The sequence below is a fragment of the Peromyscus eremicus genome, chromosome 9, assembly GCF_949786415.1.
Source record: "Peromyscus eremicus chromosome 9, PerEre_H2_v1, whole genome shotgun sequence".
NCBI classification, from domain to species: Eukaryota; Metazoa; Chordata; class Mammalia; order Rodentia; family Cricetidae; genus Peromyscus; species Peromyscus eremicus.
In genome coordinates, this window is record NC_081425.1 from 33160033 (window position 1) to 33304211 (window position 144179).

The 144179-nt window shown below is 36.1% G+C and overlaps 1 pseudogene; it reads left to right on the top strand.

The window, feature by feature from the left end:
* The first annotated feature begins 19717 nt into the window (after window positions 1–19717).
* LOC131919826 (eukaryotic initiation factor 4A-I-like) lies at window positions 19718–73837 on the top strand (annotated as a pseudogene).
* The last annotated feature ends 70342 nt before the right edge of the window (window positions 73838–144179 follow it).

The following is a 144179-nucleotide window of genomic DNA, read 5'->3' on the forward strand; positions in this document are numbered from 1 at the left end:
ACTTTTGGTTACAGAGGTAAAAGGTGATATTAATGTATTTGGTAAGAGAATCATCTAATTATCATTTCTAGCGCTGAAATTGACATAATGTGAATACTATAAAATTGTGATTTTGTCATTTTAGGTTTTGTAACTAAAGGTAAATATTGTCTCTACCTAAAGACAAATGTGCAAAATGTATTTATATATTAACCACTTTAAAAAGAATGAGAAAAATGATGTAAAATTTTGATGCAAATAACTATAAACTACTTGATTTAACAACCAATTAATGAAAATTCTCAGTAGCTTAAATGGAAATTTTCACTTTATTACTCACTACACATTTTTCTTCTGAAAGTAGACTTAATTTTTATTCATCCAAGGCAAATGTCACAAAATTATGTCAAAAAAGAATGTATGAGACAGTATTTCCTGTAGTATACTATTGAGACTCAAGTATGTCTTCTTGCCATTCTTCAGTCACGTTTTTGTTTGTTTTTTGTTGTTATTGATTTGTTTTGCTTTTCTGTTTTTCCTCTTTGGGAGTCCACCAACCAGCCCTTAAGTAAATACACAGTCTTATTTTTACTTATGCCTGGCCTTACCTTGGCTTGTTTCTAGCCAGTGTTTCTGAACTTTAATTATCCCATATACCTTTTACCCCTTGGTTTTTACCTTTCTGTATATCTTTCTTTATTTCTTACTACCTGTCTTGCTGTATAGATGGGTGGATGGCCCCTGGAATCCTCTCCTTCTCCTTCTTTTGCTCTTCATCTTCTCTTCCCAGATTTCTCCTTCTATTTATTCTCTCTGCCTGCCTGCTCTGGCTAACTTCTCTACAACCTTGCTACTGACTGTTAAGCTCTTTATTAGACTAATCAGGTGTTTTAGACAGGCAAAACAGCACAGTTTCAGTTAAACAAATGCAGCATAAATAAATACAATACATCTTTGCATCATTAAACAAATGTTCAACAGTATAAATAAATGTAACACATCACATATTTTCAACTAATATTCAACAACACAGTCCTGCAACTATAATCACAACAGTGACTATGGAATAGATGTAAATGATTGAATATGACTGTTTTCCAATAAAAATGTTCTTACAAAAGAGGTTAAAGTTTACATATAATTGGTGATTTATATTTTTTTCTAAAACTGGTTTTGTAGAATCATTTGAAATTTGTTAAATTAACGTTTAAATGTTGCCTAAGTAAATTTGTCTCTTTCTCCTTAATGATATTTTATGGTGCTTCCCTTAAAATTTATCCTTTATTCTTGACATTTCAGCATTTTTTGTTTCCATTATGAATTAAATAATAGGCTATTAGTGATGATACTCATAGAGTATTATTTAAATAGTATTGTATTCCAATATTTTTTCTATTTCTATTTCTATTCATTGTTTCCTAAAATTTTTAATCAAATGCAACATTCCTCCTCTTACTTATGAGTCACATTTCCCAATGTTTAGATGCAAGAAGATAACCTGGAGTTATTGAAAAAAAATCATGAAAGTAGAAAGAGACTATGGTGGTTAGGGAAGGAGTTGTAGAGAGAAACATAGTAGGATATGGATGTTAAAAAGAAAAAATGTGGAAAGTCTGATGGACTTTCACTGGGAACAGGGAGGGAGAACAAAGTGAAAAGAGCAAAGAAACAGGGTGAATATGAAAAAATAACACTAAGGATTTTTTAAATAGTAATAAGGAAACATTACTTTATAGTTACTGTTCTCTCTCTCTCTCTCTCTCTCTCTCTCTCTCTCTCTCTCTCTCTCTATGTTTGTGTGTATGTGTGTGTGTGTGTGTGTGTGTGTGTGTGTGTGTATTTGCATGTGAACATGTACGTGTCTTGGGGTAATAATGTTCCCACCATGAACTATAGAATATATCACATAAACACAAGAAAAAGGCTTGGAAGACATTCCTTAAAGTTATTAGACAGATAAGTCTAAGAGACTAGGAAATCACTATAGGTATAAGCTCTTACTCCTGCCCTTCAATGACTCATGGACTTGTACCTAAGACTCTATTGTTGAAGATGTAATACATTTTGATCATAGGATTTGGAAGAATCAAATTAGATATGAAACAGAAGATTTTCCCCCAAGGACAAACTCACAACGTCAGACATTGCTAGGCAAGTTGACTAGGGAGAAAAACAAGCATGTTTATACACAGTTGTAAAGTGTATGAATGACAACAGTAACCAGCATGGCAATATATCCTCAAGGGCTCAAAAGTGCCAATTATGTCTTGGGGGCTAACAGAAACTGCCGAATTAGATTCAAGGTCAAACTAAGAGGAGTAAAATTAAGGCTGGTACTAGAAATGTAGCCAACTACTCAAGGCTAGTGAGGTCATAGATGTGAGAAGTGAATTTCCTACTGCCACTTTCCAAAATCAGTATACTTTCTGTTATAATTGTTTATAACCACAGATGAGCTTAGCACTCATCCCTCATCTAAGAAGCTTATTTTACATTAGACAGAGACTTTTATAGAAATCCAGAATTAGGAGATACCATGATAAATAAAGACATCATGGGAATAGGAAAAAGCAGAGTGCTAGGGAGGTCCCCAAGAATCCACAATGATAACTCCACCATAGACTACTGACAATGGTTGAGAGGGTACCTGAGCTGACCTACTCTGTTGACCAGAAAGCTGAATACCCTAACTATCGTCATAGAACCCTCATCCTGTGACTGATGGAAGCAAATGCAGAGATTCACTAGTGGGTACCAGGTGGAGCTCCAGGAGTCCAATCGATTAGAGAGAGGAGGGATTCTATGAGCAAGGAATATTGAGACCATGACTGGAAAAAGTAGAGACAACTAGCCAAACTAGTGGAAATGCATGAACTGTGGACCAATAGCAGAGGAGTTCCCATGGTACTGGACTAGGCCCTCTGGATAAGTTAAACAGTTGTTTAGCTTGAACTGTTTGCGGGGGGGGGGGGGGGGTGCCCAGGCAGTGGGACTGGGACCTGTCCTTAGTGCATCAGCAGGCTTTTTGGACCCTAGTGCCTATGGTGAGACACTTTACACAGCCTTGGCACAGGGATGGGGTGGGGGCTTAGACCTGCCCCAACTGAATGTACCAAGCTCTGCTGACTCTCCATGGGAGACCTTGCCTTGGAAGAGGTGGGAATGGGGGTGTTGTTGGAGAAGGGCTCGGGAGTGGGGGGAGGGAGGATAGGGGAATCTGTGACTGATATGTAGGATGAACAAAAAATTTCTTAATTAAAATAAATAAATAAATAAAAAGAAATCCAGAATTAGTGAAAATGAAGAGAACAACTAGCTGTAGGTTCCATAAGGTCAACTGATATGCCCAAAACTCTGCTCTTACACTGAGGGTTCTGCAGCATCATAAAAGACGGAGCAGAAAGACTGTAAGACCAAGGGAAGCAGGGTGTCTGTCACAAAAATGGTGTTTTCTATTTAGGACAGGGAAGCTGACAAGTTAAAAATATGATCATATAAACAAGACCAACACAATGACAATAGCAATTGACATGGGATTATAGACAAAGGAGATATCACATGGTCTTTCTCCTAGATGAATAGCTACAATTAATGACTGTTGAAGGGTGAATATGGTGATATTTTATTTTGTACTAAAATGTTATTTGTATGTTAATAAATAAAGTTGCTTGGGGGTCAGAGCTATTAGCAAGCCATAGGAAAGCCGGGCGGTGGTGGCGCATGCCTTTAATCCCAGCACTTGGTAGGCAGAGCTAGTTAGATCTTTGTGTGTTCAGGGATACAGCCAGCATGGAGACACACGCCTTTAATCTCAATACCAACCACAGAAGACTTGGAGGTCTGTACAGACAGGCAGTGACGAGGCAGTCATGTGGTTGGGTTTACAACCAATGAGAAGGCAGAACTGAAAGTCTTTATAAAGACTTTAACACAGGAAGTAGCTCTGTTTCAGAGAGGTATGACCACCGCAGGAGGAAGGGTAAGGTTTTAGCTCTTAACTCTGACCTCTTAGCTTTCTTCTTTGCATTGGTTCTGTGTTTCTTATTTAATAAGATGGTTGGTTAATTCTACAGGTGAATGTTTCGTACTTTTCAAAGATGAAATCTCTGATAAGTAATTTAATTGCATGAGACCAATCTGTAAACAAATATATATATAATTACATCACTTAGTGGACTTAGCAATGATTCATTTCTATGTACATATATGTGCGTGTGTAGATACATATATATATATACATATACATATAGATAGATAGATAGATAGATAGATAGATAGATAGATAGATAGATAGATAGATGTGTGTGTGTGTGTGTGGTGTGTGTGCGTGTGTGTGTACATACAAATGGATAGGTGCATGTGTAATTAAAGTAGAAGTCAGAAAATTGAGGAGTCTAGTGAATATGGAAGAGTTGGACAGGGAAAGTAGATGAATGAAAATTATGTAAATATAATACTCACAAATGAAATTGCTGAATGTATTTTTTATTGGAAAATAACTAATAATAAAATTTTTAATTAATTATCTTCAGTTATTTTAACACTTTCATTTGCCAATATTTTGTATATTATTTATTCTATTGGGGTATAAAATAATTAGAGGAAAACAAATGATGTAAAAGAGCTTAAAATAATAGCTGTATTTCCTTTAGAGCAGTGGTTCTCAGTCTTCCTAATGTTGTAATCATTTAACACAGTTCCTCATGTTGTCATGACCTCAGTCAGAAAATTATTTTGCTTGCTGCTTCATACACATAATTTTATTGAAAATTTGTAATTGTAATTATGAACAATAATGTAAATATCTACTGTTCAGGATATCTGACCTGATACCCCTGTGAAAGGGGAATTTCATCCCAAAAGGTTAATGACCCATAAGTTAAGAACCACTACTTTAGAGGATTAAAAACAAGAGTAAAGACATTGAGTGAGCAAAAACATGAAAGTCAAGAAGCTACTGTGCAGCATTGGGTTTTTAATTTTGTATATTTCAAGACAAAAATTAGCCTTTGATCAGTTTACATTATCTAATGTCTTAGATTACATAGTTTTAAGGAAGAGTTTATTTACTTGAGCCATAGGTCCTGTTGATGACTCATGCTAAAGATGTATTCATGTTGGATCTTCGCAGCACACAAAATTGGTCTGGCTTTAGGAGGGACTTTAACACATAATTATGGCCAGGTATGCAGGGAATTGGCCATGTCTATAGGTACATTTGACAAAAACAACCTAGAAACTAAAGCTTGTGTTTTTCAACAGTTCTCAGGAATTCATTCACCTTAACACCTTGTGAGAAATTAGTAGGAAAACATAGCACTGTTTCTTTGACCTTCAAGGAGGAGGGAAATGGACTAAAAATAAGTTACTTCCTAAAACATTGCTATGATTTAGGTTTTATATTTATTTACTTTGGTTATAAAACTTGCCTATTCCACATTTTCAAGAAAAATGCCATGTCAAAAAAGCAGAGTTCTTTAAGTTATATTATGGATACAACCACATTCATTGCACAATATAACACATTGCTATAGAATATAATACATGATCCTCAACTAAAAAGCACTTGTCTGAACATAACAGAAACATTTACCAAAAATTATTTTTTTACATTTATTTGTTTGGATTTGTTTTTTCTTGTAACAGAATGTTAACATTACTTAAAAAAATGAAGGAGGGGAATGATACAATCAAATTTCAATTTCAAATGAGGCAATAATATTTGCTTGAATTTGGTTAAGGATCCTTCATTTTACTTGTAAAATTAATTAGTTATATTAAATGTGATACACTAAACAAACTTCAGAAGTTAAAAAATATGCATTTTACTCTAAAGTGATGGCCAGTCTTGGCTGCCACTTGACTACATCTTGAATCAAGTAATACCACTCTGCTGAACAGGCCTGTGTGTGATTTTCTTAATGTGAACACTGATGTAGGGTGATGGACCATAATTCTAGGTCACACCTTCAGGTGGCAGCCCACATAAAATCAGATGGAAGAATAAAGCTTTTGCTTTATTCCTTCTTGCCCTCTGTGAGGCAACTTGAAATTGGTCTGGCCTACCTGCATTAAGAGGCAAGATTCATAGGTTTTTCAATTTAGGATGCATAGCTCTTGAGGCACTGTGTGCTTTTTGGTTCTTGAGAGACTGATGAACTCTGTCAGGCAGTAAAGTATTTGGGCCACTTTGTGTTTCTTTGCATGTTCCCTTAGAAGTCAAGGAAACATGGAAACTTGACAGAACAATTGTTCTTAGACATTATCCTTGTATACCCTGTAAAGATTTCAAACATCATTGTATCCTGGGAACTACAACAGTTTTGATCTTGTCAATCTCTGTTGCTGGTGCTGCAGCTGGGTCCCACTGTCTCTGATCCTGGGGGCAGGGGGTGGGCATACGCAGAATCAACAGCACAGATTCTGGGAGGTATGCAAGCAATCTTGTTTATTAAACAAAGGGCTGAGGTTTTATGTGTATACTTTTTGGTGGTCTCTGCTTCCAGTTGCTGTGGAGTTTCTTGGTTTGGCCTTGGGTCGTACATCAGCAGTTGTCATCTTGGGGGTCCTTCTTGGTTTTCAGGCTCCTCTGGGTCAGAATACTACTGCGCATGTCGGAGCTCTTTGTTTGCTTAAGGTGTGGCCCAGTGCTTTCAGCGTTACCTGCCTCAAATCTCCAATATTTTCTGTTTCTGAGAAGGGTACAAAAAGTCTGATTGCTCTCAATGAAATCGCCACAGCCTCAGTCTTGCTGTGGCCCCTCCAACTTGCCTGGTATAATTTCTTGTGGCCATATCAGGTTACCTTAGCCAAGTAAGTAAACATGAGCTCTTACAGCCCTCTTTCTCTTGCTTTGGCGAGTTCATTTGTTCCATTGATGACAAAATTCTTTGCTAGCATTAGAACATAATTCTTTGAGATACCAAGATAGACAGAAAAACAGAAGCTTTCCAGGGATTTTCTGGATTCTAGCACCAAATTGGGATCATTATTATGGGAGCCGAGCTGGGAGACTGTCCCTCATATTTTACCGCAGGGTACTCTTGAGGAGTGAGGGATGAGAGATTTACATAGGATAGAGGGGAAAGAAACAGATAGAAACACAGGACAGCCTTGGGAGGGCCTGGATCCTAAACCACCAGCCCCTCTGTCTCTTCTAAAGGGCTATTTATAGGAATGCCAATGGGTGGAGCAAAAGACCTAACCCTAGCTCAACCAAGTGTAGACCCTTCCAATCACCTACAAACCATGCACATGGTCAAGCAATACTCTAATGCAGTTTTGCTGGGTAAAGCCAGCAAAGGGCCCCCACACATTAAGATATCCAGCCTACTGAACTGAATTCATGGACATTCCATCAAGAAACAGAAAATGTTGGATTACAAAGTCACAGTTTGTTGGCCAACCTAATTACTGGAAAAAAATATATTACATGTATGTATATGTGTACATACACACATATATAACATATATCTCTGTGTATGTATTATGTATCAATGTATGAGATAGATCTTTGGAGAATAACAAACGACTAACAGAATACTTGAAAATATGGTAAAAAGGTAAATTATTCATTTCTCGTAATTGTGAGAACTATAAATATGTTATTTATTTAGACTTAAGTAACAAGTACATTTTGGAGAATATGTTTTCTTTTTATCAAAAGCTATGACTTTGTAGTTTATAACTAAATGTGTTACATAAATCTCAAAATACATAATCTACTTTTTCTTCTCTACCTTAAGAAGATAAAAGGATACACATTCATCAAGTATACTATTTTATTTAATACATTAATGAAGTAATATAGGAAAGATTATGAGAAAGGAGGCTTAATTATTGCCCCTTCAAATTTCTGATGTTTGGATTGCAATTTTGAAATTAAAAGATCTATAAAAGATAAGAACACATGAAATCATCTATTGTGAGTGAATGACATTTGCACACATTTTTTCATTTATATATGTTCTTTTTGCTGAAAATAGATTATTTTCTCACACAACAAGAACAAACAAATGAATTTGTAGTGATAAAATGACTCCTAACAATAAATAGTCTGCTACACTCAAATATTAGTGCCCAGTTCAGCTATCATCAGAGACGCTCCTCCTGCACTAATATTTGAGTATAGCAGACTATTTATTGTTAGGAGTCATTTTATCACTACAAATTCATTTGTTTGTTCTTGTTGTTTTTAGACCAGTGTTACTTGGTTTTCCCAGAGGACTCTGAGCTATGTAGTCTCTGGTGCTTGGTCACCCAAGCAGTGTCAGGTACGGGTTCCATGGCCTTCAGTTTTACCTGTCTCTAGTCATACTCCTTTCCTTTATTCCTTTGCCCTTCCTCAGTTTTTCTTTCTAAGAGCGCTTTATCAGCATTCAGTTGCCTTGATCTGCATTTTTTTTTTGTTTTTTTTTGAGACAGGGTTTCTCTGTGTAGCTTTGCACCTTTCCTGTAACTCACTTTGTAAACCAGGCTGGCCTCGAACTCAGAGAGATCTGCCTGGCTCTGCCTCCTGAGTGCTGGGATTAAAGGCATGCGCCACCACCACCCGGCCTGCATTCTTACATATAAGGAAACAGCAATAAATTCCTAATCAGCAATAGTCCCTTGGTCATAGATAATCTAACTTCTAGATCTCTGGGAAGTAATGTCTGTTCTTTATAGATTACACAACCACTAGTTAAATCTATTTTTTTATTAAGAGATTTTTCTATTCATTTTACATATCAACCACAGATTCACTTGTCCTCCCCCTCCCACCCCCCAGCCTTCCCCCCCAACCCACTCCCCATTTCCACCTCCTCCATGGCAAGGTCTCCCCTGGCAAGTCTGCAGAGCCCAGCACATTCAGTTGAGGCAGGTCCAAGCCCCTCCTCTCTGCACCAAGGCTGAGCAGTGTCCCAGCATAGGCACTAGGTTCCAAAAAGCTGGCTCATGCATTAAAGACAGGTCCTGGTCTCACTCCCTGGGGCCCCCTAAATAGTTCAAGCTAAACAACTCTCTCACTTATCCAGAGGGCCTGATCCAGTACCATGTGGGCTCCTCAGCTCCAGGAGTCCAGTTGATGAGAGAGAGGAGGGATTCTATAAGTAAGAGATATTGAGACTGTGATTGGAAAAAAGTTCAGAGACAACTAGCCAAACTAGTGGAAATGCATGAACTGTTTAATCTGCTTTTTGAAAGAGACTCAGACAGATCAAAAAATGTATAAGTCACTGTAGGTAGTTATGGTTCCATATAATGAGATATGCTGTAGAGGAGTGAAAATCTGGGGGTTAATATATGGTACATTCTGATTGGAACGGGAAATGGGCTATCAGTTTGAGTTGTCAATGAAGACTTCCTTTGGCTAGGTCACTTTTGTTTGAAAATGAACACAGAAAAGACAAAGCATAAAATCAAATAAATATAAATGGCAAATAGTGGAATGCATATGAGAAGAAAACTGTTTTCAGGGTTCATGGAAGTCAACAAGAGTGTTAAAGTGGAATTTGTCAACAGTTAGCAAAAGCAAGCTGTAAAGGAAGCTATGAGGAGACTAGATAAAGATAATGATCAAGACCTTGATAAGTCTGTTAGGAAAAGTCTGCTTTAGTGTTAACATCCATTTCCACTCTCTGTGAGTACAGAATGGGATATCAAATTAGTGAATTATTATGAAATTTGAAAAAATCGGCAAAGTGGAAGAGGCAATATTGGGACAAGCTAGTTTAAATGAGGCAAGCTGATTTTTATTATAATTTTAAGAGATAAATTTAAACATTTTTTAAAGAATAAACTTAATAGAAGGAACAGATATTACTGAGTTAGCTTTATGAAAACTAGAGCTAGGATCCAAGAAGAGATGATAGCTTTTGGTGACAGAAATGGTAGCTATTAACTCTCAAAAGAAATTAAGAGTGGATTATGGAGTCAGCATAGTGTAAATATTGTTTATGGGCAATAGTGCATATTCCTATGATGACTTTTTCATCCTTTATTTTGAAGAATAATACGTATCATCTTCTGAAATTATACTATTGGATGTAGCTACAGATGTTTGGGTAAAGGAAATAATATTTGAAGGGAGCATGGTGAGGCACTGTGTCTATATACTGGCTTAAACAAAAAGAGAAAATGAATGGCATTTTCAGGATTAACCATAGACAATGATAAAAGTCTTCTCTGAAAGATTTCATGCAGTAAATTGTCCCTTGATCCCATACTTGACACATTTAGTTTAATAAAAAATCGCTGTGAGTTGAAGTTAGAAACTGAGGCACTTATATCATAGCCAGGCATTTTCAAATACTTTCTTGACATTTTAGCATGAATTTTTAGCATGGGAAGCCTTCTACGTGTAGGAACTTTAGTTGACACTCTTTTCAGACATTGCTATTGAGTTCCTCTCAACAGAGTCGAGATACAAACATGTAAACACTAATTTCTATTCTGATACAGTACTCAAGGTTTTTCTATTTATATCCTCTCCACCTTTCTTTTCAGAATTCACATAGCCCTAGAAGCCCACTGTGGGATGGCCAACTCTAGGCTGAACAGTTTCCCTGAAGACCAGACAGTAATGAAACTGTTCCAGGATGAGGTCAGTGATTTGGCATGTTTGACTTCTTGCTTATGTTAGTCAACATGTGATTAAAACACCAGCTTTGTTATTTCCATTTTGTGTTCCTGCCCTTGTTTTTGAAGATTTACTATTCTATGCCTTGTTAAGGGTTTCACAAAACATATGTAATTAGTTAGCCCTACCACTAACAGTTGCTTAGCTTCTGTCTTAAGGAGCCTTTGCTTATTATATATATATAAACAGAATTTGATTGAACACTGATACTTTGTTAAGTGTCAAAACCCACAAAACGCCAATATTTTTGACAATGCAGCTAAAATTATCATAATTCCTAAGTATTGGGGTGAAAAAACAGAAATGAATCTTTAAAGTTTAATTAACTAAATTATATATTTTCAATAAATATTTTCTTGTGAATATAAACCATCTTAACTTTTCTTGTCTAGTATCTTGCTGAAATACATTTTAAAACAAAATTTTGGTAACGATCACATAGTTCAATTATTTTTCCAAAACAATGAAATAAGCATGACTTAAAAAATAATCATTGCCCACTGTGAAGTGCTACTTAATTTCCCATGCCTTTGCAATAGATGGTATTAGAAATGGAATAGAGTTCAAAAATTATCGCTATAAATTCTTGTCTTTTATAGGAAGGATATTTTATAGTTGATTGCATGCTCAATGTCCCATATTAGCAATTCATCATTTTACTATATTAATATTCATTTTTACTAAATATGGAAACCTCACATAATCAGCAATTTCCTCATCAATTTGGGGAAATCAAATTCATTATTAAGAGTATAATATTAACAGTAAAATGCCAGTTCTGGTTTAAAAATAAACAAGTCTTGATTTTCCTATTATGTTTAATTTTGCATGTTATTAAAAGAGAGAAAGTTATAATGTAATTCATAAATTATTTTTAAAGGCATCTAGTTATAATAACTCACTCAACCTAGGACAATAAAGAAAGCAGAGAGGAGTTTCATCCTTAATTTGTACATACCAACCATGAATGTTCTAATCATATGAACACTGATTTTGCTCTTAGTTCATATTAGTCTCTTTTTATTTGGCTATCTGGACTCAAAATTTCCAGTTAACCTCACTGATTAATTTAGGACTACTACCTAGATGGTTAAGCAAAAGCTATTTATAGCAGAGTTGTGTATATTTCTATGTTAGACACACAAAGGTTTGTAGGAATACAATCATGTTTCTATCTAATAGTCAGGATCTCTTGTTGCTTTAATAAAAGTTAATAATTAAATGGCAAGAATTTTTCATGACATGTTTGTAAATATGTATTATGATCTTTGGCATATCCTGTTACTTCTGACAGTGTGGTTAGCTAAACTGCTGCTTACATTTAGAAAGCATAATAGCTGTACATTTCTATGAGTTCTGTCTCTAACAACTTACATGGGTACTAGCAGCTTTTAGTCCTTCTAAGAGATAAAGCCAAGAGCATTACCAAAGGAAATTATGTCTAATTCTTTGTAAAACTGTATATGACTAGAAGTTAATTTAATACTTATTTTGGATGAATGGACTTAGGAAATACAAAATATGAATGTTATTATATATAGATTATGGTCAAGGAAATCAAGTGCATTACCCATGATGTACAAATTTTTACTAACTTCCCTGAGTTTGGTAGAAGAGTTCACTTTTATATACTTTATATAAAACCAAAAGTCTAAAGGCAGTTACCATTAGCAGTTAATCAGCTTAAAGAAAACAATATCCACATAAAAAACAGTGAATGAATTTCTGTCAACAGTATATGAATGCATGAAGGCAGACACACAAAATGCAAAGGAATCATGGCAGAGAAAGAATAAATGTGAATGCTATCACTACATGAAAAGCATAGAGCATGGAAAGCATTTAAGGGGATTATAGCAGTGGTGGCTAGCATCTGGCCACAAGGAAGAAGAAATTGGGAGAAAGAGAGTTGAAAATTGAAATCAGAGAAGAAGCAGTAGTTCTGGGCATCTGTTGTACACCTCACAGGAGTCATCACTGTCCCATTACTGCTGAGATGCAAAATTATAGACAGAAAAAAAAGTAGTAGTCCTGAGCATCTGTTGAACAGCTCACAGGAGTCATCACTGTCCCATCACTGCTGAGAGTTACAAAATTGTGTTCAGTGAAGAAGCCATAGTTCTGGGCATCTGGTGAACAGCTCCCAGGAGACATCTCTGTCCCATCAATGTTGAGAGTTACAAAGTTGCAGTCATAGAAGAAGCAGCAGTTGTGGGAATCTGTTGAATAGCCCACAGTAGCCATCTTTGTCCCATCACTCTGTGGTATCCAAAGTTCAATCTCAGGTTATCAGGTCAGTAAAAATGTGCCTCTAACCACTGATCTAAGGGATCAGTTTATTATTTTGAGACTGGGTATAATTATGTAGCACATTCTAATATTAACCTGCCTCTGTTGTCTGAATATAAGTCTTGTAAACCTTTGCCCTATTCCATGGTTGTACTAGGTATCTTCCTATACCATAGTTGTACAGGGTATCTCCCTTCAACCTCCTTAGATCTACTCCATATACTTTTTAGTCCAAAATTTCTCCAATATCCTATCAACCAATTTTTTGTTTTATTGATAATACTTTAGTCAATTCACTGACATACTTGTTAAAATAATAAGATTAAGAGAATAACAAGTAGGACCACTTCTTTTTTACATTATCCTATTTTGGTTGGGAATGATAATTAAAGACATCACTCTTCACAAAACAGCCTTCTGTCTACTGTTCCTAGGATTTGATAATTATTCTTTCTTTAAAACTGGTAATGGTATTACAGCTGTGAGTTACATATAATCACCGTATTGCTTATATCTGGTCACATTATATTATTACTAGGTTTATCAAATATTGCATAAATAGCTATGTTGGAGCTCTCCATCAGATCACTCCCTCAGAGTTTAGGCAACCCTGCAGAAGAGGGGGAAATGACTGTAGGAGTCAGAGGGGGTGAAGGACACCAGGAAACCATGACCTGTCTAAGTAGAGCTCACATAGGCTCATCGAGACTGAAGCAGCAAGCACAGGGCCTACGTGGGTTGTAACCAGGTCCTTTGCATATATGTTTTTGCTCTTAGCTTGAAGTTTTTATGGCTCCTAACAGTGGGAGAAGGTCTGTCTCTGATTCTTTTACCTACTCTTGAGACTCTTTTCCTCCTGTTGGGTTGTCATATCTGGCCTCATTATGAGGGCTTTTGCTGTGTTTTATTGTATCCTGTTTTGTCATGTTTGGTTGTTGTCTCTTGGAGACCTGATCTTTCCTAAGGGAAAAGGAGGGAAAGCAGATCTGGGGGAGAGAAAAGGTGTGGGGCAGCTGGAAGGAGTGGAGGGAAAGGAAACTATGGTTGGAATGTATTTAGTGAGAAAAGAATCGATTTTCTATGAAAATATAATAATTTGACTGAATCATAGCTTTGTATAGATAACTTGTTTGAACAAAGACTTAGCTCCAAAAAGGAACACTATGTATTGCGGAAGTGTATGTAAGATATGTTAATAATGTGATGCTAATGAAAATATCTATTTAAATTGATTTTCTTCAAATTATCTATGTAGAAGCTCAGAATTATTAATTTCAATTGCAGTGAAGAATGAGTCAGATTTCTGTAATGAGCCTTGTAGAATTTTCTAGTATTTGAGAAAATTATTCTGAATCCTAACTCATATTAAAAGTCTGCAAAACAATGAAATTCTCTGATTTACACTTCTGAAGACTAATACTCTATTGTAGTGTTGGAATTACCTACTTTACATATTACAGCCTAATTTGAGAAATGATCTTGTGAAGCTTGTGAAAAGAGGAAGAAGAATATTGTTGGTATACTTTGGAGGGTTATTGAAATGTCTTATTTCATGAAGCTTGTACTAAACCTAGTGTTTACACTTTAAAAGGTGGAACTCAGGTTGTGAATGAGCTAGTCTTGGAAATTAATGTTATTCTGAATCATTCTATCATTGTAGCTAAAGGTTTCCTGGTTCTGCCTGGCCCCTGGTCAGGACAAATCTCTCTCACCCGCCTTATAGTAGCTCAAGCAGGTAGGCTGTAGCTAACTTGAGAGAGACAACTAGGAGAGACTGCAGGGGCTTGGTGGGACCCAGAAAAAAAAAAACTTTGCAGTTACATATCATAGCAAAGATATGTTTATCCATGAAGTCTAATCTCACATTCTGCATGATTTTCTATAAGAACCTAACTAAAGTCATTTGCCCACTAAGTTAATCTTATTATTGTATGGAACATTTTCCCCCTTGCCTATTCCTTCCTTCATCCTCTCCTATGTTTAGGGTATAAAGGAATGAGAAATTAAGAAGGAAATAACTGTAATGGAATGGCAGAACTACCATTAATTTTCAGAAAAATCTCATCCACTTTTCCAAATTTCTTAAGTGGTAAAAATAGAACCAGGTGAAAATTATGAAACATAAAATGTAATAACCTATGATATTGAAATGTTAAGGAAACTGGAAAACACACTGAAACAATAGTATCTTCTTAGGTTTTTGAGAAGTCAGTAATATATACATTGTTTGTTTAATGGTGCGAATGATGATAATCTTTGTAAGTAACAAAAATATTTATTAATGTTGATATAGGCATAATCTAAAATTCAAACTTATTTTATTGTCACAAATCCTACCCCTTCAAAGTTACGGAGATCTTCCCTTAGCACCAATTCCCAGGAATTTACTCAGTGACTTGTAGTGACACCACATGGAAAAGAGTTAGATCTGAAGTCACACAGGAAAAGTGAATCTATGTATTGATAGTTGTGGATGCTTGGTTGGGCAAGAGTTATATGTGAAATAAATCAAGAAACTCCAGTAGTGTTGTTGGGTAGGAATCCTACCATTAGTTCAGCAACAGTTATAGATTTCTTGCTGTATTAGAAACTGAGATACCAGGTGATGATTCAATTGTCATGTGCACATACTTATGAGGGTTTAGGGTTTGCGGTGGATTAGGGTTAGATACAAGGAACTTTACAAATGCCATGCATCACCAATAGAATCTACTTTACATTCAGAGAAAATGTAAAATCTCCTACGTTTGCCTGCATGACACTTTTTAAAAGTATGATTAAACTGCTCTCTTTCCAGAGAATAGTAGTTCATTGTAGTTTATTGTCCAGGCAATAAACTACAGTTTCAATTACAACTCAATCTTGAAGTGATAACTTATTTTTCTCTTGATTTTATTCCTTTATTTTAGTCCTACCAGTTAGTTGCTTTAGTTCCTATATTTCATTTCTTGTCCCTTTTCAAGCACAGTGTCTAAGTCATTCCTTCTTTCTAGAGAGTCATCTTAGATCCCCTCATATAAAAGTATAACATTATTATTTTAGAAGCCCATCACCTTTATTCTGAATTTTTAAAAACTTTAGATTCCCTTATGAACTATCCAATAGATCTTCACAGTGTGAATTCTTATCTATGGATAAGCAGGTAATTTATAATATTGTTTACAACACTTTTGTGGTATTTGGCTTTGGTGAAGATAAAACAATTGACTAAGGGGTACTCCATAAATAATCTCTGAACAAAAGAATAATGAAAATGATCAGATTGAATATACTTAGAAAGCATCCTATATTCTATTAGTACTGAAGAAGCCATAATTGGAAAAATGCATATGGCAATACCTGCACTTTAACTAGTCCTATTCTATAGTGGAATTTGATAGAATTTTGAAAAAATGAATTGTAGGCATTCTATTATATGAAAATTTTAAATATTTTCATTGAAAACAAATATAATAAATGTTTTTATATTCAGAAGAATATGTTATTTTGTTACAGTATTTCTATTTAATTATATAGAGAAGGCTTAAATGTATATTTATTTACAAATAACTGTGATAGTTTTTCCAAGGATATTGATATGCATCATAAAAATGCTATAAATCATGATTTTTGGTTAGTTGGTGTATCATATCTGTACATATGCATTCTTTCATATCCAGATTGTAAAATATATAAATAAATGTCTTATTGCACCATAAATATATTGATCAAGAATAAATTTCTGGTTACATCACAAAGTAATGAGGGCTTGAGATAGCCGAGTTTGGGGAGGGGCAGAGAGGGAGAATGAAATAGATATCTGGACAGAATGAGCCATTATGTAGTTAGAGAGAAATCTGGTGCTAGGGAAATCCCCAGGAACTCACAAGGATGTCCCCAGCTAAGATTCATAGCAGTGGAGGAGAGGGTGCTTGAGCTAGTCTTCCCCTGTATTCAGATCGGTGACTACCCTAATTGTCATCCATCCAACAACTGATGAAAGCAGATGCAGAGACCCACACCCAAAAACTGGCCAAGCTCCTTGAGTTCATTTGAAGAGAGGAAGGAGAGACTATAAAAGCAAGGGGGGACAAGATCATGATGGGAAAAAAAAAAAAAATCATAAAGACTGCTGACCCAAGCTAGTGAGAGCCCATGGAATCTGGACTGACAGCTAGGGAGCCTGCATGGGCCCACACTAGGCCCCTTGAATGAGGATGACAGATGTGTGGCTTGATCTTTTGTGGGTCCCTTGGCAATTGGACCAGTACTCAACCCGAGTACATGAACTAGATTTTTTAGAGCCCATTCATTCCCTAAGGTACCATGTTTTACTCAGCGTTGATGCAGGGGAGAGGAGTTTGGGCCTGCCACAACTTGGTAAGCCAGCCTATGTTGATAACCCACGGGAGGCCTTACCCCCTATGAGGAGTGGGTGGAGGGAGGTGGGGGAGGAGCAGGAGAAGGGGAGGGAGGGGGAACAGTGGGCGGTATGAAAAATGAAAAAAAATTAAATAAACAAGTACACCTTTTAAAAAGGAATATTATAAAAGAATCACTGTAGCCTTGGGAATTCATACTACTCTTTATCATTTATATCTTTACAAAAACAGGTTCTTTTCAATAAGAAACTTAATTTTTCTCATCGTGGTCTCGATATCTCTTGCTCATAGAATCCCTCCTCTCTCTCTTTGTCAAATGGACTCCTGGAGCTCCACTTGGGACCCTGCTGTGGATCTCTGCACCTGCCTCCATCAGTAACTAGATGAGGGTTCTATGATGTCAGCTAGGGTATTCAGCCATATGATCTCCAGCATAGGTCAGGCACCCTCTCGACCACTGTCAGTAGTCTATGGTGGAGTCATCTTTATGGATTACTGGGGACCTCCATAACACTCTGCTTCTCCCTAATCCCATGGTGCCTTCATTTATCATGGTATCTCTTTCTTTGTTCTCCCACTCTGTTCCTGATCTAGCTCTAATCTCCCACTCCCCTAAGCTCTCATTCCCCAACCCTTGCCCTCCATTATCCCCCCCCCCACCATCCTCAGTTTGCTCATGTAGATCTCATCCATTTCTCCATTGCTGGGCAATCCTGTGTCTTTCCTAGGGTCCTCCTTACTAGCTAGTCTCCCTGGAGAGGAAGGATTATATGAGCAAGAGATATCGAGACCAGGATTGGAAAAAGTACAGAGACAAGTAGCCAAACTAGTGGAGATGCATGAACTGTGGACCAATAGCTGAGGAGCCCCCATGGTACTAGACTAGGCCCTCTGGATAAGCGAGACAGTTGTCTAGCTTGAACTGTTTAGGGGGCCCCCAGGCAGCAGGACCGGGTCCTGTCCCTAGTGCATGAGCCGGCTTTTTTGGAGCCTTGTACTTATGGTGAGATACTTTGCGCGGCCATGGTGCAAGGAGGAGAGGCTTGGACCTTCCTCAGCTGAGTATGCCAGGCTCTGCTGACTCACCATGGGAGATATTGCCTTGGAGAAGGTCGGAATGGGGGTGGGTTGGGGAGGAGAGCTGGGGGTGGGTGGGAGGAGGGAGGACAGTGGAATCATTGGTTGACAAGTAGAATGAATAAAAAATCTCTTAAGAAAAAGAAATAAAAAAAAGAAACATTCTATTCTTTCTTTTTCTTCTAAAATTAAAGTTCAAAAGTATAGGTCAGGTTCTATGGACATGGAGGAGGAAAGAATGTAAGAGTTTGAGGTGATTTGAATAAAAATGGCTCCATAAGTTCAATACACATTATTATTAGGAAGTGTGTCCTCATGGAGGAAGTGTGCCACTAGGAGAGGGGCTTTTAGATCCCAGATGCTCCAGCCATGCCCAGTGTAGCATCCAATTCCTGCTGTCTGTGAGTCAAGATGTAGAACATTCAGTTCCTTTTCTATCACCATGTCTGCCTACATGCCACCATGCCTCCCATCACGACAATAATGTACTAAACCTTGGAAACTGTAAGCCAGCCCCAATTAAATGCTTTCCTTTAGAAGAGTTTCTGTGGTCATAGTGTCTCTTCACTGTAGTAAAACCTAACTACAGTGGGCAGATAAGAGGATGGAGGACAGCAAGAAAGTAACGCCTTCTAAATCAACATTACCAAAGCACTTATGAAGTCACAGACTGGTAGCATGCACAGGATGTGCATGGAGCTACACAAAGCCCTTTGCATATATATTATGACTTCCAGTATAATGTTTTATGGAATTCCTGAGTATGGAAATGAGTGGCTTTCGACCTCTTGTGACTTCCCTTGGGGTCTTCCCTCTGTTCATTTATTTTGTTCAATTTCATTGTGTTAGTTTTTGTTTTATCTTTATATTATTACACACTATATTGTATTTATTATATTATTATCATCCCTTAGAAACCATCTTTTTTTCTATTGAGAGACAGAAAGGGAGTGGATACAGTTGGTAGGGGAGGTAGGGAGAAACCGGGAAGAATAGTGGAAGTGAACCCATAATTAAGATGTATTGTTGGGTGTGGTAATAATGCTACAGTTGGGGGGATTGTTTTTTCAATTAAAGCATGGGTTCAGCAACTCAGATTTCTTTCAGTATGTCAAAAATTTTAGAGGAAAAAAAAACAAAATGAAAAATATTAGTTATCCTAGTTTCTTAGGTTTCAGTTCAACATGATTTGATTTTAGTAATTCTGAGCCTGCCTAGAAGAAAGCTATCATTTTGAAAATGAAAGCTGCTTGCTTAATAGTGGCAAGGAAGGAAAAAAAAAGAAACACGCCAGGTCCAGCACACAATACTCTGTTCTAAGGTACATACTTCAACTCATCACTGTGGTTATTTCATTGAAAATGACCCCATAGACTCATATATTTGAAGCATGGCCAACAGTTATCGGAATTATTTGGAAGAATTAGTAGGTACGGCTTTATTGGAGCAGTTATATCACTGGGGCCATGATCTTTTAGCTTTCCGTCAGCCTTATGGTCATTTCCCAAGATGTGACTTCTGAGCCACAGTTCTAGTACCAGGCCTTGTACCTGCCATCGTGGTCCTCACTGCTATGGCCAGTACAGCTGTGGTCATCACAAGGACAGTAAAAGATGGTGACACTTGATAGATTCACAAAACTTTGAGTTCATTTCTAAAATGAATAATTTTATTCTTTCCATTGCTCTCTATATATTTTTTACCTAGCTAGTAATGATAGCACTATAAGCAGAGGTTGAACAGTCTCTAACATCCTTATGTAAGTTCTTCCTTCCTCAATTCCTGGAGTCCTTGTGGTCTGATATTTCCATGGAGAACATTCTCCCAAATACATGCAGTTTTCCACAATCACCTAGTCACAGGGTCAAAATTTGTACTGTAGGAAGGGAAGTGCATACTTCTTACATAAATTTTGGGGTATATTAATGAACCAAAAAATAATATGTCAAAGAAATGACATAAACTATATGTCATCATTAGATATATTAAGGCATTAGATATTTATTAAGGTGACATATTGTCATGTTGAATCTCTGCCTATTATTAAATTTTTGTAATCAAATTTTGGCAGGTTAGATATGGTGTTGTTGGATCCTAACTGCTCTCTTGGGAGTTGGGGTGAGAAGGCAGGGCATCAAAGGCACTAACCCTGGGAATCAGTTGAAGGCAAACAACAAACTTGTTTTTTCAATAATGGGAAAGGCCTTATATACCCTCCTCCCAGCACCCAAACTGTGTGGCAATCTGGTGGCATTGTGTGGCCATCACTCATTGGTTGAGCACAATCAGGAACTCTGACAGCAATCAGGAACTCTGACAGTGCCTGTTGCTAGGTCCTCAGGCAGACTTCAGGTTGGCTCATAAGGAAGCATGTTATGTGCATGCCTTGGCAACCAGTTTGAGCCAATTTCCTCACCCTATGGGCCTGTTCTACTACAGACCTGGCACTGCATGTTTTTAATCTACAATTATAATGTACCTAGTAGAGAGGCTATTATGTCTATTTTGATTAACAGTTTGGAAAAGAAAGCTTCAAAAGAACTTTTGTAAAATATAATTTAAAAGACAACCTTATTTGATGGGATCTAGAATATAACTGCTGAATAATCTGAATATTAAATCATTTATAATGTTCATTAATACAGTAAAATATTACCCATTTCAAGAAAAGCACAAATAGATGTATTATTAATCTTCAATATACTATTAACCATGTTTAGTGTATATAAGCCTCTAAATAAGAAGTATATATATATATATATTTGGACTTAATATTTTGAAATTATAAGTTTCAAATTTAGTAAGCATACTGAAGCATGATCCTAATTAGTCTTATCAATAAAAAACACAAGCCGGGCAGTAGTGGTGCATGCCTTTAATCTCAGCATTCAGGAAACAGAGCCAACTGGATCTCTGTGAGTTTGAGGCCAGCCTGGTCTAAAGACCAAGATCCAGGACAGGCTCCAAAACTACACAGAGAAACCCTGTCTCAAAAATAAATAAATAAATAAATAAATAAATAAATAAATAAATACCCAGAGTCAGATATCAAGGGTGAAAGCTGAAAGATGAGAGAAGCAGAGCAGCAGCCACCAGAAGCTTCTTACCTCTAGGAATCCTCAGACTGAATGGGGGTGAGTTTCTCTCTCCACCTTGTAGCATGAATCTTAAAAGTTTTTATTAATAAAATCAAACCTGAGCCAGGTATTGGGGTGAACTGGAGGATCAGAGAACCAGAATAAGCCACAGCTACCTCACCTCACTGGATCCTCAGCTGGTCTTATTTCCTCAGACTGGAGGCCTGTGAGTCCTCATCCAGAATGGGTCTCAGCTGAACTGTGTTGCTAGAAGCCTGAACACTTAACCAGCCAAATGCTTAAGCAGCCAAATGCTTCTAGTTTCTGGTCCTCACACCTTACATACCTTTCTGCTTCCTACCACCACTTTCTGGGATTAAAGGTTCGCTTTCTGGGATTAAAGGCGTGAGTCACCATGTTTGACTGTATCCTTGAACACATGGATTTCTGCCTCTGGGATGCTAGGATTAAAGTCGTGAGTCCCACCATTTTCTAGCCTCTGTATCTAGTGGCTGTCTGTTCTCTGACTCCAGATAAATTTATTAGGGTACACAATATTTTGGGGAACACAATACCACCACACCACCTGCTTTATATTCCCAACTCCACCTCTCTAGTACTGGGATTAGAGGTGGGAGCCACCACAACTACCCTGCTCTGTTCTCTTTTAGACTGGTTCAACCTCTTGCAGCCAAGGGTGGGCTTGAACTCCTGATCTTCCTAATTCCTCCTCCCAAGTACTGAGATTAAAGGTGTATGCCACCACCACCTGGCCTCTATGCTTAACTAGTGGCTAGCTCTGCCCTTTGATCTCCAGGCAAGCTTTCTTTGTCAGAACACAAACAAACTATCATACAATAGCATACCACTTCTTTCTAATTAAATATACTATAGAAACCCAAATGATAACTAACTCTAAGCATTGCAATAACTGAAGTGGTTTTTTATAAACTCCTGATTGATAAGAACCAATGAGATTCTTCCTATAAAGACAGAAAAAGAAATGTCAGAGAGAAAGGGAGAGCCATTATTTTTCATAAGGTTTCTGAAATCTTAATTCAATGATTATGCAGATACAAAAATGATGTGTTTTAAATAAACATGTCAAGCATAAAATATATTTTGTTAAAAGAAAAACTGACATAGTAATTCATGCAGCAGATTTTAAAATATCATTGAGCAGTTAGTAAAAACATGATCTAAATACAAGACCAGTGTCTCATCAGAGAGAATTTACCCTACATATCTTTGGAATCATTAGGATATAAAGCATCTCATACAGTGCTGTGTTTTGGACAAAGGACCCCTCCATTCTATACCAGATCCCCAAAATGAGCTTCTTCTCTAGTCACCTAATCCCACAAATTACCATTTCCCTGTTGAGATATGATCTATATGACATTTGCTTTGACTTTATATCTTAATACCAGTTACAATAATCTAATATTAAAGGTGTTCATTAGCATATCATCTTGAAAATATTGAAAGAAGCTTTAGAGTGTAGCTAAACAATAGAACACTATTCAGGATTATGTGAGTCTATAGATTCTATCTCAGATATTGCTAAAATAAATTAATATTAATAAAAACATCTTTGTGTATTTTCACCTCAGTTTTTGTAAGAAATGTGTTTAGCATATGATTTTAGTCATCACTATTGTGTAATAGTCTGAAACATAGAATTGATCATAAACAACAAAAATGTTACTACTGTTTAATAATCCAATCTACATCCAATATTTTCATACACAAGAAATTATGTCTAAGAAATCCGAAAAGCTTTGTCTTTCAAGAATTGGATGACAGGTAAAGAGTCATACTACATAATACAATCTTTTAGTTTCATGTATGTATAATGTATTTAAATCGCTTAACAGTGAAATCAAATATGATGAAATGTTAATGATTTAATATTAGCATGTTAGTATTATATTATTTGAAATGTTAAGCAAAACAACTTGATTTTCTATGCTATGCTCTTCCACAAAGTTTAAGAACGTAATTCATCATAGAAACTCATAATTTGTTGATAAAGATTTATAAGCTGCTAAATGAACTTAGGGCAGATGTAGAGATCATGTAACACCTGGCTTAGACAGTATGGCTAATGATAATACAAATCCTTTATGGTACATTAACACTTTCAAAAAATGAGTAATGTCCTGAGATTAACTCTACAGAAAGTTACAGATGAGGGTCAAAGGGAAATGTAATTTGGTGAAGCAATGTCAGCAATACAATTCATCTAACATGTTCTATTAGATTTGTTGCCATTTGTATTTTCCAATAAGCTTAATTTAAAGTATGCTTGTGATGGATGATATTCATTCTTTTTAGATCTAGGCTATTTTTCCTATTTGTTTGAATTAGAAATATTTGTATCATATTCATCATTATGTACCTAATTAACTTACTATATTAAAATTTATCTTATGTTGACCAGTTCAAGCAAGCTAAAGCCTTTTAATTTCATTGTTCTAAAAATCAAACTTTTTTTATACTAGGGTAAAGGCAAATAATTTTTTCACATTACTGATATCAATTGTTGAAATATGATTTTTTTCTGTACTTCTGGGCTAACTACAGGAATTCTATATTTATTTTTCTTCTTAAATGTTCAAGTCTAATGATAGTTACTATAAACCAAGCAACATAAAATTTGATGCAGTACATTATGTGTGATATGCATTTAACTACTGACTTACTATAAAAAAATCATTTAATTTGAATTGAATATAAAACAAATAATTCTTATGTTCTTAAAACATAAATTTATTGTCAGATTTAAAACTAAATGTCTTTCCTTAGAATGCATTTTAAAGTAATTCTGTTGAGTTTATGAATATGAATTAATTAAAGTATATAATTGATATTTTGTTATGCTTAAATAGCAGTTATGTAAAATAACATGTACAAAATAATTTTTCATAATAAAATATATATTAGTTTATAATTTCAAATTAAATTTCTCCCATCAACTATTACCTCACAATAATTTTCATTAATTATTGAATCAGTTATGCTAAACTTTTTATTAGATTCCTATCCCAGTGACTGACAAATTAATTGTTATGACTGATTTAAAGCTTTAGTAAATCGAACCTTTACTCTTTATAAATTATTCTGTTTAATGTGTAATTCTTGGTCTGGAATTCATCATGTAAAGGTGTCTTGTTGCATAACAGGAAATAGCAAATATTTATGCAGTTCGCCCACCAACAAAAACAAAGAGTTTCGGACATACTATTTTCTAAATATTTGGAAAATTTAATAATTTATTAATATTCACTGTTGTTTTAGGCTTCACAGATAACTATGATTCTTTAAGCATAAACTGTCATTAAGCCACAGAGAGAAAAAGTATAGTAATGATCCTGGATGTTAGTTTGCAAAAGAGGAGTGAGAAATTTATGTCAATATATATGGAATTTTTGGAATATTAATGCATGCTTTTAAAGTTAGATGATAATGATGGTCGTTTAATACTGTTGGCATACTAAAATCCAATGAGTTGTACACATTACAAAGTTGATTGTTTTAAAAGTTGGTAGTACAGTAAATCTGCTGAAAGTACATGTTGTAAAAACTGATTATATTTTATCATGAATGCATAGATTTGTTAGGAAGTAGAGAGGTTCGTGATAAATGGACCTACACAATTTGCAAATTTTGACCTAAAACTGTTAGCTACAAATGTAGGAGCATAAAAATTTTAAATTCTCATGTTTGCTAAGAATATTGGCTGAAGATGGGTATATTGAACCTTGAAAATAAAATATCATTAACCTTTATTCCAAAAATATACGATTTATTATACAAATCACAAAGAATAGATTAAATGTTAACATTATTTCAGCAAATCTTAATGCAAATTTATAAATTATATATACATGTACATGTAAATAAAATAAACCAGTTAAATTAAGAACTAATGTACTCATCTGCAATCATCATCTATCTACCAACCTATCTGCCTATCTGTCTGCCTGTCTATCTATCTGTGGTGATATACTGTGTACCCTAATAAATTTGCCTGAAGGTCAGAGAATAGAACAAGCTACTAGATTAAACATAGAAGCCAGGCAGTGGTGGCACACACCTTTAATCCTAGCACTTGGAAGTCTGAGATCAGTCTGTATTTCTCTGAGTTCAAAGCCACCCTGGACTATATAAAATTGACTCAGTCTAGGAGAGAAACAGAGCCAGGCAGTGGTGGTACACACCTTTAATCCCCATACTTGGGAGTCATAGGTCTTTAATCCCATCACTAGGAAAGTTGAAACAGAAAATGATATGGGTGGACAGAGAAAGGTATAGAGGCATGAGGAGATAGGAACTAAAGTCATTCAGCTGAGGAATGCTTTTCAGGCTGAGGAGTCCTAGAGGTAAGTGGTGGCTTGTTCTTTTGTCTCTCTGATGTTTCAGAATTCACCCCAATATCAGGCTCTGTTTTTTTTTTTTTAATAAAAAGACCATTTACCAATTCTTGTTACATCTATCCATCCATCTATCTTTCTTTTCTCTCTGTATCCTTTCATTCATTCTTTTTTTTTTTTAATTTTTATTTTGCAATGCAATTAAGTTCTACATACAGGCACAGATTCCCTTGTTCTCCCCCCTCCTGCCCCCCTCACCTTCCCCCCAGCCCGCCCCCCATTCCAATCTCCTCCAGGGCAAAGCCTTCCTCACAGACTGAGATCAACCTGGTGGACTCAGTCCAGGTAGGTCCAGTCCCCTCCTCCCAGGCCGAGGCAAGGGACCCTGCATAGGCCCCAGGTTTCAAACAGCCGACTCATGCAATGAGCACAGGACCCGGTCCCACTGCCTGGATGCCTCCCAAACAGATCAGGCCAATCAACTGTCTCACCCACTCAGAGGGCCTGATCCAGTTGGTGACCTCTCAGCCATTGGTTCATATTTCATGTGTTTCCGTTTGTTTGGCTATTTGTCTCTGTGCTTTATCCGACCTTGGTCTCAACAATTCTCTCTCATATAAACCCTCCTCTTTCTCGATAATTGGACTCCCAGAGATCCACCTGGGGCCTAGTCATGGATCTCTGCATCCAGATCCCTCAGTAGTTGGATGAGGTTTCTAGCACGACAATTAGGGTGTTTGGCCATCCCATCACCAGAGTAGGTCAATTCGGACTGTCTCTCGACCATTGCCAGCAGTCTGTTGTTCATTCTTTCTTTCTTCCTTCCTTCCTTTCTTTCTTCCTTTCTTTCTTTTTTCTATCTACAATCTATGTATCTGTGTATCTATGTATCTATGTATGTATCTATGTATGTATGTGTGTATGTATCTATCTATCTAATCTATGTTTCTATCTATCTATCTATCTATCTATCTATCTATCTATCTATCATCTAATCTATCTTTCTATCTATCTATCTATCTATCTATCTATCTATCTATCTATCTATCTATCTATCATCTATCTCTTTCCTTTTCTTTCTTACTCAATCAAATGCTGAAAATCAGATCTGTACATGCAAAGCCTGCATTCTAAGACTAAAATACACTCTTGGACACACATGGATTTTCTTTCTAGTACTGTGAATTAAACCCAGGATGCTGTGCATATTAGGTAATTGCTTGATCATTGAACTGCATCCTCAAGCCCTTTTTCAAATTAATCATATTGTACTTAAACTTATGCTGCAGTAATGACAGGTTTTAATTTTGTGTATCTCCTGCTTCAGTCTCCAGAGTAGTTACAATTCTAAACACATTCCACTTACGCCTGCTTGAACTTCTTAATAACAGGAAACAGGCATGATTATTTTAATTTGTATGTATGTATGTATGTATGTATGTGCTTTAGGAGTTAAAAAACATGTTTAGTTTTTAGTTCAGTATTTTTTCAAAAGTGAGAAATGAATTAGAGATCTAGAGAAAGTCAGTTGAAACATAGCCCTGGGCCCTCGCATTACTCATCTGGTGCAGAATGAAAAGTTCAGAGTAATATATTAAATCACTAGTTATAACTGAAAGATGATCTTAATATTGTGGAGCCCTATAGCACATAGGAGCTTACGAATAAAGTTACAATGAAGAGAAAAATCAAATTAATATTCCAATAAACTTCTTGATTCAAATATAACGTTTTCACATAAGTTAAAATCTATTCTATTGCATTTGATGCAGATCTCTTTTCTTTGGAAGTTTGTATGGTGTATCTGTTCATAAAACTGTCTAGCATCCTGGCTGAATCAAATTATTTTTAAATGCTTTTACTTTGGAGATATGCATTTAGGAAGGAAAAGAGGCTTTTTCATAAATTTGATTTATTAATTAATTAAAATTTATTCTCATATAGAGAGCATGTATTTGTCATCACAAGGCAGGAGTACATGATTCCAAATATAAAGTTAAAGATGAGTGTCATAATGAGGCAAAAAAAAAACCAATAGGAGTTAAAAATAAACAAATTGGTGACAAGTGTCCTGGAGGTGTTTATTACTGAAATTAATTGAGTATCAAATATTATTGTATTAGTCAGTATAGGTAATTACATGATGATTAAGAATATTCCATTCTAGACTTAACTGTTTTTTATCTTACACTTTTCTGAGTATATAAGAACAAATGTCTACTCACCCCACATCAATTACCAATGAAAAAACAGAAGTATGATTTAAAATATATAAAACTTAGTCATCTAATGAACTCATCTGTTTTAGTTATCAACCATTGGTGGGGGGACATTATTTAAAGGACAGTAGATGACTCCAAAATAAGTATATTGATGAAAATGTCTAGCAAACCATGGGTGATTATACCATAGAAGCTACAAAAAATTTTTCTTTCAAGAAACCTTATACTTCCTACATAAATGCTTTAGTATCTCCTAAGATCACTTGCACTTGAGGAGGACAAGAGTGAAGAATGGCTAGAATCCCAGGTGAGCATCCTATGAAATTTATCTTTTCTCATTGAGGTTAAAATATCCATAGATATCTCCGTGTTTTTCTACATAATTAGTTTCCATGGATGCTTTGCAAAGTTACTCTCTATGAGATAGAGATCATGTTGTGCTCAGAATTAAAATACTGTAATTGATTAACAACAAAACAAATGCCATATTTTACTATCTTTGCTAGTGTTAGTGAGGAATGGCTTAGAGACATAGATTCGTGCTATTGTTTATAGCAGTATGAGTTATTTCATAGACCACTCAGGTAAAGATATGATTCTAAATTTTGTTGTAGAAAAGAACTTCAGAATGTTTCCATATGAATCAGAGTTGTAATTTATTAGGAAGCCATTTTAATAGAATGAAGTTCAAGGCTATCTGAAAAAGCTTTGCTCAGGGAAAGGATGAGAAGCATCCAAGTGTGGATGAATATATCTCAAGGGACACTGAAGGAAATACACATTTATGGATATAGTCAAACTATGGTGACTTCTGAAGTTACCTCTCATAAGCTTGCTAAAGAGCATAAATAAAATAATTTTGTCAAACCAGAGGTCCATGTAACAAGATCTCAACTGATAAGGAAAAAAATAAGGGGTCACAGAGTAAAGATAGGTTTAAATGATAAACAAAGTCTACAGATGTGATTAAGGTAGATACAGAAAATATCAGACCGGTCACTTTTAAAAGAATAAAGCTATGTATGCCTATGCCTTAGGCATAACTCACTGATATTTTAACGTTCTTACTTGAAGTTTAGCTATAAAAAGGAATAACACGTCTAAGTAGGCAAACATTACAGAAAATATCAATTTTATTATAATTCTTTACTTTTATCTGGCTAGAATTTGCATTCAGAGTAATAGGTAACGGACTACTTATAACACTAGGGATTTGAAAAAGCTACAGGGAATCTGTTTCCCTTTAAATTATTAATATGTATTTATGAAGTTCTATCACTTGGGGTGGTTATTCTACCACCCCTAAAAGGCCATGGGCATAAATCTGGTAGAAATGGAGCTGGAATCTTCTTTTCTAAGATTAGCTCTTATAGCACCAAATATTCAATATAAGCTCTCAAGGTAGAAAGGCAGTCAATGGTTATATTTAGTTATTATAAGAAGAACCGAAATATGATCAGAATGGTGAAGTATCACTAAAGGCTACTAATGACACATATCTTGAAGTGACAACTGTTCAATGGGCTGGAAAGGAGGGAATTCATGCCTTGTATTATAAGGAGCTCTAATTGCTAATGAATGGTTGGTGAGGCCTTGAGACATAGAGAAGAACTAACTGCTAACACTTTTTTGTTGCTTGTTTGTTCCTCTGTTTGTTTGTTTTTTTGTTTTTTTAAGACAGGGATTCTCTGTATAGTCCTAGCTGTCCTGGAACTTGCTCTCTAGACCAGGCTAGCCTTGAACTCACAGATATCTTCCTGCCTCTGTCTCCAGAGTGATGGGGTTAAAGGCATGTACCACCACTGCTAGACAAGTATGACTTACAACAGTGTTCTATGTATTTATCTTTTTTTTTTTGAGACAGGCTTTCTCTGTGTAGTTTTAGTGCCTGTCCTGGATCTTGCTCTGTAGACATACTTATCTTTACACACAGAGAGAAGTGTAAATACCATACCTCAAAGAAACTTTCTTTTATAATGGAAAATATGACACAAATCTGAAACCAGCCAAAATGCAAAGTGCAACTAATTGTTGCTCACTCAATCAAAAATGATAATTCAAAACACAACCCTTGCACCTGAGTCTCAAGGAACATCTCAGAAAAGGAAGTAGAAGGATTATAAAAGCCAGGGAAACTGGATTCCTGCTGAGTGATTGTGTCTTCTAAATGTGACATGGAATCTGCACCAAGGGATCTCAACCACATTGTTGCTGAATCAAGACTTGAATAACAACACTACCAGTTGCCCTTCCAATGTGGATAGGAAAATCTCACAAGACTTTTACTCCTGGAAAATTAATGACTGCTGAGAGAGGAAAAATCATTCTTCCCCAAGAATGAACTCCTAAATTGTTTTCCAAATGGACAGCCTTAAAAGCAAATGCATAAGAGAAACAATATATTGACTCAGTGGGTTGGGTTTATATATTAATTTATATATAAAATAATTACAAATATTAAATAATAATTTAAAAAGCCATAAATTTAACAGGGAGCTTGGGGAAGAAGGCCTTTGAAGGGTTGGGAGGAGGAAGGAGGTGATGTTAGCATACATAAATTAATGGGAGATATTTCCTATGCAAACCATAATAATGGTGAACTTAAGTTTAACAAGGATGCCAAAAAAATTGAGATTGCAATAAATAATGTCTTAAACATATTGAAAAAATGATACCATCATTTAAAGTAAATATTGACAAGATTTAAATTAACACCTAAATATTATAATTCATAAAAGAAAATTATTAGTATATTTTACAGAACAAAAATGTAGGTATGTAGCATGAATCTTAAAGAGTCTTTTTAATAAAAACACACCCAGGAGCCAGGTATTGGGGTGAATGCTGGAAGATCAGTGAAGCAGAACAAGCCACAGCCACCTCACCTTGTCTGTACCTCAGCTGATTCTATTTCCTCAGACTGGAAGCCTCTCTGCTGAAGTGTACTGCTCAAAAGCCTAAAAGCTTAACCCACCAGTTCCTCATTTTTATTCCTTATATACCTTTCTGCTTTCTGTCATCACTTCTTGGGATTAAAGGCATGAGTCACCATGCCCGGCTGTTTCCAGTGTGGCTTTAAACTCACAGAGATCCGGGTGGATCTCTGCCTCTGAAGTGATAGGATTAAAGGCATGTGCTACCACTGCCTAACCTCTATGTTTAATATTGTGGCTGTTCTGTTCTCTGATCCCAGATAAGTTTATTAGAGTGGACAATGTTTTGGGGAACACAATACCACCACATAGGTAACAAAAACTAGACAAATAGGATTATATTAAAATAAAAGATTTCAGTAGAATAAAATAATCCTCAAAGTAAAAGAACAAGAAAAATTAACTTGCAAATATTGTATCTGATGGGGATGAGTGTCAAAATATATAAGGGGTACACATGAAAAGATATTTTACACTAAGGATTCTATTGAAAATGTTAATGTAATTTCAAAAACTATAAAATTTCATTTTCCTATTACTCAACAATATCATATCTGGTCATATATTCAAATTGATAAATATAACATAACGATATATGTGACACAATATCCACTGTCACTTTGCCAATAATACAACAGTTAAGATGTAAAACTGTCATAAATATCTGTTGATGAGTGAATAGTACAATATGCTGCCTGCATGTAGTGTAATCCTATTCCTCCATTATTAATCATGCAATATTGAGAAATAATATTATTGTATATGAATGAATACTGAGAACACATTGTTAGAAATGAACTAAGCAATCATAGAAGGTGAATGCTCCAGAAGCTCACTTGTATCATGTATGTAGAATATAAAAAATGGTAGGCAGGACATGATGGGAAGTGGCAAAAATAAACTTCAAAGTTGGTATAGAGTTTCAGTTCCACATGTTTAAAAAATTTAAAGACTGTTTCTATAATGTGCTGATTGCTAACAATAATTCTATGTGGCTGGGCATATAGTAAATAGTAGAATATTTTCCTGTCTGAAATCAGCCCTGTGTTTGATAACAACTGCCAAAAAAACCTTAAAAACACTGTCATTTATACTTACAAAGCTGTTTTCATATTATATGATTTTCTGCAATAAGTTATACAAAAATGAAGATTTAATTATGAATGGTGGATCAAGAGTATATAATAAGAAAAACAAATTCACTGATGAAAAAGTATCATAATCCCAAGAGCACTCATGATTAAGGGTAGCTTCAGATTATCTAAATAAGATCTAAAAGTAATTAAAACAATTGACTATCTCAGTAATGTAGAGTACTTGAAACAGCATTTAAAGAGAAATAAGCAGATGTAAGAAATGTTTGTAAATAACATTTTATTTTTATTGCCAGACACAAGACCAAATTGCTGCAGAACTAAAACAGATAGTTTTTTTTCTCTTAGCCCATGGTATATTGCAGTACATGATTAGCAGAGATGACTCTCAACAGATGCCAACTATGTTTAAGGATGAATTATAAGCAGAACTTAAAATTTCTTTTTCATTCCACAAAATTGCATAAAAAAATAGGGTATTTCAGAATATTACTATTCTAGGTTTGCTGTCACATGTTACCAGGAGAGAAAAAATAAATATTCATTCACCCAATGCAAAGAAAGCTTGAGCAGACCAAGGAAAGTATTGCATTTGAGTTTTCCATGGTGAAACCATGAGTTCATTGAGTTACTTTCAGGGACATAGGAAAAGAAAGAGAATAAGGTGAAGATTGAGGTTTGAAAGAACATGAACAAAGGCTTACAATAAAATAAAAAGAAACATCAGAAAACAATAAAACAAATACAGTTACAAAATCAAGGGTATTAAAAGAACGATTCATAAAACTAGCAGAATCTGATTAAATAAACCCACTGGCACAGATACAGAGGCAATCTAGAGTGTTGTAGGTAACTTGTGGCTTATCACAGCCCTAAATTCACACCCAAACCAAAGAGTTAAGATGTTAATGAGACATGTGGTGTATGAAGTCACAGGCAGAATTTCACGTCACCTACAGAACATGTACTGAAACATTCCTGTTCTGTTTTGTGTGTTTGTTTGTAAGTTTTATTTTGTATTCACCCATTTATATAAGCTACAGTCATCTGGAAATAGTTGCCTCAATTGAGAATATGTCTCTATCAGAATGCCTATAGGCAAATCAGTATGACATTTCTTTGACGGAAGAATTGATGGGAGAGGGTCCGGACAACTTGGGATGGTGATGTCCCTGCCCAGGTAGTCATGGAGTACTAAAGCAGGATGAGCAAAGCACGGGTGTGATAAGAAGTTTCTCTCTTGCATGCCAGCTCCTGACTAACCATTCAGAGGCTTAGTATTAATTATAAACATTTTGTCAATGGCTCAGGCTTATTACTGGTTTAGCTCTTACATTTAAATTAACCCATTTCTATTATTCTAAGTATTGTCATGTGGTTGTAGCATCAATGGTCTACTAGCATGTTGTTTCTTGGTCAGCTGGATGGTGTCTCCCAGACTCCCCTTTTTCTCCTGTATCTCTGCTTGGATTTCCCACCTGGATCTATCCCACCTTGCCATAGGCCAAAGCAGCTTTATTTATCAAACAATGAGAGCAACATATATTCATAGGATACAGAAGGACATCGCACATCACATGGGGAGAAAGCCAATGAGCAGCACTCCTCCCTCTCTTCTGCTTCAATTCCTGCCTTCATGTTCATTCCTCAAATTCCTTCCCTGGATTCTATCAATGGATTGTAACCTGGTACATGTAAACCAAATTCTTTCTTTCCTAATAACTTTTCTTCATAGTGTTTTTCACATCAATAAAAACCAGACTATGAACTCATACAATGAAAAGAAAAACAAAAACAACCTCCCATTGTGATATTATACAATGTAAAGGTATTAACTTGTAAAATGTGTCCAGAGCCATTGTCATGAGCTATTGCAGGCTGGGATGCAAATACAGCTCATAGCAATTGACAATTCAGATGTCAACCTGTAGTAGAATATTTTAAGGTGTGTTACTTTTGTTTATATTGCATTTGTTTACCTCTGTGAACCTGTGTTACTATGCCTGTGTAAAACACCAGATGGTCTAATAAAGTACTGGCTAATATCAAGGCAGAAGAAAGGATAGGCAGGGCTAGCAAGCAGAGAGGATATAGAGGGAGAAATCTGCGAGGCAGGAGAAGAAAAGAGATGGAGGAGTAAAAGGAAGTAGTAGCAAGAGAAGGAGGAGAATTCCAGGTGCCAGCCACCCAGCTACACAACCAACAAGCCATGAAGTGAGAGAAAGATTTACAGAAGTAAAAGAACAGGAAAAGCCCAAAGGCAAAAGGTAGATGGGATAATTTAAGGTAAGGAAAGCTGGCTAGAAACTAAGCCAAGCTACAGCCAGGCATTCATAAGTAATAAGACTCTATGTGTGATTTCTTGGGGAGCTGGGTGACGGGCCCACAAAAAAGAGTAATAAAAAAACCAACGACATCGACTCACCAGAGGAATAATTCTCAGATGGGGTACCCTATCAGGCAAGGTTTGTAGGCCACTGAGTCTGAATATTATTGCTTCCTTCTGTAATTTCTTATGCAGTAAAAGCTGTGATACCTCCCCATTACCATGCATTTTCATGAAATGTGTATATGTAATCTGATGAGTGCATCTCAAAATTATGGGCACACATATATCTGTGGATGGTCAGGAAGATGACTTTTCATTAGCTGTACAATTTTGATATATAGAAAATATACTAAGATATGCTTTATAGCTAGATCTATTGTCTCATGGAGTGTAGACACTTGAAGCATGCTTTGTTCATTTTGCTCAGACTAACAAAAGAAAATAACAATCTCTCCTCAGTCTAAGAGAAAATGAACACAATTATCTCATTTTTACCTCAGAGCAAGTTCAAACTAGACTAAAGACCTTTGTAAATAGATCATAAGTTTAAAACTTTACAGTTATGTACAAGGTCAGGGTCACAGGTATCTTCCAAGGTTAGTACACAAAGTACCCTAGGAAAAGCTTGCCAATTCTTCACTTGCCATGTCTGTTGACAAGAGAGCTATGTCTCAAAGTTTGTCACTGGTCACTGTGTCTCCCCTTTCTGGTCACAGTTTTACACCTATAACCTTTGAACCTTGTGTTACCATGGTAAACAGCTCTGTCCTTATCACTTAACCTAGGAATGTGCTTGTGACCAATGAGAGGTAAGTCTTGTAATTTTTTCTATTGCTTCAAGCCTCCTGAAAAAGAAGAGTTTTAGGGTAGAGGAAGAAGAAGCTAGGGGAAATTGGGATTAGAATAGGAATAGAAAATTAGAGATAGGAAATTGTAGACAATTAGGATAAGATAATTAGAATTAAGACAACAATAAAGAGACATGCAGAGAAGAACTGAGTGATCTGATTCATTCTTTTGCCTTCAGACAGTTAGGTTTCCCTTGCTTGTTGTAGCATCTTTTCTGGACCCTGGAAGGGGCTTTAGGGGTTGGCTCCCAAAGGATCCCATTAACAATGGTTATACTTTAGTTGTTAAATAACTGTTTCATCCCTTGGTCTTCTTCTTCCTTTAGAGGTTTTTCAATAAACTGTTTCTGCTTCTGCTATAATTGGCTGCTTCAGCTACATCCCTTGTATGGTGACCCAAGTCCCAGAAGCACTTCTGACGTGCTCACTAAATCCTGATATTTGCTGTTATTAGTTGGGAATCCAGTTACAATTTAAGATTTATGTTTCTAATCTCTTAAACTTCGGTTCATTCTGAGGCGTGCCTGAAGAAAATGGTTCTAAATTGCTGTCACATCCTGAGCAATTAAGTGGCATTAGTGTCCCTACTGTTGGACACACACAGCTGGATAATTTTGTCATGAGCTGAAGTTTCAAATAGGCTCTCCCAAGATACAAGAAAAAGCCCATGCACAAAGGCCAAGTGTAAAATTATGTGATGTACACACACCTTGCCAGCTTCCTGGTACAGAATAACAATCACAATGGAATCAGAAATGTCTTTCTTCTATTTCTTCTTTCTTTCTCCTTCCATTGTCTTTCTCCTCTCCTTTTCTCTCTCTTTCTTATTTTTTTGAAATTGAGCTAAGTGCAATCCTTATTATTTTTGCTGCTTTTCTTTTATTGAAAATGTATTTCTTTTTTATCCATATATTGGCTTTCCCCTCACCCAGTTCTTCCAAGATCCTCCCCATTCCTCCTCCCATCCACACACTTTCTGTTCACCTTAGAAAACAAATAGACATCTAAGAAGTCATAGTAAACAATAATAATAATGAAATATAATACAATAAGAAAGTTGGAAATGACAAAACTACCAAAATGAGAAAAAAAGCAAAGAAACAAACACAACAAAGACACACAAATATTTGCAGATACAAGGATGACAAACAAAGACAAAACCAGAAGCCATATGCATAGAACCTATTGTGGTGGGGAAAAGATTGTCTTTCTTTTTTTTATATAATTTAATTTAATTTTACATATCAGACATGGATCCCCCTGTCCTCCCTCCTCTCCCCCCGCAACCCAGCCCCCATTCTCATCTCCTCCAGGGCAAGGAATCCCCTGGGGATTCATCTCAGCCTGGTAGATTCAGTCCAGGAAGGTCCAGTCCCCTCCTTCCTTCACCCAGGCTGAGCAAAGTGTCCCAGTATAGGCCCCAGGCTCCAAACAGCCAGCTCATGCTGGTCCCCCTAACTGGATGCCTTCCAAACAGTTCAAGCTAATTGACTGTCTCATTTATCCAGAGGGCCTGATCCAGTTGGGGGCTCCTCAGCTATTGGTTCACAATTCATGTGTTTCCACTAGTTTGGCTATTTGTCCCTGTGCTTTTTCCAATCATGGTCTCAACAACTCTCGCTCATACGATCCCTCCTCTTTCTGGCTGATTGGACTCACAGAGCTCCACCTGGGGCTTGGCTGTGGATCTCTGCATCTGCTTCCATCAGTCATTGGATGAGAGTTCTACCACGACAGTTAGGTTGTTTAGTCATCCAATCACCAGAGTAGATCAGTTTGGGCTTTCTCTCGACCATTGCCAGTAGTCTATTGTGGAGGTATCTTTGTGGATTTTTGGGGACCTCTCTAGCACTTTGCTTTTTCCTATTCCCATGGAGTCTTCATTTATCATGGTCTCTCTTTCCTTGTTCTCCCTCTTTGTTCTTGATCCAGCTGAGATCTCCTACTCTCTTTCCCTCAACCATTGACCTTCATTACCCCCTCTCACGTCCAGTTTGCTCATGTAGATCTCATCCATTTCTCAGTCATTGGATGATCCCTGTGTCTTTCTTAGGGTCCTGTTTTCTAGGTAGCCTCCCTGGAGTTGTGAGTAGCAGTCTAGTCATCCTCTGTTTTACATCTAGTATACACCTATGAGTGAGTACATACCATGTTTGTCTTTCTGAGTCTGGCTTACCTCACTCAGGATGATTTTTTTCTAGATCCACCCATTTGCCTGCAAACCTCATGATGTCATTGTTTTTCTCTGCTGAGTAGTACTCCATTGTGTATGTGTACCACATTTTATTTATTCATTCTTCAGTTGAAGGGCATCTAGGTTGTTTCCATGTTCTCACTATTACAAATAATGCTGCTATGAACATAGCTGAGCATGTGCCCTTGTGGTATGATTGAACATTCCTTGAGTATATGCCCAAGAGTGGTATAGCTGGATCTTGGAGGAGATTGATTCTCAATTTTCTAAGAAAGCACCATATTGATTTCCAAAGTGGCTGTACAAGCTTGCATTCCCACCAACAGTGGAGGAGAGTTCCCCTTGCTCCACATCCTCTCCAGCATAAGATGTCTTCAGTGTTTTTGATCTTAGCCATTCTGACAGGTGTAAGGTGGTATCTCAGAGTTGTTTTGATTTGCATTTCCCTGATGATTAGGGATGTTGAGCAATTCTTTAAATGTCTTTCAGTTATTTGAGCTTCTTCTGTTGAGAATGCTCTGTTTAGCTCTATAGCCATTTCTTAATTGGACTGTTGGGCATTTTGATGTCTAATTTCTTGAATTCTTTATATATTCTGGATATCAGCCCTCTGTCAGATGTGGGGTTGATGAAGATCTTTTCCCATTCTGTAGAGTGTCACTTTGTTTTGTTGACCGTGTCCTTTGCTCTACAAAAGCTTCTCAGTTTCCAGAGATCCCATTGACTGATTGTTTCTCTCAGTGTCTGTGCTATTTTTGTTATATTTAGGAAGTGATCTCCAGTGCCAATGCATTCAAGACTACGCCCTACTTTCTCTTCTAGCAGGTTCAGAGTAACTGGATTTATGTTGAAGTCTTTGATCTGCTTGGACTTAAGTTTTGTGCATAGTGACAGATATGGATCTATTTGCAGCCTTCTACACATTGACATTCAGTTATGCCAGCACCATTTGTTGAAGATGCTTTCTTCTTCCCATTATACAGTTTGGCTTCTTTGTCAAAAATTATATGTTGATAGGTGTACGGATTAATATCAGGGTCTTCAATTCTATTGCACTGGTCCACATGTCAGTTTTTATGGCAGTATCAAGCTGTTTTTATTACTATAGCTCTATAGTAGAGCTTGAGATCAGGGATCGTGATACCTCCAGATGTTGTTATGGATAATTTTCTGGATAGGTACCATGCATCTAAGTTAAATCAAGACCAGATAAACCTAAGATTTCATATCATATAGAGTAGCTTGATGGCCTATGATGAGCAAACAGATGGATTCTTTGAGTCCAGATGGGATAAAAGTAGTCTAGTGGAAGTACGTTACAGTAATGAAGCTGTGAGTGTCTGGGTCTATCAATATAGAAGAAGACACGGAGAAGGTGTATCAGGCCTCTACCTTTATTTATGAGCCATATACAGTACCTTGAAGGTATTTTGAATACATCCATTTGGATTGTAGAGGATAGTAAGATGCAGTGATCCCTGACAGGCAGCCATGAGACTTTGAGCAAGGAAATAAATGTCTTAATGATATATTTAAGAAAAAAGCCTATATAATTACACAATAGTCAAAATAGTGTTTACTTATTGATTTTATACATAAGTTTGAACAAGATTTTGATCACTTTAGCTCCTATTTCTGATGAAGGGTTAATATGATATTTGTATATTTAGATATTTAATATTACTTAAATTGACATGACATTCTAAGATCTGTTACCTTTTACCATAAATTTTGATTTCAAATCTTATTGGAGATCAAGCTCAGTTCACCTTGCACAAACTTTTTTTTGTATCCTTATTATAGTCATTATTAGAAGAATTAAATCATGTAAATTTTGATCAGAGAAACAGATGACAGTACCTTTCCTTTTCCCACTATTTATTCAATTGTAAAAAAAAGAAAAAAATAATTTGAATTTTTAATCTATTTATCTGAAGGGTTGTACTTATTTCAGTTAATTAATATATACCTAAAATCTTGCTGTGAAAACTATTGAGATATTTAACATCAAGCTTTCAAATGGTTGTTTAAGTTTGTAATGAAGAAGAAAAATGTAACAAAATAATATTGACAAAACAGTTTATTAGCACATCATTTGGAGTGTTTAAAAAGCAAGTAAATAAGAAATTAAATATGTGGCTTTCTCATTGATAACTTGATGGTGATATATTTGATAAGCAATCAGAAAATATTTCATAAATATTTCAATGATTATTATGAATTTGTTTGAAAGTCATCATGTCACTTTTTAAAAAAGTACATTTTGCATTTTCATGATAAACTATAGACAGATACCTTCTTATCTTTATCAAGATTTACCTTTATATGAGCAGTCTGTTCCTCACATGAGAGTTGAGAAATAGTGCCCATTTTCTTGAATATGTGCTACTCTGTTTATCTGTAAAGCTAATATAATTGACAAGAATGAATCATGATCTACTTCTTTTAATCTGTGGCATCAATATTGAATTCTTCCATAGGCTTGTCTGTTTCACCTCTTCCAACAACAATTTTGTATTTCATGACAAATGTTTAAATTTGACCAATATATTAATTAATATCCATTATTGAACAATATGGGACGACTTTAACTCTAATTAACTTGAAAACTGCTGAGAACACAGAAGGGTAATTGTTATTTTATGTAATTGCTTTCACAACATTGCTCTCTAAAATTCAATATTTTATTCACTGCACTTTTACTTTGATTTTTCTAATGTGTCACTTTGAACCCTAAGAAGTAACAGATGAGACACTCATTCCTTTTAACTACATATATAGCTTCACAATTGATGATAAAGCTGATTTCATCAACACATTCAATAAAAAAAAATCTTTGTAAAGATTTCTTAGTGACAAGGAAGTCACATATATTCTTGCAAAATAAGAAAATAGAATTCTTTACTTCAATTTCAACTTCAAGATAAGTGAAGATAGAATTGAAGATTATATTTTGATTTACAATGATCTGTCCTAATTATATTCAGTGAGACTTTGTTTCATATAATAAAATATTTCTTTTCCTGTGACATAATCCTTCTTAAACTGTGTGAATATATGTAGCTATGATAGGTTTCATTAACAAGCTGACTGGCCAATAGCAGAATAGGATAAATTTAGGCAGGAAATCCAAATTGAGAATGATGGGCTGATGAAGGGTGGGGTGAGAGGAGTCACCAGCAAGATGGAGAAGGAGTAAGACACACAAAATGGGAAAGAGGTAAGAGCCATGAGCCTCAGGGCAGCATATAGATTAAAAGAAATGGGTTAAGTTACAAGAGCTAGTTAGTAACAAGCCTGAGCTATTGGCCAAGCATTTATAATTTAGAGTAAGCCTCTGAGTCAATTATTTGGGAAGCAGCTACCAGCAGGTATTTGGAAATAGGTGATTGGGATAGGAAGACTCCACCTATATTTGGAATTCTAATGTGGGGTGACATACATCCACATAAAGCCTGAGAAGGCTTAAAAACAAAAAGATTCTAAACACATGAAAAAGTCAAATGTGGCTTCATGGTAGCTACCTTTTCTCTGTCAGGCTCTGTTTGCTGGTGTAAGCAGAGGCACAGCTACTTTAAGAAATGGGTTCATGGCTCCCAGTTAGCAACAAAAATGAGTGGCTCTTTTGAAAGCCCCTGCTGCCAAACACTTAAATGGTGCATATGAGCAGCAGGAAAAAGAACTCATTGATGACAGTGTAGACCCAGAAACTTCTCAAAGTTGGGCAGTAAACATGGCTTTCAGAGCTGGTGGTAAACATGCCTCTGCCATGAGACTAGGCTCTCAGGAAACCAAAGAGTGTGGTAGAGCCAGCCTCTAAAGATGTCGCTTTGGTTCTAGCTATTCCACTTAGCAATTTAAAGGCTCAAAGGTCAAAAAAGGATAGAGATGCACAACAGGACAGAATCAGATGAAAATAGCTTCTAAATAGGTCACAGCATTTTGGAAAATGTGCGTAAGTTTGGGATAAAGAGGAAGAATGTATACAGTCTTAGATTAAAAAAAATATAGTTTTAAAATAAAGTCCTTAAAAAAGAAATAAAAGTATAATGCACCACATAAAGATGGAAAATACACAGAGAGACAGGATACTGTATCTTATTGTGTTACTTGTAAATTGTTTTGGCTGCTAGCACACACTGGATTGTAAGGGTTATTTGATTAAACCAACGTATATATTTTGAAAATGTCTTGACTTCAAAATATAAGTCAAAAGATGTGTTACTTTGTGGAAGAAAAACACATTAAATAAGAGGTAAGATAAGGCCAAGCATTCATAACTAGTAATAAATCTCTGTGCTATGATTTGGGAGCTAGTTGATGGCCTTAAAGAAAGCCTGCTACATCTAATGCTCTCTCATGACCATAGTATGCATTGGGTATATAAATGATGAAACATATGAATAAATTCAGGCAAACACACACACACACACACGCACGCACACACACACACACAAAAGAAAGAAAACCTTTTGAAAATAAATAAAAAGTAGATATTTAAAAGTCCATGGAGAAGACTATGGACTATATTTATAAGATATAAGATTTCAGAGGCATTACCATAAGAATCCTTATCATAAGAGTTCACATTTTTTATTGATTATTATTGTCACTAGTATTGTATCCATAATTTATCTTTGTTATGAAAAAAATGCTAGATTCAAATGTGATTGAATTCTCTTTGTAAACTGATGTAATCTCAGGGTTAAAGGGAGATGAATATGAAGATCTAGGCAGTTGTTATAGATATTGATTTTTTATTAGATGAATAATATTTTGTGGGAACTTTATGGTAATTTGAGGGTTATTTATTTATTTATAGAACTACGGAATCAGGAAAGAGTCCTCATTCGTGATAGATGGTCTCAAGATAGAAGAGAAATGGATGATAAGACATATTCAGGAACAGCTTTGGAGGAAGACACATTTTAGTTAAAGTCATACTATTTACAACTCTAAATGATCAATCATCTTTGAAAGTGAAAAAAAAACAAAGGAGTAACTGTGGAAATTTACCATTGTCACAATAGTTATAAAGCATATTCAGGTGTTATAGGGGCATGCAAGTGCCTGAGCAATGTGTGACTGTAGAATTTTATGGAAATATTGCTCATATAAAATTGGAGCCTTGAAAATCCAGAAAAGTTTTTCATCATCTTACTGTACTTTCTCATGTAGTATCATATTAAGCATGTCTTTAATATACCTTTGTTCTATTTCGTATTTCTCTTTTCCATATGTAAGTTTGATTTTTAATCAACAGACACCAAAAAGCCAACTATGAGAACTGTAATGGTGTGGTTTGTTAAAAACTGTGTGTGTGTGTGTGTGTGTGTTATGAGGAAATCTTGATTTGGTTGGTTCTTTTCACAGTATTTGGAGGATATTAGGAAATGATTTCACTTTGAGCTACAGTTTTAGAATGTAAAAGTACAATCTAATACTGGCTTCTACTTTTCCCCTTGCTGCTTTACTTTGACCATGAACTTTCTCTTTTGGAAGCATTTTATTGTGTTCACACCTCTCAAGTGCTTGTGTTCACATTTTGGTAAACATTTCAGAATGAAGTTCTTCAGATCAGATGACAAAATACAAACCTGTATCAAATAAATAAGGTTAGAAAACAAAAGTGAATATTCTTACTTCAACTTAAACACAGAATTTAAATTATACTGCAGGTTTTGCTGACATTATTAGTTATTAAAAGCAAACTAGTAATAAATGTTCCAATGGTAAAATTTTAAATAAATATTGGGTTGACAAGGTACTTCCTTCTCTCTATGTCTGATAACCTGAGTTTGATCCAAAGGACCTATGTCGTAAGAGGAGAACACCAGTTCATACAAATTCTGGTGTCCACATATCTGGTATGACAGGGGCACATGTGCTCACACAGACCCAACTGAGAAATGTCATCAAATATCAAATAATTCAATGAAAATTTCATGTTTTAGAAAAAAAGGCATATATAAAATTGCATTGTGTTCCAGATCAGATAGTACATACATCAAAACCTAGCATTAAGGAGTGAAAACAAATCACATGGAACATTATTATTAACACACCAAAAAATTCTAAACTCATGAACATTTTATGAAAGGTTGGCTGGGATGTGAAATTTGCTAGATAAATCCTGAGTAATCTGCTTTGCAGGTCAGTTTTCCTGTATTTTGTTTTGTTTTTCACTAAAGTAATACATTCAATTCTACATTCTCCTCTTGGATTGACACAAGAAATCATTGATATTTATATAATTTATGCATAATATACTATGTCCATATAAATAATTTAAACAACATTATTTAAACAAAGTAATTCAACAACACAATTTATAAGGACTGTTTAATTTGAAATAATTTTAATATTCATCAAATGCAAGTGGATAATTTGTGATTTTTTTTCTTATATAGTTGATGTATGTTTTAATTCTCAAACTGATGTTGAGCTCCATTATTATAAAGGAAATAAATGTCAGTTAAGAAGTACATATGAAACATCTCTAGTCTCTATATGTTTCTAGAAAAGTAAATTATATCATACCTGTGTTTAAACAATGTCATAACAACATTTTCACTTTATGGTAATTGTACAAGTGGACAAATAATATACAAAGAAAACACACAAAATACGTATTTTACTAATGATGAAAATACTACCTCTTTACTAAATATATGTTAAATCATCTGATAATTTCATAGACGTATAAATTTATGCCTGATTACTTGCAGTGACTTACATAGACAGCATTTGATTCAGTAAGTATAAACTCTGTAAATAAAGATATAAACATCATACATACTTATAATGCTACTTACGCATATTAGTTCTTTGTCACCATATTATATGACACATTTACCCTATATAGAGTGACATGCAAGCAAGCAATGAAATAATGCTTTGAAAATAGCAGAGTTTCTCACTGAAGACTTAGTTAAAATATTACAATTAAACTCACTGAAATTTTAACAGTGTGTATATCAAAGAAATCATTATTTTATGTTTAGCAAAGAGAGAATCCCTGTACCTTATTTACTTTATAAATTAGGGACTTAGTGAGTATAGATTTATGTGCTTATATACAATTAAATTTAAATTTTCTTCAGTGTTACTCAGTAAATTTGTTCTGTGATTTTTCAGATTTAATTCTTTACAGTATCCAAAATGGAAAATAACAGATGGAAGAAATATATCCTTCTTCAAAGCTACAGGGAGACAATCATAAAAAAAAGAAAATGTTGGATAAAAAAAACTAAATGCCATGCAATTCATCAAACTTCTCTCTTTGTAAAACTTTTGATCTCTAAGTGTATGTTTTAATAGCTTCCCATAGGGCTCCAATGAGTCTCAATTCACACTCTGTTTGGTGGGTCATCCCATATGTTTATGGATCTCTGCATAATGAAAAGTTTGTTGACATCTGTTTTACATTCTTTCTAAACTCATTTGTGACACATTCTTTTGTGGATGTTGCAAATGGCAAAATATGAACTGGAGTAAGTTATGCTTTCAATACACAAACATCATAAAAAAACATATTTGTTTTTGTAATTTTCAAGTCTTGATGCTTATAGAACTTTTTCCTGCTCCTATTTATCACTGTTATTCTTCCTCACTGACTGTTTCTATAGTGGAGCTCTTCTTATTTATCCTTAAAGCCAAATGCTGTCACATCAGCATGTGTTAATCCCTGTATCTTTTGGAAGTCAATGTCCTGGAAATTATTTCCAGTTTTTTCAGAGTGACATTTCTCTTTGTCTCCTGACTACTTTAATTAACAAACTGTGCTCTTATTACTCCAATTGCATTAACAATATGACTATTTTTGACCCAATTTTCTCTTCCAGCTCTAGCTCCAATCTATACTGTTTCTGGGTCATGAGAGGCATGGATATAATTCTATGAATCCTGACCTCAATTTAACTAATCCCTTTCTTAAATTTACAAAGTTATTTTAAAGAAATTGTTTTCTCGTGGAGGTAAAGAATAATTTCCATGTGCTTCAATCTACTGGAAAAAAATATCAGTTTTCCCTGTATTTGATATTCTTAATAGCATTGAGCCATTTCATTTCTCACTTGGCATTTTTGCAATGTTGCCTCCTTGGTTGAGTTTTTGTCTTCTCACTTGGGTACTCATTCTAATGTCTGCAATTTTATCTGTTACTTCTCCTTACTGTAACCAAAACACCTTAAGAGAAACATCTCTAGTAAGAAAGGCTATGGAGTTCACATTTTCAGGTGTTGTAGTTCACCATGGCAGACGTAGCACAGTAGTGTGTGGGAAAGATTGTTCATACTATAGGGAAGCATATGGCAGAGAGACCAGAATCTGACAATCGGTGCCCTGTCAATGCCTCTATCCTGGTACCTAGTCCATCAAGACAGTCCTCATCCACTAAACTACTAGATGACTTTGGATTTTAGTATCCACATTGAATTCTGTAGACAACACATACCTTAATGACTTCATTAATGTTATATAAACTAGCATTTAAAAAGAGAAATTCAATTTATTGTTGGTAAATTATATAACTTAGCCTGTACTGCATGGTTTTGAGGCAATAACACATAATAGATACTTATAATAAAATGTAATTAAAATTTCTGAATTTGTTGATGGATGGTTTGGTTGATTAATTCCAAAGAATCAGTTGGATAGGTATTGAGATATAAAAGTTGTGTGGTCTATTTTTTGCAAGTTGGATGCACAGAAATTTCTACAACACCAACACAAATCTTTTGACTTGAACACTAGTTGTCAGAAATCATTTCTGGGTAAATTATTTATCAATTGAATTACAATAGCTTCTCATTTTAATATACATATATACCAATATATAAGAGGATAACTTTGTCCAAAAGATTACAAAAAACTTAGAGTAACAGGAATGAAGAGGATACTAGGAGAATACTTAAGGAGAGAAGCCATTTAAGGTAATAGAATGCTTTTCTTTTTCTTTCAGGATGTATGGCATATGCAAATGTATACATTTTTGTACAAGCACGTGTGTGTGTGTGCATATACCCATACATGAATGTATGGACACATCATGGTGACATTAGGGCATCTTCCTCTGTGAATCCCACCTCGTATTTTTATAAAGTGTCTCCTCTGAGCCTGAAGCTCTCTGTTTCAGTTAGAACAGATGAATAGCAATCCTCATTATTAACAATGGTAATATGTTATTGGATTTACTCTAAGGTGTTAAATGTATTAGCTCTATGTACACTCTCAAAGCAACATTCCCTAAATAGAACTGACGAATTTGATGTCCAAAGAGTAGGGTATCGATGAGGTGTCATTGCACAGATACATGTTGTTCTTAGCCTTCTTCAAGGTAACATCCTTCACACTAGATAGAGACTATCTATTGTATAACCAATCAAAACAGTGTTGTGGAGCCAAAGTCTAACTGATAAATCTACGGACAACACATCTCCACCACTTAAAGCACATGTCTTTGATAAATTAGAGTTTTGTTTGTTTATTTTTGTTTTTTTAAGGCAAGGTTTCACTGTCTAGCCCTTGCTGTCTCAAAACTTGCTTTGTATCAGACTGGCCTTGAACTCACAGTTGATCTGCCTGCCTCTGCCTCCTGAGAGCCGGAATAAAAGGCATGCACCACCATGCCCAGTCTCATACATCAGGTGTTTATGTCCGTACTCTTGATTTTAAATCAGTTCCCTCTGCTTGCTCAGCAAACAGTTCACCCATATCAGGAAAGCTCAAAGTTCAGAGCACTGAAATTATTTAACAAAGGGGAAAGTAATTATTTCCATTCAAAATTACATCACCCAATGAGAATTCTTGGTAGCTCTGTAAATAACTGAATGAAGAAACTGTTCTATTTTAGGTCACTGTAGCATTATAGCCCAGAATCCATTACTCAGTAGGAGAATTGATTCATGTAAGAAGGGATGTGATCATTCAAATCAAATGTATTAATTTAAACAATGATTTTGTAAGTATAAGAAGTTATTTAAAAAATCAAATGAACAAATAACTACATAACTTAGTTAATTAATTAATATGGCATTGCTGAAATCACACCATAGTTGTGCTTTGGAAGTTGTATGGCTTGCAGTGACAATACAAATAGACAAGAAGTGTCTGAGGGCCAACAGTGCCACTCAGAAGACTCAGAGGTGCTCTTCAGACAAACAACACTTATGCCCTAGTGGTTCTTTTCCATGTACTCCTTACTGAAGATAGAGATATGGTTTAAGTTTTCATGATTAGAGCATTGACATCACTATTTCATAGCATTCAATTCTCAGAGCAGAATTCAAAGAAATCTTGCTTTTCTTGCTGGAAAACATTGCTTTCACTTTTCCTCAGTGTCACTGGAGAAGCCAATGTTCTTTCAGTTAGCCTGTATTCCAATGTCCCTACGCTGTCCTAATTTCATGCCTTTTTGACCACACGTATGTCATGGTAACGGAAAGATGTTTAAAGGTCATTATATTTAATAGCCTCCTTTTCTCAAGAAATGTGCAAGCATAGTCAAGGTGGTAATAGAGGAAATTGCTTTGATCTGAGAGAAATTTAGATGTTGTAACACTAGTTATGGTTATCTCATAAAATAAATGTGAGGGAAAGGTAAATTTGTTCTCTGGGTTTGATGATTCAACTGCAGTGAACACTATTTAAGACTTAGTATCTTAGGAAAAAAAGTAGTAACACTATAAATGGAGAATTACATGCAAATGGAGATATTTCCAAAATAGCCATTAGATAGTTTTCTTTTAAATGGCATTCCAGTCTTGTTTTGTTTTTTTCTATAGTTCTTTACCTCTTTTAATTTCAGATTTTTTTCATTTTTATTCATTTAACTTAGGTTTATGGCTTTGTCTTCAACTAGATTCAGCTTTGCCTACTATGAAATATAGAACTCAGAAGTCACTGATTTTAATCTTGACTAAACACATCCCCACCTTGAATGAGATTATAAGAAATAGAAATTCAGAGTTATGTCTCAGAATAAAACCCTTCCAACCAACATTTCTGTCCCTTGAAGCCAACTTGCATAGAATAACAATTTCCTTAGTTGAAAATTAGTATTAATCCATAAACTGTGAAGTTTGAAAAGTGCATCAATATATTAGCGGATCTAAAAGATAAAATTCTACAAACTTCTACCCAATTTATCTGAGATAAAGAGAAGCAGAAATATCCATAGAAACAAAATTTCAGTTTACTTTTTAGAAAATTTTTGTCGTCTAGAAAATTTCAAAAAGCAAATCTTGAATAGAACACACAACAGATGGCTCATATTTGGAAGCCATTCCAATTTTAGATCCTTTTTTAAAGGAACATATATAGTAAGCTTCAGTTCTTTACTGTTTTTAGATGTTTCAGCAACAAATTCCACCCTATTTAAATTAACCACAGTTCTTATTACCGACAAATATTTCCATAATATTTAAATCTCCTTTTGGTCATCAAGCCTCAAGGCATAGCATATGTGTTCCATAAGTATGAATATTGAAATTATGTCACAGAAGTCTCTTATCCAAAGCTACTTTAGTGCAAGAATTTTAAACCTCTGTAAATAAATGCCTATAGGTTGTCTACAATAACACTTATTGTAGATATGTTTTATGGTCTTATATCATAATTTTATTCTGTGAAAAATAGTTTTAATTAATTTTGGGCATAAAAATGAAAGAAGAAAGACAGCAGAAGATAATGACATTCTTGAGCAGGTATTGAGTATAATATTTTAAATAAAATGTAGGATTTTGAAATCCTTTCTTCTAATTTCAAAATGTAGCAGGATTTATTGAGTATTAAAATAGAGATAATTATTGCATGTTACTCTTCACAGATAGGAAGAAACTTAACTTTTAGCTTTTTAAAATTCAGTATTATTGTTTTAAGTACCATATTTCATTTTCAATGAAAGTTTGATATCACTTAGCAAGAACTGCAGTAAAATAAAAAAAATTACTCTTTGGTTTTATTATTAGTGAAAAAAAATGTAATGAACTAATCCCACAGCTCAGCATGTATGTCTTTATTGGTTTCAAAATAAGCTTTTCAAATTGCAAAACAATCTAAATCATCTTTATAATGTGTGCATTATATGTGTCAAGCCCTTAGCTATTTTATGTATGCATTTGTATATTTATTTCTACTCACCAGATAACTGACCTAAATTCATGAGCTGTTATTGGTCTAAAATTTGAATTCTATTTTTCCTGTATTTTTTGAGGATCTATATCCCTTCCTGCTTTTCTTAAAACAGTTGTTTTCAGATTATTTTTTGTTGAATGGTGACTATTGTTTATCTTTTAATGAAAATAGATTTTTTTTTTTCTTACAATATATTCTGATTACAGTTTCTCATCCCCCAAATCCTTCCTGGTCTTCCTCATCCCCTCCCAACCAGAATCATGTGCTTTCTGTCTCTCTTTAGAAAATAAACAAACATCTAAGTACTAATAATATAATAAAATACAATACAGTAATATAAAAATCCACCATCAAATCAGAACAGGACAAAACAAACAAGAAGTAGAGTGTAAGAAAAAGCACAGGAAACACGTTTAGACATAGAGAAACACATTCACACATATGGGAATCCCATAAAAACCATCACTAACAAAAAACAGAAGCCATTACCTGTACAAAATAACCTGCACATTTAATAAAAATGGCCTTAACATTAAGAGACAACCAAAGATAATTGAGAGACCCTCCAAAGATAATGCTCAGTTAGTTTTCTGTTGGTTATCTGCTGCTAGACATGGGGTCTACCCTTAAGTGCAGTTTGTTCCCCAGTCAGACTTCCTCAAAAATTCTAATTTTTCCTTTGAAAGTAGATACCAATTTTACTATTTTCAAAGAGTAAACATTAGAAATGTTGAATACTGATTTTGAAATTTTAATTAATGTTAGGCTTATAATATAACCCCTAAGTGAAATTTCATTGAGAAAATATAAACATGGTAGATTCAAATTATTTTATCTTTTAAGTTTAAACTTTAGCACTTAAAGACATAACACTATAAGCAAAATTACCTAGAGATTATAGCGGCCACAGCACCTGCTGTTTCTTCATTATTACAAGCAGTCACATTAAAAGAGCTTGCTGGCTCACATTGTTATCCATAATAATCAAATTAGACTGTCAGATAATTTTAATTGATTCAATAATGCCACCCATCATAAGGTGATGGAAAGCTTATGCTCTGTCAGCAGGTTTGGTTTATAGTTTGCAAAACACTAAGGTCTTCAATTAAAGACATCTTAATAGCAATGCCAGTGCAAGAATGCATTGTGAGCCAGGCTGTGGTGGCACACACCTTTAATCCCAGCACTCGGGAAGCAGAGCCAGACAGATCTCTGTGAGTTCGAGGCCAGCCTGGGCTACTAAGTGAGTTCCAGGAATAGGTGCAAAGCTACACAGAGAAACCCTGTCTCGAAAAACAAAAACAAACAAACAAACAAACAAACAAACAAAAAAAGAATGCATTGTGGAATTATCTTCTTTTTTTAAAATTTTTTATTTATTTATTTTTTTTGCAACACAATTCAGTTCTACATATCAGCCACAGATTCCCTTGTTCTCCCCCCTCCCACCCCTCTCTCCTTCTCCCCAGCCAACCCCCCATTCCCACCTCCTCCAGGGCAAAGCCTCCCCCGAGGACTGAGATCAACCTGGTAGACTCAGTCCAGGCAGGTCTAGTCCCCTCCTCCCAGGCGTAGCCAAGCGACCCTGCATAAGCCCCAGGTTTCAAACAACCAACTCATGCAATGAGCACAGGACCTGGTCCCACTGCCTGGATGCCTCCCAAACAGATCAAGCCAATCAACTGTCTCACCCATTCAGAGGGCCTGATCCAGTTGGGGGCCCCTCAGCCATTGGTTCATAGTTCATATGTTTCCATTTGTTTGGCTATTTGTCCCTGTGCTTTATCCAACCTTGGTTTCAACAATTCTCGCTCATATAAACCCTCCTCTTCCTCACTAATTAGACTGCCGGAGCTCCACCCGGGGCCTAGCTGTGGATCTCTGCATCTAGTTCCCTCAGTCGATGGATGGGGTTTCTAGCACGACAATTAGGGTGTTTGGCCATCCCATCACTATGTTCATATCAGCATTTGTAATAGCCAAAACCTGGAAACAACCTAGATGCCCTTCAACTTAAGAATGGATAAATAAAATGTGGTACATATACACAATGGAATACTACTCAGCAGAGAAAAACAATGACATCATGAGGTTTGCAGGTAAGTGGATGGATCTAGAAAAAATCATCCTGAGTTAGGTAACCCAGACTCAGAAAGACAAACATGGTATGTACTAACTCATAAGAGGATACTAGATGTGGAACAAGGATGACTGGACTGCTACTCACATCACCAGGGAGGCTACCTCGAAAACAGGAATTATCTTCTTAATAATAGAAGTATATATAAAACTTTGACAAAAATGTAGAAAATTAAGCTGGTTTTAAATATAGGCATTTATACACTGTAACATATCCTTAGACAATTTCCTATGTTTAAAGAAGTGAAAAAAAAATCTCTAGTATTATTTTCAAATATGAATCATATTAGAAAATGGCATTTTAAAGCATTTTAAATTAATATGAAATTAAATGCATTTTAAAACATTGTAAAGGCATGGTGATAATAAATATAATGAAGATATATACTATATATTATATTACATACATAGATACATATATATACAGGCATGTCTATTAATGAAATGTAGTGGTTTAAATGATAATGGCTCCCATAGGTCCAGATATCTGAACGCTTGGTCCACAGTTTTAGACATTGTCTAAGGAGTTTTAGGATGTTCACCCTTGCTGGATGAAATATTTACTGGAGACAGGCGTAGAGTCTCTTGTCCCTTCATGTTAGCTGCCTGTATGTTTCAGACTTGCATTTGAAGAAATGAGCTCTCCATTTACTGCTTCTGGTGACCTGCCTTTAATTTTATATGTCTGTCTGCCGTAATTCAAAACAAATGTATCCACAAGTTGCTTTTTAGTTGCAGTGTTTCACCAGAATAATAACTAATCACAGAAAAATAAACTAATATAAAAATTTAAGGAATACATTGCAAATTATTTAGTTGAAATATCTTGAGAATTGATTTTCATAAGGCATGCCCCTTGAACAAGAAATAAGAAACTGAACCACGTAAAAGTATTCCATTATCACCATGAATTGCACTGAAGTTTTCTTATGGAGTTGAAATGTATCTTTACAATTAGTTTGAATTTTTTGTTTTTTTTTTCCCATGGGGTTCTTTCAAAAGAAATTGTAAAATATTGAAGAAAGAGACTATAAGAAAATTTAAACAGTATATTGTGCTACGTCTCATGAGAGATATTTTCGACTACCAAGAAAGATTTATATTTATTTTACTATTGTAAGTATGTGTTAATATTAGATTATAAAATAACAGAATATTAATTTAATGACTTGGACATGAATGTTATTAAGAATAGCTACAATAAAGCACAGTGATGAATATTGCTTATTTCTTGAAATAAAGTTCTAATTAAAAAATAATCAAGGATAACATGTTAATTTTTAATTGCTGTAATAAGTAAGCATAAGACAAGTTTGAATATCTACAGAAATCCATCTACAAACCAAAGATCATATAATCAAAATATTCATTTCAATATTTTGATGAATTCTGTTAGTTGATGAATGTGAAAGATAATCCATATTTTATTTATATTTATAATTATGTTGTCCCTCTATGTTATTTAGAATGTAACAATTAAAATGACTCACTGCAAATTGAATGGAGGAAAAACATTAGAAACCTAGATACAATTAGGAATTCAGTCCTGAAATCAGTGTTAAAAATAATTGACTGGCTGCTGCTGAGTGACATACTCTCTTTGATAAAATATACTACAATTATATAAAAGCATCATGATTCTTTTATAAGGATTATTCAGTAAGAGGTACCTAAACTTTCCCCAAATCCCCATGTTTCTTGAAATATACATTTGGAGCTCTTCCATTGGTATCTTCAGTTCTTTCTCTGGAATATGTGCATATACGGACAAGGAGCTGCTACAAAGGACTGGGGGAATAGCAAGTGAGTAAAACATTTGCCTAGGAATCCTGAGGACTTGAGTTTGATATCTCAAACTCATGTTAAAAAAAAAAAAATTCTGGGCAGAGTGATGCACTGTAGTAATCCCTGCACTGAGGAGACAGAGACAAGTTGATACTTGGGCTAGCTGGCCAGTCATCCCAGATCTGATTGAGAAGCTTAAGACCACTGAGAGTCCCTCTCTCAAAGTAATAACAAACCCAATATGGACAGCCCCCACAACAACCAAGTTTAATTGCAGATTTCTGTGTATGTGTGTTCACACAAATGCATGTACCCCCTCTTCATATATACAGGAGCTCTCATATGATCTAAGTATTGGCTTTCATTGACACAATCCGTATGTTGGCTCTTTGATCCTCAGTACTTTAAAATATGGTTCTTTTGGATATAGGAGAATTTAGACAGAACTGTGTTTTATAGCCTTTGATATATGTAAAAATATATTTGAAGTGAATAAATTAAATGGATAAAAAGTAATTAATTTTGATTCATAGTTTCAAAAATTTTAATCCATGGTTTCTTAGTCCCAGTGATTTGGGGTCTTTGTTAGGAATGTCATTCAGGTAAGTTGTACATGGCAGATAAAGTTGCACATGACAGCTGAAGAGTAAAGATAAAGAGAATTAGTCCTGGAATCCAGATAGTTTCTTCAAGGCTAAATTCCCTATGATTTAACCCCTTTCTATTTGTCTCAGTCTCCTCAAAGTTCCACCAGTACATATTAGCAGCAATCACTAGTAAATACATATATTTATTTATGTCCACTGGTGGGCACATAAGAGCAAAACTGTAATGTACTCTAATGCAATCTGACTGCTGTAAATGAATTAATATAATAAGGGATTTGATTTGCCTGAAGATGAGAGAATGACATACAGAGAGAGCCAGATAGTCAGAGACAGAGAGAAAGCGACAGAAACAGACAAACAAAAAGAAAGAAAAAAGATAGGAAGAGAGAGAGACAGACAGACAGATAGAGAGACACAGAGAGAATGAATGTTAAGTAAGGACACAAAGAGAAAGTGGTTATCAGCAAGCCAAGCACAGGGGCCCTAGAAATTAAGCTTTGCAAAAACCTTGACTAGAATTTCTAACCCCCAGGATGATGAAATTACTAATATTGTTTAACTTAACCAATAGTTTAGAGGTGAGGGCATGTCTCCACTTCTCTCTCTAGTATCCCAGCTGGTGCACCTGGAAATTTGTTCTGGAAATATTAGCAAAATAATATAGTGAAAACATGCAATATGATCTTTATCTATCTTGGTGATGTTGATGTAATCACGAGCATTCCTTCACAAGGCAAGAGTGATAAACCAGAGAGCTGCTGTGACTGAAGTAAGAGTGAGCAGCATAAAATTACTGACTTTGACAATTTGAAAAGATGGAAGTGTACAAATTCCAAGGTGTACAGTGAACCTCCAAAGCAGAAAGTATCAGAATGAACTATCCACTGCTATCTCAAGTTCTACACTCCTCTGTCTCATTTATTTAACTTATAAATGCTATAATATTTTTTTATAAGTGCTTTAATTTTTTTTTACTTTTCAATAAGGCAAAAAAGCATGGCAAAATTTAATCTCCAAAATGCTAAAAAAAATGTTTCTGGCAGCATATAGACTAAATAATACATTTATTTAATTGAAACCAATAAAAATTTGTAAAGTATTAATAGTAATCTACATATTTTATTTTATTTTCTAAAGTCCTTTATTGTAATGGGAGTTGACAGTTTAAAAAGAACAATGCATTACTATTTTTAAATATATTTCTATTTAAACATTGTCTTCTTTTGATACGATAACATAAATTATAGTGCAGTTTCCCCTCACCTAATCTTCTTGGTTTCCCCTCTCTTTCCATCCTGCTCATCACACCTTCTGCCTTCTTAGAAAACAAACAAGCATCCAAGGAACAATAATGCAGTACAATTTAATACAATAAGATAAATAAAAAACAAATCAGAATAGGACAAAACGATCAAACAATAAAATGGTCAAAGGAAACGCACAAGATACGTATATACAAGAGACACACATAGTTTGCACAAACAACTATCCACTATAAAGGTGCAAAACTGGAAGCCAAATTATAAACTCAAAGAGCCCATAAGGTAGGAGCAAAAACTCTGTCTTAACTTCTAATAAAATTCAACATAACAAGACAAAAGAACTTCTGAAGATGCTATTGAGTTCCTCTTGTGCTGGCTGTCAATTGCTGAACATCAGTCAGACCTACCCTTAGGAGATATTTGTTTCCCCAGTGAGACTTCTTGGAGAAAACTAATTTTTCATTTGAATGTGGCTATCAATTGCAAGTAGCTTCTGGGCTAGGGGTGAGGGCATGTCTCCACTTCTCCTTTCGTCTCTAGGATCCCAGTGGTGCAGACTCTTGTAAGCTCTATAACTGAGGTACAGTCTCTGTGCATCAGTCCTGTTGTGTCTAGCAGACTTGATTCCTTGGGATTCTCTAGCCACTCTGATTCTTAAAATTTTTTTCTTCCTATTTACAGAATTCCTTGAAGCCTGAAGACAAGAACTTATAGAGATACCTGTGGTGGTATTGTGTTCTCCAAAATATTGTGCACCCTAATAAACTTATCTGGGGTCAGAGATAGAACAGCCACTAGATACAAAGGCTAGAAAATGGTGGCACTCACACCTATAATCCTAGCACTCCAGAGGTAGAAATCCCTCTGGATCTCTGTGAGTTCAAGGCCACATTGGAAATGGCCAGGCATGGTGACACATGCCTTTAATCCCAGAAAGCTAGCCTTTAATCCCAGGGAGTGGTGGTAGAAAGCAAAAAGGTATATAAGGCATGAGGACCAGAAACTAGAAGCTTTTGGCTGGTTAAGCTTTTAGGTTTTGAGCAGCACAGTTCAGCTGAGAGCTGTTCAGATATGAGGACTCACAGACTTCCAGTCTGAGGAAACAAGATCTGCTGAGAAGTTGGCCCGGTGAGGTTAGCTGTGGCTTGTTCTGTCTCTCTGATCTTCCAGTATTTACCCCAATACTTGGCGCAGGTTTGATCTTATTAATAAGAACTTTTTAAGATTCATGCTACAGATACCCCTTGCAGGTTGGAGTGTTCTAAAGTCTCTTATTGTCTGCATTTTGTTCAGATGTGGATCTTTGTATCTGTTCCCATCTATTAGAGGAGGAAACTTGTCTGGTGAAGGCTGAGCATGACACTGATTTGAGTATAGCGTAATGCCAATAGGACTCACTTTGTTGCTATAATCCTCTAGCAGAACAGTAGAATTTGGCTTTCCCCCAAATCCTGGCCTATATATTATCATTGTTTTGCCACTTAGGAAGCAATATGTATGGGTTCCAGCTCATGGAGTGGGGGTTAAGTCAAATTAGATATTTGTTGTGACTCACATATGCTTTGTGCCACTATTGAGACTGCATATTTTGCAGGCAGATCACTCTTACAGATTGGAGGGTTTATAGATGAGTTGGTATTTACCTTCTCCTTTGGTATCATGCAAAATACCTCCCAGGAGTATAGATACTAGTCTGTGTGGATGGTGTTGCTAAGTATGCAGCAGCTCAATTTCTCTGTGTTCAATGAGTTTTGGACTTACTATGGATTACTTTGGGTGGTAAAATAGAATAGATATGTATGGTGGGAGATGGGAAGGAGAGGACAAAACAAGGAGGGGGAAGGAAGTGAGAGGCATGGGAGGGAATAAAGAGAGAGGAAGCTAGACCGAAGTGCCATATGAAGTGAAGTTTCCAGTGGCATATAAATGTATGAAAAGTGATTAAGTGAAGTCACCAGGGGTTGGAGACATGGTCAGTGGTTAAGCACTTGTTCTTCTTGCAGAGGATGTGGGTTCAGTTCCCAGGGCTTATATGACAGCTCATAGCTGGCTATAATTCCAGTTGCAGAGTATGTGATGTCCTCTTCTTGCCTCCAAGGGCATTGCATGTATATAGTAGACAGAGATACATGCAGCAAAACACCCATTCACATAAAAGAAAAATAAATGAAGTCGCCACATAGTGGGGAAGTCAGAGCTTCAACTAGACATCTATTGTCACCAAGTGAAGCTTACAGTGCCAGCAAAGGGTTAATGAAATTGACTTGTTGGTCAAATGGGTCCGATTAGAACACTCAAACAACCCAAGCTATTGCAAAAGCTACTGGTGTCTCTTTACAAATTGATGGTAATGCCCATTGCTTAAAGACATGGCCTATTCTACATATTATCACTTTCAGTTACATCATATTATTCATGGGTTTACAGAGAATCTTAAAACTTAACTAGATATGTTTTCAATATATTTTCTCACTGTAGATATAATTCTGAAGGTCTTGTTAAATAAGAAACACAGAGCCAAATGCAGAGTTAAAAGCCCAGAGATTGAGCAGCAGCTAAGAGCTAAGACTGCCTTCTTACCCCTCACTATCGCTGTTGTCCTTCTCCTCAGAAAGAGATCTACTTCCTGTGTGTCTGTATTTTTATTGACTTTCTGTTCTGCCTAATCATTGGTTGTAAACCCAATCACATGACCTCCTCGTCACTGCCTGTCTATACAGACCTTCAGGTCTCTATGGTTGGTATTGAGATTAAAGGTGTGTGTCTCCAAGCTGACTGTGTCCTTGAACACACAGACTTTGCCTGCCATGTGATCGTATTAAGGGTGTGTGCTACCACTGCCAGATTTCTGCTAAACGGTTCGCTCTTAGCTCTGACCCCCAGGCAACTTTATTTATTAACAAAAAAATAAAATCACATTTCAGCACAAATAAAATATCACCATATATCACCATTTTAACATTTAATAATATCATGCTGAAATCAGTAGAGGCATAAAAATGTTTCAGTAGAAGGTCATAGTAATCATTTCTAGAAAAAAAAGATAACTAAGAATATGTAAATTGTAGTTTTGACTATAAGAAAAGTTGTTTGCCTGTTTTAAAATTTTTAAACTGGTAAGAATATTTAACATTGAACATAGTTTGAGCCATTTTCCAAGATTGTTCCTGACACTGAACAAAATTATCTAATTATCTTTCTAACCCCAATGTCTGATGAAGTTCATATGGTTTAGACCCATCCTTCCAAACTTTAAGAAAATATTTACTGAAAAACATCAATATAGGTAAATTTCTGTAGGCTATAAATGACCAACTGAAAATTAGCATACAGTTAAGACCAGATTTTCTTTAAAAATAGCATGAAGCCATCCTCACCTAGGGAACAGAAAAGAACTGGTCATACTACTTGTTCATTTTCCCTTTGTCTAAGCACAAATATATAAATCTACAGTTGTATAGGAATTAGAGAAAATTGAATATATTTTCTGGTTATTTGATTTTCTAACATATTTCTAATGCTTTTCATTTCCAAATAAAATTTTATTGTGTCATATGATGTCACAATGTAATTGTCCTTAATCCTACATGAAAATATTTCAAAACTAAAACAAGACAGAAAGATTAAGATGTGTATTATCTTCCTCTCATTTCAATTTTAAATAAATTGTGTTCAAATGTCTGAACTTAAATATATCATTGCTATGATGTTTCTTTAATAATTTGACAAAAGCTCCATCTAAATCATATGAATGAATGTTCTATTCTATATATGCCTTAATTCAATAATTTACAGAGTATAATAGTAATTTCATAACATTATTTTAGACAAATATTTTCATAGTTACTTTAATGTAGAAAAACTAAGTTTAAATTCATCTAAAATTTCTAACCCACATATTAAAAAAGTCATTGTTTCTTTTTTTAATTGAAATGCAAGGTGGCTGCATCTTCGTAATGGTATTTTTCATGTGCAAACATATTAGGGATTGAAAACATTATCGTTTACTGAACATTCACAAGCCTGTTCTTTAATCCAAATTATAACCTCATTTTTAAGCAAGTAGAGAAGACCTAGTTGTTAAATTCAGCAAATAGAAAGAGCACATTAATGGGAAGGGTGCTGTGGGATGTTCTGTATGGCAAATGTGTTGCTCTGATTGGTCAATAAATAAAACACTGATTGACCAGTAGTCAGGCAGGAGGAAGTATAGGTGGGACAAGGAGGAGAATAAAGCTGGGAAGTGGAAGGCTGAGTCAGAGAAACTGCTAGCTGCCATGATGACAAACAGCATGTGAAGATGCCAGTAAGCCACGAGCCACATGGCAAGGTATAGATTTATAGAAATGGATTAATTTAAGCTGTAAGAACAGTTAGCAAGAAGCCTGGTATGGCCACACAGTTTGTAAGCAATATAAGTCTCTGTGTTTACTTGGTTGGGTCTGAGCGGCTATGGGACTGGCAGGTGAGAGAGATTTGTCCTGATTGTGAGTCAGGCAGGAAAACTCTAGCTGCAGAAGGGTATTTCTCATCAATAAATTTATAGTCAGCTCACCAAAGATAGAATGAGTCAATTTAAGATTTTTCTTAATCTAATGAAATTTTTATATTTAAGATGTATTAATTTTATGAAATACTGTTGTTCATCATGACATTATTATACATAAGGTACTTTGATCACAGTTATATCTCCATTCTCTACTTTATCCTTTTTTCCTGTCTCAATGGTCCTCTTCATATTTCTTAAGATGTCTTTTATCTAACTCGATAGGTTAAATAAAGTAACCAATGCAGAACAGCAAGAGTAAAGTAATTAACATGATTAAAAGCATTTCACATATTCATCATTTAGGGAATAAGAACTCTTACCCAGTCTTGCAGCATAGTTCAAGAACAATGTAAATCAAAATTATATTGTATTCGCAATATTTATCATAGATTTCGTGAGCTTTTGTCATATAGATCTTTTTAATCCTGTGCCAATATTTTTTCAGTGCATCTCCAAATAGTCCATCCTTTGATAATGACAACTTCCATTGTACCCTTTGTATTACAACTTGAAGAACATAATAAAGTTAATGAGCCATATCTTGAAAAATATTTGAATCTTCTCATCCATGTTTGGAAAATGACATTGGCTAGGCTTTTTTTCTTTTTCTTTCTTTCCGCAATGACTTACACCAGCCCTGGAGCTAAAGGTTAAATGATACACTTTTGGAATGTATGACTATGCCATGCTGATTTATCAAATATACACAGGTGTACAACAAAAAATAAGACTCCAATAGCATGAAATAATTAAAGGAAGAGTTAACACTATGATCTAGTAAGTATTCTTGCATAGAAGTTGATGGTGCTAATAAGAAAAGTCCTACACCTCACAATAAATTCATTTCAAATCCATACTTAGTGTTGATTTATGGTTCTGCCATTTAGTATGTATTTTAGGGCTATATCAGTTATCTAATATTTATTAGTTCTATTTTATGTTCTTATGAGAAAATAAGTTTAATATAAGATACATAAATATTTGATGAATTAGTATACACAATCACTAAAGGGTGTGTGCATGTATGTATGGGTGTGTAAATAATTTCATTTGTTCAATTTTGCAAAATGTGGCAGAACTTATAGGTACATGACTAGTGAAGTTAATTCTGTATTATCAGGAATAAATTCATATGCTATTGCTAATGAGTTCAAAATAATAACTCCGGATTGACCCAATGACAGATATTTATATCTGACAACCATATCCACAGTAGAGTTGCATCTATAATGGAAATCAATTTGATTTTACTTTTAGTGTGTCTCTTCTAATCCTACAATTTTCTTCCATCATTTTTCCTTGTCTTTAGCAATGATTACGTCTTCCTTATTTTAATCTTTTCTCAGATATTTATTGCATTCTCATTCTTCAAATCTTTATCTTTTCTATACAGGTGAGGGAGATTGTATTTTATTTTTTTCAAGGGGTCCTGGACTCTCTTCTATCTCTTATTGTATGATGTTCCACCACAGGTGTGGAACTTGAAATCTTTAGAACAAGTATGAAGGCCCTGGCCTGTGTGACATGATTTTAGATATTGAACATTTCTCAGGGAGCTTGCCCATTTCACAGATCCCCTCAACAGTTGTAGTTCATGCTATACTTAACAATGCAAACATATGATCAACACTATCTTTTATGTGAGAATATAATAGAATCTGTTATAACAATCAAACGTGTCCATATTTCCTATTCTTAGTACTTGATTTCAATTCACAACTATGGAAAAATTGCATTTAAACTTCATCTCTGTTACTTTTATGTATAGGACACAGTGTCCTTTCTGTCCATTGCTATTATAATCAGCAACCATATTCACCATCAGATGGGAAGCTGAGAGATTAATCATCAGTTTAGTTACACATTATGTGAAGCACTGCATTAACTTTAACATCTGCTCCTCTCCACAATTTTCATGGTGCAGTGTGCTAAGATGTCTGAAGCGTGCTAATCAGCTTCCACTCATCACTTCCTGTACTGCTTGGTTCATTGGGGTGCACCTTGACTTTTTCCCTGTGGTTTGGTGTTTTTCTGCTGCACTGATCTAGATAACTTTGAGAACTGTCAAATAAGCCAAATGAAGTTCTTGTTGGTCTATATGTGCATTAAAACGTTTTTAAATTCTCTAACCTGACTTATTTAATAAAGAAGAAATAATTTTGGAAACACCCACAGAATTTTAATGCATGTATTATAATGTTTTCATAAGTATGATGTTTTGATTTTGACCAATATAATTTACTATATAAACATTTAAAGTCCTCAGATATAGCTATCTTGTATATAAAAATAATTTCATTATTTATCTGTTTTGGTCACTGAAATGGAGCAGGGCTCCACAGAAGTTGTTATGCATTACACACAGTTCTGAAGGATACATCTGCACATCCAAGAGCAATGTTCAGCATGGACAGATTCTTGTTGCAGATTGACTTTTCTCAAATGACCAGCTTCTGATTGTATCATTTCGCAGCAGGACTACACAGAGAGATCATTTCCTACTTTTTAAGAAATAATCCTATTCTTAGGGTTCTGCCCTTATGGCTTACTTGCCTCCCAAAGGCCTATCTTAAAAAATATTTTTATTAATATTCATTAAATATTAAGCTTGTTTCAAATATTAATTTATTATTAACTTGATTTCTTTTATTCACATGTTTACAGATTAGACATTTAGGCTGAAATTGTAGCCTGGATAATGTAAAAAATGCTGCAATTAAAAACAGTATGCAAGTATCCTGTTGTATGTTGATTGAAGTCTCTCCTCTCTCTCTCTCTCTCTCTCTCTCTCTCTCTCTCTCTCTCACACACACACACACACACACACACACACACACACACACACACACACACACGTGCACAGGTAAAGGTGACTACCTAGATTTGATTTTAATTTCTAGTAAAACCTTAATGCTCATAAGTACAATGGCTGATAAACTTCATGGCTTTAGCATTGAGGAGGCCATGTCCAATTGGAGTTCCTTAAACCTTAAACGAATATTGTGTGTTAAAATAAACCTAAAAAGGAACTCATTGAAAATTTCTATTTCTAATGTTTATAGTCTTTTTCAATAATATGCTTCTAAATATATTTACTGCTTAGTATTCTATAAGTGATTCTCTTTTATTTTTAAAGATTTATTCTTGTCTCATATATTACATCCCAACCACAGTTTCCTCTCTCTCCTCTCCTCCCAATGTCCCCACTCTCGTCTCCTCCAGATCCACTATTGCTCCTTTTCACTTCAGAAAAGTACAGGCATTTCAGAGATATGAACCGAACATGGCATATTAACTTGGAATAAAACTAGGCACCTCCTCTCATATTATGGCTAGGCAAGCCAATCCAGAAGGAAGAAAACGATTCCAAAAGCAGGCAAAAGAGACAGAGACTGCCCGTGCCCCTACTGCTAGGAGTCCCACAAGAAGACCAAGCTACTCAAACTTAACACATATACAAAAGTCCTTGGTCAGACCTATGCAGCCTCCCTGATTGTCGGTTTAGTCTCCATGAGGCCCTATGAACCCAGGATAGTTGGTTCTGTGGATTTTCTTGTAGTGTCCTTGGAACACTCCTCCATCACTGGTTGGAGTGCAAGCTTGTAGAGCCACATTGAAAATAATTATGGTAGTTTCTTTGAAAATTGGGAATTTATTTGCCTCAAGACCCAACTATACCACTCCTGGCCATATACCTAAAGGATGGTCCAGCCTACTCCAAGGACACTTGCTCAACTATGTTCATAGCAGCTTTATTCATATTAGCCAGAAACTGGAAATAATGTAGACCTCCCTCTATCAAAGAATAGATAATGAAAATGTGGTACATATACACAGTGGAGTATTACTCAGCTGTTAAAAAAATAACATCATGAAATTTGCAGGCAAATTGATGGAACTAGAAAAAAAATCATCCCAAGTGAAGTAACTCAGACCCAGAAAGACAAATGTAGCTAGAGATTTCCTGCCTGGCCCACAGTCAGGACAAATCTCTCTCACCTGCCAGACCCACAGCCGCTCAGACCTGACCAAGTAAACACAGAGACTTATATTGGTTACAAACTGTATGGCCTTGGCAGGCTTCTTGCTAACTGTTCTTACAGCTTAAATTAATCCATTTCTATAAATCTATACCTTGCCACGTGGCTTGTGGCTTACCGGTACTTTACATCTTCCTTGTCCTGACGGCGGCTGGCAGTGTCTCTCTGACTCAGCCTTCCACTTCCCAGCTTTATTCTCCTCCTTGTCCCGCCTACACTTCCTGCCTAGCCAATGGCCAATCAGTGTTTTATTTATTGACTAATTAGCAACACATTTGCCATACAGAACATCCCACAGCACTTCCCTTTTTTTTTTTTTTTTCAAAAAGGAAGGTTTTAACCTTAACAAAGTAAAATTACATATAATTTGGGAATTTGGGCGTAGCTTCTCTTACTACTTCCTGCTGGAGGGGAGCGCTGTATCTTATGGGGAAACAAAGAAAATTTTAGGATTATGGAATAGTCCATGAGACTGTATCGTTGGAGCCAGATGCCTTCAAACCATTCTGGATGTTGGATCACCTGGGCCATGGTGTCATCGGAGACCTTTCAGGGGGTCTTGGCTGGTCAAACCTGATGTATCTTAATCTGGAACAAATCTATAGCCTCTGGCTTTCTGTGGGAACAAAAGAGACTCTTTTCCAAAGCAACATATCCTTATATCCAAATTTTGAAGTCAAGGTATCTTTAAAGTATACATATTGGTTTAACTCAACAGCTTTTACAATCAATTGTTTTTCTGCAGTTAAAAATCCCAAAGACAACACAATCCAGATTCTCGGTGTAGTATTCATCTTCATGTGGCTTATTTTTTATATTAATTTTACTGTCTCTTTAAAAACTTTATTTTTTAAAACTATGTATTTGTTTCTGTAACTGTATATATCACCTTTTTTGTCTCTTTCAAGCCTACATATATTTTACACACATTTTAAACTATTACATCTGAATCTGTCTTATTGTGAATCTATTGCCTTAAACTGCAGCAGCTGTGGGTGCTGGGTCCGCCCACCTCAGCTTCCCAATATGGCAACGTTTACCACCAGCTCTGGGAGCTATCGTGGGTCTATGCTTTTATCCAAGCAGCGTGTAGTCCAGAAACCTCTTTTTTTGTTTTGTACCTGCAAAGTCTAAATCCATCATGCAGCTTAATGTGCCACTTGCAGAGGCCTCATTCCCTCCATACTGCAGGTCGAGCACACGCTAGGAACCCACCAATAGCTCAAACTGGCAGCTGCCGCTCATTTGAGAGAGACAATTAGGAACTGTTTTTAGCTCCATTTTAGAATCTTTTTTCACTTTTTAGGTAGAAATTCTTGCCACCACGTTGGACGCCATTTGTTGCTTGAGTTTTCCTGCCTGGCCCACAGTCAGGACAAATCTCTCTCACCTGCCAGTCCCACAACCGCTCAGACCCAACCAAGTAAACACAAAGACTTATATTGGTTACAAACTGTATGGCCGTGGCAGGCTTCTTGCTAACTGTTCTTACAGCTTAAATTAATTCATTTCCATTAATCTATACCTTGCCACATGGCTCGTGGCTTACCGGTATCTTCCCATGCTGTTTGTCATCATGGCAGCTGGCAGTGTCTCTCTCTCAGCCTTCCACTTCCCAGAATTCTTCTCCTTGTCCCGCCTATACTTCCTGCCTAGCCAATGGCCAATCAGAGATTTATTTACTGACCAATCAGCAACACACTTGACATACAGACCATCCCACAGCAGACAAACATTGTATGTACTCACTTATAAGTAGATATTAGCTGTAAAGTGACTTTAAAACTTAATCTAAGCTATCTGTGAAACATAATCTGGTATTTAAAACAGTTTTACTTTAATTTCTGTTAAAATGATACAAAAAAAGGTGAGGTAAGTTATTGTTAAAAATAACTTGACTATATTAGTATAACAAGTGGCTATAAAAATATGGAGGGATAGAGGTTGGGTTGGGGGGAAGCTGGAAGGGAGTGGGAGGAAGGGTGGGAGGTAGTATCTGTGGTTGCTGTGTAGAATGAGTGGAAAAATTATTAACTGAAAAGAATATATTTTAAAAGATTCATGTTTCATAAAGAAAAATATATTTAGGCTGGGATTAGTGCAGAGTTCCACCAGAATTTCAAGGAAGAACTAATATCAATACTCTTCAAATTGTTCCACACAATAGAAACAGAAAGAACATTGCAAAACTCTTTTTACGAGGCTACAGTTACCCTGATCCCCAAACCACACACAGATGCAACAAAGGAAGAGAAATACAGACCAATCTCCCTCATAAACTTTGATACAAAAATACTCCACAAAATACCAGCATACTGAATCTAAGAACACATCAAAAAAGTCATCCACCATGATCAAGTAGACTTCATTCCAGAGATGCAGGCATGGTTCAACGTATGAAAATCTGTCAATGTAACCCACCATATAAGCAAATCAAAAGAAAAAGAAAACAGATCATCATCTCATTAGATGCTGTAAAAGATCTTCAAAAATCCAAAACCCCTTAATGATAAAATCTTGGAGAGATCAGTGATACAAGGAATGTACCTTAACAAAATAAACACAATATACCACAAGATGACAGCCAATATCAAAATCAATGAATGGGCAGAGAAGGAGAGCAAGGAAAAGATATCTTGATAGAAGAGCCATTATGGTGTTTGAGAGGAAGCTGGTGCTAGGGAAATTCCCAGGAATCCACAAGGATGCCCCCAGCTAAGACTCCAAGCAATAGTGGAGAAACTACCTGAGCTGGCCTTCCCCAGTGATCAGATTGAGGACTACTATAATTGTCCTCATAGAATCTTCATCCAGTAATTGATGGAAGCAGATGCAGAGATCCACAGCTAAGCACTGGGCTCTTGGAATTCAGTTGAAGGGAGGGAGGGCAGATTATACGAGCAAGAGGCATCAAGACCACAATGGGAAAAAACACAGAGACAGCTGACCCAAGCTAGCAGAATCTCACAGACTCTGGACTGACAGCTGGGGAACCTGCATGGGCCTGAACTAGGCCCTCTGAATGTGGGGACAGTTGTGCGGCTTGGACAGCTTGTGTGGTGCCTGACAATGGGACCACAATTTATCCCTAGTGGATGAACTGGCTATTTGGTGCCCATTCCCTATGGAGGGATACCTTGCTCAGCCTTGATACAGGGTGGAGGGGCTTGGTCCTGTCTCATATTGATATGCCAGCTTTTGTTGACTCCCCATGGGAGGCCTTACTCTCTCTGAAAAGTAGATGGGTGGTGGGTTTGGGGGGTGTGGGAGTGGACCTAGGGGATGGTGGGGAGAAGAGAAGGGAAGGGAAACTGGTTGGTATGTAAAATGAAAATTAAAAAATTAAGTAAAAAAGAATAAAATGCTGTTTTAATATGTGTATAAGATTACTTAAAACATTATTTTCTGATCAAATACATAACTGAAGTGTCTTCATTTATTTTCACAGAAATATAATCATTCTACTTATTTTATATATTTTTTCTTTTTTTAAATTTTTTTTATTTTTATTTTGCAATACAATTCAGTTATATATATCAGCCACGGATTCCCTTGTTCTCCCCCCTCTCGCCCCCCTCACCTTCCCCCCAGCCCACGCCCCATTTTTATTTTCCCCTTTTTCTGTGTCTTCATATAACATATTACATTGAAACACAATCCTTGTTGCAAAACACATTGTATCTATAAATTTATTTAAAAGTTAGTAGAAGCAAACTTGGTATCATTTTATTTTAGATATAATTGTAGAAGGCAATTATATTAAAATGGATGACTTCACTTTAATGATGGATACTCTACAAAGCAGATAATTTCTAAAATATTTTGAGTTCATGAACCAAAAGTAAGCAGCAAGTAGGTTTCCAGTGTCTCATATGTGATTGATGTTAACTGCTTCAGTATTGTTTCTCATTAGACTTATGCTGGAAATCATAATCCCTGAGATATCAAACACCATTATGGCTAGCTTTCTAAAAAATTGTATGTTTCAGCCAATTTGATTGTCACTTTTCATTTCTTTATTGGTAATGATAATGAAATATCAGTATAAACACCAAAATGAATTAATACATCATAGTACACTATAATCATTATAAAATAATGTATATGAAATTAAGGAATGGAACAAGATCAAAGATTTAATACTGCATTAGAATGCCTCTATTATTCTGACATTCAACAGAGTTCCAAAATTTTATGTTATTATTACACTAATATAATTTTTAATAGAGAACTGCTGGTGAGTGAGAGAGATGCTGTTGTTGAGAATGAGTACTGCTCCTGAGAAAGACCAGAGTTCAGTCCCATAACTCAAGTCAGGAGGCTCACAGCTGCCTATAACTTCAACTCCAGAGAATCCAATTCCTCCTGTTTTCCAGGAAAATCTGGACTCACAGGAACTTGCACTGCTCTTCATACAACCACAAGAGTGTACATGTAATTTAAAAGTTTTTTTTTTTAATAAGGAAAATAATGCCTCTTTAATTTAGTAGAGCCTAGAGAATTTAGATCAAACTAATGTTCAGTTAGTTTAGAATATTTGTAAGTGAAATTAAGCACCTAATCAAACCTGTTAATGAAACAATGATAATGTATTTATTTATTTAATTGAGGAATTAAATAATTGGTTGGTAAATTGTTTCAATATAAAGAAGAAATATAAAAATAAAATATTAAAAGACAAGGGTTTTCTATTCCTCTTGAACCAAAATATGTGTCATCTACTTTTTCTTTAATTAAAATATAATCACATTAGTCTCACCTTTCTCTTTAGCTTCAAATACCTCCCATGAACCACATAACACTTGCTCTCAAATTTATGGCATCTTTTTCTTTAAGTATTATCTCTCTGACTGTCTCTGTGAAAAAATATATAAATTCAGCCTGCTGAATGTGTTTATTGTGGCTTGTATGCATATGATTTTAGGTAGTTAGTATTGGATAACCATTTAGGTATTTCCTCCTTGGGGTGACTAATTCCCCCTCTCTTAGGAGTCATTAATTATCTGTAGCTCTGTATTAAGGTGTGAAATTTCTGCTATCCACATTGGAGTGTCAACTTTTTTCTGTCATTCCTGAGGCTTTGCTTATACAATCTCATGTTTGAGATTTCATACGTATATATTACCTCTCACATCTAGAATGCACAATCTTGCAGCAGACATGCTGGTCATCTCGTTTTTAAAGTCTTTCTGCATCATTTCAACTGTATTGCCTAAGATTTAAGTGTAGAGATTGTGTTACAAATGTGCAACTGTAGCATTTATATATTGCAGTACCCAAACCAATCAGACCTGGAGTGTGCTCAAAAGGAGAAAAATCATACATGATACTATAAATCTAGACAACTCCTCATAGCTAGTGAGGTCATGGATCTCACTGGAGAATGTACTGGTGATACTTTTTAAATCAGTATATTCCTATCCAGTTTCTAAATACAAATTATTACACTCTTATACAAGCATAACTCTCACCCCTAACCTAAAAAGTTCCTTTATTAGCAGATGGAAAACATTACAGAAAATCACAAGTGGTCAAAGTGCAAAGAAAAACTGATTATAGTAACCCTAATTAAAATTGATTATCGTAACCCAGCCCTAACTGATATATTTTGATTTGAATTTTTCAGATTACAAGCTAGGAAATATTTTTCAAGGATCTAAGAGTCATATCCTTGAAATAAATGCAATAATCAAAGAATGCAGTTCCTTAGCTTTCAGTTTCTGTGGGAGGTTAGGGTTCTAATATTATGGGAATATTGCTTACTTTTGTTTACATTTAATTGTATTTAAAAATTCTTTATATATATATATATATAATTTTTACTAAAAAAAGATTTTCTTTCCTTTTACATACCAAACCCTGTTCTCTCTCCCTCTTCTTCTTCCACTCCCTCCACCTACTCTATAGCACTCTTACCCCCTCCTTATAGAGAGTAAGGCCTCCCTTGTGTAGTCAACACAGGCTGTTATACAATGTTGGGGCCAGAACTAGCCCCTCCCACCTGCATCAAGGCTGAATAAGGCATTACACCATAGGGAATGGGATCTAAAATGACAGTTTGTGTACCCAGGATAAGTCCTGATCCCATTGCCACTCACAAATACTTCAAGCCACACAACTTTCACCCACATTCAGAGGGACTAGTTCGGTCCCATGCAGGCTCCCTATGTGTCAGTCCAGAGTCCATGGGCTCCCCTTACCTTGAGTCAGCTATTTCTGTGGTTTATTTTCCATCATGATTCTGACACCCCTTGCTCTTATAATCCTTCCTCCCTCTCTTCAACTGAACTCCAGGATCTTGGCCAAGTGCTTGGCTGTGGGTCTCTGTATCTGCTTCCATCAGTCATTGGATATAAGTTTTCCACTGCTGGTGGGAATGCAATCTTGTACAGCCACTCTGGAAATAAGTATGTCAATATCTCAAAAAACTGGGAATCCACCTACCTCAAGACCCAGCAATACTGCTCCTGGATATATACCCAGAATTGCTCAACCACACCGCAAGGATATTTGCTCAGCCATGTTCATTGCAGCATTATTTGTAATAGCCAGAACCTGGAAACAACTTAGATGCCCTTCCACAGAAGAATGTATAAAGAAAATGAGGTCATACAATCCCTCCTCTCTCTTGCCCACTGGACTCCCGGAGCTCCACCTGGGGCTCGGCAGTGGATCTCTGCATCTGCTTCCATCAGATTCTGGATGAGAATTCTATCATGACAGCCAGGGTGGTCAGCCATCTGATCACCAGTGTAGGTCAGCTCAGGCACTCTCTAGACCGTTGCCAGTAGTCTACAGTGGAGGTACCTTTGTGGATTTCTGGAGACCTCTCTAGGACTCTGCTTCTTCCTATTCCCCTGGGGTCTTCATTTATCATGGTATTTCCCTCTCCATTCTCTCACACTGCTTCTGATCCAGCTGGGACCTCCCTCTCCCCTAAGCTCTCTTTCCCCTGATCATTGTCCTCCATTACCCCCCCATCCCCAATTGAGTCATGTAGAGCTCATCCATATCTCTGTCATTGGGTGATCCCTGTGTCTTTCTTAGGGTCCTCTTTACTAGGTAGCCTCCCTAGAGTTGTGAGTTACAGTCTAGTTATCCATTGCTTTACATCTAGTATCCACTTAATGAGTGAGTACATACCATGTTTGTCTTTCTGAGTCTGGGTTACCTCACTCAGGATGATTGTTTCTAGTTCCATCCATTTGCCCACAAACTTTGTGTATGAGCAAGTGATGTTGAGACTATGGTTGGAGGAAGCACAGGGAAAAATGGTCAAACTAGTGGAAGCATGAACTGTGAACTAATGGCTGAGGAGCCCCCATGGAACTGGACCAGGCCTCCTGGATAAGTGAGACAGTTGATTAGCTTGAACTATTTAGGAGGCCCCCAGGCAGTGGAGCCAGGACCTGTCCTTGGTGCATGGGCTGACTTTTTGGAGCCTGGGGCCTATGCTGAGACACTTTGCTCAGCCTTGGTGTAGGGAGGAGGGGACTGGACCTGCTTTGGCTGAGTCTACCAGACTGGGCTGACTCCCCAGGGGAGACCTTGCTTTGGAGGAGGTGGGAGTGGGGGGTGGATTGGGGGGGAGGCCTGGAGGGTGGGAGGAGGGAGGATGTGGGAATCTGTGGCTGATATGTGAAATTAAGTTAATTATAAAATAAAAATACTATTAAAAAAGATAATGTGGTATATTTACACAATGGAATATTATGCATCGGTAAAAAAACAATGTCATCATGAAATTTGTAGGCAAATGGATGGAACTAGAAAAAATCATCTTGAGTGAGGTAACCCAGACTCAGAAAGACAAACATGGTATGTAGTCACTTATAAATGAATGTTAGATGCAAAGCAAAGGATAACAAGGCTACAATCCACAGCCCCAGAGAAGCTAGGTAAAAATGAGGACACTAAGAGGGACACACATGGATTGCCCCAGGAAGGGTAAAGATTAAGAACTCCTGGGCAAACTGAGATGGGGGAATAGTTAGGAGGGGATGGGAGGGGAAGGGAGGTGGGAACATGGGGGAGAGACAAGGAGGGTGAGCAATGAAAGAGATATCTTGACAGAGTGTACCATTAAGGGCATGGGAAGAAATCTGCAGTTAGGGCAAACCCCAGGAACTGACAAGATTATCCCCAGCTAAGACTCATAGCAATGGTGGAGAGGAGAGGGTTCTAGAACTAGCCTTCCCCTGCACTCAGATTGGTGTCTAACCTAAAAATTCTTTTTTTTTTGTTTTACATACCAACCACAGTTCCTCCCTCTCCTTTTCCTGCTCATCCTGACCCCACTCCCACTGACTCCGCATAAAGGATAAGGCACCCCTTTGAGAGTCAACACAGCCTGGCATACCAATTTGGGGCAGGACCAAGCCCTTCTCCTCTGGATCAAGGTTGAGCAAGGAATCCCACAATAGGGAATGGGCTCTAAAAAGCCATTTCATGTACCCAGGATAAGTCCTGGTCCTTCAGCCAGGGGCCCCACAAACAGACCAAGCCACACAATTGTCATCCACTTTCAGAGGGCCTAATTTGATTCTTCTGCTGAGAATTCTCTATTTAGATCTGTACGCCATTTTTATATTGATTATTTGATATTTTGATGTCTAGATTTTTGAGTTCTTTATATTTTTGCTTACTTTTAAAAGTATCCTTTTGAGATTCTGAGGATCATGTCTACAAGCCAGGATTCTCATCCCAGAGACAATGGTTTGATGGGATGCAGCCTGAAGGCATCATAGAGAGTAACTAGAATGAAATTGTGGAAAGCTTTGATGGCATAACTCTCTCAGAATCCCTCTTCCATGGTATTTATGCCTATGGTTTTGCAAAGCCCTCTGCCATCCAGCAGTGGACCATTCTTCCTTGTATCAAGGGTTATGATGTGATTGCTCAAGCCCAGTCTGAGACTTGGAAAACAACTACTTTTGCCATATCAATTCTGCAGCAGATTGAATGAGATCTAAAGATCACTCAGGCTTTGGTTCTGGCACCCATATTTGAGTTGGCTCAGCAGATATAAAAAGTGGCCATGGCATTTGGAAACTGCATGGGTGCCTCTTGTCATGCCTGTATTGGTGGCACCAATGTCTGTCCTGAGGAAGCTCCCCCTATATTTGCTGGTACCCCTGGCTGGGTGTTTGATATGCTTACCCAGAGATACCTGTCCCCCAAATACATCAAGATGTTTGTACTGGATGAAACAGATGAAATGTTAAGTTTAGTTTCAAGATCTATGATATATTCCAAAAATTCAACAGTAACACACAGGTAGTTTTATTGTCCACTACAATACCTTCTGATGTCCTTGAAATTAATGAGAGATGCCATTCAGATTCTTGTCAAGAAGGAAGAATTGACCCTGGAGGGTATCTTCCAATTTCATATCAATGTGGAATGAGAGGAGTGGAAGCTTGACACATTGTGTGACTTGGATGAAACCCTAACTATCACCCAGGCAGTAATCTTTTTCAATACCAGAAGGAAGGTGGATTGGCTCACTGAGAAGATATATGGCTGGAATTTCACTGTTTCTGCCATGCAAGGAAATACGGACCTTGCCTTGGAGGAGGTGGGAATGGGGGGTTGATTGGGGGGGAGGGCTGGGGAGTGAGAGGAGGGAGGATGGAGGAATCCGTGGCTGATATGTGAAATTAAGTTGGTTATAAAATAAAAATAAAAAAAAATAGAAATATGGACCCAAAAGGAATGAGATGTAATCATGAGGGATTTCTGATGTGGTTCTAGTAGAGTATTAATTATCATTGCCCTGTTGGCCAGAGGCATTGATGAGAAAGAGGTCTCCCTAGTCATCAATTATGACCAGCCCACCAACAGGAAAAACTACATCCACAGAATTTGTTGTGGTGGTCGTTTTGGCTATAAAGTTGTGAATATTAACATGGTCACATAAAAAGACGAAAGGACTCTTTGAGATATTGAGACATGATACAATACCTCCATGAAGAAATGTACCTCAATGTTTCTGACCTCACTTCAGGGACTATCCTGCTACCAAGGTTCAGTCCTGGGATGAAGAGGAACAGCTAGAGGCAGGACAGAAAGGAAACCAAGGGATAGACATTTTGTTGTTTTTTTTTTTTGTTTTGTTTTGTTTTTGTTATTCTATTTTCTCTCTCTCTCTTTGAATAAATATCACTTTTTGAGGGAAAAAGAAGAAACCATGAATATTTTAGACACCCTTTGCTCTGGAGTAGGCTTTGTCTCAGGTGCTGTCTTCCCCAAAAAACACTAATCAATTTCCCCAACATGATTACATGATTCTAAAGGCTTTCCTACCCTAGCCAAGTCTCTACAAGTAAGTCAAGGGTCTAAAACATGTGTGGCCTCATTTGCAAGATCAAATGTACAGGGAGAGTCCCTGCATAAAATTGTCCAGGCAATTGTACCCACATAAGAAGCGTAGGGAAGAAATAATAGTAGCCATTTTTACACTATTGTATATTTTAATTGATATACTGTAGTTTGATATTACAGCTTTTATTGATTCAGGAAACAGACAAAATTCTGAATAAAATTACTTGGAAATTGCAAAAAAAAAATATTGTATCCTGATGGGTGATGTTGCTCTGTATGCTGTGAATGTGTTGCTCTGATTGATTGATAAATAAAATGCTGATGCGCCAGTAGCCAGGAAGGACATAGGCAGGATAAACAGACAAGGATAATTCTGGGAAAAGGAAAGCAGAATCAGGAGTTGCCAGTCAGACACAGAGAAAGCAAGATCTGAAGGCAAAACTGAGAAAAGGTACCAACCCACGTGGCTAAACATAGATAAGAATTATGGGTTAATTTAAGTGTAAAAGATAGTAATAAGTATGTACAAATGGCCATGCAGTTATAATTAATATAAGCCTCTATGTGTTTACTTAGGGGACATGAGTGGGAGAGATTTGTCCAGACCACTCGTAGGCCAGGATGCAGGAAATCTTCCAATTACAGTATCCCTTTGACAAAAACATGACAAGTTTCTAATACCTCTGGATAATATCTATTCGAGTACAGTTCAGTTAATTATCACATCAGCTGGAATGAGCAATAGGTGATAAACTGCACAGTCAAATTTTTTTAATGAAAAATATTTTTTGATGCACCTATCTACTGCATTCTACATGCTTAGCCATATAAGATAATAATGTGCCTGTTTCTTTAAAATCTCTTAGAGGAGTGAGATTTCTTTGGCTTTAAAACAAAATAGGATTTCAAGGTTTGACATGACAAACAAACAGAAGGAAAAGAGGCCAATAGAAGGCACACAAATCAGAGACCCACTCATTCACACACCCAGGAATCCCCAAAATTCCACTAATCTGGACACCATAATATAAACTCAGAAGACCTAGTGTACCTAGGCTCTATGCATGGTGTGTCAGTCTCTGAGAGTTTATATTAGCTTAGCTCATGTTAATTTAGAGGGCCTTGTTTTGTTGGAGTAGACCAGAAACCAAATCATTTGATTGGTTACTCCAATAAGCTTTATTCCACCATGGCCATAGCATACCTTGCAGTGAGTACACCATTGCTCATAGATGTTTTGTGGCTGGTTGATTGTTTACATTTCTCTTTAGTTAATGTCCACAGTACATTTCTGTACCAAAATTTCTGGAAGATATAGGGGAAAGCTCTATTTAGGTACTGTCTGAGGCATCTCCATGATCAATGGGTTGTATACTTTTTCCTTCAGCGATGGGGCTTTACTTTCAATTTTGGGAGAGTAACCTATAATCATGGCAACAATCTCAGTTGTTTGAAGATTCTCATTGGACTCTTTCAGCAACATCTTGATTAGATGCAACCAAGTTCCTTTATTGGAAGCTTAATTTAGTGACAAGAGATGGACAGTTGGGATTCAGTCTCCCCAGTGAAATTGCCTTCATATATGTATGTATTTTGGGAAGTTTTCACTGTATTATGTTTCTATACTACCCTCAAAGACACCTTAATTTTACTCGTATCTCCCTGAATTTCTTCCCACAAACCCTTCTCTCCCTTGCCCACTAATGTGTCCTACTATTCCAGACTTCTCCTTTCCTAGCCATTTTCAAACCTAACTTTCTCTCTCTGACTCCTCTATGTTCTACTTAAAGCCTTCTTAAATACAAACTTTGAAACTTAATGGATATACTAGAAGACTGCATTCATTAATAGACCCAGAGAAGCAAGTTGCTTAGAAAACATTGAATGATTGATGCTAAGCCTCATCTTTCACAGACATTCCATTTTTATAGGTTAATTTAACTTGTATATGAACTAAATGTCAGTGATATATTTTATATATGTCTGATCAGATACCAATACTGCTTTCATGGGCAAAACTGAAAACATTGATAAATTTGCTTAATTATGATGATAAAATATTATCACTATTATTTCTACCTTTAGTTCATGCTCATTATAAAAATGCATACATTGCTAATACTATCATTCATTTTAATATTAAATTAAATTTGCTTCAGAAGCATGCATTCTTCATTCTTGGCAATAGTGCTTTAATAGTGGTTTGGAATTATAGAGAAAATTATTTTCATTCATCTATTAGTTAGGATTTTTTAGATACTTCCTGTTGAAACTTAGGACCTATGCTAAAAATAAGAGTTGGAAAGTGATTAATGACTGCATACAGTGAGTAAACTCCTGGGACATTTACCCCTTCTGAGAAATGAATTTATATATGAAGAAGTGATGAGATATATTCTAAGATTGCAAAGTTGGTAATTCTGCAATCTTTTTCTTGGAGAGCTGTATTTATATAACAAATAGTTATTATAAGGAAAGATATTTCCCATTATATTTCAAATGATTTTTAGATGGCATGGAGAGATAGCTATTTTTCTCATATATGCTGAGTAAAATTATTCTGGTGATGTTCTTGCTGGGAAATAGAGAAAACATGTTATATAGACGTATATCTAGATTTCATCTTTTCATCTTAAACATCAGAAATAAGGTATAAGAGAAGCATGCATATGTCATTTACATTAAGTAAATAACAATAATAAATAAACATTTTGTCCCACAATACTCATCTGTTTTCACAATAATTATAAGCAGATATTTAAAAATTAAAATTTCATAAATGTACTTTAAGAATATAGAAAGAATATATTTTAAAATGCATGATATTTTTAGAGAGAAAATGTAGAAAGAGGTAGAGATAGATTGAAAAATATATGATACATGGGTAGATAGATAAATTGATAGATGGATGGATGATAGACAGTGTTTATGTCTTCATGGATGCATGTTTGCGTATGTGTGGACCTACATATAACAGTTGTCCATGAAAGTATTTGTATATGAATACGGAGGCTTGCAGGTTACCTTAGATGTATTCCTTCAGCACTCTCTACTTCTGCTTATCAAAAATGTTCCATATTGAGCCCAGAGCTCTTGGACATGCTAGCATAACTATTCACCTTACACAGACCCCTGTCTTTATCTCCTGAGGGGAGGAATTGCTGATGCTAACCAAGCCTACCAGTTTCTCAGTTGATTCTGGGCATCTGATTTCTAGTTATCTCATTTGTCCAACAAATGTTTATGCATTGAACCATATCCAAGCACAACTACCTGATTTTTGTCATGTTTTATATTTCCTTTACTGTTTGTTTGATTTTTTTAAGAAAAAGTACAGGAAATTTAGCAAAGTTAATATTTCCTAAAAAATTTCTCCCCCCAAATTTCTCCATTTTAGGTATATTAGTCTTCAGCAAATCTTTTGCATGCATTCCCAACCACTATAATTTCATGTGTAGAAATTCCCTTTAATGTACAGCATATACTCTTTTTCAACAGTTTTCAACTCCATATAGCTGATCCCAACTCTATATTCCAGTTTTTTCAATGATCTCTGAGTCTCTTGGTGAGTGATGATTGTATATATATATAATATATATAATATATTATATATGTGTGTGTGTGTGTGTGTGTGTGTATGTGTGTGTGTGTGTGTGTGTATGGCTGAGCACTCTGCAGTATTCTATTACCTTCATGTTGAACAGATAGGGGTATACATGTATCTTCACTGGTGATGGATAAAGATATGTTTATCTATGAGTATAAAATTAAGAACTTAGGGAACAATTTATTACTATGTTTATTCAGAGGAAAAATAATACTATGTTTTCTCCCTAAGGTCTATGGTCCAAACAGTCATGGGTTTTATCACAGTTAAAGTGACCAGAAAAGATTTCAATGTTGAGAAGTAGACTTTAAATTCAATCAGAAAGTAGGTACTTCCTTCCATAATGTTTATGCGATTATTGAAACAATGGCCTAACATGCCAGCCCAGGTATTATTGTACCTCACAATTTTCATAGTAGGGTAAGACTGCTGATGAATCTTCTTCCCTCAGTAACATTCCTAGAAACTTCTAGCACTATGAAGCTAGCCAATTTTGATCACACTTCAAAGTTTCCAATAACTTGATTTCTCCAAGCCTTATGAGTAAATTGTGTGTTGTTAAGCAATGGGTCTTACCATGACGTTATGGAATACAACAAAAAGAAAGAGCAAAATTCCATAATGTTTGGGGAGTCTGTGGACCCAAATAATCAACTAGAAAAGAGATAATTCATAACTGGCACTGAGCTTCTCTTTTGATACCGTATTGTATCTAGAGGAGAAATTTACCCTATTATAGGGTAACTCACTATTTAAAAAAAAAACCTTATATGTATGTCTTAGTAAGGGTTTGTTTTGCTGTGAAGAGACATAATGACCTCTGAAACTCCTATGAATGAAAATATTTAATTGAGGGGATGGCTTATAGTTTCAAAGAATTGGTCCGTTATGAACACAGTGGAGGGACACAATAGCTTGTAATATGGTGGTGTGCAGGCAGACATGGCACAGAAGAAATAAGTGGGAGTCTTGCATCTTAAGCAGGCAACAGGAAGTGGTCTAAGATGCTAGGTGGTAATTTGAGCATATGTGAGACATGGCAACCTGCCTCCTCTGTTATAGTCTTTCCTCAATAATGCCCTGAAAAGCCACACCTCCTAATAACACCACTCTCTTTGGGGTCCATTTTCCTTCAAACCACCACATTCCACTCCCTTGATCCCAAAGGCTTATACAAATGTCATAATACAAAAAAAATGCATTCAATCTAACTCCAAAGGTCCTTATAGTCTATCATGGTCTCAACAATGTTTAATAGTCCAAAGTTCAAAGTCTCTTTTGAGAGTCACAAAATCTCTTACCTATAACCCCCTATAAAATCAAAAAGCAGATCACATACTTTCAACATATAACAGCACAAGGTATATATTACTGTTACAAAATGTAGTGAAGGGAGCATAGAGAAATTACTGGACTAGAGCAAGACAGAAAACCAGCTGGTCAACTCCAAACTCTATATTCCTCTGTGTGATGTCAAAGAGCTCTTCAGATCTCCAACTCCTGTCAGCTTTTTGGCTCCAACACACTAATTTCTGTTGGACTGGTTCTACTCCTTTTAATCAGCTTTTCTCATCAAATATACCATGCCTATGGCATCCTCAACATCTTGGGGTTTCCAAAGTAATCCAGGGTTCAACATCACAGCTTCTTGCAATGGCCTCTCTAGGCCTGCATTCAAGGACCCCCTGACAAACATGGCCTCAGCAGCTTTCCTTAGTTGCAGAGGCAAATCCCATAGCCCATTTATTTTAACCTCAAGTCTAAAGCCAGAACCATGTGGCCAAAGCTGTCAAGTACTGCTGCTTACCAGGGCTGGAACTTGGTCACCTTGCTTATTTAAATATTCTCCATCTTTCTCTTCTTATTTTTACATTCACTCCCTAAGCTTGGCTGTTTTGGAACTTGCTCTGTAGACCAAGCTGGCCTCTATCTCAAAGATCTTCCAATAACTGCCTTCCAAGTGCTGGGATTAAATGTGTGCACCACTACGCTTGGTTCTAAGCTTTTCTTTAATTCCTTCTCACAAGTTGGAAACACAGCTGGGTAGGATCTTGCCCTGAGACCACCAGTCTTTTTCTTGCATTTTTAATATGCTTATCTCTTTAAACACAGGAATTAGATCCATTCTACGTTCTGGTGCCCCTTTTTCTGTCTTGTTCCTCTTTTAATATATATCTATATAATAGTGATGAGTAATAAACAAACATGATGAGTCAATATTAGGCTGTTTTCAGTTTTTTTCTGATAATAGAATTAAACAAAAACTCTTTAGTTTAGTCTCAGGCAGACGCATTCACAAGGGTAAAAACCAGCGATTTTCTTTACAAAAATGTCACAGGAATAATCCCTAGGCAACATACTGAAATTGTTCTACCTCTTGAGCTAGTTCCCTACAGCTCAGACATCACTCTTAGGACCACTGTCTTCCAATGCTCCTACAAATACTTTTCTAATTCACATTCCGAAGGACCATATTCCTTCAAACAAAAACATGTCAGGCCTATCACAACAATATCCCAAACTGTGGCAGCAACTTCTGTCTTAGCTATTATTTCTATCATTTTCTTTCAAACCCACACAAGACCTCCTATGATTGTATGTTTCTGAATGGCACTTTAAAAATCTTAAGTGTTAATTATCCTTACATATATTACTTCCTCTACTCTGCCCACATATCATTCCTGAGAATATTCCTGATGATCTCTACACCCTACTATAGCAACATTGGCTTATTTAGATTCATCATTTTTCTTTTCACTAGCCAAAAAAATGCAAATGACCATGGTGTTCATACACCAAAGTGTGGATACTGGATACTGTAGTTCGTGTAAACAATGGGTATTATTCAGTTACAAAGAAGTATGAAATTCATTGGTAAGTGTACTGAGGTAGAAATAATCACTTTTAATGAGATAACTCAGATACAGAATGACAAATACCACATATTCAATCTATTATATGTGGATACAAGCTTTGACTCTTTAGATATGTGTTTGAATTGGATTTTCTCAGAGAACATGAAACCAATAAGGGACTATGGAAGACTTTCAACAGAAAGGATACAAAGGATGTTTTTAGCTAGAGTTTTCCTGCCTGGCCCACAGTCAGGACAAATCTCTATCACCTGCCAGTCCCACAGCCACTCAGACCCAACCAAATAAACACAGAGACTTATATTTGTTACAAACTATATGGCCATGGCAGGCTTCTTGCTAACTGTTCTTACAGCTTAAATTAATCCATTTCTATAAATCTATACCTTGCCACATGGCTCATGGCTTACCGGCATCTTCATATGCTGTTTGTCATCATGGCGGCTGGCAGTGTCTCTTTCTGCCTTCCTGTTCTTTCTTTTCTCCTCTCTGTTAGTCCCACCTATACTTCCTGCCTAGCCACTGGCCAATCAGTGTTTTATTTATTGACCAATCAGAGCACCACATTTGCCATACAGAACATCCCACAGCACTTCCCCCCCTTTTTTTTTCTTTTCTTTTTCTTTTTTTTTTTTTTTTTTTTGGTTTTTTCGAGACAGGGTTTCTCTGTGTAGCTTTGCGCCTTTTCTGGAACTCACTTGGTAGCCCAGGCTGGCCTCGAACTCACAGAGATCCGCCTGGCTCTGCCTCCCGAGTGCTGGGATTAAAGGTGTGTGCCACCACCGCCCGGCCCCCTTTTTTTTTTTTCAAAAAGAAAGGTTTTAACCTTAACAAAGTAAAATTACATATAATTTGGGAATTTGGACATAGCTTCTCTTACTACTTCCTGCTGGAGGGGGTGCTGTATCTTATGGGGACACAAAGAAAATTTAGGATTATGGAATAGTCTATGAGGCTGTATTTTCTGAGCCAGTTGCCTTCAAACCATTCTAGATGTTGGATCATCTGGGCCATGGTGTCATCGGAGACCTCTCAGGGGGTTTTGGCTGGTCAAACCTAATGTATCTTAATCTTGAACAAATCCATAGCCTCTTGCTTTCTGTGGAAACAAAAGCAGAGCCTCTTTTCCAAGGCAACATATCCTTACATCCAAATTTGGAAGTCAAGGTATCTTTAAAATATACATATTGGTTTAACTCAACATCTTTTACAATCAAATGTTTTTCTGCAGTTAAAAATCCCAAAGACAACACAAACCAGATTCTCTGTGTAATATTCATCTTTACGTGGCTTATTTTTTATATTAATTTTACTGTCTTTAAAGACTTTATTTTTTAAAACTATGTATTTGTTTATATAACTGTATATATCACCTTTTTTGTCTCTTTCAAGCCTACGTATATTTTACACACATTGTAAAATATTACATCTGAATCTGTCTTATTGTGAATCTATTGCTTTAAACTGCAGCATTTGTAAGACTGAAAAGACACTATGGCTGCTGGCTCCGCCCACCTCAGCTTCCCAACATGGCGGTGGTACGTTTACCGCCAGCTCTGGGAGCTCTCATGGGTCTATGCTTTTATCCAACAGCATGTAGTCCAGAAACCTCTTTTTTTTTTTGTTTTGTACTAGCAAAGGCTAAATCCACCACGCAGCTTAATGTGCCACTTGCAGAGGCCTCATTCCCTCCATACTGCAGGTCGAGCGTGCATACCAGGAACCCACAAGTAGCTCAAACTGGCAGCTGCTGCTCATTTGAGAGAGAAAATTAGGAAGCTGTTGTTAGTTCCGTTTTAGAATCTTTTCTCAGGTTTTAGGTGGAAACTCTTGCCCCACGTTGGGCGCCATTTGTAGCTAGAGTTTTCCTGCCTGGCCCACAGTCAGGACAAATCTCTATCACCTGCCAGTCCCACAGCCACTCAGACCTGACCAAGTAAACACAGAGACTTATATTTGTTACAAACTGTATGGCCATGGCAGGCTTCTTGCTAACTGTTCTTACAGCTTAAATTAATCCATTTTTATAAATCTATACCTTGCCATGTGGCTCGTGGCTTACTGGCATCTTCACATGCTGTTTGTCATCGTGGCGGCTGGCAGTGTCTCTTTCTGCCTTCCTGTTCTTTCTTTTCTCCTCTCTGTTAGTCCTGCCTATACTTCCTGCCTAGCCACTGGCCAATCAGTATTTTATTTATTGACCAATCAGAGCACCACATTTGCCATACAGAACATCCCACAGCAGGTGTTATTATGGGGGAGGAGATGATAGATTTCTTCAATGGGAAGGCTTGCTTAGCACATATTTTTCTGTCAAATGCTGATTCAATCAAACTACATAAAATTAAGAATGTCTGGAATTTCTATGATGTTTCTACTTTTTCTAAATGTAGGACAAACTTTCCACTATTGTTGAGGGTTTCTTTTCTCATTCAGTAAGATGTTGTTTGGAAGAAGCCATTACACTTATAAGGTGCTTGCTCATAAAAGAAAGTAGGGGCGAATCCAGGGAAAAACTTAGAATGTAGAAATCTCTAATAATGTCTTACAAAGCTACATTTTTATACTTGTCTCATAAGGCTTCCTATTCTAAATCCTTCTGTGATGGTTTGAAAGAAAGGGTTCCCCAAAGGCAGTGGCACTATTAGAACTTGTGGTGTTATTGGAGTAGGTATGGTCATGCTGGAGGAAGAGTGTCTCTATGGAGGTGGGCTTTGATGTCACATATATTTCAAGCCACACCCATTATCTCATACCACTTCCTATTTTCTGCAAATCAAGATGTAAAACTTTCAGCTCTCTTAACAGCACTGTGTCTGCCTTCATGTCACCATGTCTCACCATAATAGTGGACTGAACCACTGAACTGTAAGCCACCCAGTTGAATGTTTTCCTTTATAAGAGTTGTTGTGGTCATGGTGTCTCTTCACAGCAATGAGCATAACTAAGACACCTTCCAAACTTGGTATCTTTTGTCACCCCCCCCGCCCCCATGTGGATGAATGTTTGAGGTCATGCTCTCAGACTTCATATGTATTCATGACTGTCAAAGTCTTAAAATCTACCAGGTTAGTTTACTACAAAAGAATTCTATACAAATATTAAAATTATAGCATCTCAATTGTTTGAATATTATTCATGAATTCATAATAATTTTTAATACTATCTATTTTGCCTAATGCCAACTCTAATGTATGTGTGTGTGTGTGTGTCCATGTGTGTAAACACTAATTATACCATTTGGTTTCATGAGCAAGTATACTGAAACCAAATTTCCACTCTGATATATGTACAAACACTTTCATAAGATTAAATAGTCATCAGCCTTCTTTAAGAGTCAACATTTATATAGCACATATATCTTATACTAATAACTATTATGTATGGATTTCTGATAATATGGGTTAATAGTAAATGAAATTAAAGTGTTTACTTGCCTAAAAATGAAAGTAACACTCAAAAACATGTTAAATGACTTCAAAATATCCCTTTCTGAAGGATAAGTAACATAGGAAAATGGAGTAAGAGGTAAACAGATAATATACTTGCCATATATGGCCGTTAATCATTTTACATATGAAGAATTATTGACATTTAGAAAAAGCAAAATAGTTAGGCTAACAGACAAAAAAATCTATAAATCAAATACAACAGAAAAAAACATAAGAGTAAAATAAAAATAAAAGTACCTTTAGACAATTAATTTGTAATGAATTGAGAAATAAGACAATATAACTGCAGAATAATGTATTAGTGGACAAAGTTAAGAAAAACATTCATGGAATAGAAACAAAAATTTAATGAAACACAAAATAGGACTGTATGGGTGGTTTTGCGAGGAAGAAAGGGAAGGGTAAAATTTTGAAATTAAATTATAACCTAAAAATTAAAATATGAAAGAAAATAAATAAAAAAAGAAACAATGTGGTGATATTTTATTTGTGCTGAAATGTGGTGATATTTTATTTGTATGTTAATAAATAAAGTTTATCTTGAGATCAGAAGAAATAAGCCGTTTTAAGTAAACACAAAAGTTAGGCAGTGGTAGCATATGGCCTTAATCCTATCACTTAGCAGGCAGGGTCTTTGTATGTTCAAGGCCACACTAGGGAACAGAGCTAAGCGTGGTGACACACACCTTTAATCCAAGTACCAACCACAGAGACCTGGAGGTCTCTACAGACAGAGACCTTCCTTCCTGACAAGGAAGTGAGGTAGCTGGGCTAAGATAGTCAATGAGATGGCAGAACAGCAAGACAATAAAAAGCCTGGCTAGCTCAGTAAGTAGAACATGAGACTCTTAATCTCAAGGTCAAGGGTTTGAGCCCCACATTGGGCACCAAATGTAGATGAATTTCAAAATGGTCTTATAGAAAAAACACAGAGCCAGTCAGGCAGTGGTAGTGCATGCCTTTAATCCCAGCACTCGGGAGGCAGAGCCAGACAGATCTCTGTGAGTTCGAGGCCAGCCTGGGCTACCAAGTGAGATCCAGGAGAGGTGCAAAGCTACAGAGAAAAACCCTGTCTCAAAAAAAAAAAAAAAACAAAACAAAAAAACAAAAACCACAGAGCCAAATATAGGGATGAAATCCTTAGAGATCATGGAAATAGGAATAGCCACCAGCTAACCTTAACTCATCATGCTGTAGCTTTCAAATGCCACAACAAATAGACTCGATATAACTGTAATTCTTGATTGATAACTGTTCTATTACATGTAATTAAAGTTAAAATCTTCCTTTTTGATTAGACAGAAAATGAGAGGTGCTGTGAGATGTTCTTTATGCTGTGAATATGTGTTGCTCTGATTGGTTGATAAATAAAATGCTCATTGGCCAGTAGCCAGGCAGGAATTATCGGTGGGATAAGCAGACAAGGAGAACTCTGGGAAGAGGAAGAGTGAGTGAAGAGATGCCAGCCCATCATCCAGGGAGCAGCATGTAATAGCACACAGGTAAAGCTATGGAACCTATAGCAACATACAGATTCACAGAAATGGGCTGAGTTTAAGTGTAAGAGCTAGTTAGTAGTCAGTCTGAGCTATTGGCTGAGCAGTTTTAATTAATATAAGCCACTGTTTATTTACTTGGGTCTGAGCGGCTGTGGGACAGGCAGGACATGGGAAAACTTTCAGCTACAAAGCAAGGTAGCAATCACTTGGATATATATTTGGTTTTTCAAGACAGGGTTTCTCTCTGTAGCTTTGGAGTCTGTCCTGGAACTTGCTCTGTTGACCAGACTGGCCTGAAACTCACAGATATGCTCCTGTGTCTGCCTCCTGAGTGCTAGGATTAAAGGCATATGCCACCACCAACTGGCAATCACTTGGACACATAATGGTAAAAAGTTTTAGGTAATATTTGTTTCAAATAAGAAAATTAAGATATGTATGACTAACAGATTATTCAACATTAAATGAAAACTTTTCATAGTGATAGTTTTCAACCTGTAAATGTGTTTTCTCAGAGTGCCTGAAGCATTAAATTATCATGCCAATTTTGAAAAATCTTTTTTCCCTATACATTTCACCAGAAAATAAAGAAACCACAGTAAATAATTTTGCACAGAAAATATCTGATAGGCAAAGAAAATAGATGAAGGAAATATACAAATGTCCCAGAAATTCATAGTTCAATGAATTAATATCATGGACAATTTGAGACTTTTCACTGTGAAGATTAAAAGAAATAAATAAATAGAGGTGTCACAAGTAGAGATTGTGAGCTCCAGGATGGTTATACTCTGTATGTGTATTTGCAAACTGATGGGTTTTGCATATGGGTAAAATTATGTTGCCATTGCCCCATTTATTAACACTATCACTATTAGGATGCATTTAAATGTGGTAACATACTGTACTTAGACACAGCACTTTTGGAGCTGCTTTAGGTGAGATCTGTTCACAAACTTGAAGTTTTCATGGTTGAATGATAGGGACTTCATAGGCTAGGACACAGAACATACAGTTATACCCATAGTCTCTTTCAAGCCCTTAGTTGTCTTCTGTTCTATGTGGGGAACCTGCTCTCAGGCCATCAGCAGATGTGATCAAAATTCCAGAACCATGAACAAAAATGAATTTTTTTCTACGAGTTTGACATCCTCAGATACTGAAATAAAATAATATAAAACAGAGTAAAATACTTATTTATTTGGATTTATGTTCATTGGAAAAGATAAAGAAATCAAATATATTTTGCATTCCTCTATAATATGATAGAAAAGGTGTAATGATAGATGCATGGCAAGTATCTCTTTTTGAAATATCATCAAACAACTTTCTATTAAAAAGTATTCAAATGTGCCGGGTGGTGGTGGCACATGCCTTTAATCCCAGCACTCGGGAAGCAGAGCCAGGGAGATCTCTGTGAGTTTGAGGCCAGCCTGGTCTAAAGAGTAAGTTCCAGGAAAGGCACAAAACTACACAGAGAAACCCTGTCTCGAAAAACCAAAAAAATAAAAGTATTCAAATGTATCTAAGTTTGGTGCACATATTTAATATTTCATTTATTTGTAATCATATACCTACAAATGATTCTATCACAATTATACTATAATTTACTCATAGAATTCAGTATTATAGGATATAATTTCAGAATCTACACAAAAAATTACTTTTGTAATTTTGATTTTATGGAATTTTACTATAAATAAATACCTATTTTATATTTCCTAATCACTAGTAAACAAATATAATGAGTTACTATATGGTTTTCTGTATCACTGTATCTCAGCTGGAGAGGGCATTACTTATAATCTATGAAGAGAATCAAATATGTCATTTTTATGTTAATGTTTATTGGCATGTTAATGTTTATAAGAGTACATTTTAAGCCTATGTTTCTTGAAAATATTTGCCAAAAAGCATAACTTGTAAAATGACACTATAAATCATTTTCCAAGAAAATATCTGAAGTACTCTATTTCTTCCCGTACCTGACCCGTCTGTTTCAGTATCCCCTGCCTTTGTCCTCAAAGGGAATTGCTATTTCCATATTTTTATCTGCTTTCAACAAGTCAAACCTAGTGACTAGTATATCAGTGTGAAGAGCAATTTTACAATGTATTGAAGATGAAACATTAGGCCTAGAGTGCACTGAAAATATTGCTCAGTTTCCTTTTTTTGTTTCATCTAGAGAAAGAACTATCATCGCCAAAGACAGCTGTAATGTAGTGGAAATTGCACTTGACTTGACATTTGAAAGAGGAGGTACAAATCTATGTTTCTTGCTTGCACGAACTTGACCACTTTGCTGATGATTCATGAATCTTCTATACAGGGTGTATAAAACTTGCTTGCTATCAGTTTAAAATACATAAATATAGTCTGCATTAGAATATGCCTGCTTTTTAAAACCAGTAAGTTCATATCATTTCATTTTATAGAAATCTTACTACCCTGATTTTCTGAGTTTAATAAACTCAGAAAATGAGTATCCATATTAAATGTGCCTTCTTTAAAATTCTCTACTTAAATTAAATCAGTAATAATAACAAAGCTTTTCCTTAAAATTTTTTTGATATAAAAATAGAAGCAAATTGAAATTCTAGAGGTATTATGGGTTTAAATATTGTAACTATATGTAAACTATTTTATATTTGTTGAAATATTACAAAATTATTATATCTATCAAGTACATAATAGAATTTATTGGTAGCAGCAAGTATATTGAAAATTCTAATCATTGGCTGCTATTTCTGGGTTGGCTACAATTAATTGAAGTTTTTCAATAGTTATATAGCTTTTTGAAAATTAATGTTACAATTTCTATAATTCCAATATTTCAAACTTCAATGAAACATAACAATTTACAATCCAATGCAGATCATCTGGTAGGCATTCAATGAACATTGATTTCTTTATCTTCCTCCTTCTCTTTTTTATTTGTTCCATATTAAAATATTCGTCAATGAAAATAATGACATTTTAATTCTTCAACCTTGTTCTCTACTGTATATAATATATGTGAATCATAGTTCATGATAACAATCTTGAATATTATTTATTTAATCTCTTTGCAATTTATCCAAAATAGACCAACAAGAACAATTGCTAGGAATAAAATCATACCTTCACTCAGTTTTATTAATTAAATGATTACAGACACATTTAAGAATATATGGATAAAATCACATATATGAAAGCTTCTCTCTAAGACTAAAGAGAAATGAAAAAAATAAATTATAATTGAATGGATTGATTCTATAATATGCAAAATTATGATGTTACATTACTGTGTAAGATTTCTTTTACAAAGGAAGTATGTATGTAAACAAAACACACACATTTGTGCACCTGTAGAGGAAAAATACATGCAAATTCCTACATTTAAATTTTCAACACCATTACATTTTTAAATATTACTAGTCATAATTGCTCTGTCATATAATCATTATACAGACAACATATAGACATTGCTACAAATTTTATAGGCATCAGATTTTTATATTTTTACTTTATTTTTATGTATTTCTGTATTTGTTTATTTGTGTTATTTATGTTTGAGGTAGGTTCTCACTAAATTGCTTTGTCTTTCCTGGAACTTCCTAGATCAGGCCTACCTAGAACTCACAGAAATCCAACTTCCCCTGCCTCTCAAGTTCTTATACTAAATACATGTACCATACTTTGACAGATTTAAAACATTTTGTGAAGGTTCATTGTAAAGTAAATTCTCTGTTAACAGATTTTACATATCTTGGGAGTCTTAGAGCATTTTGCTGCTTTTTATTCTATTTTTAATATTACAATGTTGGATATGTCATTATTTATGAAATACACTTAGCAATATTCTGTTAAGCATGTCTATATATCTGACATGTGTTCATATATATATATGATAAATTTCTACAAAAAATTGAATGAAGTATAGAACATTTCTAAATAAGGGCTAATGTAGTTCTTGAAAGCTAGAAAATAGTTATAATTGCTGCTCATACTTTTTGTCATATTTCTAGTCCTAAAAGGAGAGAAATTAATTGTAAATCAATAATTTTTCACAGAAATTTTAATTTTTTTCTAAATGCTTCCTTGAAAATCAGAAACATCTATATGCTTCTTTGAAAATCAGAAACATACAAGAGGAAAAGAATATATATTAAAATATATTAATTATAAAATTATATGCAAATATATAACACTGACATGAATTATTTTTATTCAATAATATCATTATCACAACTGTATAAATTATGTTATTCATAAAATAACTTTCATAATTATCATGTTTTTGTTAACATCACATTTTATCTTTTAAGAATACATTTTAATTATTGATATGAGTTTATTTTTTATAGTAGAAAATGTTTTGAGTTCATCTGTATGGTTATTTTACTACACTATTCATGAAGGGTTTAGAATTTCATTACTCATAAATCAAATATATAGAACTTGAGGGAAACCCAGATAATCTGCTAATATATGTACAGTTTCAAAAATTTCTTCAGAACTTTGAAGTTTCCACACCAGCTGAAATAGTTCATAAAATTGATAGATTAAGAAATATTTTTTAATATTTAACAATATAAATGTGTGTAGAAATTTGTATGTGTATATTATATCTATAATTTCTCAACCCTGTTAGTTCATAAACGACATTCTCATCACCTTTATATGCTCCATGTAAATAAATTAACTCACAAAAATTATAGTAGCTTTCTACTCCACTAGGTTTCCATATTGCCCATCAAATTATTTCAATTCTAACTGTCTCTCACTCATTCCCACCCTCAATGCCATGTTCCTTCCTTCTTCCCCCATGATCCTCTTCTTCTTATCACTGCAAACCCCCAGCTTCTATCCATCTATAAAAAAAGGTATCCTATTTTCTCCTCCCAGGGAGATCTATGTGTGCCCCCTATTCCCTTTTTCTATGCCCAATGACTCTGGTTCTACAATTATAGATTTGTTTTTATTTATTTAACAGCTAATATACACATATCGGTCAATACATACCCCATTTATTTTTCTGCATCTGGTTTAACTTACTCAGGATGATTTTTCTAGTTCCATCAATTTGCATACAAACATAATGATATCAATTTTTTAAACAGCTGCGTAATGCTCCATTGTGAAAAATGTACATTTTCTTTATCCATTCTTTTGTGGTGGGACATTTCTATTGCTTCCAGTTTCTGATTATTATAAATAGAGCAGCAAGGAACATGTTTAAACAAGTTTTTCTGTGGTAGGATGAAACATTCCTAAGGTATATTCCCAAGTGTAGCTAGAGTTTTTCTCCAGTCCTGCCTGGTCCATGATCAGGACAAATCTCTCTCATCCACCAGTCCTGTAGCTGCTGAGATCCAACCAAGTAAACACACAGAGATTTATATTGTTTACAAACCGTATGGCCATGGCAGGCTTTTTGTTATCTAGTTCTTCTATCTTAAATTAACCCATTTCTATTAATCTATAAGTTGCCATGTGGCTCGTGGCTTACCAGTATCTGAGTATCTTCTCATGGCTATGGCTGGCAACGTCTCTCTGCCTCAGCCTTCCAATATTTTTGGTTACCCAAGCAGGACCTTAAGTTAGAGAAGACATTGACTGGCTACTTCTGCAAGTTCTGTGCCACCATTGTCCTAGCATAATTTTTAGACAGGACAGATTGTACATCAAAGGTTTTATGGCTGGATTGGTGTCCATGTTTCTTTTTCAGTAGCCTGCAGAATAAAGTTCTGCATTAAAAGAATCAGAATATGGGTGTGATGTGTTTTTTTCTCAGCATGAGGCCCCACTCAAAGATTGCAGAGAGCATCCTTTTGACTTAGCCACAGCCTGGGTTGTTTAGTCATTTTTTTGGACCCATGTCTGACTTATGGTTTCTATTTCTGTGAAGAAACTCAAAACCATGGCAATATAAATATTTTATAAAGGAAAATATTTAATTGCAGTGGCTTATGGTTTGAGAGGTTTAGCTCATGATCATCATGGCAGGACACAGTGGAAGACATAGTACTGGAAGTGCTGAGTGTAGATGTAACCAACCATCTTATTAAATAAGAAACACAGAACCAATGCAAAGAAGAAAGCCAAGAGATCAGAGCTAAGAGCTAAAAACCTTATCCTTCCTCTCGCGGTGGTCCTGCTTCTCCAAAAGAGACCTACTTCCTGTGTCTGTCTTTTTTTATAGAGTTTCTGTTCTGCCTTCTCATTGGTTATAAACCCAACCACATGACCTCCTAGTCACTGCCTGTCTGTACAGACCTCCAGGTCTTCTATGGTTGGTATTGAGATTAAAGGCATGTGTCTCCAATGCTGGCTGTATCCCTGAACACACGGAGATCTACCTAGCTCTGCCTACCATGTGCTGGGATTAAAGGCGTGTACCACCACTGCCCAGCTTTCCTATGGCTTGCTAATAGCTCTGACCCCCGGGCAACTTTATTTATTAACATACAAATAACATTTTAGTACAAATAAAATATCACCATAGCTGAGAGTTCTATATCTTGATTCACAGGCATTAGAAGGAGACTGTGTCTATATTGAACACAGCATGAGCATAGGAGACCTCAAAGCCCACCTCCACAGTGACACAATTTCTCCAACAAGGCCATACCTACTCTAACAAAACCACACCTCCTAATAGTGCCAGTCTCTATGTAGGGGGAGTACATTTTCTTCAAACCAACACAATCCTCTTGTGTAACAGTAATTGAGGGCCAGTTTCCAGTCAACACCAGGGTATGCAAAAGAAAAAAAATCTATAAATGTAGTGAAGACTTAAGAAATATCCTTATCTGAGAGCTAGACCTTTTCTATCTCAGGGGAAAAATAAAGAAACACACATGCTCTCTGATGCTAATTTTTTTAATTCATCTTAAAAATATCTTTCTCTGAAAATCTGTCTCCACACAGCTACATCTCTTTAGATACACCTATATGTCTTTCTTTACATACGTACATCTCAGAAACTCTTTCTGAAAATTTCATTTGCTCTCTCTACTGTCTAGCTATTTATTCTCCCTCCTCAGTTCCCTCTGCACATCTACACACACACATACTCTAACACACCTTCACAGCTGGCACTTTACAGAGCTCCTCTGCATAGCAGCAGCTCCTCCACACAGTTCTTGCTGTCTCTCTCTCTCACACACACACTCTAACACACACTCACAGCTGACTCTTTACAGAACTCCTCTACATAGCAGCAGCTCCTTCACACAGTTCTCTGTCTCTCTCACACACACTAACAAACATTCACCTACTCTCTCACTCCTCCACCTTCTCTCATTCCTCCTTCTCCTCTCACAGCCAAACTTTGGACAATTACATGTTACATTTTCAGGGTCCAACCCATTCTCATATCACATGATAAGTCACACAGTCTTTCTCAGGCTAGGAAGATAGTGCTGACCAGCCAGTGAGTAACACTTGGCCAAGCATGTAGCCTGAGTGGTTAGTGCTTTCAGACAGAGATTGACATTGAAATTCAGGACTTAACAGTAACTGTTAGTTGGCTGAACCTTGAGTGGTTGGGGTCCATGCAGAAAGAGAATAACTGCAGAGGGCTATGTCTACCAAGTTGCTTCATGTATGACCTTGATTTAGCAGTAAACACCTAGAACTTATGTTTGTGTATTCTCTGTAAAGGCAGGTAGTCTGTTTTGAATTTGTTCTGAAATCTAAAATTAGATGTCTATGTGACTCAGAATACTGATCTTTCTTGTGTCAGTTATGAAAAATATTCTAGTATTATCAGAATTTTACAGCTTAAGCAGAAATCATCTTCCTGACAATCCACAACTATATGTGTGCCAAAGGTGTAAAACACACTACCAGTGGGCTGTGGAAAGAACCCCAGAGCTGTTCTTAGGGAGGTAAGTGGTTGCACTTGAGAAAGTTAAAGACAGGAATCAACTGGTTTCCACAGCCAGTGATACCACCGACTTTGCCTAGTGGGGCTCCTCAACAGAGATGTATTCATCTGGTGGGCTGACCTGTTAGATACTAGTTGTCACCTGCTGTATACTCCCATAGCCTCCTGCACTTGTCCAACAACTCAACTGAATACTAAGAAATCTTGCCACTGGAAGCCTGGCTTGCCTAAAAGAGATGGCCAAATAAGACTCCTTATCCCACATTACTAGGAGTCCTCAATAGGATGACTTTCACAGATTTCAGGAAGTTTTCACTGCATTAGGATTCCAGACCACCCCACCAAATGTCTGCCAATTCCAGCTTCCTTCTCTCTTCCTCTACTGCACCTCCTAACCTGCACTTGAACTCTCCCACTCCTGTCTCTCTCCTCAGTCCACCTGTAAAATCTATTCTATTTTCCTATTTCCTCCCTAGACACCTCCTCTTTACCTAACCTCTCTAAGTCTACAGATTATACACTAGTTATCATTTACTTAATGACTAATATCCACTTATAAGTGAATGCATACCATAATTATCTTTTTTACCTGGGATGTGTTTTTTTTTTTTTTGCTTCCATCCTTTTACTGAGAATTTTCATATTTTTAACAGCATAGTAATACTCCATTGTGTAAATACACCACAATTTCTTTATCCATTCTTCCATTGAGGAATACCTAGATTGTTTTCATTTTTGGCTATTATAAATAAATCCTCAATGAACATGCTTATGAAACTGTCCTTGTGGGAGAATGGAACACCCAAGTGTATTATAACGGAGTCTCGAAGCAGATTGATTGTCAAGTTTCTTAGGAAATAGAATTGATTTCCACAGTGGCTGTTCAGATTTGCACTCTGAACAGCAATGAAAGTGTGTTCTTTATGCTCCACAGCCTCACTAGCATAAAGTGTCACATGTGTTTTTGATCTTAGACTGTCTGAGAGATGTAAGCTTGAGCTAAAACTAAATTCGATGAAAAGACTTGCCAGAGTTTATTCACCACTCACCATATTAATATGATAAAATAAACAATTCACTACCCTGGGAATTTTATATACTGCTTTCAATTAGCATTGACTGAACAAATGATGAATTTCATCAAACATTTCTTTTTCAAGTACTACAAATTTATTCTGATTTTATTATTCACTAGAATACCTCACCTTTGAAAATGATATATCAATGAAAATTTTTTAGTTTTACCAGTATAGAAACCCCATAAAATGGAGAGTAAAGGCATTATTGTTGAAAACCAACTGATCCAAAATTTATGGAAAGTACAAAGCAAAAAGTACAAATATACAAACTAGGAAAATGGCCCCTCATTTCTAATTAAAGAAATGAAAGTAAAATCTCTGCTTAAACATAAACGTATTCTTTATGAGTTTACATATGTTAGAATAATGATGGCTAGTATTTCAGTGAATATCATTGAAGTAATTAACATAGAAAAGAGTGTATGAATATCATACCTGGACTCACAGTCATTTTAAAAATAACATTGCATATCATCTCCTAAAGGCAGTTCTTTACCTATTCACAAAACACATTGTTCTGATGTATAGCATATATTTTTATAACATCATTATACTCTCATTTTCTTTATTCTGAGTGTTGAACTAAACCATTTTTTGTCATTTTGATATTATAAAACTTTAATTTTTTTGATTATGCATTTTAAAATTTTTCCACTTGATACTTATCCTGATATCAATACAGTTTTCTATGTTTTGTAGTGATATACCTCTTTGATTTAGCTTTTGTACTAAGAAATACAATGTGTTTGAGTTCAATTAAATGATTCACTTGAGGAAAGGTCTGAAGTTCATAATTTTCCATATGGATATCCAGCTTTTATACTACAATTTTTAGAAAAATTATTTTGCTCATAAATTGCCTTGGCATGTTTGCCTAAAACTAATTGTCCATATAAGTCCTCCTCTCAATTAATCTCTATGTTGTCTTATTGCCAATTTCTTGTTGAGTATGTTGCATCAGTTTTAATAGCCTGATGTCTGGTAATGACTATATTATAATTGTATTTTCTAAATTACTTTAATTTTGTATATATTTGTAAATTTTAATATTTTAGAGACATTCACCAATTCCTATTAGAAAAGTTAAGGGAATGCTGAAAATTATGTGATAAACCCGTAGATTGGCAAGGAAAACTCATATATAAATATTATCAATTCTTATTCTCTAAGAACTTCAAAAGTATTTTCCTCACAGAGGAAGTTAAATTCCCTTCTTTTTGTTTTATTACCTTTTTTCTTTCTGTTTCATAGTAGCTCTGAGTAAGATTTAAAATCATATGCTTCAGTAGAATAGGAAGAGTAAACACCAGTATTTGTTTTTGGCTACTGAGTTTACAAGAAAAGCATTTCAAATTTTTCCATCAGTATGATGTCAGTTGTAGGAGAAGTGTGTGTGTGTGTGTGTGTGTGTGTGTGTGTGTGTGTGTGTGTGTGTGTGTGTGAATACATATATACATATGTAGTGAAGATATATGTGTTATTTTGTTCTCAGGTTTATTGTGTTGATATATCTTCCCACTATACTTAACTTTTCAGGATTTTTGTTGTGAAAGTATGTCGAATTTTATTTAATCATCTCAACACATCTATCACAGTACCTGGATTTCTTCATTTTATTGATGTCATGTTTTGCTTTTTTGATCTGTATATGTTGAACCATCTGAACTTCTGAAAAATATCATAACAGATCACAATAAATAATTTATTTGATTTGCTCCTGAGTACATTCATGCAATTAATTTGTGGAGATGTTTCAATTTATATTAACCAAATGTATATGATTCTACACTTTACATGTTTATATTCTGATCTAGCCATGTCTTGTTTTAGTACCAAGACTTTCTGGCATTGAAGAAAATACAATTTAGATAAATGGCCTTGTTTTTGATAATATTCTCAAATAGTCCTTTGATTTTCTGAAGCCTAAGTTTTAACAACTCCTTTGTCAACTGATTCTATTTACCCCCTTTTCTCATTATATATACATGTTTGTAAATATGGCTTCCTACATAAACTCTGTACTATTAATCTCCTGCATGTATTGTGTTTAGTGTTTACTTTGTATATTTTATGCTTTGCCTTTTTTTTTCTTTTTTTAAATTGTCTATTCTGCTTGGTTTGTTCTTGCTTTTGTTGTTTCATCCAAAATGCACCATCCATGTATTTTGTACTATTCAAAGTCTTACAGAAGACATATTCATTTATATGCTGACTTGTCTGTTTGGTTTTTCTTCATTTTATCTGGATTCATCTTCAAGTTCAGATATTCTTTCTCAGTCTGATTTTGAGGCTTTCTTTGTTTTAATATTTGATAAATTAAGTTCTTTCCTGAACTGTCTCACCCTTTTTAAAACACTCTCTTTCCTAGAGTCTTATTATTACCATTGTTTTCCTAATTACATTTGACTGTCTGTATTTTGTTACATCTCATTATGAATATTTGTAATAATTTCAATAAACATTTTGTAATTTTTCAATATTATAGTCTATGAAATATGATGCTGTGGAATTTTTGTGTTCCTTTGGTTGTGAACTTAAAATATAGTCTCAAAAACGATCTCTAGTACCAATGGGCATAAAAATAATGTAAAAAACTATTATAATGGGCAAGAAACAGGATTGTTATTGCAGCCATTACACATAAACCTCAATTATCTAGTAACAGTTAATTTTGTCTCTACCTTGAGTGTATACGTGTGTGTCTGCATGGATAGAATTACACAATACATAGGAAAAAAGTGGTTTCTTAAATATCAGTTACCAAAAGAATTTCAATGATATTATTATGTATGTAATGAAAAGGTATATAGGATCTAAAGAGATATCATTTCATTAAATAATTACTTATTGACTTTGTATTTGTGTGTGGTTATGTATCCATATGCACATTCTTTGTGCATTAGTGATGGTGCAGAGAAATGGAAGTCAGAGGACAGATAGCTTACAGTGACAAATTCTCCTCTTGTACTATGTGGGTCACAAGACTTGAACTCAGGTCATTAGGCATCTCTCCATGTGCCTTTTACTTGAAGAGCCATCCCACTGGCCCAAAAGCATTTCTTATGAGATCCCTGTATGGGTTTAAGGGAGATGGTAGTATTATGAAATAAAGGTTTGTGCTTACAAAATTTAAATGTTAAAGCATTAACAAATAATATGGTAGTATTGGAGGTAGTTCCCTCTGATCATTTCATTTAAATTAATTCAAGATGATGAAAAACACAATGCTTGAATTTGTGTTTGCTTGAGAAAAAGGTGATATCCTACTTCTTTTATGCCATGTGACTAATAACCACAGAAGATAATTGATCAAGAAATGAATTTATACCTTGATTTCCTAGCCCTAAAGATGATAAATATCCTTCCCTAGTTTCATACATTGAGTAATTGAGATAGCAATCAGAGAAAATTATAAGTATTATCTATAGATTATGTGTAGATGAGTGTATTCATGTTTAAAAATATGTCCTTTTAAGCTAAAAATTTTTCTACTTCAAACAAATATTTATATTGATGTATAGATTTGTAGAAAATAGATAGATTTTTAAATTTTCTCTTATTTTTGAACATATTTGAAAATTTCTTTCTAAAAATCACTAGGCAACATAATAAAACTATGAAGTAAATGAAAAATCAGTAGCATAATTCAACCAGAGCTTCAGTAATCTTTCAATTTTTTTAAGAGTTTCTTGCAAATTCAAAGTAAATAAATATTTATATATCTTTTGTTCAAGTAAAGTTTCAGTGGAGTTAATAGTAACACTGTTATGTTCATTATACAAGTTATGACTTAAAGTTTTTAATTTAAAAATTCTAAACTCAGTACCTTGGTAATATTGGTAATTATGCAAAATCCAAATTATCTTTAAATGTGTAGTCCAATAAATCTTTGATATTTTGATATTCATTTTAGAACCTGAATCTGAAACAGCTGTAGTGTATGTGATTATGCTCAATGGCATTTTATTTAATACATACTTATACTATAACATGAATTTTAGTAAAGGGTTGCTTTCACATGCTTTTATGTCCGTTCTCACATCTTTCCAAGAACCCTCCCCTAAGAGTATATTCATTGCATGTACACATAGCTTCCACTGTGAGATGTATTTGCCATTTGATAATGTTTATGTGTTACTGAATATGAGGATTATTTCTTGTTAATCAATTTTTATTTTACTGACTCTATTGATAAAATATTGTTTGAAAAAAGAATCTGTTTAATGGAAAAAAATGCAATGCTTACTAATGGTTGTCTGTCTGATGACATCATTGAAGGAATCCAGGCCTTGAAACTTTCTGATTAATGTGCTATATACATTCTGAAACCAGCTTCCTACACAATCCCATTATTTTCCAAATGAGATGATCAATGAATATGATTTTAAAACATACGATATGATTTAAATTATTTGTTTAACTTCATGTAGTTTATGGCCTGTCATTATTTCAAACAAATTAGGTTAGTTCCTGTCCAAGAATATATAATTCAATGTTAGATGGCTTGATTTATTTTAACAAACCTCTGAGTTTTGTTTTATCATGATCGGATAAGATCATTTGTCTTAAGGCAAAATGCAGCAACAAATAACCAGTGAGGCAACAGTGTGATTTGAGATATTATTGAACTCACTACCTGCTTATTTAACAAGTATATCATATAAATTAGACTAGACTCAGATAAGTCTATCACTTTTATCTGTAAAGATCCAGTGGAAAAGGGAATAGAATCTGTACTACTTCCTAGAGAAGATATTCTCATATAGATCTAAGAAAACATTTCAAATGGTGTAAGTAGTCATAATAATTTGATTAACAAAATAATAATAAATATATTATGAAACAAATCATAATGTATACTTTCATATGGGAAAAAAATGGTGTTGTTGGAAAGTCTATAAACTGGACAATTTTAGAAGTGTAGAGATGTGGCAACTTTTTTATTCATAAAATGCAGAATTGCTATCTTATTTGTACTTTAGGAAGCAGATCTTATGAGATATAGTCACAATAAAACAATAAGCCTTCCTACTCACTAAATATAAGAGTAAATACACTCAAGTTTGACTTCTGTGTCAAACTAGAATATACCCTAGCATATACCAAGTGATAATCCAATGATTGAAATTGCTCTACATATTTTATTTCTTAATAGTAAGAATGTTGGTAACTTGGCTTTAGTGTCTTTCCCTAACAGTGGGATAACATGCTCTGGAAAGAAAAAGAGGCCAACAGACAATACATTTGATTGTTTACCTTTGTACCAAGTCTCCATTAGCTTCTACTGTTTTTCCTCCTGTTTACTTTTTTATCCAAGGAAGAAGCTTTTACATGGTAGGACATTTCTCTACCACCAAGCTACACCTCAGCTCCAAGCCTTTCCTTATTCTTGAATGTTCTACTTAGTCATCCCCAAAGTCTTAAAATGAAATGTGTAAATTCATATATCATTAATTTACTCTATTCTTATTGCAACTAATTCTGTTTGTTTGTTTGTTTGTTTTTCGAGACAGGGTTTCTCTGTGTAGCTTTTTGCCTTTCCTGGATCTCACTCTGTAGGCCAGGCTGGCCTTGAACTCACAAAGATCCACCTGCCTCGGCCTCCCGAGTGCTGGGATTAAAGGAGTGCGCCACCACCACCCGGCAACAACCAATTCTTTATAATGACATTCCAGTTTTGCCAATCTGTCCATTCACTAACTGTTAGGATAAGCTTCTGAAACTGCTGCAATCATTTTAAATTACTACTGAAATTTAAAAAAAGGTGATAAACAATGAAGCACCTAAAGTCCATAAAGCCTTTCAGAAGAAAAAAATGTTCCTATTGTTGTATTTAAAAGCTACGAATTAACCTATCAAATGATCATAAGCTGGTAAAAAACTAATTTTGAGTTTAGTAGAGTGTAAACCGTGTCCTTACAAATTTATCTTTGCCTGATAATAGATATCCATATATTTCCAAGAGATTTGCTTATCAGTCAGTCTACTTCTGCATGCACTTTGAAGAATTTATCTTCTGGGAAAACAACTTGGAGTCATTAATTCTAATCTAGTCAATGAGTTCATAGCAGGTCACAGTGGTGTGTAATTCCTCTTGAACATGTTCAGGGTCATTGGTAATTCAAGGGATGTTGAGGTTATAGAGTTTTATAAATCAGTGACAGTCCACAGGTTTTCTAATCTGTTGCAAAAAAAAAAGTGAGCATCCTCTTGAGTATTTGTAATCGTTCATCAGAAAGGAGCAGTACTCTTTGACCCAAGGGCTCATTCTTAGTAAGATTTATATTCACATCTCTATCTACATCTGAGGCAACTGCTGTATTCTATATTCTACTGCTGTGTCTCAAGAGAAAACTGATTTTTAAGAATTCTGTTTCGGAGAAGAGAAATAATTAGAATACAAGTCCTGAAAAGACAGGAGAGAAACGGATAGTTGTGAACAAGGCCAATCGAAGGAACTTTGCAGATCTCTGAGTACCAATAGAGCCACTGACTGTTACTGTTTGTGAGATTCCCCCACTCATTTGAGGGTCTCCCTCTGCCTTAGTCCTAATCAATCCCTAGAGTAAATTTCTTGTCTGTGAAACACTCCTATTGGAGTCTGTTTCCCAGAGTACCTGAGATAAAAAGAGAGGAGGAAAAATTTGAGGATGTTCCTAGGTATGTGAATGCTTCTCTCTCTCTCTCTCTCTCTTTCTCTCTCTCTCTCTCTCTGTGTGTGTGTGTGTGTGTGTGTGTGTATGTAGCTTGTTTTAAATAAATAATTTAAATAAATGACTAATCTTGCTATGTAATTATGACTTTACATATCATGTAAACAATATTTTAATTTAAATGTCATTATTTTTATTTTCACTTTTCCTTTGGATTCATGTTACATTACTTAAATTACTATACTTATTTAAAAAGTGAGACAGGAAAGATATAATGATGTTACTAACTAGTTGTAGAGAGATGAACAGAGAACACAGTAGAGCTATGAAAATTCTAATTCGTAAATCACTGACCTGATGGTTTTTAGGTGTATCCTAAGCTCCAATAAGGTTGATAAATATATTTAATCAAAAACAAAAGAGAGATTAAAGCTATGGGAATTGATTATTAAAATATTCAGGTCCATTTTATAAGTAAATAGCTGTGCTCTGTAACTATTGAGCATATGCTGAACCCAGAATCTAACAAGAAGTGTGGTGTTTGGATACTTTTTGTTACCCTTGATGAAGATGTTATTCTTTTAAATAAAAATAAATCTATTTTAACTGGCTCTTTATATGTTGATCTCTCTCTCTCTCTCTCTCTCTCTCTCTCTCTCTCTCTCTCTCTCTCTCTCTCCCCTCTGTGTGTGTGTGTGTGTATCTGTGTCTATGTCTATTTTTTGTGTTTGTATATCCACATGAGCGTAGGTTCCCACAAAGGCCTGAGGTTGTTGTATGCCACCTGAAGTTAGTGTCAGGAATTCACCTCTGATCTTATGGTAAAACACCATGGTATGTTAACTGCTGAAACATCTTTCCATCCAGCTAAAGAACTTATTTTCATTTGTGCATATGCTTTCACTGCATTTTAAATCAACAAAACATAAAGTAATTCCATGTCAGAAAACCACACACACACACACACACACACATACACACACATTTCTAATCATCATACTTACTTTATTTAAGCATTCTCCATCTATTTTCCTCATAACATCATTGAATTATCTTTTGAAATTATGTTAACCTGATATCATATCAACTCTGGCATTAAATGGATAAAGTTACAATGTATTTTTTTTTGCTCACAATCTAAACCAAAGTAATTTAGTGGTTATATCAGAACTAAAATATTTCCACGCCATTATAATGAACAATTATGAGAAAAGTCAATGATTATGAAATATGTCCAATTCTAAGTTTTATTGAGTTTTTTTTTTTTTAGAATTTATATCCAAAATGGCATGTCTCCTCATTTGTATGAGTCATTCTTTTTTTTTTCTTTTTTTTTTTTTTAATTTTTATTTTGCAACAATTAAGTTCTACATACAGGCACAGATTCCCTTGTTCTCCCCCCTCCCGCCCCCCTCACCTTCCCCCCAGCCCGCCCCCCATTCCAATCTCCTCCAGGGCAAAGCCTTCCCCACAGACTGAGATCAACCTGGTGGACTCAGTCCAGATAGGTCCAGTCCCCTCCTCCCAGGCCGAGCCAAGGGACCCTGCATAGGCCCCAGGTTTCAAACAGCCGACTCATGCAATGAGCACAGGACCCAGTGCCACTGCCTGGATGCCTCCCAAACAGATCAGGCCAATCAACTGTCTCACCCACTCAGAGGGCCTGATCCAGTTGGTGACCTCTCAGCCATTGGTTCATATTTCATGTGTTTCCGTTTGTTTGGCTATTTGTCTCTGTGCTTTATCCGACCTTGGTCTCAACAATTCTCTCTCATATAAACCCTCCTCATTCTCGCTAATTGGACTCCCAGAGATCCACCTGGGGCCTAGTCATGGATCTCTGCATCCAGATTCCTCAGTAGTTGGATGAGGTTTCTAGCACGACAATTAGGGTGTTTGGCCATCCCATCACCAGAGTAGGTCAATTCGGACTGTCTCTCGACCATTGCCAGCAGTCTGTTGTGGGGGTATCTTTGTGGATTTCTGTGGGCCTCTCTAGCACTTTGTTTCTTCCTATTCTCATGTGGTCTTCATTTACCATGGTCTCCTATTCCTTGTTCTCCCTCTCTGTTGTTGATCCAGCTGGGATCTTCCACTCACCCAAGCTCTCTTTCCCTCGACCCTCGCCCTTCACTACCCCCACTCATGTCCAGGCTGTTCATGTAGATCTCATTCCATTTCTCTGTCATTGGGCGATCCCTGTGTCTTTCTTGGGGTCCTGTTTTCCAGGTAGCCTGCCTGGTGATGTGAGTAGCAGTCCAGTCATCCTTGTTCCACATCTAGTATCCTGTTATGAGTGAGTACATACCATGTTTGTCTTTCTGAGTCTGGGATACCTCACTCAGGATGATTTTTTCTAGGTCCATCCATTTGTCTGCAAACCTCATGATGTCATTGTTTTTCTCTGCTGAGTAGTATTCCATTCTGTATATGTACCACATTTTGTTTATCCATTCTTCAGTTGAAGGGCATCTAGGTTGTGTCCATGTTCTGGCTATTACAAACAATGCTGATATGAACATAGCTGAACAAGTGCTCTTGTGGTGTGGTTGAGCATTCCTTGGCTATATGCCCAAGAGTGGTATAGCTGGATCTTGGGGGAGATGGATTCCCAATTTTCTAAGAAAGCGCCATATTGATTTCCAAAGTGGTTGTACAAGCTTGCATTCCCACCAGCAGTGGAGGAGAGTTCCCCTAGCTCCACATCCTCTCCAGCATAAGGTGTCTTCAGTGTTTTTGATCTTAGCCATTCTGACAGGCGTAAGGTGGTATCTCAGAGTTGTTTTGATTTGCATTTCCCTGATGATTCGGGATGTTGAGCAATTCCTTAAATGTCTTTCAGCCATTTGAGTTTCCTCTGTTGAGAATTCTCTGTTTAGTTCTATAGCCCATTTCTTAATTGGACTGTTGGGCATTTTGATATCTAATTTCTTGAGTTCCTTATATATTCTGGATATCAGTCCTCTGTCAGATGTGGGATTGGTGAATATCTTTTCCCATTCTGTAGGCTGTCGCTTTGCTTTGTTGACCGTATCCTTTGCCCTACAAAAGCTTCTCAGTTTCAAGAGGTCCCATTGATTGATTGTTTCTCTCAGTGTCTGTGCTACTGGTGTTCTATTTAGAAAGTGTTCTCCTATGCCAATGCGTTCAAGACTACTTCCTACTTTCTCTTCTAGCAGGTTCAGAGTAGCTGGATTTATGTTGAGGTCCTTGATCCACTTGGACTTAAGTTTTGTGCACGGTGATAGATATGGATCTATTTGCAGCCTTCTACATGTTGATATCCAGTTTTGCCAGCACCATTTGTTGAAGATGCTTTCTTTTTCCATTGTGCACTTTTGGCTTCTTTGTCAAAAATTATTTGTTCATAGGTGTGCAGATTAATGTCAGGGTCTTCAATTTGATTCCACTGGTCCACATGTCGGTTTTTATGCCAGTACCAAGCTGTTTTTACTACCATAGCTCTATAGTACAGCTTGAAGTCAGGGATCGTGATGCCTCCAGAGGTTGTGTTATTGTACAGGATTCTTTTGGCTATCCTGGGTTTTTTGTTTTTCCATATGAAGTTGAGTATTATTCTTTCCAGGTCTGTGAAAAATTGTGTTGGTATTTTGATGGGGATTGCATTGAATCTGTAGATTGCTTTTGGTAAGATTGCCATTTTTACTATGTTAGTTCTGCCTATCCATGAGCATGGGAGATCTTTCCATTTTCTGACATCTTCTTCAATTTCTTTTTTCAGGGACTTAAAGTTCTTGTCATATAGGTCCTTCACTTGCTTGGTTAGTGTTACCCCAAGGTATTTTATGTCATTTGTGGCTATAGTAAAGGGTGATGTATCTCTGATTTCCTTCTCTGCTTTTTTGTCCATTGTATATAGGAGGGCTACTGATTTTTTTGAGTTGATATTGTATCCTGCTATGTTGCTGAAGGTGTTTATAAGTTGTATCAGTTCCTTGGTGGAATCTTTGGGGTTGCTCAAGTATACTATCATGTCATCTGCAAATAGGGAAAGCTTGACTTCTTCCTTTCCAATTTGTATCCCCTTAATCTCCTTATGTTGTCTTATTGCTCTGGCTAGAACTTCAAGTACTATATTGAATAAGTATGGGGAGAGCGGACAGCCTTGCCTTGTTCCTGATTTTAGTGGAATTGCTTTGAGTTTCTCTCCATTTAATTTGATGTTGGCTGTTGGCTTGCTGTAAATTGCCTTTATTATGTTTAGGTATGTTCCCTGTATTCCTGATCGCTCCAAGACCTTTATCATGAAGGGGTGTTGGATTTTGTCAAATGCCTTTTCAGCATCTAGTGAGATGATCATGTGGTTTTTTTCTTTGAGTTTGTTTATATGGTGTATCACATTGACAGACTTTCGTATGTTGAACCATCCTTGCATCCCTGGAATGAATCCTACTTGATCATGGTGGATAATTGTTTTGATGTGTTCTTGGAGTCTGTTTGCCAGTATTTTATTGAGTATTTTTGCATCAATGTTCATGAGGGAGATCGGTCTGTAGTTCTCTTTCTTTGTTGTATCCTTGTTTGGTTTGGGAATCAGGGTAATTGTAGCCTCATAGAAGGAGTTTGGTAATGTTCCTTCTGTTTCTATTGTATGGAACAATTTAGAGAGTATTGGTATTAACTCTTCTTTGAAGATCTGGTAGAATTCTGCACTGAAACCATCTGGTCCCTGGCTTTTTTTGGTTGGGAGACTTTTAATGACTGTTTCTATTTCGTTAGGGGTTATTGGACTATTTAAATAGTTTATCTGGTCTTGATTTAATTTAGGTATGTGGTAACTATCCAGAAAATTATCCATTTCTTTTAGGTGTTCCAGTTTTGTGGAATAGAGGTTTTTGAAGTATGACCTGATGATTCTCTGGATTTCCTCAATGTCTGTTGTTATGTCCCCCTTTTCATTTCTGATTTTGTTGATTTGGATGCTCTTTCTCTGTCTTTTGGTTAGTTTGGATAAGGGCTTGTCTATCTTGTTGATTTTCTCAAAGAACCAACTCTTTGTTTCATTAATTTTTTGTATTGTTCTCTTTGTTTCTATTTTATTGATTTCAGCTCTCACTTTGATAATTTCCTGGCATCTGTTTTTCCTGGGAGACTTTGCTTCTTCCTGTTCTAGAACTTTCAGGTGTGCTGTTAAGTCACTAGTGTGAGATTTCTCCAGCTTATTTATGTGGGCATTTAGTGCTATGAATTTCCCTCTTAGTACTGCTTTCATAGTGTCCCATAGGTTTGGATATGTGGTGTCTTCATTTTCGTTGATCTCTAGGAAGTCTTTAATTTCTTTCTTTATTTCTTCCTTAACCCATTGGTGATTCAGGTGGGTATTGTTCAGTTTCCATGAGATTGTATGTTTTCTGTAGTTTTTGTTGTTGTTGAAATCCAACTTTAGACCATGGTGGTCTGATAGAACACAGGAGGTTATTCCAATTGTTTTGTATCTGTTTAGATTTGTTTTGTGACCAAGTATGTGGTCGATTTTAGAGAAGGTTCCATGGGGTGCTGAGAAGAAGGTATATTCTTTTTTGTTAGGATGGAATGTTCTGTAGATGTCGATTAAGTCCATTTGAGTCATGACATCAGTTAAGTCCTTTATTTCTCTGTTAAGTTTCGATTTGGGGGATCTGTCCAGTGGTGAAAGTGGGGTGTTGAGGTCTCCCACTATTAATGTGTGGGGTTTTATATGTGATTTAAGCTTTAATAATGTTTCTTTTACATATGTGGGTGCCCTTGTGTTTGGGGCATAAATATTCAGAATTGAGACTTCATCTTGGTGGATCTTTCCTGTGATGAGTATGTAATGCCCTTCTTGATCTCTTTTGATTGATTTTAGTTTGAAGTCTATTTTGCTGGATATCAGGATGGCTACACCCGCTTGTTTCTTAAGACCGTTTGATTGGAAAGTCTTTTCCCAGCCTTTTACTTTTACGTAGTGTCTATCTGTGAATTTGAGATGTGTTTCTTGTATGCAGCAGAAAGATGGGTCCTGCTTTCGTATCCATTCTGTAAGCCTATGTCTTTTTATAGGTGAATTAAGTCCATTGATATTGAGGGATATTAATGTCCAGTGATTGTTCATTCCTGTTATTTTTTGGTGGTGATGTGTGTGTACTTTTCTTCGTTGGGGTTTACTGCTGTGGTTTTATCTATTGCCTGCGTTTTCGAGGGTGTATCTGACTTCCTTAGGTTGGAATTTTCCTTCTAGTGCTTTCTGTAGGGCTGGGTTTGTGGATAAATATTGTTTAAATCTGGCTTTGTCATGGAATGTCTTGTTCACTCCATCTATGATGATTGAAAGTTTTGCTGGGTATATTAGTCTAGGCTGACATCCATGGTCTCTTAGTGTCTGCATTACATCTGTCCAGGACCTTCTGGCTTTCAAAGTCTCCATTGAGAAATCGGGTGTTATTCTGATAGGTTTGCCTTTATATGTCACTTGGCCTTTTTCCTTTGCTGCTCTTAATATTCTTTCTTTATTCTGTACGTTTAATTGTTTAATTATTATGTGGCGAGGGGACTTTTTTTGGGGGTCTAGTCTGTTTGGTGTTCTATAGGCTTCCTGTATCTTCATAGGCATTTCCTTCTTTAAGTTGGGAAAGTTTTCTTCTATGATCTTGTTGAATATATTTTCTGTGCCCTTGAGTTGGTATTCTTTTCCTTCTTCTACCCCTATTATTCGTAGGTTTGGTTTTTTCATGGTGTCCCAAATTTCTTGGACATTTTGGTTCATGACTTTGTTGACTTTAGTGTTTTCTTTGACTGATGAATCTATTTCTTCTATTGTATCTTCAATGCTAGAGATTCTCTCTTCCATCTCTTGCATTCTGTTGATTATACTTGCATCTGAAGTTCCTAATCGTTTTCTCAGATTTTCTATTTCCAGCATTCCCTCTGTTTGTGTCTTCTTCATTTTTTCTATTTCCCTTTTCAGGTCTTGGACTGTTTCCTTCATTTGTTTCATTGATTTTTCTTGATTTTCTTTCAGTATTTTATTGTTCTCTTCCAGGACTTTTTTGATTTCTTCTAATTTGTTTGCCCTTTCCTCTAGTTGTTTACAGCGTTCTTCACATTTTTTTGTCTTTTCCTCTACACGAGCCTCTAGCTTCTTCATGATGACATTCATAATGCTATTTTCTTCTGCTTCTTCCAATTTCTGATGTTCAGTTCTAGGTGTTGGAGGAGGGCTAGGGCCTGGTGATGGTGTATTGCTATTTATTTTGTTGTATGTGTTTCTGCCTTGACGTCTGCCCATCTCCTTGTGGTTCGTTCTTGGCCTTATCCGCACACTGGGTTCAGACAGAGCTGACAGATTCAGGAAGTCTCTCTCTCTTGTCCAGATGGGAGCTCTCTTGTCCAAATTGGAAGTCCGGGGCAGGATGGGAGCTCTGTGCTGTGCTTCAGAAGGGAAGTCCAGGGCAAGATGGGAGCTGAGGGCTGGCTTCTAAGTCTCAGGAAGAGGCTTGGGGCTCAGGCGGATGGGCGTGGGGGCAGGGCGTGGAGACTGCAGGGTCTGCCAGGGGTCTTGGAGAAGGGGATCCTTCCCGGTGGGGCTGTGCTTCAGAAGGGAAGTCCGGGGCAAGATGGGAGCTGGGGGCCGGCCTCTAAGTCTCAGGCTTATTGATAGTTTTGTATATTAAAGAATTAAGAGAAGTTATATTTTCTGACAAATAATAGAAAATTCATAAGTGGGTTGGTAATGTGACAACAGATAAATAATCAAAAGGAATTAAGTATCTCATAGTTTTATTATTTATGATATACTTTCTCAATGTGAATGAAAACATAGTTTGTTCATTTTTACTTGCTTTGCATTTTTGTTCATAAGTACCTTAGAAAAGCTTGTTCAAGCTTCAATCAGCTGAATATGAAGAGTATTTTGATTATTAATTAGTAAAGATTTTTCTTCTCAGTATCGCCATTCCTCTCTCTCTGCATCCTAGCTTGCACAGACATGAGATGCTTTGCCTAGAGTGATGTTTTGTACCTGCTTAAACAATGAGCTAAAATGTAGAAACACTCTTTTAAGTTGTTTTCTATCAGGTGCTTTTTCAAAGCAGTACAGATTTGTGACTGTGTGTTTATAGGTATGAAGGTCAATTATTTGTTTTCTTTTTTTAGCCTCAAAATTACTTTGAAGCAGTAACAGTTTTGAGTCATGTCTCCACATGGGATTCCTGACGTGTGATCTTATGCCATTCTCTTCATATTTTTAAAAAATTTAATAAGTATATGTTAAATTTTCATATGAAATCCTCAGTGTACCAAATCATAGCAACTACATCAAAGAACAATTATGTATGTTTATATATATATATACATATATTTGTACATAAATGAATCTTGTATATTATTTTATGTGCTATGTGCAAATAACTGTTAAATGGGGCAGATATATTTGTCCTTAAAGCAGAAATTATCAGTGTAAATGAAGACATTCTGACCATGCCAGAAGGTATTGATTAGTTGTGAAAGCTTATTGAGGTTTATATATGAGGATTCATTTGGGACAATGCGAGAAATGATGGCAAGATCTATTTGAGCTTTAAAATCATGGTTTTCCTTCTTGGTCACATATTTCAGCCTAATATTTTTATTATAGCAGAAAATGGTGATGTCATGTTGATGCTATATGCAAATTTATATGAAAGCAAAACACACAAATGCCTCTTTAATTTTCCTAAATTGTATGATAATAGTAAATACCCCAAAATATTCTAATTAGTAATTAATAAAATATGCCAAAAAAGGGCATGGTAATAATGTGAATAGAACATTGTGTATTCTTACTATAAACATCTAAGATCTTCCCTCTGATATATGATTTACAATGTTGGTTAAGCACTGCTTCTAGACTGTATATACTTATTTCATAAACATTTCTCTTAATTCTTTAATTATTGTTCTTTTCTTTCCTTTATATTTTGTGCCTCCACTTCACCATAAAGTTTGTCAAATTCAAAACAGAACAGTGTTTTTTTTTTATATCAATAGTAAAATTAGAAACTTACCAAAAAATTAGTAGGTCTCTTAATGTCATTGCAATTTTATTAAGAGAGAAACAACCCTCACCTATTGAAAAAGTTAATTGAAAGTTAGGAACAATTAGAAAATGTTGAGTTTTAAATGCTTCTTCAGAAAGTAAGCATACTTTCAAAATTGCAATTATTAGCTACATATTCGCCTGCATTATCCTGCAGTCTTCTCTGGGAAATTAGTTTTCTGAAAGTTGCTCATTTACAATGGAGATTCTAATTGTCTTAATGACATTGCTGAGTATTGTTTTCAATTAGAGTGGTATAGTGAATAGATCTACTGCTTCATAAGGTTTATGTGCAGCATTTCATCAAACTCTTTATTAGTACAGTGTTAAAGGCTTAAGCTAGAAGGGAAATTGCCTTTGAACCACCAAACTTTGCTCCTTAATTTTTTTTCCATTACCAGTTGGTTTGAGCAGGCTACTGCCTTTGTCTATTGTCACCTCTTTCTGTTTTATTTATAAGACCCAATGTGGGTAATGGAATCTGAATTAATAATTTATTAGATATACTCAAACAACTACATGGAAACAATTAAATTCAAATAAATTCTTAAAAAAGTTGATTCTATCTATCCCCATGATGTCTCCCTCTTTCATGAGATTTCTTTCATTGCTTTCCCACTCCATCCCTGTTCAAACTCTATCATCCTGTTCCCATATGTTCTCATCCCCATCCCCTACCCTCCATTGCCCACCCCTCATCCCCACTTTACTCATGGAAATCTCATCTAGTTCCCCTTCCCAGGGCAAACCATGGGTCCCTCTTTGGGTCTTTCTTGTTAGCTAGCTTCTCTGGAGTTGTGGGTTGTAGTCTGGTTATCTTTTGCATTTGCTAGGGAAGTTCCCAGGAATCCCCAAGAATGACCCCAGCTTGGACTACTAGAAATAGTGGAGAGGGTACCTGAACTGAACTGGCTTACCCCAGTGACCAGATCAATGAATACCCTAACTGTAATCACAGAGCTTTTTTTCCAGTGACTGATGAACACAAATGCAGAAATCCACAGCCAAACACCAGGCAGAGCTCCAGGAGTCCAGTCAAAGAGAGAGAAGAGGGATTCTATGAGCAAGTGCACCAAGATCATGATGGGGAAACATGAAGAGACAACCAAACCAAACTAGTGGGAACTCATGAAAGTTGGATCAATGACTGTGGAGCCTGCAAGGGACTGGCCAAGGCCCTCCACATGGCTAAATAGTTGTGTAGACTAATCTACTCCCCCCACCCCCAGGATCAGAATCCATCTGCCTTCCCATGAGAGGCCTTGTCTTCTTCAGGGAAAGAGTAGGGAGTAGGTTTGGAGGGAGAGGTTGGGGGGCGGGGCAGGAGGAGGGAAGAGGGGGATCTTTGATTGATGTGTAAAATGAAAGAAAAATTTTTTTTAATAAAAAGTAAAAAAGAAGTCGATTCTATTTAATCCATGCTAGATATTATTAAGAAGCTAATTCCATATGAGTTGCACTGTCATATACAATGAAATTCCAGCCCTAGCCAAGGACTTATTGGTAACAGTTACCTTCTGGGTGAGCATTTACTTTAAGACTGTGGCCCCGGCTTGTTCTAACATACTCCAGTGAATGGCCACACACGAGAGTATACTAACAACATTGGTTGGTCTGAATGGGTTTAGTAACATCATACAAACTGATCAGATTGTACCTATTTAATTAGGCTACACATACAAACACAAAATAAAATAAATTAGAACAAAGAAAATACTCCATAAACAAAGAGGCCATGAATTTCAAAGACAAAATTTTGAGTTAATTGGGGTGTGAAGGGGGAAAGGGAAGAAGAAAAGTAGCAATTACATAATAACCTCAAAAAATAAAACAAATATATTTTAAAATATAAAACATGATTCAAAGTTAAGTCGATATAGAAATGGGTGGATACTCTCAGAGGAGATAAGGGGAAAAATGAATGTGATCAAAACAAAAATGTATGAAATTTCCCCCAAATTAATAAAATATAAAAAAGTGAAGGCACACTCAAAACTAGGAATAGTAAAAAAAACATATTTAGAATTTAAAACAAAAATAGTTACCTAAAGTGTAATTTATAATACATTTTTATGTTTATTTTACAAATACCATTTCCTGCTTTAGAACATACAACTCACTAAATGTGTAGAAATACTAAATACTTGGCTTCCCTGTGGCTCTCTACTTCCTCTGCTGCTATCATTGTATCTTTTATTTTGATGACTGTCACATATCATAAAGCTGTCTGTGACATGTTTCAGTTTTAAGCAAGTGGAATTGTGATTATGAAGGTACTTCAGTGAATGCTTCAATGGATTATAAAGATGAATAATGCATCATTTTTTATTATTCATTGAAAACTTGGGTAGCATCATAGATATTCTGAACTGCTGGTCAAACAAAAGAGAAGAATGTGATGTGTATTTATTATTTGCTTCCTGTGAAAATAAACAAGCTTGTAAATGATTTATTCCCTGTAACAGGAAGAAAAAAGGTATGCTTTCTTCAGTATGCTTTAAATTTGCAAATTAAAAGGAAAAATTCAGATCTTTCTTTGAATGCATAATTACCAACCAATGTGTGTGTGTGTGTGTGTGTGTGTGTGTGTGTGTGTGTGTGTGTGTGTATGACCATGAATTTCAAAGAGAAAAAATCGAAATATATGCGATATAGAGGAAGGATAATATAGAGGATTGTGTAGTGATTACATTATAGTTTAAATATACATGTTTTAAATATATGCATGGATATGTATATAAATATAATCTGATGCATCCATTTTTGCTATTTGTGTGTGTGTATGTGTGATTTCAGATGTTACTACTTTTTATCAGACAACCAGCCAGGTGCTTATAACTAGAAGAGGCTAATTTTTACCCCCTTGGTAGTCTTGAGTTGTCTGTCTTCCACTATCCATGGGTCAGACTTCATGAGATTTCCCCACTTTGACTTTTTAGTCTATTGATGTGATTTTTCACATTTTTTTTTTTAGGGATTCACTTCTAAAAGACACTGTCTCACATCATCCTTCTTGGTCTTCTGGCTCTTAGAGTACCCTTTTCTTCTATAGTCCCTGAGCCTTAAGTGCAGTAAATTGTCCAAGATGTATCTAGTCAAATCTGGACTTGCAAAAATTTGTTGATTTACATTGTGTCTGGTTGTGGCTTTTGTAACGGTCTCCATTTTCTGTAAAGAGAAACTTTGGTGGGAGATCTATGAATGTAAATCTCTGTTTTCTAGGGTACACAGGAATTATGGTGATCTTGTGAAGTGATAGTAGTAGATTGTTGTCTAAGATTCATGACTTCACTAGCTCCAGGTTGTTGTCAAATTTTCTAATACTAGGAAAGATTTTTTTCCGTCTGAAGTGGGTCTTAAGTACCATTAGAAATTTATTGATTCCTACAAAAATATTAGTGCCACTAATGTACATTTAGGATATATGTTGTGCTCATCAGTGTTATGGCTCACAGATGTCTCATTTACATTGGATTATATATTGATTTCCTCTGATAGTTTGCTCAATGCTTTCTTGTGGTATTGAAGTTAGTCTGCAAGAAGGAGGGATTAAGCTTAGCTCTAGATTGGCTCATTTGAGTCTTTTGTACTAAGTGTTCATAGTAAGAATGTCTTTGTCAATATGGACTCACCTTAAACCTCTGAGAGGTAACCAATGTCAGGAGTAATAACCTATATTGTTTTGTATTGTGCTACCCTGAATGACAATGCAAATAAAGCTTTGACATTTATGGTACTATGGATTTTGTATGTTAGTCTATGGCTCTTGTGGGTACCATTGTCAGACCAAGTAACTTCATTTTAGAATTATATGCATTGTGTGTATTTATAGATAAATATGAAATAGTATAATCTTTTCAGGCTTTATCAAACATCTTTAATGATTTTTGTTAGCTTGCTTGTTTGTTTGTCCCTCATCCATCCTTCTGTAATTATGGCCCGTGGTAGAGTACCTGACAGAGGAGTAATTGTACAGAAGATGCATGCTTTCAATACATTTACAAAATGAAAACAAAGAAAAAGTTGACAATAAATTACATTTGTCATTTAAAATTGCTGGACACCATTGCCAGCAGTCTATTGTGGGGGCATCTTTGTGGATTTCTGTGGGCCTCTCTAGCACTTTGCTTCTTCCTATTCTCATGTGGTCTTCATTTACCATGGTCTCCTATTCCTTGTTCTCCCTCTCTTTTCTTGATCCAGCTGGCATCTCCTGCTCCCCCAAGCTCTCTTTCCCTCAACCCTCGCCCTTCATTTTCCCCACTCATGTCCAGGCTGTTCATGTAGATCTCAACCATTTCTCCATCATTGGGCGATCCCCGTGTCTTTCTCGGGGTCCTGTTTTCCAGGTAGCCTCCCTGGTGATGTGAGTAGCAGTCCAGACAGCCCGAACTGACCTACTCTGGTGATGGGATGGCCAAACACCCTAATTGTCGTGCTAGAAACCCCATCCAATGACTGAGGGATCTGGATGCAGAGATCCATGGCTAGTCCCCGGTGGAGCTCTGGGAGTCCAATTAGCGAGAAAGAGGAGGGTTTATATGAGCGAGAATTGTTGAGACCAAGGTTGGATGAAGCACAGGGACAAATAGACAAATAGACAAATGAATAGAAACACATGAACTATGAACCAATGGCTGAGGGACCCCCAACTGGATCAGGCCCTCTGAATGGGTGAGACAGTTAATTGGCTTGATCTGTTTGGGAGGCATCCAGGCAGTGGGACCGGGTCCTGTGCTCATTGCATGAAACCTGGGGCTTATGCAGGGTCTCTTGGCTCGGCCTAGGTGGAGGGGACTGGACCTGCCTGGACTGAGTCTACCAGGTTGATCTCAGTCCTCAGGGGAGGCTTTACCCTGGTGGAGGTGGGAATGGGGGGTGGGCTGGGAGGAAGGGGAGGGGGCAGGAGGGGGGAGAACAAGGGAATCTGTGGCTGATATGTAGAACTGAATTGTATTGTAAAATAAAATAAAATAAATTGCTGGACACAGCTACAATTTTCATCATTTGTCATAGACTAAAAAGGATTTCTTATATGTGAATTATGGAACATTGAGATTTATATAATTTTGTTTTCTTAAAGAAATCTATTATTTAGAAAGACATACATCATGGAATAAAATTTACTAACTCTGACATGACTTACCCTTGAAATTTACTAAAGAATTTTTTTGTATATTTTCATCAAAAATTTAAAAAAAAAATCTTTAAATTCTTACTATCAGTAGTGTCCTATTTGGTGTGGTAATATATTGTGCCCCCAATATACTGTGTACCCTAATAAAGCTTATCTGAGGATCAGAGGAAAAAGCCAGCACTATATTAACATAGAAGTCAGGCAGTGGTATCACATGCCTTTAATCCTAGCATTCAGGAAGTAGACATTAATCTAGATCTCTGTGTGTTCAAGGCCACTGTGGGATGGTCTGTATGTCAAATGCTTTGATTGGTCAATAAATAATACACTGATTGGCCAGTGGCCAGGCAGGAAGTATAGGTGGGACTAACAGAGAGGATAATTGAAAGAACAGGAAGGTGGGAGGAGACACTGTCAGCCACCACCATGACAAGCAGCATGTGAAGACACCCGTAAGCCATGAGCCTCATGGCTAGGTATAGATTTATAGAAATGGATTAATTTAAGATATAAGAACAGTTAGCAAGAAGCCTGCCATGGCCATACAGTTTGTAAGCAATATAAGTCTCTGTGTTTACTTGGTTGGGTCTGAGTGCCTGTGGGACTGGCTGGTGAGAGAGATTTGTTCTGACTCTGGGCCAGGAAGGAAAACTCTAGCTACAAGGCCACACTGGGAACAGAGCCAGGTGTGGTGCCACATACTTTGAATTCTAGCACCAGTTAACCAAGGTCTGCAGGTCTGTGCAGACAGAGAAGAAGTGATAGAGCTGGGCAGGAAGAGGAAGTGATGCAGCTGTGCAGAAATAAAAAGTGAGATGCCAGCGACAGAAAGGCATATAGGTGTGGGGATACAGGAAGTAGGTCTCTTTGGAAGCTGAGGAGTTGGTTAGGTGAGGTTGGGTGTGGTTTATCCTATTCCTTGATCTCTTGGCTTTCACCTCAATATCTGGCTCTGGGTTTTTATTAATAAGACTGTTTAGAAATTCGTCTTAGAATTTGGCTTTATATTGCTGTAATAAAGACTGTGATTAAAACCACTTGGAGAGAAAGGATTATTTCATCATGTAGCTCATCCCTCGTGCAGGGGAATCATTTCAGAAAGTTCTACATAGAAACCTATAGACAAGAACTGAAGAACAGGTCATGGAGTAAAAGATGCTTATTAGCATTTCCTATTATTTGCTCAGCCTATTTTTCTATGTAACAAAAAATGACCTGCATGGTGTGGTCTCATCCACGGTAGAGTGGGTCCCCTAACACCAATCATTATATATTATAACTTTATACATGTAAATTCAATATAATTTATGCAAGTACATTTTATGTAAGTTCAAATATATGTACCTACATATATACATATAAACAGAGAGATCATAAAACCACAATGATTTCAGTGATATATTGACAATGGACTTAATTTATTTTTTATTTTATTTTATTATTTATTTATTTTTTTATTTTCTTTATTTTTTTTGGTTTTTCGAGACAGGGTTTCTCTGTGTAGTTTTGCGCCTTTCCTGGAACTCACTTTGTAGACCAGGCTGGCCTCGAACTCACAGAGATCCATCCGCCTGCCTCTGCCTCCCGAGTGCTGGGATTAAAGGCGTGCGCCACCACCGCCCGGCCTTATTTTAAATTAGTACAAAAACTTCATTCAAAAAGAATTACCTAATGAGAAAATACTGTTGTATGTCCAGGACAACACAAATTTACAAACCCTTGAAATTTATCCTGGTCAAAGTTCATTTAAACTGAAATGAAATATTTTTTTCCCACATTAGAATTGTCAGGATATGAGTTCAAAAAAAGGAGTTTAGAAGAAAACAATGCAAAGCCTCTAAAAGAGCATTGTGCATCCTGAGAAAAGCAAAAGGAGAATTTTGATACAGACATGGTTATGAGAGTCCTTGGTCCATAGTCATTGAAAGGGAAACTTGAACAACTCCTTCTAGTTACAATGCCTTGGAAACCAGACCTAACAGAAAACAGGGAAGGATTTTTGTTGGACCAGTGTCTTTCCTATTAAAAAACGTAGTGTACCTGTTGTATATGATTGTATATGGTAGTAATTAATGAGTGAATTTCAGAAATATACCTTGAGTATAATTTTAGTTTATATAAATGTAGATATTTTGCTTTATTTTCAGAGCTATCATTTGTCCCAAATATAATTTTCACTGTTGTCATTATGAGTACAATTATTTAGCTTCCTTTAGTCTTTAGGCCCTTCAGAAAATTAATATGTTAAGTTGAAAGGTGTAATATTTCAAAGCCAGAAAGGAGAATGTTGACTCCTTATGCTTTATAATACAATATGAGCCTGTGCAATTGCACAAATGATGACAGTCCTGGCTTGCTTGCACTCGGTTTACTGGTGTTTAAAAGTTCTAAAAGAGGTAATGAATAAAACGTGCAATGCAAGTGAAAAATGTCAGAGGTTCTGCTGAAGTGTAACTTGTCTATGTTTTCAGAAACAGAATTAATTTAAAGCATCTCCACAGATTAATAAATGAGATTAAATAAAGCACTATATCTAAATGATAAATTATAATGAGCTAGTACTAATATTCCTATATTGAAAATAGCCCAAATTACAAAAGGAGAATAAATAAATATTTATTGGTGTAATTTTCAAGTTTGTAGCTTGACATGTTTTATAGTGTTACATAATTTCCAAATGAGTTTAGAAATAGCACTGTTGTCTGTGAAAGTGAGCTAAACTGTTTCCTTAGTGGAATGAACATTAAACCATGATATATATACTCTAATTTCAATGACATAAAGACTAATTAGTGAAGATATATTAAAATAACTTAAAAATTAGTCTTGTTTTTACCATTAGAAAATTACCATTAGAAAATAAACAATAATTACTACTATCTTGTTGCAGTCATAAATATGCCAGTATGTAATACCAAAGAATACTCTATTTTATAATGATATCTTTAAAAAATTCACAAATAATTTCATATTATAATATTACTCTTAAGCTTTGATAAAAATCCCATTCATACATATTTTTTCCTCATATGTTTTGATATTTTACTTTGTTTATTTCTGGATCGTTATTTGTGTTTGAACATTATGTCAAATTCAAACTGTATTTAATATAAATATTCATATATCCCTAACAAATACAATATTCATGACATTAATTTATTATTGTGTGTCATTTATCTATAAAATATGTCACTCTGGGTCAGCAGATTCAGGTTTATGACACTTTGAGGACAACTCCTCTATGGCCCTTTTTTTCTACAGCAGAAATGCAATATAAAGTTTAATTGTACATAGTATTAATTTAATTTGTGTCAAATACCTTATTAGATTTTGGTATGTATATCAGAGTGTGCCACATCAGGAATTATGAATAACTTTTTATTGCTGTAGAGTGCTGCTATGGTGACTTCTATTTGTAAATATCCTAATGGTTTTGGAATTTTTATTAATGAGAAATAATGTTAAAGAAAATCTTTAAAACAATACATTTCAAACATGTTTTTATGTTCTTCCAAGTATTTTAACACTACTAGCAGTTCAATAGCATTAAAAATTAAACTAGCTTATTGAGAAACATTACACAAATTATGAATTTCTACCACTCTAAGTGACTTCTCCATGACTTTTTTCAGATTACTTATCTTTGATATCACATGTCAATAGCAGTAGTGTCTAAATGTCACTAGCTTACCTCTTTATTGTCTTAGTTAAATTTACAAATTATTTTTTATTTATAAACCACAGAGTTTAGGGTCTATCTCCTATGTCACTGAATCAAAAAAAATAATCCATTGTTTGATTTTAGGCACAGTCAATACTGAACTATCCTTCTTTTCATTATGTCTTTAAGTTCCAAGACATAGCCCCAAAGAATACTCAAGACAACTTTGATGGGAGTGGGAAAGAGCTATAATAGTGGACTGAACAATTTAACACAGTCATTATTTAATCTACTGAGGCAATGCACAGCTCATAACATGATAGGAATCATGGTGTCCTGTGTGTGCCTAAATGTAAGTACATTAATGCAGTATAAATTTATGGTAAAGTGGGTCAATATGATCAAAGTACATTATATTCACATGGAAAATATTAAAATAAAATCTATTGATTTTTAAAAGTTATATAGACTGATTAAACACTTTTCAAAGTCTCCTGTTTTACTGTCATTGTGTTTTTTTTCTTTTCTTTGTTTGAAAACTACTTTACATCTAATTTTATTTTATGTGTATGAGTGTTTTTTCACATGTGTGTGCAATATTTGCTTGCCTGGTACCTGCGCACACCAGAAAAGTCAGATCTCCTGAAATTTTTTCACACAGTTGTGAGGCAAATTGTGGGTGCTGGGAGCTGAAATGGGGTCCTCTGCAAGAGCACCAAGTACTCTTAACTACTGATTCATCCTTCTAACTCTTACAGTTTTGGATTTTGTCAGAGTTAAAGGTGAAGGAAATGACAGTTCTGTGACTCAAGTGTATCTGGTTTCATGATCTTTGAAATTTAGTCATTAAGGGGTATGGCAGTGAAATATAGAAATATATTTTACATTCTATGAGCCAGGGACTTTTGCTGGACTTTACAATGAGAGTTAATAATACCCCTGAGGTCACTTAAGACTTATTAAGCCTGCTAGCCTACCATTTAGGCAAATTGTTTGTTTAACCTGCTATTAAGAGAACAATGTAACAATTAACCTCATTTATTTGCTTTGAGTTTCTCATGTAATCAACTTTCACAACCTAAACTAGTTTATGATTCTAATCTTAAATTATATACTCTTCCATGCCCTTGACCCAAATAATCCATGTGTATCATTTGCTGTTAAGTAGAAAATAAGTAGAAAGTCACATTCTAAAGTCTACCATAAATATTGAAAACATTGATTCATATATATTGGATTTTCAGCAATGATGTTTGTTACTTGGGTCAGTTAGGGTCAACTGAAGTCAGTGACTTAATCCCTTGTAACACTGTGTTAAAGATTTCTGTAAATGTCCTATTACTTTCCTTTGTGATCCTTTCTTTGTAATTCAATAAAAGAGAGAGAAGGGCTATTCGTTTTACACACACACACACACACACACACACACACACAAATACATACATTCAAAACAGGCAGACACACACAGATACACAAATGCACAGCAACGCTCAACACCACACACTGTTACATACAACGAGAGATCCAGGCACAAGCACAGATTCAATAGACAGGCACAGACTCAGACATATAGGGAGACAAGACACAGGGATCATGAGGTAGAGAGGAAATGTAGAAACATTTACATCACTAGATGTTTTGGATGTTATTAAATTAATTTGATGATAAAATGTAACTAAGATATTTAATTATAAATTATTTTTGTTTTCATTTTATTCTTTTTTAAATAAATTGAGATGGAATTTTAGGGACAATAATGAATAGGAAAGAAAGACTAAACATCAGAAAATCCATGTTTTCTAATTTGCTTTGTTATATAATTGTTATGTCATTATATTACTTATCTAGATTAAGTTATTTAATTTTATTTGATTTAGATCCAGGGAAATTTTGACTAACTTTAAATAAAATATATATTATTCATAACTATCTAACTTTATTTTGCATTTTATTTGATTGAAATTAATCCATTTTTCTTCTGAGGATATATTTACTTAAATATAAGTCCATTTATTAAAAGTATGACTTTAGTTTCACATGTTGTACAGACATTTATTTTAAAGTGATAGCTAATATAATATGGCAAAATAATAAAATGCAACTAAAGTTAAACTTCATTGTTTCAGACACTTAAAAAAAGGCTTAAATTGAAAAAGAAATCAATGAAGAATCCCATATAAGATGAAATGTGAAAAAGCTGGGGATTGTTTGTTTTTTCCATTAAAAGATAGTGTTTGACTTAATGCAGTTTATTATAGATAAAATTCTCAAATAAAAAATAGCATAGCCGGGCGGTGGTGGCGCACGCCTTTAATCCCAGCACTCGGGAGGCAGAGCCAGGCGGATCTCTGTGAGTTCGAGGCCAGCCTGGACTACCAAGTGAGTTCCAGTAAAGGCGCAAAGCTACACAGAGAAACCCTGTCTCGAAAAACCAAAAAAAAAAAAAAAATAGCATAATTGATATTTCGTCATCAACATTTTAGGATATTTTGATGCATTTCATAATGTAAATACAACAAATACTAAAGTGTTAATGTTCTGGGATGTATTATTATGTATTAAATCTTCATATATGTGTATTTTGCCAGGTTTTCATATATGTGAAAACTTAGATAATTATTCTTTAAAATATTTACTCTTCTGTTCAGAAAACACAGATAATATTATTCTTCTTGAGTATAGTTATAGTCACTAAAAAGAAATTTCTTCTCCAAATTTCAGGTTTTTCTAATATAATCTGTGATAGTCCAGAAATACAAATACTTCATAGTATGTTAATTAAACAAGTCCATAAATCTCCAGAAATAATTTGATCTGTCATGGTCTATATACCAAGAGATGGTATAACTTTTGTTTATACAGAAGTTCATGCTACTATTGATCATTCTTTGTGAAGTCCAGTAACCTTATCTGTAGCTAGAGTTTTCCTGCCTGGTCCACAGTCAGGACAAATCTCTATTTTTTTTATTTATTTATTTATTTTTTTTTTGCTTACAAACTGTATGGCTGTGGCAGGCTTCTTGCTAACTGTTCTTATACCTTGCCACGTGGCTCGTGGCTTACCAATATCTTCACATGCTGCTTGTCATGGCAGGGACTGGCAGTCTCTCTCTACCTTCCTGTTTTCAGAATTCTCCTCTCTGTTAGTCCTGCCTATACTTCCTGCCTGGCCACTGGCCAATCAGTGTTTTATTTATTGACCAATCAGAGCAATTTGACATATAGACCATTCCACAGCACTTATCCATTGTCTTGTAATATTTATCAACACAATATATGAATATGACAGATCTTTCTAAATTGAATTTGATTTTAATAATCATTATCTCTAGCTATGTGTACAGCATTTTCAATTGTATTTTGAGACAACAGTTCTTTAATAAACTATATTTCTCTAATTTGTTATTTATTTAGATACAATTCTACTTCTTGTCACTTCTCTGAAGATTTATTTCAAATACCACACGTTGGATTGCTTACAATCTGTTCTGTGGGATTGTTCCCATCATAATCACCCGATTGGCTGATTATTATGTCCTTCATGTTACATAATAAAGTATTTCATGATTTTAAAATGTATATCAGATTCTGTGCTCCTAGTAACATGTGTCATATATGAACAAGTTCTCCTTCAAACAGCATCTTGTATTTTATAGTTTGCCATCATCCCCACAACACATAACCACAAAAATCATGCTAATGCCATATAAGCATGCTTTATTTTTCAACTTTTATTGGATACCAAAGAGTCACTAAGCTTAATATTAAATATAATTTTAGCAAAGCCATTTTGCTTATTAAGATATGAGAAAATAGCAGTTAGTGTTAGTATCCAATAAATGCAGGGAATGGACAGTGCTCTATGTTCCCATGAACATGCAATTTCAAACACTGTTTTGTCTGAGTTGGCAAATCTATAATGGGGGAAAATGGATGAGTCCAGCAAATCTATTTTCAGAGATTATTTTTCCTACTATTACAGCTAATTTCTGCTGATGTGCAAGTATTATTTGCTTGACCTAGCAATGTGAGTGTTTAATGGACTTAGCTACGCTAAGGCTGTGAACTGCTTATCTGAGCCCTAAACCGCAGAGCTTAGCTAATTCTCTCATATGTTTTGCTTCCTCCAGTTTTTTTTTTAATTTTAGAATCAAAACACACTGTTATCAAATTAGCACTATTGACAACAATTCATTACACAATGACATGCCAAGAAATTACTAATAGCTGTTCCTTGAAATTATTAAATGGTAAAAAACAAAAATAGCACATAAATTCCTATTTTCTGAGTTTGCTATTTGCATTGTTACTTATTTCATCATTGTGAATATAAGGAAAAATGAATTGTTAAAATGAATTGCTGTTGGAGATGAAGCTGGAGTTATAGTTATTATTACTTCTGTATTTTCTGCTCTTAATATCATATTATGTATCAATTTGACAGTGAATTGTTGACTTTTATTATGCTATGCAGTTTTGGTTTCCTATTAAGTTTTAGAATGTAAGGCTACAGCATAAATTTTAAAATAATGTACATTGTTTAAGAGAGTCAACATATACCTCAATATAGTAAAAATGAAGACATACTTTCAATCTTTAAATTAAATAATAAGCATACATTATTTTTACATTTTTAGAAAATCTCAAATCTCAAATAAAGTTTCAAGGAAATGGCAAAAGCACAAATCAATGCATAATTAATTTATAATCTAATGTAAAACATAAAACCTGTAGGAGAGCTCAAGGCATAAGGCACTTGCCACCATCCTAAGTTCAGTTTTGGTAGCCTCATGGTAGAAAGAATGAATGAATTCTAGTAAGTTTTCCTATGACCTTAATAAGCAAACATACACGCATTTCCACACCCTAGGTATGCCAGGAGGGGACCAACAACAACAGACAATGGTAACAGCGGCAGGAAATTCCATCTTGGTGAACAAATGAGTTTAACTTTTTTGTTGTTGTTGTTTTGTTTTGTTTCTGTTTTTTCAAGATAGTAACTTAATTGTATTTCTTCCTTTCCATTCCTCTGTAGAAAGACTCTCACATATCCTTCCCTGGTCTCCATTAAATTCAGGGCCTCTTTTCACATTAATTTATATTTCATGCATCTAAGTATATTCATATGCAACTCTAAATATAATATAATGAGAAAGATAAACAAGTAGAGATCAGATTACCTATAACTATTCCTTCTTACTTTCATTACATCTCATAGAAGAAAAGAGAAATTGAGATGCCCCTGGCTGGTCCAACCTCAATCTATAATGTTTATTTTTTTAGTGTCAGAGTTTCTGGAATTCCTACCCTCCCTTCACCTTGACAAAATTAGTGCCCCATCCAATGGTTACAAAACTAAAATATAAACTGATGTTTGCTTACATAAATGTTTGTGTACGTGTGTGTGTGTGTGTGTGTGTGTGTGTGTGTGTGTGTGTGTGTGTGTTTGTGGCGGAGGCAGGAGATTACCTATGTATGCACAGGTGTGAATTCAATGATTGGATTGTAAGTAAATATATGTATTTACTTAGATATTAGGTGTCTTTCTCATTCAGTAAAAACTTTTCCTTTTACAGTGTCTTTCAGTAAGCCCAGACTTCTCCATAAAAATGGCTAGTTAGGGAGAACCTATGATCCTCTTGTCTCTAACACTCCTTGCTTGGGTCAAAGGTATGCATTACTATGCCTGGCTTTTTACATAGGTGTGAAGTATATAAACTCAGATCCTCATATTTGTGGATCAGGAATTTTCCCTACTGAGCCTTTACACAAGCCCCGTGGAATATAATTTTTTTTAATCTAAACGTATTCTCATTTAGCACCATAATGAGTGAGGGACTGAGAGAGGAAACTACAGAAAGACTTCCATATTAAGTGAAGAAATTGTCATAAAAATATGGGTGCAGACCAGGAAAAAGTAGACATGACTGAGAAGTCTTTCTTTGCGTATTTTACTCTTTCAGATTGTTCTAGTTAGAAGGGAATATAGAATTTTCAACAAGCCCTTTATCATTTATATTGGACATTGATTAAAGATCTTTTAGTGTTAGAGTTGAAATGTCTAGAGCAATTATACAGTCCAAAAAATAATCTTTAAAATTATAATTATAACGTGAAGTACCCAACCTGACAAGAATGAAAATAATATAACTATAATGAAAAGTATAATTTATGACAACACTGATTGCCTCAAAAGAAACTCAAAACTTTGAGTTAATTTATTTATCACGGTCAAGTACAGACAGCACATTCTATATTAGGCCGTTTTCTATCACTTGACTTAACAAAAGAGGAAAATATGTAGAGACAAAACCTAAATACACAGGCCAGATGCCTTGACATCAGCAATATAGAAAATTCTTTCTGTCTGATAAATGATAACCATATCACTGTATTAAATGTTATAAGAATGATTTAGAAACAATTATACATGAGTTTTATTTAATTTCATTACAGGACCTTAATCATCAGCATCTACATGATTATATCAAAAAGATTCAGTCAGTAGCAGAAATTAATTTTCAGTTGGTGTCTTCAATATATGCTTTCTTTAATTGTCACATTGGACTTTTTGAAGTAAAATCTCAAAGTTTGACAATAATTCTAGAGGCAGTGATTATATAATTTCTTCAAGAGGAGTCATGAAAATTTCCTTGGACTGAGGTCTGAAACTATCACTTGTTCATCTGCACTGGCTATGGAAACTATGCATAAATCTATGAACTTGAAACTAAAGGAGAATAATAGTAGAAGTCAAATTGATTGTTGAATTTTCTTTTCCAAAACTTACTAAAAATGTCCAGGTACTTAAACATCTTTGTAAAATAGAACATCTTATTTAGGCAGTATCATTACCCTGAGTAATGACTATTTAATAGCTTTTCTCTAAAGAAATTACATTCAACTTCCTTGTATGAAACAAAGGTATCACTACAGCCAATAAACTGTACCCTTGAATGTACTTTTTCTTTTCATTAAGAAGCTCTCCAAGCTCTGTACTACCTGTAGGAATGCTGAGGGCAAAGATGTAATTCTCAGCACATAACCATTTCTAAGCAAAACTAGTAAGATAATAGTCTCTATTTTGCTTTTAAATGGAGCAATACTGAATTTTTCAAGAAGATTTACATGTTAGAAATGTTTTCACTAAAATATAAAAACATAATTTGATATTCTTTGAGTTTATAAAATAATTATATAGTTTCCTCTCCCATCCCTTTAAACCTCCTATGTACCTTTTCCTTTTAAATATATAACATTTTTGTATTCATATGAAAACTATATATGTGTATTACATATTTTATATATATATATATATATATATATATATACATAAAACATATAGGTGTGTATGTGTTCCTAAGTATGGAAATAGAATCTGCTCAGTCCACATATTATTTATAAATATGTACATGTTCAGAGCTAACCTTTTGTTTTGGCTCAGCAATTGATGTACTTTTTCCTAGGGGAGACTAGTTTTGTGGCTCTCTGCATTTCTCCAAACCTATTCAGTATTTTTTTAAATTTTATTTCAATTAATTAAGTTTTGTGTCATTTATTTTACATATCAACCACAGTTTTCTTTTCTTTCTCTCCTTCCATTCCTCCCTCCCCCGACTTCTATCTACCCCCCCCCCTTCCATCCAATCAATTCATCCCATCCATCTTCATTAAGAAAGGGGAAGGCCTCCCATGGACTTGAACAAAGAATGGCACATCAAGTAGGATCAAGCTCCTCCCCTACATCAACACTGGGCAAGGTAATTCAGCATGGGGAACAGGTTTCCCCAAACCAACATTGACTCTAGATCATCAGTAAATGAGCCTGCATGGGACCAACCTAGGCCCTCTGCATGTGTGTGCCACCTTCCAAGTTCTAAGGAACACAAATCATTTTGAATGACTGCATAGAAAATGGATTTAATTATACACAAAGTACATAAATCTTCTAGAATTGACATTTTGGTAGTAAACTGCTGGAAACCTGATCTTAATCTAGGCATTGATGGTGCCTCATTCTACAGCTTTACTTAAGAAAAATGACAAGAATATAGAATACACAAGACCATACATTTTTATCAGTCATTCCAAGAACATGTTAGGATTCTTAGGACCCCTAGATCTTTATTTCTCTAAACAAAGATTATTGTATATAGTTATTTTGCTTACTGTGTATAGTTTTTCTTATATTAGTTATAACTTTTTTGTTTTTTATTTTAGACAGAAAAAAGGGGGAAATGTGGTGATATTTTTATTTGTGCTTTAATAAATAAAGCTTGCCTGGAGAACAGAGGAAAAAACAGCAATTGGAAGTAAATACAGAAGTCAAGCAATGGTAGCACATGGCTTTAATTCTATCACTTGGGAGGCAAAGATCTGTCAGGATCTATATGACTTCAAGGCCACATCAGGAACAGAGACAGGCATGGTGGCACATGCCTTAAATTCTAACACTAGTTAACAATGGAGGTCTGGAGGTATGTACAGACAGACAGAAAGTGACAGAGTTGGGCAGGAAGAGGAAGTGATGTAGCTAGACAGGGATAGCAAATCAGATGGCAGAACAGCAAGGCATATAAGCATGGGTAGACATGAAGTAACTCACTCTTTTGGAAGCTGTAGAGTTGATAAGGTAAGGTTGGTTTGGTGGCTTGTACTATTCCTCTGATCTCTCTCAGGCTTTAACCCCAATTTCTGGCTATGGGTTTTTTATTTATAAGACCATTTAGAAATTCCTTTCCAAGAGATGGCTTAATAAAAGCTGCAAAATACTGACAAGAGGAATCTATGTGGCCAATGCCAGCCAATTAGATCTCTGATAGGAATAATATTCCTGAAGTCAGTAATGTGAGTAGAATTATGAAATCCTTGCATTCATAACATGGATCACAGATGTTCATTTCTTTTTCTTTTTAATTTTTAATTTTTGTATTGTTATTGAAAATAAATTCTTCTCTTATGCAATACAATCTGACCACAGTTTCCCTTTTCTATAATCTTCTCAACTGCCCTCTAATTTTCCCTCTCCCCCAAATCCATTCAATGTTCTTTCCATCTTCAGAAAAAGACAGGCCTCTAAGAAACAACAGCCAAACAAGACAAAACAAAATATGATAAGCCAAGGCTAAAGCCCTCTTATAAAGGCTAGACAAAGCAATCCAATAGGAGAAAGTGTTGTCCCAAGATCAGGCAAAAGAGTCAGAGATACACCCACTCTTAGGAAATAAACAGTAACACCAAGATAATAGCCATAACATGTATGACAATCTGTGGCAGATCCATGCATGTTCTATGTTTCTACTTCAGTTTCTATGAGCCCATGTGAAGCCTACATAGTTGAATCAGTGAATTGGTAGGTCATGTTCTTTGGTGTGTTCCATCTCCTTTGACTCCTACAATCTTCCTTCTCTTCTACAGGGTTCTGGGTCTCTGAAGGGCAGGACCTGATTGAGACCTACAATGTAGACAGTTTCTCTGCATGTCTGGCTGTGGATACTTGTACCTGATCCCATCCCTTGCTGGAGTAAGCCTCTGTGATGATGACGAGACATGGTACAGATCATCTACAAATAAGGCAGAATATTATTAGTTATCATGTTACTGACTTTTTTTTTCAATATTTGTTTCTACCCTAAGTCTTGGAGTATCTAGTGTCTAGTTTCTGGCAGTGTAGGGTATGGGATCTCTCTAATGGTTGCAGCTTCAAGTTAAACAAAACATTGGTTGGCTACCTGTTGCTGGGTCATAATGGCTCTCTTGGGGGAGGTGGTGACAAGGCACAGAGTCAATGAAACAGACCCCAAAAGTCAGGTGAAAGACAAATGGCAGACTCATTTATTCAGTAACAGGGAAAGTCTTACATACCCTTCTTCCAGCACAAAGGCCATCTCCAGATCTGGTGACATTGCATGGTTGTTCCTCATTGGCTGGGCATGATCAGGAACTCTGGACAGTGCCTGTTGCTAGGCCCTCAAGCTGATACTAGGTTGACTCATAAGAAACTACATTATGGGCATGCCTTGGAAACTGGTATGAGTCAATTTCCTTGACCCTATGGGCCTGTCATATTACCAAGGAGGAAATAACCCAAGATATGTAATGTATATACTCCCCTTTCTTGCTCTCATTGCCCCTCTAATAGCTGAAGATTTGTGATCCCTCACTTTTCCTCCTTTTGAATGATGCCTTTTGAGATGAGGAACCTTATTTAGGCATGCCAGGAGCTAGCTAAATATATTAAGGGCCCACAATCAGCTAAGTTTCTATATTATTTTGTCTTTGTTTTTGTTTTTTGAGACAGGGTTTCTCTATGTAGCTTTGCACCTTTCCTGGAACTCACTTTGGAGACCAGGCTGGCCTCGAACTCACAGAGATCTGCCTGCCTCTGCCTCCTGAGTGCTATATTATTCATTACAGCTAACATATAAAATTTTCCAATTAAATCAGACAAAGGAAGAGGTGATGGCCTTTGACTCCTCATTTTTTGAAAAGGTTTGGTATAAAATAAAAAGCCTGCTTGATCCCTCCTGGATTCTTACTTATGTTTTGATTGGCAGAGTGGTGCTTTTAATCTTTCTCCTTTTCAAGTGTCTCCTACAGCACATATGGCAAAAATTGGTGGCTATTAGGACGTCTCTCCAGGCTTTAATAGATCTTAGACATCTAACTCATTGCCCTCCACAGGACGTTATGCATGCCTGGCTTTCTGAAATTCAAAAGGCTGCTTACATGATCCACCCTACCAAGGGTGACTCCACAGGGATGGACATCCTTTGAGGACTGATAGTCAATAACAGGTAAGAGCTTGTTTGGCAAGCCAACCTAAGACAGGCACAATTCAGTTGCTGAGACACCTTGAGGCAGGGTCAACAAGGAAGATGCAAAGAACACCAACTCCCTCTGAGTGCCCATGAAATAAAATTGAAAGGGTGGAGATATATATATATATATATGTAGTAGGACTAGCCCATAGGATCGAAGTAATTGGCTCAAATCAGTTGCCAAGACATGCACGTAATGTACTTCCTTATGAGCCAACCTGCAGTCTACCTGAGGGCTTAGCAACAGGTGCTATCCAGAGTTCCTGATTGTGTCCAGCCAATGAGGGATGACCACACAATGTCACCAGATTAGGACACAGCCTGGGTGCTAGGAGAAGGGTATGTAAGGCTTTCCCCATTACTGAATAAATGAGTAATTTGCCTTTCACCTGACTTCTGGTGTCTGTGCTATTGACTCTGTGTCTTCTCACTCCCTCCTCCAAGGTAGCTGTTAGGACCCAGCAATAGCCACCCACAAGTTCTGTGCAGAACAAATATTTACTTTCAAATTACCAGAACATATACAGAGCCCAGACTTATGGAGTTGGCATAAATGAACAACATCTACCAAAGGGTTTCAATCTTTAGACAGTTAAGTCACTTGTTTCATCGAACATTTCCATATTACTCTTGTTTATATCTTAGGTATCTGTCTGTATTCTTTTCTTGGTCTTTGGTTTCTCAAATAAACATTTTTTTTAATTATACACTTTTCTTTATTATTCATTGTGTGTGTGTGTATGTGTATGTGTATGTGTGTGTATGTATGTGTGTGTGTATGTGTATGTGTGTGTGTATGTATGTGTGTGTGTGTGTGTGTGTGTGTGTGTGTGTGTGTGTGATGCCATAGTTCACATTTGGAAGTCACAGGACAGCTTTTGGGGTTAGTTCTTTCCTTCTAGTATGTGAGTATTAAAGGTAAAATGCAAGTCACAAAGTGTAACATGTGTAACATGAATCCTAATTGGTTTTATTAATAAAAACCTGGAATCAGATATCAGGGTGAAAGCTGAAAGATCAGAGAAGCAGAACAGTCACCCACTAGGTTTTATCTCTATGCAATCCTCAACCAAAAGGGCACTGAGCTCCTGTCTCCTCCTGGCTTATATTCCTTTCTCTACCCAGCCATATCACTCCCTGTGTCTACCTCTCTAGTACTGAGATTAAAGGTGTGAGATCCCAAGAGCTGATATCAAAGGTGTGTGCTACTACTGCTTGACTCAGTTTCTATTTAGACTGGATCAATCTTGTGTAGCCAAGGGTGACCTTGAACTCACAGAGATCCATCTGCCTCTGCCTCCTGAGTGCTGAGATTAAAGGTGTGTGCCATCACTGCCTGGCCTCTATGGCTAACTAGTGGCTTACCTCTATACTATAATCTTCAAGGAAGTTTTATTTGTCAGATCACAAACAAAATGTCACCACAGAAATGTTTGGCTTCATCTGCCTTTACTCATTAAGCCACCATGCCATCTTAAATTTTATGTCATTTAAAGTAGAACACCAATGCTGAGATTAATGTGAAATTAGAGAGGAAACAATTTTGAGCCATATTTAGGAAGTATGGCCATTCTGATTTCTAATATCACAGAGAACAGACTTTCTGAAAAAAGTCATATGTATTGTTAAACTGATTGAGTATGTATGATCTGTTAATATAAGCAGCTTGAACAATGCCTGAGGCTATCTCAAGGTCAAAATCACTAATATGTGTGATAACCATCAATAAATGAGATTTTTATGATATTTTAATTAAGCTCATTCTGTCACAATATGAATTATAAATTTGACCTTTAGTATCAAATTAACATATCAGGAGCATATGGGATTTCTACCATGAAAGATTAAAGTTAAAATAAGATAACGATTTCCAAGGGCTGAAAATATATTTACATGTGATGCAGCTTTACTATACTGGCCTGTATAATATACAAAAGAACATTTACTGTGGGAATACTTACTCCTTTATGTTCATTGTTGTTTAATTCATATTAGCTTGAGATTGAAAACATCCTATATGGCAGTCAACTGCTGAATGTTGTTTTCTTCTACTTTGTCCTTTCCTCTAGTTTTTTATAGCGTTCTTCCCATTTTTTTTGTCTTTTCCTCTATATAAGCCTCTACCTTCTTCATGATGTTATTCATAAGGCTGTTTTCTTCTGCTTCTTCCAATTTTTGATGTTCAGCTCTAGATATTGGAGGAGGGCTAGGTTCCGATGCTGTATTGCTCTTCATTTTGTTGTATGTACTTCTGCCTTGACCTTGTGGTTCATTCTTGGTCTTATCAGGGCACTTGGTTCAGACAGAGCTGGACAGAATCAGGAAGTCTCTCTCTCTTGTCCAGATGGGAGCTCTCTTGTCCAAATGGGAACTCCAGGGCAGGATGGGAACTCTTGTCCAGAAGGGAAGTCCGGGGGCAGGATGGGAGCTGGGGACCAGTCTCTAAGTCTCAGGAAGTGGCTGGGGTCTCGGGCAGATGGGCGTGGGGGCAGGGCGAGGAGATTACAGGGTCTGTCAGGGGTCTTGGAGAAGGGGAGCCTTCCTGGTAGGGCTAGGAGGCTACCTGCCCAGTGGCCAGAACCTGGGGCCAAGTTGGGCATGTCTTCCCCAGAGTGGCTGGTGCCCAGGGATGGGGTCTAGGCTGAGCCTGGACACTCACCTCTGGTCCAGAAGGGAAGTCTGGGGCAGGATGGGAGCTGGAGACCGGTCTTGAAGTCTCAGGAAGTGGCTGGGGTCTCGGGCGGATGGGTGTGGGGGCAGGGTGTGGATATTGCAGGGTCTGCTGGGGGTCTCTCTGGTCCAGAAGGGAAGTCTGGGGCCTGTTTCACATTTTTAATGAAATATATATATAACAAAGCTAGGATATGTATTTTGCTCTTGTTTTCAATAATTCATTGTATTATTTTAAACATTCCCTAAAAAATGATAAGAAAGTTTTTACTAATAGTCATATATTTTTTTGTAGAAAAATAAGTAGCTAGTTACTATTTCTGTCTATACTTCATGGTTTTCACCAGAGAATCATCATAAGGTTTTAATGGTCTGTGGTTGTGTTTTTTCCCATCTTTCAAGCAAGAGTCTTTGCTTTTCTCTGAAAAAAAAAATTAGAAAGAACAGTTATTTGGAATTCTTAGGAGCAGAAAACTTCGTATGTTTTTTTAATGACTAAGAGCCCCAAAGGGTTATGTTATCTGACCTACCATACATTTTCTTGATGAGGCAAATAAATCTTGTTGCTTGCGTAGTGAAGCTAGAAGTCCTCTACAGGGAAATCCCCATCTGTTACTGTGTCCTCAATAGTATGTTGCAGCCAGCTTTAAAATTAATAACTATAGAAAATGATCATTTCTTTGACATTATTAAAATTTCCTCCTTTTCAGTTGTTCTAGTACAACATGGTGTTTCACACAACATTGCAATGCAAATTTTACATTTCATTATGCTATTTTGAAATTTATTAATTTTTCTTCGGAATGATGAGAGATCATCGAAAGGCCAGGCAGATGATTTGCAATATTTTTTAGACATTCTCTTTTTTTCAGCATGCTGTCATCCACATCCTATGTATTTTATTGGAAAATTAACCCACCCAAAAGCCTAGAAAATATTTGTGGAATCATACCATACCATATTGCACTTACTTTTGGGTAAACACAACAAATTTTTTACAGCTGTCATGGTTGATATTTATGTCTCAAATTAACTGAGAGGTTTATCATTTTGAGAATCATTTAGGAATGTGTCAGTGTTGGTGTTTGGAAATGAAGACGGTGAACTTGGGAGAGGAGATTTTCTTCCCCAGGGTAAGTTAGTATAGACCAGTTAATTGAGCATTTGATTAGAAAGAAAGATCAGGGAATAAGGGGCTTTTCTCTTCCATTCTCTGCTTGTCTACTTGTGATGCAGCATCAGTCTTGCACTTGGACTATGATTCACCACACCAGTGTCCCCAGTTTGCAAACTTTAAGGAAGATTTTAGGTAGGAATTCCATCACCAGCTTTCCTAAGTTTCCATCTTCATAACAACAAATGATGAATCTTCTGACCTCTGCAACCATATGAGCCAGTATATCATAAAACATATTGATAGAAAACATGAAATGGGGAAAAGCAACAGAGGACAGAGGACAATAAGTAGGGAAGAGAGAGAGACTGTCAGAGCAAATACCTAATTCATCATTATTTAAAACAAAATTTGATTGATATTAGCTTCATAATATTTCTTAAATACCATTTCATACGTAAGCAAAAACATTTTTCTTTCCCTGAAACAATATGCTTGACCCCTTATGAGGGGTCCAAACAATTTCAGTTAATTCTTAACTTTGCAGACACTACTACTGTTCTTCCCGTTATAGGTATACTTTGAACACTGAATCAATCTCTGTATCCATGTTATATTTATGGTTTTTCCCTCTATTGTCAATAGTACTTTTTCCCCCAAGTAATTTATGCTTCATGAATGTGTTACTGTTTGGTTTTTTTAATCTTCTTATTAAGAATTTTTTTTTATTCATTACATACCAATCACAGATCTCCCTTCTGTGAAAAGTTAAGGCCTCCCATGGGGAATCAGCTGAGCCTGGTATATTCAGCTGAGGCAGGACCAAGCCTGTCGCCCTGAGTCAAGGGTGTGCAAGGTGTCCCACCATAGATAGTGGGCTCCAAAAAGCCAGCTCATGCACCAGGGATGGATCCTGATCTGACAGTCAGGGGGGACCTTTAAGCAGATCAAGCTACACAAATGTCTCACTTATGCTAAGGACTGAGACCAGTACCATAGAGACTCCACAGCTGTTGGTCTAAAGTTCATGAGTTTCCACTAGTTTGGATTGGTTGTTTCTGTAGATTTCCCCATCATAATTTTGATGCCCCTTGCTCATAAAATCTCTCTTCCTGCTCTTTAATTGGGCAACTGAAGCTCTGCCTGATGCTGGACTGAATTTGTGCACCTGCTTCCATCACTTACTGAATGAAGGCTCTATGATTACAATTAGGTTATTCACCGATCTGATTACTGGTCTAAGCTAGCTTAGGCACTCTCTCCCCTGTTGCTAGAAGTCTAAGTCAGGGTCATCCATGTGGATTCCTGGAAATTTACCTAGCACCCAGTTTCTCCCTATCTCCATGATGTCTTTTAATATTGTGCTATCTTTTTTATTTCTCTGCCACTACAGCCATGTTCCAATTTGACCATCCCATTCCCTTATGTTTTCATGCCACATCCCCTACCAACTATTCTCCCCTTACCTACAGTTTACTCAAGGAGAACTTACCTATTTCCCCTTCCCAGGGTGATTCATGTGTCCCTCTTAGGGCCCTCCTTGTTACCTAGCTTCTCTAGAGCTATGTGTTGTAGTCTGGTTATCTTGTGCTTCACATCTACTATCCACTTATGAGTGAGTACGTAACATGTTTGTCTTTCTGAGTCTGGGTTACCTCACTCAAGATGATATTTTCTAGTTCCATCCATTTGCCTGCAAATCTCATGATGTCATTGTTTTTTAACTGATGAGTAGAATTCTATTTTGCGTATGTACCACATTTTCTTTATCCATTCTTTGTTGAGGGACATCTAGGTTGTTTCCAGGTTCTGGCTATTATGAATAATACTGCTATGAACATAGTTGAGCAAGCGCCCTTGTGGTATGATTGAGCGTTCCTTGGGTAAATGACCAAGTGTGGTATCATTGGAGACTGAGGTAGATTGATTCTCAATTTTATGAGAAACTGTCATACTGATTGCCATAGTGGCTGTATAAGTTTGCAATTATACCAACAGTGGAGGAGTGTTCCCCTTGCTCCTCATCCTCTCCAACATAAGCTGTTATCAGTGTTTTTCATCTTAGTCATTCTGACAGGTGTAAAATGGTATCTCAGAGTCATTTTGATTTGCATTTCCCAGATGACTAAGGACGTTGAGCAATTCCTTAAATGCCTTTCTGTCATTGGAATATTTTCTGTTTAGAATTCTCTGTTTAGCTCTGTAGCCCATTTTGTAAATGGATTGTTTGGTATTTTGATGTCTAGTTCCTTGAGTTCTTTATATATTTTAGAGATCAGTCCTCTGTCAGATGTGGGGTTGGTGAAGATATTTTTCCATTCTGTAGGCTGTCAATTTGTCTTATATACTGTGTCCTTTGCCTTACAGAGGTTCTCAGTTTTAGAAGCTCCCATTTATTAATTGTTGCTCTCAGTGTCTATGCTACTGGTATTATATTTAGGAAGTAGTCTCCTCTGCCAATGCATTCAAGGCTACTTCCTACTTTTTCCTCTATTAGATTCAGTGTAACTGAGTTTATGTTGAGTACTTGGTCCATTTGGACTTGAGCTTTGTGCATGGTGACAGATATGGATCTATTTGCAATCTTCTACATGTTGATATCCAGTTATGCCAGTGCCATTTTTAGAAGATGCTTTCTTTTCTCCATGGTACAGTTTTGGCTACTTTGTCAAAAATTAGGTGTTTATGTGTGTGGGTTAATGTCAGGGCTTTCAATTCAATTCAATTGGTCCACATGTTGTTTTTTATACCAATACCAAGATATTTTTATTAATATAGCTCTATAATATGGCTTGAGGTCAGGTATGGTGATGCCTCCAGAGGTTGCTTTATTTTGTTTTAGCTATCCTGGGAATTATTTTGTTTTTCCATATGAAGTTGAGTATTGTTCTTTCCAGGTCTGTGAAGAATTATGTTGATATTTTGTTGGGGATTGCATTGAATCTGTAGATTGCTTTTTGTAAGATTGTCATTTTTATTATGCTAATCCTATCTATCCATGAGCATGGGATTTCTTTCCATTTTCTGATATCTTCTTCAATTTCTTTCTTCAGAGACTTAAAGTTCTCATCATACAGGTCTTTCATTTGCTTAGTTAGCATTAACCCAAGATATTTTATATTATTTGTGGCTATTGTAAGTGGTAAAGTTTCTCTGATTTCTTTCGTGGCCTATTTATCATTTGTATATAGGGGAACCACTGATTTTGTTGAGATAATCCTGTATCCTGCCACATTACTGAAAGAGTTTATCATCTGTAGGAGTCCCCTGGTAGAATTTTGGGGGTCACTTATGTTTACTAATCATATCATCTGCAAATAGTGAAAGTTTGACTTCTTCCTTTCCAATTAGTATCCCCTTGATCTCCTTTTGTTGTCTTATTGTTCTACCTGGAACTTCAAGTTCTAGGTTGAATAGATATGTGGAGAGTGAACAGGACAGTCTTGTTCCTGATTTTAGTGGAATCAATTTGAGTTTCTCTCCATTTAATTTGATGTTGGCTGTTGGCTTGTGGTAAATTGTCTTTATTGTGTTTATATATGTTCCTTTTATTCCTGATCTCTCCAAGACCTTTATCATGAAGGGGTGTGGGATTTTGTCAAAGGCTTTTTCAGCTTCTAATGAGATGATCATTTTTTTTCTTTCAGTTTGTTTATATGGTATATTACATTGACAGATTTTCATTTGTAGAACCATTTTTGCATCTGTGGGATGAAACATACTTGACAATGTTAGGTAAGTTTTTTTTTATGTGTTCCTGGATTTAGTTTGCCAGTATTTTGTTGAGTATTTTTGCATCAGTGTTCATGAGGGAGATTGGTATCTAATTCTCTTTTTTTGTTGCATTTTGTGTGGTTTGGGTATCAGGGTAACTATAACCTCATAAAAGGAGTTTGGTAATATTCATTCTGTTTCTATTGTGTAGAACAATCTGAAGAGTATTGGTATTAGTTCTTTGAAATTCTGGTAGAATTCTGAACTGAAACCATCTAATCATGGGCTTTTTATGGTAGGGAGACATTTAAGGACTGTTTCTATTTCCTTAGGGGTTATAGGTCTATTTAAATTGTTTATCTCGTCTTGATTTAATTTTGGTATATGGTAACTACCCAGAAAATTGTCCATTTCTTTCAGATTTTTCAATTTTCATTGTGTACACATTTTTGAAGTATGACCAGAGGATTCTCTGGCTTTCTTCATTGTCTGTTGTTATGTCTCCCTTTTCATTTTTAATTTTGTTAATTTGGATGTTCTCTCTCTGCCTTTTGGTTAGTTTGGATAGGGATTTGTCTATCTTGTTGGTTTTCTCAAAGAATGAACTCTTTGTTTCATTGATTCTTTGTATTGTTCTCTTTGTTTCTATTTCATTGATTTCAGCCCTCAATTTGATTATTTCCTAGCATCTATTCCTCCTGGGTGAGCTTGTTTCTTTTTGTTCTAGAGTTTTCAGTTGTACAGTTAAGCCACTAGTGTGAGATTTCTCAAACTTCTTTACATAGGCTTTTAGTGCTATGTATTTCCTCTTAGCACTGCTTACATAGTGTCCCACTTTTGGATATTTTGTACATTCATTTTCGTTGAATTCTAGGAAGTCATTAATTTCTTTCTTTATTTCTTCCCTTATCTATTGGTGATTCAGTTGAGCATTATTCAGTTTCCATGAGATTGTATGTTTTCTATAATTTTTTGTTGATGTTGAAATCTAACTTTAATCCATGGTGGTCTGATGAAATACAGGAGGTTATTACAATTCTTTTTGTACTTGTTGAGATTCACTTTGTGACTGAGTATGTGGTCAGTTTTAAAGAAGGTTTCATGGAGTTCTGAGAAAAAGGTATATTCTTTTGTGTTAGGGTGGAATGTTTTGTAAATATCTACTAAGTCCATTTGAGTCATAGCATCTGTTAGATCCCTTATTCCTCTGTTAAGTTTCTGTCTGGAAGACTTGTCTATTGATAAGAGTGGGGTGTTGAAATCTCCCACTATTAATGTGCAGTGTTTGAAGGGCAATTTAAGCTTTAGTAGTGTTTCTATTACATATGTAGGTGCCATTGTATTTGGGGCATAAATGTTCAGAATTGAGACTTCGTCTTGGTTGATTTTTCCTGTAATGAATACATAATGTCCTTCTTGATCTCATTTGACTGATATTTAATTTGAAGTATATTTTTGTTAAATATTAGGATAGCTACATAGCGTGCTTCTTCAGTCCATTTGATTGCAAAGTCTTTTCCCAACCTTTTACTGTGAGGCAGTGTCTGTGTTTGAAATTGGGGTTTTTTCTTGTATGCAGCACAAGGATGGATTCTGTTTTCATATCCATTCTGTTAGCCTCTATCTTCTTTTCTATAGGTGAATTGAGTTCATTGATATTAAGGGATAATAGACCTGTGATTGTTAATTCCTGCTATTTTTTTGTGATTGTGTGTGTGTGTGTGTGTGTGTGTGTGTGTGTGTGTGTGTGTTTCCCTTCTTTGGGATTTTCTGCCGTGGAGTTATCTATTGCTTTTGTTTTCTTGGGTGCATCTAACTTCATTAGGTTACAGTTTTCCTTCTAGTGCTTTGTATGGTGGATAGGGATTGTTTAAATCTGGTTTTGTCTTGGAATATCTTGTTCACTCCATCTATGGTGAGTGAAAGTTTTGCTGGGTATAGTAGTATGGGCTGGCATCCCTGGTCTATTAGTGTCTGCATAACATCTGTTTAGAATCTTCTGGCTTTCAGAGTCTCCAGTGAGAAGTTGGGTGTTATTTTGATGGGTCTGCCTTTATAAAGCACTTGGCCTTTTTCCTTTGCTTCTGTTAATATTCTTTCTTTATTTTGTATGTTTAGTGATTTGATTATTATGTGGTAAGTGGACTGTTTGGGGGGGGGTCTAGTCTATTTGGTGTCTATAAGCTTCTTGTGTCTTCCTAGGCATTTCCTTCTTTAGGTTTGGAAAGTTTTCTTCTGTGATTTTGGTGAATATATTCTCTGTGTGATTGAGCTGGTATTCTTCTCATTCTTCTATCCCCATTACTCTTAGATTTGAACTTTTCATGGTGTCTCAGATTTCCTGAATGTTCTGTGTCATGACTTTTTTTGGCCCCAGTGTTTTCTTTGACTGATGAATCTATTTCCTCTATTGTATCTTGTATGACAAAGATTTTCTCTTCCATCTCTTACATTCTATTGGTTAAGCTTGCATCTGTGGTTCCTGTTCATTTACTCAGACTTTCTATTTCCAACATTACCTCGGTTTCTGTCTTCTTCATTGCTTCTATTTTAATTTTCAGGTCTTAAACTGTTTCATTCACCTGTTTAATTGCCTTTTCTTGGTTTTCTTGGCTTTATTTAAGAGATTTATTGTTTTTTCCAATTTTTTGTTTGTCTTTTCCCTAATTTTTTAATTTTTTTATTTCTTCTTTGAAGGCATCTGTCATTTTCATGAACATATTTTTAAGTTCACTCTTTTTCTACTTCTTCTATTTTGTGATTTTCATATCTTTTTTATTTTTTAATTTTTATTTTGCAATACAATTAGTTCTACATATCAGCCACAGATTCCTTTGTTCTCCCCCACCCGCCCCCCTCACCTTCCTCCCAGCCCACGCCCCATTCCCACCTCCTCCAGGGCAAAGCCTCCCCTGAGGACTGAGATCAACCTGGTAGACTCAGTCCAGGTAGGTCCAGTCCCCTCCTACCAGGCCGAGCCAAGAGATCCTGCATAGGCCCCAGGTTTCAAACAGCCAACTCATGCAATGAGCACAGGACCTGGTCCCACTGACTGGATGCCTCCCAAACAGATCAAGCCAATCAACTGTCTCACCCATTCAGAGGGCCTGATCCAGTTGGGGTCCCCTCAGCCATTGGTTCATAGTTCATGTGTTTCCATTCGTTTGGCTATTTGTCCTTGTGCTTTATCCAACCTTGGTCTCAACAATTCTCACTCATATAAACTCTCCTCATTCTCACTAATTGGACTCCCAGAGCTCCACCCAGGGCCTAGCCATGGATCTCTGCATCCAGATCCCTCAGTAGTTGGATGGGGTTTCTAGCACAATTAGGGTGTTTGGCCATCCCATCACAAGAGTAGGTCAGTTCGGGCTGTCTCTCGACCATTGCCAGCAGTCTGTTGTGGGGGTATCTTTGTGGATTTCTGTGGGCCTCTCTAGCACTTTGCTTCTTCCTATTCTCATGTGGTCTTCATTTGCCATGGTCTCCTATTCCTTGTTCTCCCTCTCTGTTGTTGATTTTCATATCTTGCTGTTGTAGAACCTATAGGTTCTGGTGGTTCCATATTGCTGTTTATGTTTTTTTTATGTATTTTTTGCACTGGCATCTGTCTACCTCTCTCTTCTTCCAATAAGTGCAAGAGGTGTCTGTGTTGGGGAGCTGATCTTGGTGTACTCAGAAAGGCAGATTCTGTGTCTCAAGGACCTGCTGAAGTTGCAGAGGGATGCATGGGTTTGCGGTAGGAAGAAGGTCTTTTAGATTGCAGGGTTGGATAGGGGGTGTTGGTAGGGAGATGTGCGCACAGGAGTCTTCTCTGCTAGTCTGCAACTGAGGCGGCGATGGGTGGGGTGGGGGGGTCACATATGTTACTATTTATAAAAGAAAGTTTTTTTCTTGTCATTGATACAAATTTCTGTGTAAGCAAATGAGTAGCAATGCCAGTTTCATTCCAGATTCTGATAATTTTGTTGGCTGTTCCAATTAAGATCGGTTAGTTTTGCTGATGTTTTCCACACAGGCTGCCCAGGTGAGGAGCAGATGCCATTCTCCCCAGTGTAGTGGCTGGGGCGAGTGACATATCTCCCCTGCCCATTCTGCTGTATGATGAGAGTAGGGACAGCTCTCACATGCTCACACCTCCATTAACAAGGTCATCTCCTGACCAGCCACGCTATTGGAGGCCTATGCACTGTAGACTAGTGGCTATGAAGCCCCCACGGGACTGGACTAGGCCCTCTGAATACAGAAGAAGGTTGTTTGGCTAGAACTGTTTGGGGACCACCCAGGCAGGGGGATTGGGATTCGTCTCAGGTGCATGGGTAGGCTTTTGGGAATCCGGTGCCTGTGGTGTGGCACCTTGGTACAGTGGGAAGGGGCTTGGACCTGCCCAGGCTCAGTGTGCCGGGCTCTACTGACCCCCCATGGGAGACCTTGATTTGGGGGATGTGGTGATGTGGGGTGGTTTGTGAAGGAGCGCTGGGAGATGAAAGGAGGGAGGAGGTAGGATCTGTGGATGGTATGTAGAGTGAGTAGAAAATTTCTTACTAAAGAAAAATGAAAAAAAAGAGGAAAAAAAAGAAAATTCTAATCCCTTGTTCCTTGTTAAAAAAAAAAAAAAGAAAAGAAAAATAATCAGGTCATCTCCACTGTGCTGCCCAGAGGAGGTACAAAGACCATTCTCTCCAGTGTTGTGGCTGGTAAAGGGGAGGGTTAGGGTTACAAGCTATTCTCCTCTCATGCCCTCAGTGCTGGCTTACCTGTGCCTCTGTCTATAGGGTCAACTCTACTTTGCTATCCAGGGGAGGCACAAGGCCTGTTCCCCCAAGTGCTGTAGCTGGAGAGGGTGTGGGTCAGGTTCCGCACCTGTGTTAGGAGGCAAGGGGAGGAGGGCATCTTCCCCTCACGCATGTGACCACATGGCATATGAGAAGTTTGCAACCTGCTCTCTCAATCTAACACCCTCAGGGCCATCTCACCAATGACCCTGCAACAGGCTCAGCTATATTGAGCTGCCAAGGTGAAGTGTAGGACCCTCAGTTCTCCCTAGTGTTGCAACCAGTGTGGGGTGGGGCCAACTCAGTACAGCCCTATCCTCTCAGCCTTTGGTAGTATCAGGAGCCACCGACATCAGTGGAGAAGGAAGTTGCTTCAGAACCAGGAACCCAGACATGGGCCCCAGCAGCAGCCCTGTCCCAGACATTAGCTTGCTCTGGGAGTCAATCAAGCTATCCACCTCATCCTGCTCCTCATCTATTTCACCCCTTCAGTTATGGCCCTGTCCACAGGACATAAACCATTCTCTCTCTGTCTCTGTCTCTGTCTGTCTCTGTCTGTCATTCCCCTTGACCACATCATATAACTGCTCACTGTAACATTGTCTGTCTGTGTGGGGGTAAAAGGAGCGAGGTGGCCCTGTGTTTTCTGCTTGAAGTCTGGGGCAGGCACCCGAGGCCCCATGTGGGTTTCCTTGTCCCACTTAGTCTGTCCTGGCACTGGGCAGAACCATGCTTCCTCATCATAAAGAAATCATAATAGAACCCAACTGCCTGGCTCCTCTGGCTCCTGGTTGGTACGGAGGTGTTGCTGGAGTCTTCTTTCCAGTTACTAATTTTGAATTGCTTATTTTTCTTTAATTTCTGTCAGTTTCTCTTACATATTTTCCTTTATACTTTATGTTTGTGGTGATATTGTGTTCCCCAATGTAGTGTGCACCCTAATAAACTTACCTGGGGTCAGAGAACAGAACAGCCACTAGATAGACATAGAGACCAGAAAATGGTGGCACATACACACCTTTAATCCTATCACTTGGGAGGCTGAGATCCATTGGATCTCTGTGAGTTCAAGGCCACACTGGAAACAACCAGACATGGTAACACACACCTTTAAATCCCAGGAAGTGATGGCAGGAAGCAGAAAGGTATATAAAGTGGGAGGACCAGGAACTAGAGGCTTTTAAGCTTTTAGCTTATTAGCAGCAGTTCAGCTGAGATCCATTTGGATGAGGACACAGAGGCTTCCAGTTTGAGGAAACAGGATGGACTGAGAAGTAAGCAAGGTGAGGTTGACTCTGGCCTGTTCTACTTTTCTGATCTTTCAGAATTCTCCCCAATAGCTGGCTCCCAGGTTTTGTTTTGTTTTTTATAAATAAGACCATTTAAGATTTGTGTTACATGTGTTTGTAATCATTATACCTTCATTTTAGATTTGAACAATTATAGAACTATATGAAAGCTTCCCTTCTATTTTCATAGCTTGAGGTAATTCATGTTTGTAGTTACATTTAGCATTTATTTCTATGGAATAAATATTATCACTCTAACTTTTCTACTTTCTTTTACATGATATATCTTTTTTTTTATTGAACTTCATTCTGTTTATGGGTAGTACTTAAACTGTATATCCTACAGATATATAGTTGGAACTTGTATTTGTGTTGTTTTTGTTTTATTCAGTTTTGAGAACCTCTCCACATTTCAATAGAATACCTAAACTAATAACATACAGTGTGATTATCAGTATATCTTGATTCATTTGTTTTTGAATTTTTCATTAAGGAATTTTTTATTTATTTTACATACCAATCACAAATCCCCTCTCTTCCCTTCTCCCATCCCCCCCAAACCTTTCCCCCCAACCTACCCCCTATTCCCTCCTCCAACAAGGTAAAGCCTCCCATAGGGAGTCAGCAGAGACTGGTACCTTCAGTTGAGGCAGGTTCAAGCCCCTCC